Source organism: Triticum aestivum, chromosome 3A (assembly GCF_018294505.1).
Source record: "Triticum aestivum cultivar Chinese Spring chromosome 3A, IWGSC CS RefSeq v2.1, whole genome shotgun sequence".
Classification (NCBI taxonomy): Eukaryota; Viridiplantae; Streptophyta; class Magnoliopsida; order Poales; family Poaceae; genus Triticum; species Triticum aestivum.
In genome coordinates this window covers 744510284-744654462 of record NC_057800.1, presented here as the reverse complement: position 1 = coordinate 744654462, position 144179 = coordinate 744510284, and the positions used below count along the sequence as shown (strand labels likewise).

General features: G+C 46.4%; 4 protein-coding genes, 1 long non-coding RNA gene and 3 pseudogenes across 15 annotated transcripts; 6 read left to right on the top strand and 2 right to left on the bottom strand.

Moving 5' to 3' along the window:
* Positions 1-40586: 40586 nt before the first annotated feature.
* LOC123063691 (uncharacterized protein C24B11.05) lies at positions 40587-42954 on the top strand. The gene is made up of 9 exons (XM_044487588.1): positions 40587-40848; positions 41066-41147; positions 41295-41360; positions 41525-41622; positions 41729-41766; positions 41865-41952; positions 42040-42312; positions 42404-42469; positions 42557-42954. The coding sequence occupies exons 2-9, from the start codon at positions 41084-41086 to the stop codon at positions 42710-42712; spliced, it is 849 nt and encodes a 282-aa protein (XP_044343523.1). The 5' UTR covers positions 40587-40848; positions 41066-41083; the 3' UTR covers positions 42713-42954.
* A 1132-nt stretch (positions 42955-44086) lies between these two features.
* LOC123057360 (uncharacterized) lies at positions 44087-46821 on the top strand (annotated as a pseudogene).
* Positions 46822-55918: 9097 nt separating this feature from the next.
* Positions 55919-61880, bottom strand: LOC123063690 (respirasome Complex Assembly Factor 1). 5 transcript variants are annotated; one of them, XM_044487587.1, is made up of 5 exons: positions 61617-61871; positions 61428-61531; positions 59764-59893; positions 59471-59481; positions 59175-59435 (listed from the first exon to the last, which is right to left on the bottom strand). In XM_044487587.1, exons 1-5 carry the CDS (start codon positions 61734-61736, stop codon positions 59423-59425), a joined length of 378 nt encoding a protein of 125 aa, XP_044343522.1. In that variant the 5' UTR covers positions 61737-61871; the 3' UTR covers positions 59175-59422. The 5 variants fall into 5 exon arrangements, with proteins under 5 accessions (XP_044343519.1, XP_044343522.1, XP_044343518.1 ...); XM_044487584.1 differs by lacking the exons at positions 59175-59435; positions 59471-59481 and adding an exon at positions 55919-56348 and having other exon boundaries at positions 61617-61879; XM_044487583.1 differs by lacking the exon at positions 59471-59481 and having other exon boundaries at positions 59175-59468; positions 61617-61880.
* Positions 61881-67656: 5776 nt separating this feature from the next.
* On the top strand, positions 67657-72476 carry LOC123063689 (telomere-binding protein 1). 5 transcript variants are annotated; one of them, XM_044487581.1, is made up of 11 exons: positions 67705-67862; positions 68571-68641; positions 68960-69104; positions 69197-69998; positions 70146-70277; positions 70432-70494; positions 70573-70652; positions 71004-71248; positions 71410-71721; positions 71817-71880; positions 72012-72476. In XM_044487581.1, exons 3-11 carry the CDS (start codon positions 69024-69026, stop codon positions 72186-72188), a joined length of 1956 nt encoding a protein of 651 aa, XP_044343516.1. In that variant the 5' UTR covers positions 67705-67862; positions 68571-68641; positions 68960-69023; the 3' UTR covers positions 72189-72476. The 5 variants fall into 5 exon arrangements, with proteins under 5 accessions (XP_044343512.1, XP_044343515.1, XP_044343516.1 ...); XM_044487577.1 differs by having other exon boundaries at positions 67657-67862; positions 70432-70652; XM_044487582.1 differs by lacking the exon at positions 70432-70494.
* A 258-nt stretch (positions 72477-72734) lies between these two features.
* LOC123063687 (pentatricopeptide repeat-containing protein At4g39530-like) lies at positions 72735-75414 on the top strand (annotated as a pseudogene). The gene has a single exon (XR_006430523.1). The product of XR_006430523.1 is annotated as a pentatricopeptide repeat-containing protein At4g39530-like (transcript).
* A 392-nt stretch (positions 75415-75806) lies between these two features.
* LOC123063688 (uncharacterized) lies at positions 75807-79705 on the top strand. 2 transcript variants are annotated; one of them, XM_044487576.1, is made up of 3 exons: positions 75807-76161; positions 78348-78474; positions 79300-79705. In XM_044487576.1, the coding sequence occupies exons 1-3, from the start codon at positions 75890-75892 to the stop codon at positions 79309-79311; spliced, it is 411 nt and encodes a 136-aa protein (XP_044343511.1). In that variant the 5' UTR covers positions 75807-75889; the 3' UTR covers positions 79312-79705. The 2 variants fall into 2 exon arrangements, with proteins under 2 accessions (XP_044343511.1, XP_044343510.1); XM_044487575.1 differs by lacking the exon at positions 79300-79705 and having other exon boundaries at positions 78348-78676.
* Positions 79706-91261: 11556 nt separating this feature from the next.
* LOC123059671 (ankyrin repeat-containing protein NPR4-like) lies at positions 91262-115887 on the bottom strand (annotated as a pseudogene).
* Positions 115888-128488: 12601 nt separating this feature from the next.
* On the top strand, positions 128489-129025 carry LOC123059670 (uncharacterized). The gene is made up of 2 exons (XR_006427525.1): positions 128489-128620; positions 128725-129025. It is a non-coding gene; the product is annotated as an uncharacterized lncRNA (long non-coding RNA).
* The last annotated feature ends 15154 nt before the right edge of the window (positions 129026-144179 follow it).

Sequence of the window (144179 nt, the reverse complement as noted above, 5' to 3'; positions counted from 1 at the left end):
GGCACCCCTTAGAGCGCGCGATAGAAATTTGATCCCATGCTACGCGAGGTTGTAGCCTCCCCACTTAGAGTTTTGCTTAACAGGTGTCATGGGTGATTCCAGACACGAGTGAAAGCTGGTGTGTGCAAGTCAGGTGTGTTTCAATTAAAATACCGTAGACGGAATTAGTCCGATGGACTAAAGGAATCCGTTACACGTGGGTAAAGAGTACACTCTCTGCAGAGATATTAAACCTATTCGAATAGCCGTGTCCATGGTTAAGGATTACAGTCTGGGATGGGTCAGGTATCGGTCTTAGTGTCGGTCTTCGGAGGTGAAATGGTTAACCAGAAATGGAATTACTACTCGTGACTTGTGATATCTATGATTATTATTATTGTTGACTAACCCGTGATATTATTGTTATTACCGAGTATCTCTGGGATGGTTCTACCTCCGGGATATTCATTATGATTATTTCTTTTAAAGCCCTTTATGTGGTGTCGCTCAGACGCCCGACTGTGGCATTTCTTTTAAAGCCCTTTTATGTGGTGTCGCTCAGACGCCCGACTGTGGCATTTCTTTTAAAGCCCTTTATGTGGTGTCGCTCAGACGCCCGACTGTGGCATTGCTTGCTATTTGTTTCATAAATTTTTATACTACCATGTTATTGCATTTTCATAAATAACTTGCTTGCACGCATCTGAGTTTCATTGTGACTGACGTCATGAGCTTATAATATTTTTAGCACATCATGGTTATATTATACCTGTGTTCATAATGTTTGCGAGTACATTCAAAGTACTCACTGGCTTGTCCCTGGCTATTGTCTTGGCCAGATTTTCTTGCACGGAGAGGAGCGACGCGATGCCATCCCCGGAACCCACTCAATGGAGATAGCAGCCTCGCGAAGATAGGAATTAACCTGGTCAGCTGTTCCCGTGGGAAATGGAGTCCCATAGACACTGATGTTTCACAACCCGCTTCCGCCATCAACCACTAGAAACCATTTGTTGTACTCACTGGCCAGAATGGTCTTGTACTACATATTTTGTATTTTGCTTGGAATTTCTGTATCAAGTTGGAGCCTCATCAGCTAACAGTAATCCTGGGGCTGATGAGCACGACGGTCTTTTCTGGAAATTTATTACCCGGAAAACCGGTCGTGACAGACTTGGTATCAGAGCCAGGCTGACCATTGGCTAATCCTATCTTAGCCAGGCCAATAAACTTAGGCAAACAAACCCACTAGACCTTAGCCAAACCCCAGCCAAGCTTCTCGTGCAAGATAGCCACACAGTGACCCAACACCTTTTTGGCAGTCGGTGCCCAACCTATCAACCTAACCTGTCACTCATGCGCCAGTGACTGGCCCCTAAATAGTCCTTTCTCACAAGCGTGCGAAGGAAGACTCCGTCCCCTTTTTCTTATAAAAAGGGCACGCTAGCCTCAACCCAGCACAGCACAGCCGCTACCCCAAACCGAGCCACAATGCCTGGACCTATAGTGCACAACGAAACCACAGCAACCAACCTTGGAGGTTTTGTGACCATCCTCGCAAACCTCACCCGTCGTGCCTACGCGTTAGAGGAGCCACCAGAATATGTTGTGTATCAAGGACCCATGAGCGGTGAAGACCGTCAATTCTGGGCCACTGTGCACATCTACGGTAGGGGTCTAGCACCTGAGTGCCCCTACAGGTTCACTGGAAGGACAACTTCCTTTGAGCCACAAGCCATCCAGCTAGCCGCTCGAGAGGCTATAGTTCATCTCAGGCACTTGTCGCCCAGAGTTAACTGTCGCTCGTTCCACTACTACCCCAGACGTGAAGGGTATGGTAGACCACCCCAAGTTGCCAACGGAGATCACGAGACGGACCCCGCATTGTTGCACCTAGTGCGCTATGTAAGTGCACTAGAGGCACTGTTCGACCAGATCACTATTGATTTAATTGCAGCTCGTGGAGAGCTGGTTCGTCGAGCCCCGGCGAGAGGAGAAAATGAGCCCAACGCCGACAACCCAGTCGTGCTGTTTGGACAACCGATCGAGACCCCAAGATCTGCCCCAGCCATCGGCCAAGGTTCTGCGATAACCCCAGAGGTGCTTCGTCGCATTTTGGGAGCACACTCCAACGGAGTTGTGGCCAACAATCCCCGCGATGGTCATCATCACTACCCCGACCCTGCAGTTCCCCCGCCATCTCCGACTAATCCCGGCAGTGAGACACGTGGAGAAGCCTCGACATCCACCAGGCACGCCCATTTAGACATGAACGAGGTAGACTAAGCCGTATGAGTAGCACCAAGTTTCAATGTATCCTCGCTTTGTAATCATGCGGCCGCGTATTTTAACGCAGCATGTCTTTGTGCCTCTGCTTTAATAGTAGCCTTGCATTTTTGGTCAGCGCATAGCCGCATATTTTCCGGGCACGACTACCAAAACCAACCCGACGACAACCACAGTAACACGTCTCTTTATGAGATATGTGTATCTCCGACACTGACCTGACCTTTGGAGCTAAGCTGGCAAATTTATTACCTTTCACCACGGTAAAACGACCCGGCTTCATTGCTATATAAAGACCACCTTGTGACCTTACCCAACAACCCTCACTTTGTGCACAACACTCACGCTTTTCCTGTCATGCCGAGCCCCAGCATTCATCTGAGAACCCCAGATGCAACCCCAGGTAGCTTTGTCAAAATATTGTGGGATTTTACCCGCAGTACCATGGGTTCTACCCAGCCACCTCAGTACGAGCTATTCAAATCGAGGATCACCCCATCCACCTCGGAATATTGGGCAGCAGTACACATTCCTCCTGTAGACCCCAACCAAGATCCAATAGAAGTTTCCTTCGTGGGGAAATCTATGCCAACCCCACACCTGGCCATAGAAGCTGCTGCGAAAGAAGCGATTGCTCGTCTTCGATCCGCAGTACCCTATGCCCGCGAACGAGGATATTATTACTTTCCGAGTCGTGCAGCACCCGGAGAAGTAACATCTTTTCCCGGTGGACGTATTGAGAGAGACCTAGTTCTGGCCAACCTTATCCAGTACATCATTGCTCAAGAGCATTTGAACCAGCGAGTGATGGATTATCTCCAGAGCCTCGCAGATTTAAATCCTCAGATTGCCATCGGCAGACCACTGAGACCCGACCCGGAGAGACGCATACATCGACTGGTCAATCCACTTCCTCCAATAGAAGAGGAGTGTATCCCTTTACCAGAGACATTTTATCAGGACCCCACCCAGTTACCATTTTCATTTTAGACATCGCTATTGTATTTGTTCCTTGCAACATTTATTTAGGTGTGTGACTTATGCGTGATACCCTGAGTTTGTACGACGAGTCAATTATTTGGCTTCTACTAATGTGTGTAGTTTTTGTTGTGGATTATGCTCCTAAAAATTAACTGTTTTTCCCTCGCAAAATCCTGGAGTGAGACTTCTTTTTCCTGAATTCACGACGCGGATTAATTAATTTCACACAGCACCACGGCAGCAGTCTCACAACCGCTCGAATGCATATGGAGCTTTTGTTTTTCACAACGGCTCTTAGCAAATCTCGAGGACGAGATTTTTCTTAAGGGGGATAGTATTGTGACACCCAAAAATTTGGCCTTGTTTTATTAAATTAAAATTTTGCTAGGATTTAAAACTCTGGATTTCTGAGCTCCATTTTGATTTTTAAATCATTTCCTTCCCTGTTATGATGAGTTTTTCCCAAAGAGAAAACTTTTCAAATATGTTTTTGGACTTGTTTAACCTCTCAAGAAAAACTTTCCTTTTATCAGTATAACTAATTAACTAAGTTAATTGCTTGATCTTTACCTTCTCGAAAATAGTTTTTCAAGGTTATATGGCCATATTTGAACTACAACCATTTGATAGATTCACTTAAAATTTCCACAAAAATTTGGAGATGTCATGTGATGTTTTTAAATCACTTTTATGCAAAAATATATTTCATTCATGAAATATTTTGAGCCCTACACTCAGTTTTTCTTCTCTGGTCCAGAGTGCATTTTGCACTACAACCCTTTTATATATTTCTTTAAAACTTCTACCAAAATTAGGGGAGGTCAGTAGGAGCATATTATTCCATTTTGTGCAAAAATCCAGGGTTGTTCTTTGAAAATATTGAGTGAATCAACCTCATTTCCATTCTGGACCAACTTGATGATTTGTACAGCAACCACCATTTTAATTGCTCCTATATCCATGATTACTTTTTCTACTGGTAATCCCCCTTGCCAAACCCTTAAGTCCAGGAGCATGCACCCATTGGATTAATTTTGGTTCATGAAATAATGCCATTTATTTCCTGTCCAGAATTGAAATTCTGCTAGACTTGCACTAACAAGTTTGTGCATTTCACCAACTAACATCACCACCCTCTCTTTCATCCACAGAGACACTGATTTGGAGATTTTGGCCACTCCAAGAAATGCCTAAGTGCCCTTAGCATTTTGTCAAACACCATATGGGCATGATCTGTTTTGGCATGAATTTTTGGTTTGCACTGTGAACCTGATCTCCTGACCAAACCAGCTTGTCTACTGATCCCCTTGCAAGCCATAGCCTAGAACTGCTAATCCTCAGCTCCAACCAAGCCATCTAGCAGGCCAGGGCATTTCGCCGAACAGATGGCCGGCGTGCTCTGGGCACGCCCAGAGCGCGCATATTGCAGCCGCGCACACGAGCCGACACGTTGGCCCCCACGGTTTTGGCTCGCTCTGCAGCACCTCGCCACGCGCTACCCTTCTCACCGCAACGCGCCAAGAAGCCCCCGCCACGCCCGGCAGGCCAAGAGCTAGCCGCCGCCGCCGCCGACAGCCCCTGCTCCATTCAGCGCCGCCCAAGCCACCCCGGCTCGCCACCTGGCCCCGGCACAGCCCGAGCTCATCCACACGGATGTCCCCTAGCGTTCGTCGCTGCCACGTCGCCCTAGCTACAGAGAGACGGTTCGCCGGAGAGCTTATCCCCACCGCCGCAGAACCGACCTTGGCGCGCTATAAATGGACCCCCCCCGAGCTTCCCCGAGCACGCAGGCGACCTTATGCTACCCCCATGGTGCTCCCCTGCCTCGCATTCGACCCGGGGAGGCCTCCTTCCTCATCTCCGGCAACTCCGGCCGCCGCCACCGCCCCGGCCAATCCGGCACCTCCAGTACCTCCCCCTCTCCGTTCTCTTCGCCAGGAACTTCCTCATCCTCCCATGAACCTTTCCCACTACTTGATTTTGATCGGGAACCATCGCCGCCACAATGTCACTTCGCCACCGAAGCTTTCCTCCGCCGCGGAGCTCGCCGCCGGCAGCTCCCTCCACCTCCAGCTACCCTGCGACCACCGGGAGGACCGCACTGGAGTGGTGGATCCATCCCCGCCCTCAGGGCCCCGCGAGGAGCCGCCAGTCGCCGGCGACAATCGCCGGAGCTCCGCCTCCGCTCGGGACAGAGGAAGGAGAGGGAAAGAGACTAGTCAAACCTGACTAGTGGGCCCCCTGGACCCACTGTCAGCGACCCCGTGCCTGTCCACGTGGGATTAAGTGAAGACGTAATCCGCCTAGTACGTTTTCCCCGCTCCGAAAGCGTATTCCCCTCCGAAACGTTTTCTTTTCTGTTTTAATTTAAATAACAGATTTGACCAGAACTTTGACTGGCTATAACTTTTTAAATATAACTCCAAATGAATTAATTCTTTTTCCTACATCTCTCAAATATTGTCTAGTTTATTTTAAGATTTATTTGAATATTTTCCAAACAACTTTTTTGTACTGTTTTTGAAATAGGTGTTATTTGCATATTATTGAAAATAGGATTTTTGGGAGAGAAAGAAGCTTTCAAAATTTTTGGAGAGCACCCCCCACCTCTCCACACCATGAAGGCAAGCATTCTGAACCCTGGCATAATGTTTTTGGTGTGTTATTTGACACGTTTATAACACCACCTTACTTAGGAGGACTTGTTATTTCATGTGACATGATCATTTGCATGGAAGCATATCAGTGATTTCCTTGCTGTTGGAAATGGATATTATTGTGATGGTAATCCTCCTCATGTGCCTTGCATGCATGCCGGAAAGAAATCTGGGAAAGCCTCGGCCTTGGGTAGGCGTGAGCTTGTCGTCGGTCCCCGTCGGGACGGTTATGTCCGGTATGGCATGGTAAGGTACATTGAGTGGTGATTTCTTCGGTTGAAATATATTTGTTATACATGTCATGCAGGGAACTCATAAGCCTCCTGAGTCAGCCATAGATCGAGTCTTGTTCCGGTAACCCCCATACTTGTTTTCGTACTGCCACTGGTCCCTACCGTAGGTGGGGTATGGTTCAGTAAGTTGTTAACCCTTGTCTTGGCACACACCGTACAGAGAGGCCATGGTGGAAGATACCGGTTGTAGCCGGTAGGCATGCCACCTGGTCCGGGGGCATGGGTGTATCCGGTTGGGACCGAGAGGGGGGCACCCCTTAGAGCGCGCGATAGAAATTTGATCCCATGCTACGCGAGGTTGTAGCCTCCCCACTTAGAGTTTTGCTTAACAGGTGTCATGGGTGATTCCAGACACGAGTGAAAGCTGGTGTGTGCAAGTCAGGTGTGTTTCAATTAAAATACCGTAGACGGAATTAGTCCGATGGACTAAAGGAATCCGTTACACGTGGGTAAAGAGTACACTCTCTGCAGAGATATTAAACCTATTCGAATAGCCGTGTCCATGGTTAAGGATTACAGTCTGGGATGGGTCAGGTATCGGTCTTAGTGTCGGTCTTCGGAGGTGAAATGGTTAACCAGAAATGGAATTACTACTCGTGACTTGTGATATCTATGATTATTATTATTGTTGACTAACCCGTGATATTATTGTTATTACCGAGTATCTCTGGGATGGTTCTACCTCCGGGATATTCATTATGATTATTTCTTTTAAAGCCCTTTATGTGGTGTCGCTCAGACGCCCGACTGTGGCATTTCTTTTAAAGCCCTTTATGTGGTGTCGCTCAGACGCCCGACTGTGGCATTTCTTTTAAAGCCCTTTATGTGGTGTCGCTCAGACGCCCGACTGTGGCATTGCTTGCTATTTGTTTCATAAATTTTTATACTACCATGTTATTGCATTTTTATAAATAACTTGCTTGCACGCATCTGAGTTTCATTGTGACTGACGTCATGAGCTTATAATATTTTTAGCACATCATGGTTATATTATACCTGTGTTCATAATGTTTGCGAGTACATTCAAAGTACTCACTGGCTTGTCCCTGGCTATTGTCTTGGCCAGATTTTCTTGCACGGAGAGGAGCGACGCGATGCCATCCCCGGAACCCACTCAATGGAGATAGCAGCCTCGCGAAGATAGGAATTAACCTGGTCAGCTGTTCCCGTGGGAAATGGAGTCCCATAGACACTGATGTTTCACAACCCGCTTCCGCCATCAACCACTAGAAACCATTTGTTGTACTCACTGGCCAGAATGGTCTTGTACTACATATTTTGTATTTTGCTTGGAATTTCTGTATCAAGTTGGAGCCTCATCAGCTAACAGTAATCCTGGGGCTGATGAGCACGACGGTCTTTTCTGGAAATTTATTACCCGGAAAACCGGTCGTGACACGCATGTTCACGCATGTAGTTGAAACAAATTCAACATAGCCTTCACGATATTTATGTTCATGGTGGATTATATCCTACTCATGCTTGCATTCGGTGTTGATTAATTTTAATGCATGTTCATGACTGTTGTCGCTCTCTAGCTGGTCACTTCCTAGTCTTTTGCTAGCCTTCACCTGTACTAAGCGGGAATACTGCTTGTGCATCCAACTCCATAAACCCCAAAGTTATTCCATATGAGTCCACCATACCTACCTATATACGGTATCTACCTGCCGTTCCAAGTAAATTTGTATGTGCCAAACTCTAAACCTTCAAATAAATATCCTGTTTTGTATGCTCGAATAGCTCATGTATCAACTAGGGTTGTTCGTATCTTCCAGGTTAGGCGGGTTATTCTCAAGAGGAGTGGACTCCGCTCCTCACTCACGAGAAAATGGTTGGTCACCGGGATGCCCAGTCCCATGCTTTATGCAAATCAAATCAAAATAATTGCAAACAAAACTCCCCCTGGGGCTCTTGTTAGTTGGAGGCACTCGTTGTTTCGAGCAAGCCATGGATTGATGCTTGTTGGTGGAGGGGGGTATAAACTTTACCATTCTGTTTGGGAACCGCCTATAATGTGTGTAGCATGAAAGATATTGCCATCTCTTGGTTGTTATGTTGACAATGAAAGTATACCACTCAAAGTATTATTCATCTCTATTTCAAAACCGAGCTCCGGCACCTCTACAAATCCCTGCTTCCCTCTGCGAAGGGCCTATCTATTTACTTTCATGTTGAGTCATCATCTTCTTATTAAAAAGCACCAGTTGGAGAGCACCACTGTCATTTGCATTCATTATTGTTAGTTTACATTGAGTATGACTTGACTGGATCTCTTTTACCATGAATTACAATGTCTAGTCAGTCCTTGATCTTTAAAGGTGCTCTGCATTTATGTTTTGCGGTCTCAGAAAGGGCTAGCGAGATACCATCTTGTTATATCATATTATGATTGTTTTGAGAAAGTGTTGTCATTCAAGATTTATTATTATAGCTCGCTGGTTGATTATGCCATTGATATGAGTAAACTTCAAACCTAAGCATTATTGTGAATGTGGTTAGTCATAATCTTTGCTGAAAACTTGAATGATGGCTTTACATGTTTACAACAACAAGAGCAAACAGAGTTTTAAAAGTTTTTATTTATCACTTTCAGTTTATCAGCTGAATTGCTTGAGGACAAGCAAAGGTTTAAGCTTGGGGGAGTTGATACGTCTCCGTCATATCTACTTTTCCAAACACTTTTGCCCTTGTTTTGGACTCTAACTTGCATGATTTGAATGGAACTAACCCAGACTGACGTTGTTTTCAGCAGAATTGCTACGGTGTTATTTATGTGCAGAAACAAAAGTTCTCGGAATGACCTAAAACTTCACGGAACATCTATTAGGAAATAATAAAAAATCCTTGCAAAAGATGAAGACCAGGGGGCCCACCACCTGTCCACGAGGGCCCCCTGGAGCTCCCTGGAGCTCCTCCGACCTCAACGCCAACTCTATATATTTGCTTTTGGGGAGAAAAAACAATCAGAGAGAAGGATTCATCGCGTTTTATGATACGGAGCCGCTGCCAAGCCCTAAAACCTCTCGGGAGGGCTCATCTGGAGTCCATTTAGGGCTCCGGAGAGGGGAATTCGTCGCCATCGTCATCATCAACCTTCCTCCATCACCAAGTTCATGATGCTCACCGTCGTGCGTGTGTAATTCCATCGTAGGCTTGTGGACGGTGATGGGTTGGATGAGATCTATCATGTAATCGAGTTAGTTTTGTTAGGGTTTGATCCCTAGTATCCACTATGTTCTGAGGTTGATGTTGCTATGACTTTGCTATGCTTAATGCTTGTCACTAGGGCCTGAGTGCCATGATTTCAGATCTGAACCTATTATGTTTTCATCAATATATAAGAGTTCTTGATCCTATCTTGCAAGTCTATAGTCACCTACTATGTGTTATGATCCGACAACCCCGAAGTGACAATAATCGGGACCACTCCCGGTGATGACCGTAGTTTGAGGAGTTCATGTATTCACTATGTGTTAATGCTTTGGTCCGGTACTCTATTAAAAGGAGGCCTTAATATCCCTTAGTTTCCATTAGGACCCCGCTGCCACGGGAGGGTAGGACAAAAGATGTCATGCAAGTTCTTTTCCTTACGCACGTATGACTATATTTGGAATACATGCCTACATTACATTGATGAATTGGAGCTAGTTCTGTGTCACCCTATGTTATGACTGTTACATGATGAACCGCATCCGGCATAATTATCCATCACTGATCCGGTACCTACGAGTTTTCCATATAATGGTTCTCGCTTATTTACTTTCCCGCTGCTACTGTTACAATCACTACAAAATACCAAAAACATTACTTTTGCTACCGTTACCGCTACTATCATATTACTTTGCTACTAAATACTTTGCTGCAGATATTAAGTTTCCAGGTGTGGTTGAATTCACAACTCAGCTGCTAATACTTGAGAATATTCTTTGGCTCCCCTTGTGTCGAATCAATAAATTTGGGTTGAATACTCTACCCTCGAAAACTGTTGCGATCCCCTATACTTGTGGGTTATCCATCAACGAGCTAGGCAAGTAGAGGCTCACTAGGGACACGGTGTTTGTTTATGTATTCACACATGTATTTAGGTTTCCGATCAATACAATTCTAGCATGAATAATAAACCTTTATCATGAATAAGGAAATATAAAATAACAACTTTATTATTGCTTCTAGGGCATATTTCCTTCAGATATTAAGAACAATTAGTTAGTGTTGATTATGACTATGATGATGATGAGAAGTTGTTATTATGTGCTACAATGTGTTAGAGTTGACGAGGAGGAGGATGAGGAGGAGTTGTGATTATGAGTACTATGGTGATGATGATGAGGAGTTGTTATTATGACTAGTGCCCAAGTTGTTATATGTTCTCTCATGGACGCAAATGATGATGAGGAGGAGTTGTTATATGACAATGATGTATTATGATGATAAGTTATTAATGATATTATGATGATGATGATGATGATGATAAGTTAGCATGATTAACATGCTAATCCAACTTGGTCACTTTGGATCCATTCACTTGAATCTAATTTGTGCTTCTTTCACCCAATGATGTAATAACAATCTCTAAATTGCTAATGTATGAAAACTTGTATAATGGTGTATGTTGGGGGTATTACTACTGGGCGTAAACCGGCCTATCTGGGCCGGGTTAACTTCATCAGTAGTTAAGTATGTTAAAGCCCATGAAGGTAGATGAGGGCTCAAGACCCATAATCGGTTGAGAGCCTGTAGCCGTAAACCGGTGTCAATATGTAACTTGTATTGTAAGTTAGGAATAAGTAGGGACCAAACCGGATACATCTATGAGCCGGTGTTGGGACTCTGTAAACCGACGGGCGTCACCCATGTATATAAGGGGACGACCCGGCGGCGGTTCAAGGACAACAGACAACAACTTGAGACATAGGCGAAGCTTGTTTGCTCCCTAGTCATCGAAACACCCATCAATTCCATCACAACTAGACGTAGGCTTTTACCTTCATCGAAGGGGCCGAACTAGTATAAACTCTCTTGCGTCCTTGTGTCCGCTTTAACCCCTTCAAGCTAACCCGTCGCGATGGCTCCACGACTAAGTCCTTTCTCTAGGACATCTGCCGTGACAAAACCACGACAGTTGGCGCCCACCGTGGGGCTATCGCACGATGGTTTCCGGTTCTTGGAGGGCCGCTTTGAAGGACTCGAGGGCTACGCTGTAGGCCGGATGACTAAGAGTCGTCACGGCAAGCTCTACATCGACGACGCAGGCTGGGGCCCCGAGGCCGGCTCAATTGAGTACGGGTACCGGGTCCCCTTTGGTAGCATTCACGTTTTCATTGGCAAGATCGGTGAACCGGGCCCTGAGCCGGACATCTGCACCGACCTCGTCGAGACGGCTCAGCGTGCGCAATCCGCCCGGGTTAAACCGGCCATGAAGCGTGCCTTCGTGGGAGTGATCCATGGAGGAAGTTATGAGGACGGATCGGAGTTTCGCGGGGCGACTGTCGTTTGTTCCGGTGACGAATCTTCGACCGGAGAAACCGAATCTCTTTATCAGCTACAAGATGGCCGGATTGAGAGCTGTTCCGATGGCGACAGTATTCCGGACCCCTCTGATCTGCCTAACCGGGTTGGAATATTCATGACCGGAACACAAGCAGCGCTTCATTCTTCGACAGCCGCGGCAACGATCTCCGGTTCAGCAGCGGCGACGGCTGCCGGGGCAGGAGGCCCTGTGCGCCCGCCGGCTCAGGTTCTATCAGAACTATTTGATGCGTTGGCTGTGCTTATGGCGGAAGTTAATCCGCCAGATCAGGACGTTCACAACACGGAGATTGCAAAGGTAAAGGAACAAATCACCCAGGCCAAGACGGATCTGGCGGCTGAGGACACCAGGATGGCCGCAGAGCGGGCCGCTTTAGACGCACAGGCCTACAGGCTTATGTTGGACCAGAGCGCGTCGCATGAAGTCATGAGGAGGAAGCACCGATCCCGCTTACCTCCGGTTTTCGAGGCCAGAGACCTTTTCAACACTCCAGGACCAAGAGCCGGCAATCCGCTGGAGGGGAACCGGGCAGAAGCCCCTGGGACCGGTGCACCGGTTCAGCCTCGTCAGATGGACCCGCCTCGTCAAAACACCGTTATACCTCAGGATGCTTTAACACCTCCGGGTCACTACTCCAACCCAATGGACAATCTTGTTGCCGCTGCTGCACGGCTGGAGGCCATTCCAATTGAAGGTGACTCGCCGCAGGCAGTAGAGACGCGACGGGTCAAGGAACTTCTGAGGACAGCTTTGGCCCAACAGGAAGCGTACTCGTACAGCCGCGACCGGATCCACTCGACCCCCCGTCCAAGCCGGAGCTATAGCAGACATATGGATGAACCAGCAGTGTCGAGTAATGAACGACGTGGAGCACCCCGTGGCAACAACCCGACGGGTGGTGCTGATGACGCTCAGGAAGTGGTGAACCGGGCCCGAGCGCGCAGGGAGGCCGAGTTAGCCGCACAGCATCAGGCTCGGCAGCTCACGCCGGTTCGTCCAACCATCTCGATCGAACCTGGTGTTACTTCTAGTTCTTTGGGGGTGCCTTGCCTTATCCCCGCTTTACGCAACGTGCGCCTGCCCAAGGATTTCAAAGGCCCGCGCAAGGTACCAAATTACACGGCGGATCAACCTCCAGAGACATGGGTGGAGAGCTATGAGATGGCCATGGAGATGCTTGATGTGGATGACACGGCGTGTGCGAAATACTTCACCATGATGCTTGAAGGAACGGCCCGTACTTGGTTAAAAAGCTTGCCAGCTAATTCTATCAGTTCATGGGCCCAATTACGAGCCCGGTTTATCAGCAATTTCAAGGATACCTGTAAACAGCCTATGTCGATAGTGGACTTAGCTGCATGCGTCCAGGAGGAAGGAGAATCAACGACTCATTGGGTGCGCCGGGTTTCACAAGTGTTGCACTCCTCAGACCGCATCAACGCTGACACCGCAGTATTAACCCTAGAAGGCAACTGCCGGTTTGGGCCCCTGAAGTTGAAATTGGGACGGATGAAGCGTCATTGCACCGACATGGGGACCCTCATGGCCGCTTTGGTGAAATATGCTGATTCTGATAGTACCAAGGATCCCGAATCTGATGATGACAAGACAGGGAAAGGGAAGAAGAACAGCAGCTCCAAAGGTCAGCAGCATCACTGGGTAGGCAATGGCGGAGGAGGCAAGCGTAAAGCGGATGGTAACATGGATTTTGTGGCTAATACCAACGCACAGGACAATGGCCAGCGACGCAAGGGTAGGCCGAAAAATCGTAGTGGAGCACCCAACCCTAACCCAAACCGCCTAAACTATCTGCTAAGCCAGCCCTGTCCAAGACATGGGACGAAGGAGGAGCCAGCAAACCACCTTTGGAAGGATTGCTTTATTATGCAGGAGTTCAAGAATTCTAATAATTTCCGGTATGATCACGGATCTGGCGGTGGCTCAGGGTCCGGGCCGGGTTACGGTGGAGGAAGTTCCGGTTCAGGATTTAATGGTAATCCGGGCGGACATAATGGTCAAAATAGTCAGAACAACCAGGGTGGTTACAACCAACAGCAGCAACAGTCAGGTTACCAGAGCAACCCAAAGCAGTTGAGTAGTGGGCAGTACCATGTCTTTACCACTAGCTTGGACAAGCGAGACCGGAAGGTTCAGAGGCGGGCAGTCAACTCTGTTGAACCGGCCATACCCCGTTATCTACGTTGGTCTGAACAGCCAATCATATGGAGCAGAGAGGATCACCCACCCCAGGTCGATAATCCGGGTCAGTTGGCTCTGGTGGTGGCGCCTCAGGTGGGAGGTTATAAGTTCACCAAGGTGCTCATGGATGGAGGGAGCAGCATTAACATCCTGTACTATGAGACCTTCCGTCGTATGGGACTAACAGATAAGAATCTCAAACCGTCTAATACAGTATTCCACGGTGTAGTGCCTGGCAGATCAGCATATCCCGTTGGTAAGATAGCTCTCGAAGTGGCCTTTGGGGATGATCATGATTCCAGGTCGGAGACATTGACGTTTGAAGTGGTGAAAATCCAAAGTCCATATCATGCCCTGTTTGGGCGACCGGCATACGCCAAGTTTATGGCTCGGCCCTGTTATGTGTATTTGCAGCTCAAGATGCCGGGTCACAAGGGGACAATAACGGTTCACGGAAGCCGCAAAATCGCTTTGGAATGCGAGGAAGGAGATGCGGCTTATGCAGAGTCGGTTTGTGCCACCGAGGAGTTGAAGTACTATAAAGACAATGTTGATCCGGCGGACATGACTCCGTTGAAGAAGCCAACTACGGAGCATGATCCGGCCCTGAAGTTCAAATCGGCAGCAGAAACTAAGCTTGTTGACTTCGTACCTGGCGATTCGTCCAAGCAGTTCAGCATCAGTGCCAACTTGGATCCGAAATAGGAAAGCGCGCTCATCGAGTTCATCCGTGAGAATCGGGACATTTTTGCATGGAAGCCCTCCGACATGCCAGGTGTACCGAGGCAACTCGCTGAGCACACACTTAATGTGGATCCTAAATATAAACCGGTGAAACAGTTCCTCCGCCGGTTTAACGAAGAAAGACGCAAGGCGATTGGAGAAGAGGTAGCCAGGCTCTTAGCAGCTGGCTTTATTGTTGAAGTTTTTCACCCCGAGTGGCTTGCCAATCCGGTGCTGGTCCTCAAGAAAAACGGCACCTGGCGCATGTGTGTGGATTACACAGATCTTAATAAAGCTTGTCCAGCAGATCCTTTTGCCCTCCCCCGTATTGATCAAATTATTGATGCCACGGCGGGTTGTGAGCGTTTAAGTTTTTTGGATGCGTATTCTGGCTATCATCAGATCAAAATGGCAGTTAAGGACCAGGAGAAGACAACATTTATAACTCCCTTTGGAGCCTTCTGCTATGTGTCTATGCCCTTCGGGCTCAAGAGTGCCCAGGCAACTTACCAACGGTGTGTACAAAATTGTCTTCACAAGCAGATTGGCCGTAATGTACATGCTTACGTGGATGATATCGTGGTTAAATCCAGGGAGAAGGAGACTCTGATTGATGATTTGAAGGAAACCTTTGATAACCTGAGAACATACAAGATGATGCTTAATCCGGACAAGTGTGTCTTTGGTGTACCGGCGGGCAAGCTATTGGGTTTTCTAGTGTCCAACAGGGGAATTGAGGCTAATCCGGAGAAGATCACGGCTATCACCTCCCTGGCTAAACCGAAGTGTATCAACGATGTTCAACGCCTGGCAGGCCGGATTGCTGCGCTAAGCCGGTTTATCAGTCGCCTGGGTGAGAAGGCAATCCCTTTGTATCAGATGTTGAAAAAGACGGATCAGTTTATCTGGAGTTCTGCTGCTGATGAAGCATTTGAGGACTTAAAGCGGCAATTGGCCAATCCGCCTGTGCTCGCCGCTCCCGTTGACAAGGAGCCGTTACTGCTATATGTTGCTGCTAATGTTCGGGCGGTCAGCGTAGCTATTGTGGTGGAGCGAAAAGAGGCAGGTAAGGAGCATCCGGTTCAACGTCCGGTCTATTATATCAGCGAGGTGCTCATTGAGTCCAAGCAAAGGTATCCGCATTGGCAGAAGCTGGTGTATGGAGTTTTTATGGCAAGCCGGAAGCTTAAACAATATTTCCAAGGGCACTCAATTACGGTAGTCAGTTCTGCTCCTTTGGGAGATATCATCCAGAACCGGGAAGCAACTGGCCGGATTGCAAAGTGGGCCATAGAGCTGGGGCCGTACGGTTTGAAGTATGTGCCTCGGACAGCGGTTAAGTCTCAAGCACTTGTTGATTTCATCAATGATTGGACGGAAATGCAAGCACCTGAAGAAAAGCCGGATCATACGTATTGGACCATCCATTTTGACGGATCCAGGCAGTTGGAAGGCTCGGGGGCTGGAGTCGTATTAACTTCCCCACGAGGTGATAAGTTTTGTTATGTTCTCCGTTTAATGTTCCCTTGTACTAACAATGCAGCTGAGTATGAAGCCTTGCTCCATGGTCTCCGGATGGCTAAGGAGATGAATCTAAGTCGAGTTAAGTGCTTCGGTGACTCGGACCTTGTGGCTCAGCAAGTGTCTGGCACTTGGGACTCCAAGGACCCACTCATGGCAGCATATCGTCGTGAGGTGGATATTGTTGCAGGTTATTTCAGAGGCTATCAGGTGGACCACGTGGACCGGCGGAAAAATGAAGCGGCGGACGCTTTAAGCCGGCTGGGCTCTCAGCGCAAACCGGTCCCGCCCAATGTTTTTCTGGATGTGCTGCACAACCCGTCGGTGAAGATCCCTGGTGAAGAGGATTTGGCTATTCCTGATCCGGAGGCTCAATTGGTGGCAGTTCTTCATGTTATTCCGGATTGGACGCTTCCTTACCTGGCGTACAAGAACCGGGGCGAGTTGCCAGAGGATGAGATTCTGGCCCGGCAGATAATCCGGCGATCCAAGTCCATGGCTATCATCAACGGCGAGTTGCATCATTGCAGTGTATCAGGAGCTTTTCAACGTTGCGTGTCTCCTGAAGAAGGCCGTGAAATTTTGCGTGAGATCCACGAAGGAGATTGTGGTCACCACGCCGGTTCAAAGTCTCTGGTGGCTAAAGCGTTTCGCCATGGCTTCTATTGGTTAACTGCTCATGCTGATGCGGAGGATCTGGTCAGACGATGTGATGGTTGCCAAAGGTTTTCAAGACGTGCTCATGTACCGGCTCAAGAATTGAGAATGATTCCAATTACTTGGCCGTTTGCGACTTGGGGGCTGGATATGGTTGGGCCTTTCAAAAGGTCCAAAGATAAGAAGACCCACCTCCTGGTGGCGGTTGACAAGTTTACAAAGTGGGTGGAGGCAGAACCTGTTAGCAAGTGTGATGCGGCCACGGCGGTTCAGTTCATCAAAAAGGTGATTTTCCGGTTTGGCTTTCCGCACAGTATTATCACAGATAATGGTACCAATTTGTCCAAAGGTGCTATGAAGGAGTTCTGCGAACGGGAGCACATCCGGCTCGACGTTTCATCAGTGGCACATCCACAGTCCAATGGTCAAGCAGAAAGAGCTAATCAAGAGATCTTGAGAGGCATCAAGCCCCGGCTCATGGTTCCTTTGCAGAGAACGCCGGGTTGTTGGGTAGAAGAATTACCATCTGTGTTATGGAGCATCAATACAACACCCAACAGATCAACAGGATACACACCGTTCTTCATGGTTTATGGAGCGGAGGCGGTTCTCCCCAGTGATATCCGTCATGATTCACCTCGTGTCACGGCTTATATTGAAGCGGACAACGAGACAGCACGGCAAGATGCTTTGGACCGGTTGGATGAAGAGCGTGACATCGCAGCCGCCCGATCGGCGATTTACCAGCAGGATCTTCGTCGTTATCACAGTCGCCGGGTCAGAACCAGAACCTTTCAGGAAGGAGATTTGGTGCTTCGGCTCATCCAAGATCAGACTGATATGCATAAGCTATCCCCACCTTGGGAGGGGCCTTTCGTGGTCAGCAAGAATCTGCACAACGGGTCGTACTATCTGATCGATATTCGAGAGCATAAGGACTCACGTACATCAGAGGAGGAGACTAACAGGCCGTGGAATATAGCTCATCTTCGGCCTTACTATACCTGAGCCATTGGCTATACTTATGTACATATTACGACAATGTATATATTATGATTAAATATAATAAACCGGAACCTCAGCTAAAGCGGGGTATCTGTTCTTTTACATCATGTGAGGTTACACGGAGTTGCTCTAAAGCGGCCTCCGGTTTACCCCTTGAGTTCGCTTTGCTAAAAGCATCGTGTTATATCACTTGGAGGATTGGTCGTGTCCGAACCAATACCATGCCTCTTGATAGGCGAGAGCCACCAGATCACTTGGGGACTTGGTCATGTCTGAACCAGTCATGCCTCTTGATCGGTCTAAGGCCACAGAATCACTTGGGGGCTTGGTCGAACCCGAACCATGACCACACCATTTGGTCGGCATAAATGCCACAGAATCACTTGGGGACCTGGCTGACTAGAACCATAGTTACACCTAACGGGAGCTTGGTCGTGTTTGGCCATGGTAACGCCATTTGATCAGCTTAAATAAATCTTTTTGGTAAACATTTTTGTCGTTGCTTTTGCTTCACACTTTTCTTTGAAGGGGGGTTTTTGCTTTTCATTATGTTTTTTAAACCGACAAAGTTTTTTAACCAATCAATTGATGGAACACAGTTCACGTCAATCGGGAGACTATTTGTCCGGTTTGATCCTTGTTGTTAACATCCTCTTATGGAGTAACACGGTGTTTATTATAACCCGGCACGGTTTACATGGTAAGCCAGCGTCATATATATATACAGGAGCTGTTATTTCCTCCAACAGTGTGGGTTTGCAAAACTCCGCTTCAAGGTTGGCCAAGCCAACTTCACACTCAACAATGGCAGGTATTATGTATCTCAAAAATTTAATCATATACTTAAAATTTTGTTTTGGATGTTTTGATTTCATATATACAGACATCATATTCCGCCTGACGGTACAACCGCGGTGGCACTTGACGAATTTCTTATTTCAGAAAGTGTTTTGGAAAGTTCATTACCACAGGAAGAACAAGTTATGCACGAAGGCATATCAACATCAAAGGTATCAGCTAGCCTATTACAAGGCAACATGGTGCCCATAATAACATAATTGTTTTTCACAAAGGAGAGGCAGTTTTAAAACCGGCTTATGGTTTAAGCTTGGCCACCAGCCTGGCTTCAGCTTCCGTTTCTCTACCTAGTGGCTGGAAATCCACAGTTGTCCAGTCGATTCCCATTAATGCTTGAAAAATAGCTTCATCATGGATCAGCAATGACGGATCAATATCGGGAGCGTAAGTATGCTTACGGATTGGAGGGATCAGATTTTCCAATTCATGGATTGGTGCAGCTATTCGCTTGTTCTAACTGTCATATTGGGCTTGATAATGAGACAAGTCTGCTTCCTCAGCCAGTTGACAAGCTAGCGAACGTACCTCCCGGTTTATTGCTCGCAAATCCGCTTCACCAAATTCTGACCCGTCTTCCTTCAAGCTGGGATAGCCCTGAGCCGCTTCAATAGGATCAAAATCCGGCACCCAGGCTTTTGCCCGGATTAAGGCATTGATTGCACCGGTTCGAGCAGCAAATTTCTTCAGCTCTTCAACCCGGGCAGGAAGCACTGACAGTTTCATCAGAGTATCTTGAATCAAAGTGGGCGCCGGTTTGTTATGAGACGCGGTACAGATGATCCGCTGGGCACCAGTATACAATTGTTCAACCAATGTATAGGCGGCTTTCAATTTCTTCCGCACATCTGACCCCAAGTGACCAATGCGTGTCCCTGAAATACCATAAAGGGTTAATAAACCGGCGACTCTGTAAGAAGGCAGAGCCAATTCAGAAGGCAAGCTGGCTTACCAAAGATAGCAGTGGTCATGGCATGAACGTGCCGCTTTATGCTGGTCAGTTCATCCGTCACTGGTTTTAGTGCAGCCTCGGCATCCTCTGCTCGTTTGATCAAAGCGGACTTTTCAGTGGCCCAATCCGCCCGTTTCTTCTTGAAGTTCTCCTTAAGTTGTTCCATGGCGCTTAAAGCACTGGCCAATTCCTCTTTTGCTTTGGAGGTTTCAGCCTGTTGGGTTTTCAGGTTTTCTTGAAGATCGATGACTTGGTTTTCTTTCGTCTTCAGCTCCGCCTGCAGGCATACAGATATATGTTTCAACAAATCGGTAGAAGGATTCAAGTACCAACCACATAACAAGTTATGCGCTTAGCACTTGGGGGCTAATGCATATTCGATCTTCATCTTTCAATTGTTTACAAAGTCCCAAGATCAATACAAGCATTCAACTTGGCACTTGGGGGCTAATGGCTATTTGATCATATATATTCTGATGCGGCAGTTTCAATTACTTAAAGTACCGGTTTAACTACGCTAAGTTGAACCGGCCCTTGGGGGCTACATCAGCAAATTTCAAAGCATCAAGATTTATATTATTAAGTCCCGGTTTGAAAGAATATTTCAAACCGGCCCTTGGGGGCTAGGAGAGTCAGCAAGAATGGAAGCATACAAGCAGGAAGGAGCATATGGAAGTTACCTCATATTTATCTTTCATCATATTAACCAGACCGGCTTCGTAGTCACGGCTGGTATACAGCCGGTTCAGATAGCCGGAATGGATATCTTGGGCGTTCAGAGCAGCGTAAGTCGTCAGATCAGCGTTCCACTTGCCTTTGCCAAAAGCAGCAAATTCTTCCTTGGCAGAATGTTTGGATAAAGCGACAGGATTGCTTGGCTCAGTATGGCCAGTGCCAGTAATGACAACCTCATCATCCTTGGTACCGCCGGTTTGCACTGGAGCTGTTGGCTTGTCAGTAGGTTTTGCTGGACCGGTGGAGCTTTCAATCCGGATGGAACCTGTGGGCTGATGGATAGGACCTGAGGTATCAGTAGGTCTCTCTTCAGCAATAAGATCATCATCTGGCTGCGGTGGATCGTTGGGAATATCCTCAGGAATAGCCGCTTCAAGATTGGGTGTCTTGCCTGGTTCAAGAATGACATCTTCTTCGGCCGCTTTGTCCAGGCGGGCCTTCTTGCTTGGCCTAGGTTTGGCCCTGAGAAGAATAACAAAATTAAATACAGCATATGTTCTAAGGCAATGTACTGCAAACATCACAATAAGTATAGCTTACCCAAGCACCGTTTTGAGCGGTGGGAGCTGAGTAGCCGATGACTCGCCAGAAGATGAGTGGGAAGTAACCTGGTAATCGGAGTCAGACGGATTAAGAGGTTGACGAAAGCAGCCCGCTTTAGGACAAGCACTGACAAGCAAATTAGAGACCTCGGAATGGCGTTTCCGAACCGGACTGTTCGGTAAACCGGCGGAGGTAACTACCTGGCCGCTGTGCCGGGTGGTGCGGCGAGCTTCGTGTTGTTGGGTCTTCATAAGAAGTTTAGGATCCAAATAAGCAAGAGGATGAGAAAATTTAACTTTCCGGTTTGCCTGACGGATTTTTTGTGAAGGCAAAGTTTCTGAATCGGAAGAGAGAATAATTACCTCTGCAACATCCGCGTGGCTGGCTTCGGCATCATCCTGACAAATATCATCATCAATAAGACGCATGAAAAATAAACCAAGTGAGTCAAGCTCTACCTCAAAGTCCGGATTATCCACCTCATCATCAGGGGCCGGATTAGAAGATGCAGTGGTTCTTTTCCTGTGGGCAGTCTTCTTCACAGCTTTAGTCTTTTGCCGGGTTGCTCTTTCCGGTTTGTCTGGTTTTTCTGGTTTCTCCTGCGGCAGTTTTTTGCTCCAAAACGGATCATCGCCCTGATTATGCAGACACTGATATTAAAACAATGACCAGACATATCAATAACAGATTCAGCAAAGAGAAAAATCAAAGTCTTACAGCTGGCGGTTTGTTGGTGGCACAGAAGGGAAGCAGGCCGGTTCTAGCGCAGACGTGTTCCGGTTCATTCAGTATCTTATGCACAGCCTCTGTGATTTCTTCACCGGAGAGCTGGAGTTTTGAATGTCGCAGTGGGTCATCAACACTGTCAGTATACTCGCACATCAAACCGGAGCGCTGACTAAGGGGCAGTATGCTCCATGATATCCAACAGCGAGCGAGATCAACCCCTGTTAAACCGTTGGCCATAAAGGCTCTGAGCTTTGACAGCTGGGGAGCATATTTGCTTCTCTCCTGGGCAGTCAATCTTTGAGGAAAAGGGTGTGTATTGCTGAGCCGCTCCGGACGAAAGCCAGGCAAGGGATTCTCACCAGCAGGGGAGGTGTCTTTGCAGTAGAACCATGTCTGATTCCACTCCTTGGGGTGACTGTGCAGCTTGGCGTGAGGGTATGTGACCTCTTTCCTTTTCTGAATCGCCATGCCACCCAACTCCGTATTAGAGCCATCAGTAAACTCAGTACGGCGGTTTAGATGGAAAAGATCTCTGAACAATTCCATTGTGGGCTCCTCTTGAAAGAACACCTCACAGAGCACTTGGAAGTGGCACATATTTGTAACAGAGTTGGGGCCAGTGTCTTGCGGATGGAGTTGGAAATCGGCTAAAACATCCCGGTAAAATTTAGAACCGGGCGGCTTAAAGCCCTGGGCTAAGTGATCTACGAAAACAACAACCTCTCCTTCTCGAGGTGTGGGAGGGCATTCTTTGCCAGGAGCCCTCCAATGGATGGTATCTTTGCTGCCTAAGGCGCCAATCAGGACTAAATCGTCCAGTTGATCCTCTATGACGCGAGAAGGAACCCAATTGCACTCATATACTTGCTTGGCCATGATGGAATCTACAAGGTAGAAGATCCCGGTTCAAAAATGCATTTGATCAAGGTACGTTGGTATGGGCACTGTTAAACCGGAGACAGAACTATCTGAACCGGAGTTTCATGAAGCAACCAACATCTGGCGATTCAACAAGGGGACTAATGGTATATACCGGTTTGTCAATTTTTTCTACAAAGTTAAACCGCCTGGTCTAAAGCATTGAACAGTCAAGACTGCAGATGAGTAAGTACACAAAAACAGATTTCACAAGATTATACTACAGCTTTGGATCTGGAACATGTTTATAAAGGAGATAAATATTCAAGGCCCAAAAGGAGCAGTGCCGAATCAATAAGCAAAGGTACGGATAAGATCTATGGTCTTAATATGCGAAAGTAAAAACGGAGGATAAAAAGTACTGCTACACAGAGCGAAGATTCACAGACTCGTCTAAGGATCTATCATATGAACAAGAAGCAAGCGATGAACGCTAGAGAACATGGAAACCCTAGAACAGATCTATGATGAAAAGGATAGAAGACTTACCGGAGCTGAGGAAGAAGCGGAAGGTCGCCGCGGTGCTCTGGTACGCTCAGGATGATGCAGCGGCCAAAGTTGGTGCAGAGGTCGACGGCGGCGGCGGAGCTTCGGAGCTGGGCGACGCGAGGAAGATGAAGAAGAAGGGCACGAAGGGGAAAAAGAAATGACCCTTCGGTCCTATTTATAAAGCAAGGGACATGGGTCAGGCGCGAAAATCAAGGGGCCGCAAGTTTGGAAACAGAGCTGTCGCCTCGATTATCGCAGATCTATTAAACAAGAAGGTATCATGGATAGTTTCTTTATGACAGATGACGTCACGCCGATTTACAGCAATCAGAGAAGATGACATCACGGCGGTTCACCAAACTACAAGAAGATGTTGAATATGAAGTTTTTGCTAAGGATTGACATGAACCTGTTCAAATCAATCTGGGGCCTAATGTTGGGGATATTACTACTGGGCGTAAACCGGCCTATTTGGGCTGGGTTAACTTCATCAGTAGTTAAGTATGTTAAAGCCCATGAAGGTAGATGAGGGCTCAAGACCCATAATCGGTTGAGAGCCTGTAGCCGTAAACCGGTGTCAATATGTAACTTGTATTGTAAGTTAGGAATAAGTAGAGACCAAACCGGATACATCTATGAGCCGGTGTTGGGACTCTGTAAACCGACGGGCGTCACCCATGTATATAAGGGAATGACCCGGCGGCGGTTCAAGGACAACAGACAACAACTCGAGACATAGGTGAAGCTTGTTTGTTCCCTAGTCATCGAAACACCCATCAATTCCATCACAACTAGACGTAGGCTTTTACCTTCATCGAAGGGGCCGAACTAGTATAAACTCTCTTGCGTCCTTATGTCCGCTTTAACCCCTTCAAGCTAACCTGTCGCGATGGCTCCACGACTAAGTCCTTTCTATAGGACATCTGCCGTGACAAAACCACAACAGTGTATGAATACGACATAAAATAAAAGGCAATATAATATTGCATAATAGTAGTAGCGCGGGGAAGAGAGGCGCTGCTAGTAACTACCAGTAGCACGTTCTTCAAACAACGCTACTGCTAAGTAGGTATAGCAGTAGCGCTGGCAAACAAACTCTACTGCTACACATTAGCTGTAGTGCCTTATCAGTAGCGCGGTCCCCAGTGCTACTGCTAGCCAAAAACCAGTGCTACTGCTAGGCTTTTCCCTAGTAGTGAGGGGCGCCACCAGAGCTTGTGGGCCCCTTGTAGCTCCATTTGACCTAATTCCACCTCCATAAATTCCCTAAAATCCAGAAACCACCAGAGAGAGACCCGAAACAATTATTCCACCGCTGCAAGCCTATGTTCTCCCATGATCCCATCTGGAGGACTCCGTCGATACTCTGCGCGAGGGGGGGTGCCGATCACGGAGGGCCTCTACATAAGCCTTGCTGCATGATACGTCCCCAACGTATCTATAATTTATGAAGTATTCATGCCATGTTTACAACAATTTTATATGATTTCATTAGAACAAATCCAGACTGACGCTGTTTTCAGCAGTACTACCGTGGTGTCATTTTTTGTGAAGAAATAAAAGTTCTCGGAATGGGTTGAAAATTTACGGTGATTTTTATGGACCAAAAGAGACCCCCGAAGCATCGGAGTTGGGCCAGAAGAGTCCCGGGGCAACCACAAGGATGGGGGCACGACCTACCCCCCCCCCCCCCCCCGGAGGGTGCTCCTAGCTTGCCGCTACCTCATGGACCCCCTTGACGTGAGCCGACGCCAAAAATTCCTATAAATACCAAAACCCCTGAAAAGAAACCTAGATCAGAAGTTCCGCCACTGCAAGCCTCTGTAGCCATGAAAAATTAATCTAGGCCCTCTCCGGCACCCTGCCGGAGGGGTCCATCATCATCAGAGGCCATGGACGAGGAAGCCACAAGGGGCCATCATCACCATGGAGGCCAACGACCAGAGGGAGAACTTCTCCACATCTAGGGGGAGGCCATGCAGGAGGAAGCACAAGGGGGAGACTCTCCCTCTCTCTCTCTCTCTCTCTCTCTCTCTCTCTCTCTCTCGGTGGCACCGGAGTGCCACCGGGGGAACCATCGCCGTGGTGATCGTCTTCATCAACATCACCTTCTTCATCACCGTCCTCATCTCTTTTATGCGGTCCACTCTCCCACACCACGCTGTAATCCCCTACTTGAACATAGTGCTTTATGCCACATATTATGATCCAATGATGTGTTGCCATCCTATGATGTTTTGAGTATATTTCTTTTGTCTTTTGGGTTGATTGATGATCTAGATTGGTTTGAGTTGTATGTCTTATTTTGGTGTTGTCCTATGGTGCCTTTCGTGCCGCGCACACGTGAAGGATTCCCGCTGTAGGGTGTTGCAATACATTCATGGTTTGCTTATAGTGGGTTGCTAGAGTGACAGAAGTTTAAACCCAAGTAAGGGGGTTGTTGCGTATAGGATAAAAGGACTTGATACTTTAATGCTTATGAAATTGCAATAATGATTACCGATCTTGTTAACAATTGCCTAGGACAATTTCGCACATCGACCCATCGTTATTCCTCACTCACTATTTGTAATATATTGTGATATATTCTAACTTAATGATAACAGCACCTATTTTATATTTTAGTTCTCCGATATCATGCAAAGCTATCCTCTTCATACCCACAACGTAGTTTTATTTCTCGTTTCTAGATGGAAGAAAGCGTTCCGTGTACGTAGAGTCGTATCAGTGGCAGATAGGACTTGAGATAATATTGATCTTATCTTTAGCTCCTTGTGGGTTCGATACTCCATGCTTATCACTTCCACCTTTGAAAATTGCTACGATGATTCCTTGCATTTGGGGATTATCACTGCATCGTACCTCCAATGATGTGTGAGTAGTTCCCCACTGGACCTATGGGTCTGTGCCAGTAGCTAGATGGTTCTCTCTCTCTCTCTTTCTCTCTCTCTGTCTCTCTCTCTCTCTTCTTCAATACAATGTTCTCTTCGGAGTTCTATTCCATGTAACCCTTTTATGTGGTGTGTTTGTTTGGATCCGATGAATTGTGGGTTTATAATAAGATTATTCACTGAAAATAATTGAGTTATATTCTGAACATTATTATGTGTGATTGGTATAGCTATGTAATGCTTTCCGATATATGAGTTTTCTTTTAGCCAAGTTGATGATTAGATCTTCAGTGGAAGTGGTGCATATTAGTAGGTGCAATCTTACGGTGTCCTCACTCTGTGACAGGAGTAGCGAGGCACGTATATTTATTGTTGCTACTAATGGTAAAACGACAGGAGTAGCGGTGTCCTCACCCGGACGCTCCTAGGACCTCCTGGAACACTTCCGAGATCATCCGGAACACTGCCGGTACCCAGTCTATCATTCTCCTTCGTTTCTTAGTTCTCTTAAATACCACCAGTCATTAAGTGTGTGACCCTATAGGTTTGAAAACATGTGGACATGTCCGAAACACCTTCCGGTCGATAATATTTATCAATGGGATCTAGACACCCTTGATTACTCCTAAGATTTATGATGATCATGATCAAGTGAACCTTTAGTTATCGTATATAATTCCCTTCGCTTCGTGATACAATACAAAACTGATGCGAGATTTCTATCGGTATTCATGTGATCAATACTTTGATCACTATATTATTTACTCCCGTGACCGGTTTGTACTCTTTTCTCCTTTTTCGTATTTCTGGTATCCCCGTGTCTAACACATAGTCACTACATCTAGCCAGATGATGGTGGACACCATAATACCGAGTGTATCCAGAGTGTAATTCTCTATCGTCGGAGTCACAAATCCTAGTCTTGAACTATCAAGCAATACAACATATTTTTTCCAGCATACTCGTAAGTTATCTTTATGATCACTCAGTTATGGTATGACATTTGGGAACACACAGTAACCTTCCTATATCCGGGTCTATGATATTCTCATGGCCCAAGGATGCAAGTAACATTAACTCTTAATACAAAAATACCGACAACATATTGACGATGTTAACTGGCAGTATAACACACGTTGGGTCTATCCAACACAGATGTTACCCTAACAATGTGTTCTCATTATTGCATCAAGAATGCCCATGGTTAGAAAAATAGAACCATCAACAATACATGACCTAGTCCAGAGGCCTGACTAGAGATTAGTTGGTTGTTCATCTTTCCACAAATGCAAACATTCTAGAATACCAGAGTGGGAGTTTGTGTTTTTCATAATGACTATGTTTTTAATAGAATAAGAATACCATATTTTATAGCAAACATTAAGGCTACAGGATGGATACGTATGTGGCTATTAGTATGAATCGCATGAATATATGACTTTTAGTTATGTCCAACCAGTGAAAGATAATCTCATGGCATATTTTCAACCGGTTCGGACGGCAGTCCAGTAACATGCTATATATGCGTAGGCATGTATTCTGTTAACACCGGTTGTGGCTTTTATCTCATTCATACTTTGAATAAATAAACAAACTTGAATGTGTGCATTGCAATGATGCAGAGGCCTGTTCGTGGATCTGTTGGTATTGGTTGTTCGTGGATCTGTTTGAATCGATTCTTCATTCGTTTTCGGTCTATATACTCTTCATTGGCAACGTTTGTTGATCTGGTATGCTAGTACTTGTGTCTTTTTTCTATGCTAGATAATTGTCCGTGCCTTGAAACAAAATACAAATGTTCTAGTAGCTAGCCCATGAAACCATATTAATGTGATTATATAAATAAATGTTTATCAACTTTCGCCATGATTTTACCTACCTAAATAACCTTATGCTTTTATTTGGTAGAATTATTAGTTTTCCAAATAAAATATACATAATTTTATTTGGTAATTGAATAAAAGGTGGACAGTTAAGACGGTTTTCAAGAGAAACTGATGAAGAAAAAACTCGGAGATAAAAGGGAAGAAAAAACGTATGCAAGGTTTGACATAGTGTTTTGGCTGACACGGAAGGAAACCTTACGTATTTAAAAAAAATTGCTATATAGTGTATTAATTTGAAACTTTTGAATCACAAAAACCAGAAAGCAGTGTGAGCCCTTGATAGAGGCCATCAGATGGTCGAAATTGCTGGACTCACAGCTAATACAATCACTACTAGGAAAAAGCCTAGTAGTAGCGCGGGTGCCTGCGCTACTACTATTAATTTGAAAAACCAAAAAAAAATCTCGACCCCGTGCGTGCTGTCAATGGTGTCAATGGTTCGATCGACGGCGCCGACGGCCATGGCGACGGGGCGGCGGACGGCGGTGACGCGCACGTTAACGTTGGCCGGGAGCAGGGAGATCTCGGCCATGACGCGCGCCTCGTGGAGGTCGCGGAGGCCAGCCCGGCATGGGCCGGGAGCTGGAGGACCTAGATCTTGGCGTCGTGTGTGGGGAGCAGCACCTCGCGGCGGCCCTCATGCTATCGGAGGAGGAAGGGGATGGGTCGGCTAGGGTTTCGGATCGAATCGGAGAGGGGGAGGGCAGGAGGAGGAAGGCTGACCTGGAGCGAGAAGAAGACGGCGAAGGCGGCGAGGAGGAGGATGCTGAGGTCGTGCTTCCACATCTTTGCGGCGGCGAGGAGCTCCGGCGACCTCCCACCGGAGGGATCTCGGAGAGGGAGGGGGAAGAAAGCAGAGTGTACCAGCGGCGGCCACCGCTGGAGTACGAGAGAGAGAGAGGAGGAAAGTGGGAGAGGGGCAAAGTGAGGGAGAGAGGAGGGATTCGGTCGAGGATATGGGGATTTCACCTACCTCGTACTTAGTAATAGCGAGGGGTATAAAACCGCGCCACTACTATCAACTTAGTAGTAGCGCGGGTTTATACCCCTCGCTACTACTATGGCATGTGTCGGGAGGGCACGGTAGAGACCGCTTAGTAGTAGCGCGGGTTAAAAAACCCACGCTACTAGTATCAACTTAGTAGTAGCGAGGGGTAAAAATCCACACTACTAGTAAATAGCAGTAGCGAGGATTATAACCGGTGCTATTAGTAAGCATATGCCTATGTGCTTTTCCCTAGTAATGAATGCATGCTCCAGTAAAACGAAGGTACTGTCGTTTTCTAAAAACATCAACATACTAACCTGCTTTGCCGCTGCCATCCATCTATGCGTTGCAGCGCCAACCGCTCCTCTCACCATACGCGCGCACACACACCAAACACTGGCAGGCGGCTTGTGAAACTGGCAGCGCATACACCAATCGTTTTAATAAATTTAAAAAAAAAATAACCGCGGAGAAAGGATCCTCATCTGAATGCATTACTCAGAGCAACTCCAATGGAGCGATCAATTTCATCTGCGACCGTTCGTTTGGATCGGCGCGGACAGAAAAGGCGGCCCAACACGCCGACCCAAACGGACGGGTGTTCGTTTTTCGTCCGCGGGCAACCCGTTTCCCATCTTTTAGCCTGATTTGCATCGGCGCAGACACGCGACGGGCGCGCCCGCTCGCCTACTCCTGTCCCCGGGCCCGCTGGTCTGTGGCACATTGGCCTCCCCTCCCCCGGCCAACAAGCAACCCTTGCCCCCGCCTCCTCTGTCACCGACGCCGCCGCCCATTTTCGCCGGCGACTCTTCCAGCTGTCGCCGCCTCCACATCCGCCCAGAAACGCCGCCCCTGCCCTCAGTCGCCCGCCGCCGCCGTTTTGCCGCCGGGGAGCAAACTGGTTCCTGCCGCAGCTTCCCCCACCGCCCAGCCGCCCGCGACCAAGAAGACGCCTCGCCGCCCCCGCCACATACGACGGCACGCTCGTCCGACGCCGTCACACTTGTCGGACTCCGGGAGGGAAGCTAGCTGGTCTGTGGGCGCCGCGTCTCCCCTCGTCGGCCGTCTCCTTCTCCGACGCCCGCAAGTTGTTCGACAGTTTGCCAAGGTACGAAAATGGACTCCGCCGACGAGTTCTTATTCCACAATTTTATTTGCGACTCCGACGATTCGTCGTCCAACGACGAGGAGGAGATATTGGCTGTCGTGTTGGTCCATCACCACCTCAACAACCAGCGGCCATTGTTCTGTGGCTTCATTCCGGGCCACCTTCCGGCGTTGAATCATAACCGGGAGAGCGGGCATTTCCTTCTTTAGAAGGACTATTTTGATACAACAAACCCGTTGTTCAAACATCACAAATTCCGCCGCCGGTTTCGTGTGAGTAGACATGTTTTCAACCGTATTAGAGAGGGAGTGGTCGGCTATGATGACTACTTCGAGTGCAAAGAGGATGCCATCGGCAAGATTGGTTTCTCCTTTTATCAGAAATGCACTGCCGCCATCCGAATGCTTGCATACGGAGTGCCCGGTGATCTCATTGACGAGTACGTCCGTATGAGCGAGTCTACATGCCTAGAGTCCCTGTATAAGTTCTGCAAGGCTGTGATTGTTGTGTTTGGCCCTGAGTACTTGAGAGAGCCGACAGCTGAAGATACAACCCGTTTGTTGGAGATGAATGCTAGCAGGGGCTTCCCGGGGATGCTTGGCAGCATAGACTGCATGCACTGGGAGTGGAAGAACTGCCCTTCTGCTTGGCAAGGGCAGTATAAGGGACATGTCAGGGCTTGCACTGTCATACTAGAGGCTGTGGCGTCTCAAGATCTCTGGATCTGGCACTCTTTTTTTGGCATTGCTGGATCATACAATGATATCAACGTACTTCAACGCTCGTCGGTGTTTGCTAGGCTTGCCGAAGGCAACAGCCCACCGGTGAACTTTACTGTCAACGGCCACGACTACGACAAAGGGTATTATTTGGGTGACGGTGTCTATCCTCAGTGGACCACTATTGTAAAGACAATACCCAACCCTTGTCGGAGAGAAAAGAAAAAGATTTGCCCAAGAGCAAGAGAGTGCTAGAAAGGATGTCGAGCGTGCCTTTGGTGTTTTGCAATCTCGATGGGGCATCGTTCGGTATCCTGCTAATACTTGAGCACGCAGAAACTATGGGAGGTGATGACTGCTTGTGTGATCATGCACAATATGATCGTAGAAGACGAGCGCCTGAAACGTCTGTACGATCAAGGCTTTCAGTTTCAGGGTGAGAATGTTGTGTCTGAGCATGGAGTAGCGGCAACATTTGAGCAGTTCACTCAGTTTCATGAAGACATGCATGATTGGAAAACTCACGTGCAACTGCAAAATGATTTGGTTGAGCATATGTGGACTCATGTTGGCAACCAATAGATGTATCTTCTTTTATTCGTTTGCAAAATTATGTGAAACATTTTTATTTTTATTTGGCCTATAAAACTATACTATTTATTTGTACGGCTAAACTATTTTGCTTGTTAAATTTTCATTTCACAATATGTTGAATGCAATGTAAAATTGGGCGGTCAGCCGGACACGCCTGCACATATGGGTCGGCGGGTTGGGCGCGCTGCCGACCCATATGAAAAACAAGGCGGACACCGGATGGGCGACCGACCCAAATGGATAAAAAGCGGACGAAATCACCGTCCGTTTGGGTCGGCCTGTTAGAGTTGCTCTCAAAGTGTCCATAGAGCGTGAGGATAGGTATCGCTGCCTAGACATAGCAACCAGCTAGAGGTCCAGAAGGACAATCATCAACAAAGTTTGTAAAAATGTATGCCTAGCATCATTATTTTGTGCCCGGAACACCAAAGCAAGGTTGCGTTCCTGGTCTGCTAAATCCATCCTCCCAATATGGTCCACGGCGTGCAATTTTAAACTTTGGAGTGGTTTCAACTTATCAATGTACTCGATGGCAGACCTAAACATTGAGGTTTGCCCGGGCGACGAACGCTGAGGCCGTGAGGGCGCTCAATTGCGCTGCACCCAATTGCGCTGCACCGCCGTCGACGACCTGGGCGGCCGCCCTGCTCGCAACTCAGCCCCCTGGTCATTGATTGTAAAGATGAATCATGCTTCGATTGGGATGCTATATGTCTACATGTTCTTTGTTTTTTCAAGCAAAAGTGCCAACACACAGTTTTGGTGGGACGAGCAGACAGCGGACATCAGATGCTGCCACGTTGCTGCTTCTGGAGGAATAAGAAGACTAGGACGGTAGAATCTGAGTCCGGCCGACGAGGAGCGCCGTGGTGGCCTGTGGACGGTGGCAAAGCCATCGAAGCTGCTGTTTTATTGAATACTCCCTCCTTCCACCTATATAGGGCCTAATGCGTTTTTCAAGACCGCTTTTGATTATTGATAAAATTAATATTACATGACATGCATAATGTGAAAATTATATCATTGAAAGCTTCTTTCACATACGAATTTGATGATGTGCTTTGTGTAAGTTGCATGTCATATATTATTGCTCTAACATTTGGTCAAAATTAGTCTCGAAAAACGCATTAGGTCCTATATAAATGGAAGGAGGGAGTATATTGAATTGACGAAATCTTGCTCGATTTCCGGGATCTGGACGGTGCTCTATTCTTTCTTTTTAGCCACGGCTTTCGTGCCTGTTCTTTTCTTAATGAACACTAGTGGTACTACATAATAATAACTATTAATCTATTATTACATTTTACTAGGACAGATGTTCGTGTGTTGCAACGGGAGAAATTTTTGGTGTGGATTTAAATTTAGCAAGAATTGTTCGACCTTGTTTCACCAACTTGCTCGATGCGCACCTTCTTCTAGTCAATTTTGACAAAGCGCCCGTTCTTCTGCTCAAGTGTGACAAATTATATATCTATATCGATAGAGGAAGATAAAAGAAAATTGAAAAAAACTCTATATCTTAAAAAGTCACAAATATGGTTACTCACCACACCAAAAAAGATTACTTTCCTCTCTAATGATTATTCTTGTGGTAGTGTAAACATAATGTAAATGTCGTCGTGTCTTCCAAAGTTTCACCAAAGCGAAAAAAAGGAAAATTAGCTAAAATCAGGAACCGAGGAAGAAAATTATGAAACTTAGAAACTTTTGTTCAAAATTGTATAATTAAAAGCTTGATTTTATCTAAAATTCAGATTAATAACAGAAAGTTCAAATATAAATAAAATAATTTAATGTTGGATTTCCTACTAATTAATTTCGTGATATGCATATATATGCCCGCTTTTTAAATAGGAAGGCAATCAGCGACAATAATTATCCCCCGGTGCATCTTGCTTTTTTAGATCTGCATCTCCGCCTTTAAATAGGAAAGCAATCAAGCAACACTAATTAAATCATTGCCTTCCCGTGGAGTCAACTTCTTCATTTGCCTTTTTTCTTGGCGTTATTTCTTCCTTTCTTGTCTTTCTAATTGCAGATAATCATTTATTTCTTAGATTCTCAAGGCAGCTCTGCTTATTTGACAGGAAATTCATAAGCTGACACATGCACGGGCTTAGCCCAATTGGTTGTGCACGTTGAAATGAAACAGGAGGTCATGAGTTTGATCCCCATGAAAATCAACTAATTTTTGCTGCTGCTCCTCTACAATCTTGGCCCATATGCAAGGGCAAAGTGGGTGCTTAAAATCTCGGCCCATGTGGGGCAAAGCCCATGACGGATAAAAAATGTAATTTGTCGAATCTATTTCAATGGCAACATTAGTACCACCTCGCGTATATGTTTTAAATTCAAACTGAAAGCGTAAATTCACGGGAGGAAGCGTATTGTGACGATGAATCCACAGAGTCAATCCGTGTTTTATTATTAGGGATAGGGATAGATAATATTGGCCCTGTTTGGTTCATGGGGTTAGAGCTAGTTTGGCTTAGTTGGAGGCTCAAATAACCCAAAAATATCCAAACAGTGAGGGTTAGAGTGGGTTAGTTTCATCTAACCCAACTATCCCGATGGAGAGGTGCTTATTTGCATTCGGTAAGAAGCCAATTCAAACAGAAAAAAATAATACTCTAACAATGCTCGTTACCTTCCTCTGGCACCACCACAGCAGACACCAAAGAAAAAAAGTGACGAATGACCTTACACTCAAGCTCGACGCAGCTCCATCCATAATATGGTAATGGAGCTCCCTCCATCAGGAATTACTTGTCGAACAAATATATGTATCTAGATGAATGGTTGAGTGCATCCCAGTTATGCACAGGTCGTGTATAATGCTTAAACCTTTTAAGTAATAAAGTGCCCTTTATCAAAAAAAAAATCTAGATGTATTTTAGTAATAGATACATCCATTTTTATCTATTTTTGTGACAAGTATTTTCGGACGGTGGGAGAAGTAACATATTCTTTTTTATTTGTGATTTTCCATTTTTAATGTCGTTTTGTACTACCACGCTGGATGGGACGGTTCCACTTTTTCGCTCCAAACGTCACCTTCTTTCCACCTTCTTCCTTGTCCCCTCCCCACGCCGTTGAGACGCCTCCTCCGGTCCGGTCTACATATAGTTACGACCTCGCCATGCCCTACCTACCAGGGCTGAGAGCGGTGGGAAATGGAAGAAGAGCTGTGGGGGATTTTGGCGCTGAAACAGTTTGGGATGCTACAAAAAGCGCGGGCTCTGCCTTCCTTTTGGGTGGGCCAGGGGGTAGAGAGCAACGTTTGTCGTGTTCGTACTCCCGCAAAGCCCCAAGTTTGTCTCTGGTTTGCGGGAGAAATCGCATCCGGACCGGACCGATACTGGCCCGCGTTGGATGGCTTTCGCTGTCCAGAGAGCGTAGTTCGGACGCATGCGGGAGGTTTGCGGGTTGGGGTTGGAAATGCCCTTACTATATGTAATCTCTCTAAATTAATATAAGACATTCTAGATCACTACTTTAGTTATCTAAGGGCGTCTCTAACGGGGACCCGCAAATTTTCTTCCGCATTTGTCTGCGAATAGGGGGGACCAATCTGCGAAGATGTGAGAGTCAGCCATCCAACGCTGCCCTCATACATTTCAAACATTTTTTAACAAGCCAGATAAAATTCATGCAAAGACAACAAATTTCATACAAATTACACAAAAGTATTTATATTTTAGACATAATTTAACTAAAAAGGATAAAATTATGTGCATGCCCGGACGCGGGGAGCTCCATTTCCCTGACACGGATACACTACACTAGTCTAGGGCCTACCGTAGTCGATCTCTTTGTCTTCCCCATGTCCGGCAGCCCGCTCATCGGACTACCGGAACTCCTGGAGGTATATTCTTCCCCCGTATCTTCCCTGTGTCCAGCTGCACCGCTCATTGAAGTGGAAAAAGGGGGTGCTTCACTTGAAGAGGGAGGAGGGCACCTCCGCTTTAGTGGAGCCCAGGCGGGGGTCGACGCTGGTCTAAGATAAAGAACCGTCCAAGTCACCGACTATACAAGTTGGCGATGCGCGGGCGGTTTCCGTCTTGGGAGCCAAGCGGCGGCGGCCTCCCGTGTTCTACTTCTTCTCAATGAAGGCGACAGGCACGGACCCGCTGGACACCGACTTGTTCATCTTTGCGTAGCCGGCTTCTTTCTCCGCCGGCATGGCGCGGTTATGCGCGCGTTGACGTCGGCTGGTGTTGTACGACAAGGCATCTTCCATGGCAGCCACGATGCGCGTGCCGCCGTGCTCCCCCCCCCCCCCCCCCCCCCCGGTGACGGCCTAGAGCAACTCTCCACTTATCCGCGAACTGGCTTGGGAGGTGCTGAACCACGTGCTGACTTGGGGTGGCAACTTGCTATGTCTGGCTAGGCAAGGGAGGTGGGGCAACGAGCTGCCTCGCTCGTATTCGGCGGGCTCGACGGGCCACCCAGCCAGCTTTTATGCCGAAAACTGCTCTTCCTGCTCATCGGATGCCATCAAAAGGGTGGAGAAAATGGTGGGAGGAGGAAACAAGGAGTGGTGGAGTGGTGCGATTCTTGCCCGGGCCTCCTTTAAATAGCGGGCAGGCAGGACGAGCTTGTCTGGCATTGTGTTTAATGTCGACCCGCTCGTGACCGGACGTGTGGCCCGAGTAGATTTCCCGGTTTCCACGCAGGTTTAATGAAGGTGTTTAAATGCGGCATGGAGGCGTGTTCTGTCGAGCATGCAGCGGGCGGCGCCCTCGGCCGGCGCACCGCTTTAATGGCGGAGGTAGTGAGAGGTTGTGTCTGCCCTGAGCCGTCTTCAATATGGAGGAACCGTTCTACAGCGGCATGAATGTGGGCAGTTAGCACCAGGTACGAACACTTGCGGGAGAGGGAGGTGGGGGTTTGGGTCGGCCAGCATGGTCAGAAGTGGGCATGGGTGTTGTCCGGACGCCCGCAAAGTCCTCCACGTTTGTCTCCGGTTTGCATAGAGAATATCATTTATTATTTTATTGACCATGATTTTGTGCACGGATAGTAGCTTCAGTGAGTGGAGGGTGTGCCCTCCCCCCCCCCCCCTATATCGGCCCTGCTATCAGTCCGCCTCGTCTGATCTTAGGGCCAGGCGTGGTGGCCTTGACCCTTGCTGATGGGAGGGGTCCTACTTTGTTTTTACATATTTTTTAAAGGTGCGTTTGGTTTTGTGTCCTACTTAGAAAGGCAAGGCAAGGCGGCTCCTTGAAGATGAAATACAGGTTTTCTCGCCTACCCATGTTCGTGTGATGCGTCGTCTAGTGTCGTCACAGGGTGTTTGGAGACGTACCTCCGATGGATGCCACGATATGCAGCCAATACTGGTCTACAGTGGATCTACCTGAATCCAGTCTTCGTTCATCTGCGTCTGTGTGCTTACATGTTGGATCCTTTAAGGCTATAATTCTCTTCATCGGCAAAGATTGTTGGTCTGGTGCGTTGGTCCTTATGAGGTCTTTGCCATACTCTTTCTATAAATAAAGAAATATAAGAGTGCTTTGTAGTGATCTAAATGCTTTTAGTGCTTAGTACTGATCTAAGTGTTCTTATATTCCTTACAGAGGAAGTACTAGATAAGCTCGTCCCTTGCAGCGGGGTATAAATATTTTGCTTTTATTTGGTAGAACTATCAGTTTACCAAAGAAAAAATATATAATTTTATTTGGTAAATCAATAAAAGTTGAAACGGTTAAGACGGTTTTCGAGAGAAACTGATGAGAAGACACAAAGAAAAAGAAGGAACGTATGTGAGGATTGATGAAGCGTTCTGCCGGGCACGAAAGGAAACCTTACGTCTTCTTTAAGTAGTATATAGAGATATTGGTATATAGTGTGGTAATTTAAACCATTGAATCATAAAACAAGAAAGCGGAGCAAGGTTGTGTTCCAGGTCTGCTAAATCCATCCTCGCTGTGTGGTCCACGATGTGCAATTTCAACTTTATCATGGTTAGCAAGTATCAATGTACTCGGTGGCAGACCTAAACATTGAGATTTGCCAGGGCAATGGATGGTGATGGAGCTCAACTGCGCTGCACTCACTGGCGGCTACGTGTGAGAGACTGGATTAATAGAAATAATAAACTACTTATATTAGCAAGGAATTCTTTCTTTTCAGAAAGCTCATTTGAAAAGTTAAGATTGCTTAGCTTTAAGCAATTATAGGATGAGTGGCCGATTAAGAAATTGGTCCTGGATACGCACGACTGAAGACAAAGTGCGCAGAAAAGACTGATGTTGGTCCGTGGAGCAACTGAATGTCTACATGTTCTTTGTTTTTCATATAAAAATGCCAGCAAACAGTCTTGGTGGGACTAGCGGACAGCGGGCACCGGATGCTGCGTGATGAAAGCTGCTTCTGGAGGAATAAGAAGTATGAAGAGAGGACGGTAGAATCTGAGTCCGGCCGGGGAAGGGGGAGACCGGCCGACGAAGAGCAGCGTGCTGGGCTGTGGACGGCGGCAAAGCCATTCAAGCTGGCTCTGGTGGACTGCTCTTTTTTTTTCACCAAAACAGCCAACAAAGTCAATGAAGCTGTTGTTTTCCGTTCAATATTGAAAATATTGAACTTAAATACGGACGGAATCTTGCTGGCTTTCTGGGATCTGGACGGTGTTCTTTTATTTCTTCTCGCGCCACGACTTTGTTGCCTTTTCCTTTTCTTAATTAACATTAGTGGTACATAACACTGCTAGTATTTTTTTAATCTTACACGAGATTCCGTTTTGGCGCTGGAGAATGATACGTCGCACGTGACCTCGGTGCTCAATGGCGTGTTTGCAGCACGGATGGCGCCTGATTACGAGCGTGACGGCTAACTTTTCATTACTACCAGCCTCACCTCAAGTCAGGTTCAACATGTAAACGGGACAGCAAATTTACCGGCGCATCTCTGTGCAAAACGTGCATGCACTCTGAATGCGACCGATTGCTGGCTCGAAAAGACTCCTAGCTTTTTGGTGACCAGCCTCTTGGCTGATTGCCGAGAGAACACTTTTGCTGAATAAAAGCTCTCTGATTTGCCGGAAAAAAAAGCCTCACCTCAAGTCAGCTGTTGAGACCGTGCATCTGCTCTGTTGGACGCCACTGTTGAAGTATCGAATGGAACCTTCCTGGCCAAGGAAACAGGTCGGCCTTCATGTCAAAAAAAAAAAAAAAAAAAAAAGGTCGGCCTTGTCGAAACTGACGGCCTCCACCTTCTATGTGCATCACGCTTTTCTAATGGGGGCCAAATTCTGTTTCTGCGATGGAGAGAAGCGTGGCGGCTCCACGTGATTTGGCGGCGTCCAAGATGATGGGCTGCCTTGGATGGCTTCACAGCCAAGTTAGCATTATTATTACTGTAGTACTAGTAATCTTTCATATCTAAATAGCTAGCCCTCATCATTGTATTTTTCTCAACATACAAGCATGCCATCTCATCATTCAACATGCATAAAGAAAAACCCACCTAAACATGCAACTATGCAAATCCACTACAACATGCATGCATGTAAAATTCCATTTATTATGCTATTTACATTTAATTCTTATATACTCCCTCCGTTTTTTTACTTTGCGCATAACTCATAGCTCGCATATCAAGGAGAGCCCTGTTCGAAATTTTCTAGACAAGTTTGCCCCTTCTTTTGCGTGGATTAGAGTACTAGTCGCCTCGAATCCCTCCCTGCATGTCACAGGTAATCTCTCTCTCCTCCACTTAGACATCTTCCAATGCATTGGTGCTAAAGTGGGGTGCTAAGTGCATTAAAATGCTTAGCAACTAATGTCCCCAATGTATTGGTGCTTAGGTTTTATAGCTAAGCCTCCTCTATTTAATTGTTTAGCAATAAAACTCCTTCATGTATTGGTTGGTAGTCTTTTTGCCTAGGTCCACGTGCTTAGCATTGGTTTTTATTGGGGTCACCATAATGCTCTCTCTCCTTTTTAAATGCTTTGCCACATCATATTTCTGCCTATGTGGCATCCTTAGCACCTGTACACCGTGGAGTACTTTTAGAAACTATTGTTTCAAGAATTCATGTTTCATATAATCAAAATTTTATTGAAATATTGCAAACATTTCCGCAACAATGTGCAAGGCATCATCTAGTAGGTAAATTTGTGTGGCGATTAGAAGGTGGGATTCGTTGGTGTTGGTTGATAGTGACATGAGTCATGGCGCCTGGTTCTGGTTCTGGTTGCTTGATTAGGACAGCTAACCGCACGCACTCACCCACGCCGACCACAACATATTAGTGACACTTTTTTTTTCCTCGAGTGATACCAGTACATTCTGGAACATCACGAGACAAAAATAAAAGCAATTACCTTGAAATAACAACACTGATACTAATACAACCTATGATTAAAAGGTTAGGAGAGCAGTCCAACCATCAAAATTCAAGTATTAGACTTGACACTTGTTGATTAGGACAACGAACTGCACGCACTCACACCGACCACAGGATATTAGTGTCATTTTTTTCTCTCTAGAGTGCTGCGATCAGATTAAACATCACCAACAAAAATAATAAAATGATGGAGGAGTAATTTCCTGCAACATTTCCTTGAAAATAATTTTTGCCTGCAAGTAGTAATAATAACAATACTAATGGGGCCTTCCTCCTCTCGATCTTCGCCGGCGAGCCCATGAATTCGCCTTCCCTCCGCCTGCCACTCCGGCAACTGGTAGATATGTAGGGTTTTAGCCCTCGTAGTACCAGCGTTTGGACGGATGGCGGTGCTCCTTCTTCGAGTCAGTCTCCCGGGTTTCGATCCTTCTCAAATTGGTCGGTTGGGATGGATTAGGTTGAGCTCCGGCATAGATCCCTGACAGCTCCTTGGGGCGGCGAGCTTAGAGTTTCTTGCTGTCCGTATGCAACGGCGATATTTGGTGTCAGGTTCTTCAGATCTATTCAAGGATTCAACGGTGACGATTGCGGCTCCAGGGCATTGGTCCTTAGGGGCACGTGCACGGAGACTTTCCGGCTGTCGACAAGGTCAGGTCGGCTCATGTTGGGAGCGGCGCGTCGGCGGCTCGTTCTGGTGACGGCAATGGTTGTTCGGTGATCCATGGATCTCGATGCAATTTTAATTATGTTGAAGGCACTTTGTATCTTCGGTGAATGTTTATAAGTAGATCTGGTTATTTTTTGGAAAAAATACTAATGAGGTGTAATTTTAATTATGTTTAAGGCGCTTTGTATCTTCAGTGAATGTTTATAAGTAGATCTGGTTCTTTTTGGGAAAAAAATACTAATTGGGGAGGAGTAAATAATTTCGTTTTTCCTTGGAGATTTACCATTTTTTTTGGTCGGTTTTGTACTGCTACTCTGCTAGCACCACGCTTGACGGGACGGTTCCCACTTTTCCGGTACCAAACGTCACCTTCTTCCCAGCTTCCTCCTCCGTCCACCCACGCCGCCGACGCGCCTCCGCCGGTCCGGTCTACATATACCAGCGCCCTCGCCATCCCCCATTTCCTTCCTCCCCAACCCGCCATTTTCCGTCCTCACCGAGACGGTTCCCATCCCCGCGCATCTGCCTCTGCCGTCTCCGCCCGGTGCCATCTTCTTCGCTCACTCCGCGCAGGCCAACTAATCTTTCTGGTAAGTACGCGCTGAGTGATCTGCACTTCAATCTCTTCCCCTCCGCGCCCGGCCGTCCTGTTTCTCTTCTCGCCGGCGACGCCCCCGTTCTACCCGGCGCCGCCGCGCGCGCTGGGGCCTGTAATGCGACGCCGCAGATTGGATTCTGTTTAGAGATCTGGACCGCGTCCCCGGCCGTGGATTGATTCGCTGACTGATTGGGCGTTGGTTCTTGCAGATCGGCCGGCCGGTCGAAATGGGCCACGAGGGAGCCAAGTACGGCGATGACGGCCGCCCCACCTGCGACTGCCTCCTCTTCGGTACTACTTTGTCTCTCTTCCCTCTGCTGCTGCCAGATATCTCTCTCTGTCAAGCTAATTTCAGTTTCAGAACATCTTGGGTGGTACTGCACGTCTGATGCATGCTATGCCTTTGTGTGTGTGTGTTCTTTTTTCTCTTTTTTTCAGACCTTGATGACACGCTCTACCCGGTGGGATCAGGCATCGGCCTCGACGTCATGAAGAACATCCAAGGTACATAGATAAGCCAAACTCTGCTTGTTAGTTCTACTGAAAATCTGCACTGGCACATCAGTTTGCAGGTAGAGATGTCTGGATGCATTTCTGATCTGTCTATGTATATATGGTGTTCATGAGTTGTTGCTGCTCTCTGACTAATTGGCTTCCTGGTGCTCCAGAATACATGGTCGAGAAGCTCGGCATCGACAAGAGCATCAGCCACGAGCTCTGCATCCTGCTGTACAAGCAGTACGGAACCACCATGGCCGGTCTGCGGGTGCGTGCCGTGTCGTTTCAATCCACACTCCACAGAATAGATTTTAGACCCGTTCTTTTGTTTGTTTCTACTCTTCTTACCTTGTTCCTCTGAACCTTTGATGTAGGCTGTCGGGTACCAGTTCGACTACGATGATTTCCACGGGTACTGCCTGCCGGTTTCTCTACACACTTGTTGTTTCAGTGTAATTTGGGCAAAAATAATGGAATTCCAGAGTCTTGACTGTTTCATTTGTTCTGCAGCTTTGTTCATGGAAGGTTGGCCTACGAAAAGCTCAAGCCTGACCCTGTGCTCAGGAACATCCTTCTGAGCCTACCAATCCGCAAACTCGTACGCATCGCGAAATCCCGAAACTTTTCATCAGAACCCAAGTGTTAGGATGCAACCATAACCATGTAATTTTTTCTGTGCTGCTAGGTGTTCACGAATGGTGACAGGCTCCATGCTTCGAGGGCCATGAAGAGGCTTGGGATCGAGGACTGCTTTGAGGGAGTTCTGTGCTTTGAGACATTGAACCCGCCATCGCCCACTCCTGCGCCAGCCAGCAAAGTTGAGATCTTTGATATAATGAAGCACCTGGCTCATCCGGAGCCTGGGGTTGAGCTGCCAAGGTCACCAATCCTGTGCAAACCGAATATAGATGCAATGCTGCATGCCCTCAAGCTTGCCGACATCAATCCTCAGACTACTGTAAGTGCCAAATAACTCAACGGTCATATTCAGAGATTCATAGGTACCTCATGTTATATGGTGTGCTAACTGAATACGGGACATCCACCAGATATTTTTTGATGACAGCGTCAGGAACATCCAGGCCGGGAAGCAAATCGGAATGCACACTGTCCTGGTAAAATCCTGCCTCCGGTTATTGTCGCTCAAGTTTGGTTGATGATTGAGTTGCTAATGTGAATGTGTTGTTGAATCGATGTACCAGGTTGGAACTTCTGAAAAGATTAAAGGTGCTGACCATGCCTTGGAAAGCCTCCACAACATGAAGGAAGCGTTTCCAGAACTGTGGGAGGAGGCTGTGAAGGATGAGGACGTCAGGAAATCGAGCAAAGTTGGAATCGAGACATCGGTGATCGCTTAAAATCCCTCATGAACTGACTCATGGTTTTGGGCAAAGGGCACATGAGACGACCAGATCCAGTATCTGTTTGTCTGACAGTAGACATGCTGATTAGACCGAGAGAAAATTGTTGTAATCGTTAAGGGAACTGATGCCACTTCCGTTATGTTTGTCCCTTGTAATAAGAAATAAAATGTTCTGAACCTCGCTGTAACTCCGTTCACGGGGCAATAGACCTGCTATGCTAGTACTATTTGACATTATAAAATGAGCGAGCTTGATTTGGCTCGAGCTAAAAGTCCGAGTTGCAGGGTGGGCTCATACTCAACTTGTAATGATGTTCATGGAGCCCCAGCTGCAAGAGATTGATGAGCACGAAATGTAGAACGAGGGTGCCATCCACCCCACTCGAGACTCAATGCGAGGAGCGAGGAGCAAGAGTGGCTCCTGGCTCGGGAGAAGCTGTTTGAGGCTTCACAAAGCTCTGGCGCTGCCACTACTTCAGGCACTACAACAATGTAGTGCTTGATGAGGGCGACGAGCTCAGCCTCTACATCTCATTGGACGACGGTGCGGCATAGGGCGGCAGGGCACCGTGGCGGCTATGCTTAATTATGTCTAGTACTAATAGTCTTTGTTTAGAGCTATATTTACGTCAACTAACAAGATTAAAGATGCTTAATTATATATTGCACTGATGATGGATCCATATCACCCCTCATTCAGTTACAACCCATAGATCACACAGAGCAGAAGAGGCGGCGGGAAAGGGAATGATATGCATAAAGGAGTACTGATAAGTAAAACAGACTACTAACAAGAAACATGTTGCATATCAACAAAGGAAATAATTGGCAGCTAATGATTGCACACGTAAATGGTAGATCGTCCAGAATGGACAATTGAGCTATCTTCAAATGAACAATGTGAAAGCAAGAATGCTAACAAAATCCCTTGACCAGATCGACGAGTTGATTTCTCTAAGAATGCATCTTTACTATAAACTGGTAGACAAAAAAAATAAAGAAAATCTAGGGAATCTATATCCAATCTACATCGAATATGCAACCAAGAACCAAAAAAGAATCTGGAGTATGGTGCAGGGTGGGTGTTTCCTTTGTCTGACGAAGTCTACAAGTGTAGGTGAGTGGGCCTAGGGTATCCAGCATGAAACCGTGACATATTTGCCTCTGTGTCATGTCCCGATGGTCTCGTCGCCATTTATATTATTTCACTAATGTAGAAATTCTAGAAAGTCAAATTCATGTGGTTTGGACAGATCTCAAAGTAACCTTGCCCCAGTGGATGACTGAGATAAGATATGTACCTGCATGTGTTCGTACATATGCATTTCCATTCATATAAAGTATTAAGTAAAACATTTTTGTTATGATTGTATTTATACAACACTTGGGAGAAAATGGAGACATATTTAACTGAAAATAGATATTTTTTATTTAGAATATAACATCCTGGAATTTAGACATATTTAACTGAAAATAGACATATTTATACAACGTCTTGGAATTGTGTGATAGCTCAAAGTCCCTTGTTGGTTTGTAACAACTAACAAGTCATCGTGTGCCCAACGGCTAGCCGCGGCCCAGCCCAACTACTAGCCGCCGCCCCTCCCCTCAAAACCTAGCAACCACTCAAAAAAAACCTAGCAGCCTCGCCCTCGCTTCCTCCCTCGTCTCAAACCCTAGCCTCCGCCTCCGCCTCCGCCTCCGCCTCCCGCCGCCGCGTCCCCATCCTCCGTCGCTGTCCGCGTCCCCGTCCGCGAGCGCCGCCGTCCTTCTCTGCCGCCAGAAGCCAGAAGGCGCTCCTCCTCATACTCTTCCTCCTCGCACATCTTCCTCCTCTCTTAGCACCTAGGGTTAGTATGAAAGAAGTTGTTTCTTTTACAGGAGGATATCCCACCATGGCCCAAGTCAGAATAGTTTCCAGCCTTGCTGATGTTGATGCTGCGTTCAAGATCTGCACATCACTGAGATAAATCAAGCTGGTCTTGTTCGATTTCAATTGGATGAGCAAGCCCCCCTTCAAGAAGCAGCAAAGATCAATGTGAAGACCCATCCAAGAAGGCATGGATTCATATTGGTTACTCCAGAATTGTTGAAGTGCAAGTCTAGTGCCAAGACGGCACTAGAGACGTCCTTCAACACCATGCTTGACGCATCACTGGAGCGGATTGATCAAGAGCTGCAGGGAGTTGAAGCAAGCATCGCAGCACTTGAGGTCCGTGTACTCTACGATGACAATCAGATGGCACATAATGGACCTCCACTTCTGGAAAGAAATCGGGGAGTAGAACATGCCATCTATCCACACCCTTATTTACATTGTTCTCTTTATTTTGGGATAATAAAAATCACTTTAAACCAGTTTTGAGTACATCTTATATGAAATTTGCTTGCCTCTAACATGTTTAGAAAGAATTATGCAAGTGCTTGTTTTGTCTCTGGTTTGCTCGTTTCCATGTTATAAGCCATGGTTTTCACATCACATCGTCTGAATGCGTCTAATACTACTTATATTGGGTGCATTTCATTGAGATAACAACTTATAACTAGATTGTCTGTATTAAGAATAGCATTTATTATTATTTGTCAACTGTTGTCATATATTTGCTAGTATTATAATATTGTTTGTTTAGAAAACTACTGGTTGTGATATGTTTGCTTAGTATTGCATTTTTCTCATTATCAGTTCCTAAAATTTCCTAGTTTTGAGCATGACGCACACCAGCAGAGAGTCACATATCAAGCTGCTTATGGTACACAACAAGAGAGTGATGAGTCAGCTGCTCGTGACAGGCGTGCCAAGAGGGCTCTCTGGCATGCCAAACTCCGTATTTTGAAGGCGAGGCAGTCCATCTTGAAGGAGAGGAGGTCTGAGATGATGTCAAAGATGAGGGCGGAGTTCAAGAGGATTATGGAGGAACGATCGGGGCTGGTTATGTGGATGATGAATTTCCTCCACTGACGTAGGTAAGTCACATTTAGTACAAGGTTTATATGTTTATATATTAAATTCTACTCCAGTCCGGTAGAGACGACCATGACTACTTAGAATAAAGTGATGTCACTTGTTTATACTGAACTTTTTTAATCCTCTATAATTGTTTTCTCGTCACATAGTCTTATAAAAATATTTATGGTATTATGCATACTAAAATTAGCTAAAGAACCATATTAAAAAATATTAAGTACAAATTCTTGTTATGATTGTAATTTGGTTATTATAAGAAACTTGTGATGAGCTTGAAATGTATTTAGTTGTAAAAGCTATGTTTTAATTGAGATTTTTTGGAGATATTTCTAAATACATAATGTTACATAGACAAAAATTTATTTCTTTGTAAACTAATTTTACCATTTAGATATATTGGTGTTCTAGCACTATGGAACCACCATGGCCGGTCCGCGGGTCCGTATGATCTGAATCCACCGTAAAGCCTAGTTCTTTTGTTTGTCTCTAGTATTGACCATGGATGTCTCTTGTGATCTTTGATGCAGGCCGTTGCGTACCAGTTCGACTATGATGATTTCCATGGGTACTACCTGCTTGTCGGCTTCTCGCCAAACTTGTTGTTTCGGTGTTTGTTTTGGGCATAATTTGGGCAAAAAAGAATGGAATGCCAGATTCTTGACTGTTTCATTTGTTTTGCGGCTTTGTTCATGGACGGTTGGCCTTGGAAAAGAAGCCTGACTGGGTGCTCAGGAACATCCTCCTCAGCTTACCTATCTGCAAACTCGTATGCATCGCGCAAGCCCGGAACTTTTCATCAGAAACCAAGTGTTAGGATGCAAGCATGACCATGTAATTGTGCTGTGCTGCTAGGTGTTCACGAATGGTGATAACCTCCATGCTTCGAGGGCACAAAAGAGGCTTGGGATTGAGGACTGCTTTGAGGGGGTTTTGTGCTTTGAGACACTAAACCCGACATCGCCTACCCTGTGCCATCTGAAAAAGTTGAGATCTTCGATATAATGAAGCACCTGGCTCATCCAGAGCCTGGGGTTGAGCTGCCAAGGTCACCAATCCTGTGCAAACCGAATATAGATGCAATATTGCATGCCCTCAAGCTTGCCGACATCAATCCTCATACTACTGTAAGTACCAAATAACTCAATGGTAATATTCAGAGGTTCATAGGTACCTCATGTTGTATGGTGTGCTAACTGGCTAAGAAATATATACCAGATAGGTACCTCATGTTGCGGAATACTACTAACGTAGGAGGACTAATACAGTGGAACGACGTGACAGTGAAGCGACTCCAACCCAACGGGGGATTGCTAGGACACTTCCTAGTTGGCACCCTCGACGTCCACAACTACGACTTCTCCTGCATCTTGCATGATAAGCTAGGTGAGTACTTTGAACGTGCTCGCAAGCCCACAAACAATCCACAAGCAAGCAAACAAGCAAGGACAAGGCATTTAATACGAAACAAGTTAAAGACACTAAAGGTGATTAGTAGAACGCCAGTGCATTGCTACGGACCCCCTCCATTTCCTCTAGTTCGTCCTCCCGAGCGCCAAAGCATTGCGTCGACCACCTTGAGAGCGTGATCTCTCCGGCTCTCCTAGCTGCACCCAGCCCGTCCCTCTTGGCAGCGTCGCCGTGCTCACCGAGCAGCAGCGCATGCACCCCGGGAGAGCTTCATCTAGAGGACCGCTTCCTCCACCTCCCGCACCGAGCGCCGCTCCGCGCACAGTGAAGAGCGCATGTATGGCAGCCGCCTGCACACTCACGTGTAGAGCAATGCCCGCACGCCACGCCACGTCCACCCTTGCCACCTGTGAGACCCCTGCAGCAGAAACAAAGATCAGCGACATGAGCAGAGGGCTGGTGCTTGAAACTCTCGGGCCGCGATTTGCTGAAAATTTCATCTCCCTACCAGCTGTTGGCTCCAGAGGAGGGATCCTGATCGCCTGTTGTGATGACCATGAAATTATAGCAGAGCCGTTGGCTGTTGGGTTGCATTCTGTGTCAGGAACAGTAAGGAGTAGGACTGACGGAGTGAGTTGGTCGATAACTGGTGTATATGGGCCGCAATCTGAAGATGAAAAAGTCTTGTTCATTGAGGAGCTGAAGAGGATCAAGCTGCATATGCTACCAAGATGGATGGTTCTGGGCGATTTCAACATGATTTGCAGAGCGAGAGACAAGAGTAACAGTAATATCAATCTGCGGATGATGGGAAGATTCAGGGCTGCGATTGATGATCTTGAGCTGATCGACCTTCCATTGCTTGGGCGAAGATTCACTTGGTCAAATAAGCGAGAGGACGTTACGCTCACCAAGATTGACAGGATCATGGTCACCAGTGACTGGGAGGCTGCCTTCCCTCATCTACAACTGTCACCTGCATCGACTAATATCTCAGATCATTGTCCTTTGGTGCTAAGAAGAATGGAGAGGTCAAACAACAGAGCCTTTCGTTTCGAAAACCACTGGCTAAAGTGCCCGGACTTTGCTCAGATTGTGCAGCGAGCCTGGGAAAAGGAGGTCAGGTCGGGCGACCCCATTCGCGTGTTGCACACCAAGCTTTCTCGAACCGCAAAAGCTCTGAAGTTGTGGGACAATCAGAGGAGTCGTTGGGCTGTTTTTGTTTCGGCACTTGCAAGCGATGTGATTTTCAGTCTGGACTTAGCTCAAGAGGAAAGGGAGTTGTCGATGGCAGAGAGAAATCTGCGTGCGCGGCTCAAGACAAAGCTTTTGGGGTTTGCGGCGGTGGACCGAGCGAAATGGCGACAAAAATCAAGACTGACTGAAATTCGAGAAGGTGATGCAAGTACTCGGTTCTTTCACCAAAGAGCTTCAGGGAGGCGGTGGAAGAATTTCATCCCCGTGCTGAATGGGGCTGACGGCCCAGTTTATGACCATGAGGCCAAGTCCAAGATTCTATATGACAGATTCAAGGGGCTTCTGGGGGCGCCGTTCACCCGCTCCGCCAGCCTCAATTGGGAAATGTTGGGGTTGCCGAGAAGAGATCTAAGTCACCTTGAGGCTCCCTTTTCCGAGCAGGAGCTGCTTGCAGCGATACAAGACACTCATGGTGAGAAGGCGCCGGGGCCCGATGGTTTCCCGGGGCTTTTTTCAAGGCAGCTTGGGCGGCGATCAAGAGCGATCTGCTTGCGGCCGTCAACTGTGTGCATACTCTAAGAGGGCAAAACTGAAGCATTCTCAACACGGCCAATATTGTGCTTTTGCCTAAGAGAGAGGGTGTGCAAGATGCGTGTGATTTCCGGCCTATCAGCCTCATGCACAGTATCCCGAAGATGGTCAGCAAGATGTTAGCTGCGCGACTGGCACCTGAGATAGCTCATCTGGTCACTAATAATCAGAGTGCTTTCATTCGAGGGCGAGCAATTTAGGACAACTTTCTGTATGTAAAGAATGTGATCAAGGCCGCTCACAGCTCGAAGGCACCCCTTGTGTTCCTCAAGCTCGATATTGCCAAGGCTTTTGATTCGGTCTGTTGGGGTTTCCTGCTTGAGGTGATGGAGGCCATGGGGTTTGGTCAGAGGTGGCGTGACATGATTTCCCTGATTCTCTCGTCCTCCTCTTCGAGAGTGCTGCTTAATGGCTCGCCGGGATTGCCGATTTTGCATAAAAGGGGATTGCGACAGGGGGATCCCCTGTCCCCCTTGCTGTTCATCATCGCTATGGAGCCGCTCCAGCGCCTATTCTCCCTGGCCACCGAAAATGGCATCCTCTCGCCGCTGCATACCCGGCTGGCGCGTTCGGTCCAGCTTCTACGCCGACGATGTGGCCCTGTTCGTCAACCCCATGCGTTCTGACTTTGTTGCGGTTCAAGCAATTCTCAAGTTGTTTGCTGATGCTTCGGGTTTAGAAGCCAACATTCACAAGACAGTGGCATATCCGGTATCCTGCACGGGCATTGATCTTCTGCCTCTCATGACTGATTTCGGTGGGCAGATGGGTGTCTTCCCGTGCCAGTACTTGGGTTTGCCGCTAGGTGTGAGAAAGCCAAGGAGGGCTGAGATGCAGCCGCTGATTGACAAGATTGCCGGCAAACTGGCCCCGCGAAAGGGTAGGATGCTTAATAGAATGGGAAGGCTGATATATACCAACTCCGTGGTCACGGCTACGGCCACGTATTTCCTGACGGCCTTCCCTCCGGACAAATGGTTGATCAAGAGGATTGATAAGTTGAGGAAAAACTTCCTATGGGAGGCGGACGACGTGTCGATCGGTGGGAAAAGCTTGGTAAACTGGAAGCTAGTTTGCTCGCCCAAAAAAATATGGAGGGCTGGGCGTTAAAAACATTGAGTGCTTCAGTCGTGCGCTGCGATTGCGTTGGGAATGGTTTAAGTGGGATAATTGTGACAGGCCATGGAAGGGGTCGGCCACACCTTGTGACAATCTGGACAGGCAGTTGTTCTCCAGTTGTACAACGATCTCCCTGGGTGATGGTAGTGTGGCTAGCTTCTGGATGGACCGGTGGCTGGACGGCGTGGCGCCAATGGTGGTGGCTCCTGCCGTCTTCAAACTGGCACGGTTCAAAAAGATCTCGGTGCGAGAGGGCTTGCATAACGGAAGGTGGATGAAAGGGCTCCACAGGATGAATAATGAGGAGCAACTGGAACAATTTGTCAAGCTTTGGAATGGGGTCCGCATCGCCGGAAACGCGAGGTCTCACCCCGTCCCCGTGCATCCTCTTCCCGTCACCATATCCATCGGCGCAAGTTTGGCGGACATTGCCGTCGGGCTCCGGCGCCAAGCCGCACGAGCATCCCTGAGCTCCTCTACTCCATGGTCCACGCTCTACCTCGCATCCCCCTGCGGAACCTCCTGCGCTAGGCAACCGACGAGAAGCGCCACCGCCAACGGCAGGTATCAGTTCGATTCTTTCCATCCTAGGCGCCTATTGGTCCTTGAGCTCACGCGCCTTCATTCAGTTGCAGATAAGGCAGCAATGGGGGAGTTCCTCTGCAAGCCCCGCTCCCGCGGCCGCTCCGGTGCGTAGCCGCCGCCGCACTGATGATCCTCCTTGGAGAGCCCCGTTGACATCTGTCGTCTCCGTCCCCGTCCGTTGTCACCGTCGCTGCCCCGCCTCCTCTGTTTTCCCTGGACAAGAAGTCGGTTTGGTTTTATGACCAACCGGCACTGAAGAGTGGGCCTACGGTTTATTTACAACCAGTCATTACCTCTGACGCTAACTACGAATTTTTATTTAACCGGCACAAATCCTATAAGCGTATGACCGCCGGGCTCCACCATATCCACTTCGATTTAAAGTACGATTTACTTTGCTGAAAGCGCATTTGCTTCATTTACACTTGCTGTTTGGCTCGTCCTTGTACCGTTGATCCCTAAACAATAAGAGCATCTTTAGCAGATTCCACAAAAGAGGTCATCCGGTAAAATAACCGCCGATTTAATGGATGATGTCTTTTTTGGCCTCGAACAGATCCCGTAAAATCGGCCATTCACTAAAAAAAAAATTCTAGGATCCTGCGGGTCCCTCCCTCTTTTTAATGGTTCCACTATCATTGGCGCGAAGGAACTTCCACCCCCTTCCATTCCCACCTTACTCCTTGCCGCCGCCTCCGATATCGCCGTCTCCTCGCCGCGCTGCCAACCAACCCTATGGAGTACTCGTAGGCTCCAGGCGCAGCATTTCATGCGCCACTGCCACCAAGTATGCCGCCGCTCCGTCCTCCCGCGCCTCCCTTGATTGTGCATGACGGCCCATGCCAACACCTTACGGCGGTGGCGGCAAGAGAATCACCTCGTACAAGGAGGCGTGGCCGGCGCGGCACCACTCCCCCCCCCCCCCGGCTCCAGTTCCTCCTGCCGCGGCCGCCGACGTGAGGAAGAAGGCCGCCTACACCGGCACGCCCCCAAGGAAGAAGGTGCTCGCAGCAAGGGGTCGGGGTCCTCCTCCGCCTCCGGCCGGTCACGTTCTCCCCGATCATAGGCACTCAACCGATCACGCCTACCACGTGTTCGATGAAAACGTACGGGAGGTAAAAAAGTTCTTTTGCTTGAAACACTCCGGTGATCTTTGGTTCGACTTTGAAGCACTTGTTTATGCTTTGCCTGTTGAATTTTGTAGCCAAAACATGCACTCAACATATACCGAAATGTTGGAGGAGAATGTCGTACATTTGAGTGCTCCCCTTGACGATTTCGATACACCTCTTGCAGAGGTCAAGGCGGAGCTGGATCTAGCGAATGACGGTGGTGATAAAGTGGAAGTGATTGAGGTATGATGCTAGAGTGGGAAGGACTAGAAATTACACAGACAGGAGCGAAGCTGAAGCTAACACTACTAGGGAAAACCCTAGCAGTAGCGCTGGTTTTGTGCTCACTAGTAGCGCGGGTAGGCGCGCTACTAATAAGGCGCTACAGCTATTGCTTACTGCTAGGACAAATAGCTGCAGCGTTTGTTCACTCCCACGCTACTACTAATGTAACTACTGGCAGCGTGTTTTCTCTCCATCGCTATTAGTATTCTTTTTTATTTTTTTTTATTTTTAGTGTATTTATGCGCCATCATACAAATGTTGGTGCAATACCAGTTATGAGGTTTACATCATTATGTCCATAACAGTGTGTCAAATGAAGATGGATTAGGTTCAAGTGGAGGCAATATGTGGTGCATGTCAAAAGTATACTACTAATCCAAACTTGATCTAGTTTGGACTAGTAGTACTTTCGATGTGCACCACATGTTGCCTCCACTTGAATCTAATCCGCCAGCACAAGCTATTTAATTATCATCATAGTCATTACCACCAACAGTATTTATTTAATCACCACTAACACTAGCTAATAATAATCATCATAGTCATTACCACCAACACTAGCTATTTTATCATCATAGTAATAGTGTAGCACATCATCATCCTCAAACTCATTTCTAGCTAGCTAATCACTCCTGCTGCTCTCTCTTAGGTAAAATAACATAAAACATGTGTACCTCTCCTCCTTAATCAAGTTGGAGCATGCAGATGAACCTGTCTCCTAATCGTGGGTAACGCATCTGTTTGCTGCCCCCTAGTACTTCTCTGCGCTTCTCCATCACACATTTGGTCCAGTCTTGCACTATTAAGCATCCGTCGCTAATCTTGAATGCACTAAAGTAATCTGTAGGATATTTTGGTCGTAAGCTAATAATACTTATGGTACCTTTAGTCTCGATCCCATAAGGCACAATATTCATCGGGAGTCCCTGTTGAAGAACATCGTATGGTAATATACTTAGCAATAAAGTTTAGCTTTAAAAATAATGTACGGAAAAGATGCACTGAGAACAAATAGTAAAAATCTTACCATCCTTCCTAAATAGATGTGACCGTAGTTCATTACAAACACTATTGGTCGCACGTTTTCAGTACTAACATTTTTAAGTACATGAAGGAAATTTGTCTTGACAGTATCAAGATCCTCAAGCCATGAAACATAATGACTTATCTCCTCGCAGTTTAGTTCAGCCCCGGGATAGTAGTAGGTCCTGTCTACCAAGCGCTGGACATGTTTGCTTGCACCGAAATAAGCTGACAATACAAATTAGTTGTCAACTATTTTTGAATAAACAATATCAAAGACATAAATATGGTTGAGAAACTTACATAATGGTATAACTGGAGGCGTCTGCACATCGACCCAGATGTCGGTATTACCTTCAATATCATCTTCCGGACGAATATCAAAGGTGATAACCATATCAGGCTCAAATGCATAAGTCTTGCATAGTGTTCACCATGTTTTGCATCCAAAATAGGTGTAGTCGTCTGAATTGTATAGTTTTGCGTGGAAAATATAACTATGCTCGGTCTTCAAGTAAACTTTCTTTTCCTCCATAGTACGACTGAAACCTATCTTATTCAATACAAAAACTCTTGCATGGCAGGGGATACGCTAGTAGAATAGTAAAAAAAGACTTGTCATGCTTAATGTCATGCTTAAATTATAAGTTGAAGCAAATAAAGCAAATGTCATGCTTAATTACGAAAAAAGACTTGTCGTTGTGACTTACTGTATCCACTTCGAAATTCTCGTCCAGCTTGATGTTGAAGCGCCTATCATCATCTAGGAAGATTTCGTCGCACAGGTCGCGCTCGTCTTCGCAGTATTTGCAAATACCGAAATCCTTTTCGTCGTCAGACATTTCCTATGTTCATAGTTAAAACATTAATTGAAAATCGATCGAAGACAACTACCAGGATACTCAACACACAAATCCGGGGCACTCGATATTTCCTACATATTCTGGCACAGTCATGCCAAAATTCACGGAAAAATCTGGCATGACCTTTGCTAAAATAGGACATATCGAGCGCTTGAAATTTGCCGGAACGGAAATGAATCAACACTCCGGCAAAACATAGGCCACTCGGAGGTGTAACCTGCAAACATGACCGGCCACTTGGGCAAGCACATATCTTATTTGAGCAACACAAGATATACATTTCAAAATATCTTATAGGACTCAAATTAGCATGCATTCAATAAGCAAAAGTAAATCATCTCATGCGTCCGTACATCGTCGAATATTATCACTAATACATCCCGAATAGTGTCATACATATAACATCACTAATACAACTAAAACCCTAGCACACGACGGGTATCGACGCAGGCGGTGGACACCCACAAAGAAGGAACCATCACAGGATCATAGCTCCAGTGAGATCCCTGGAGAACCTGCCAGGTATTGGAGAACTTGTGCTCCAACGCAAACAAGTAGCGACGGACGTGCGCGTCCTCCTCACTGACACGGTGACGCACCACCTCCGCGGGGTCCTCGAGCCTCTGGACCGCCACCAAAGAAGGTTCGGGTCAACGACAGGCTGGCTCCTCACCAACCTGCGCCCCCCGGTAGGTAGCGTCTCCCAGTACCACCCCGACGGAGCCCAGTCTCGGACATGGCCCATCTGGTCAAGCAGGTGTCGTCCTCCGCCGACTCGACGACGTGGATGCGGGATAGGCATCATCCACGTCGATGCGGGAAAAAAATGCTTTAACTAAAAAAATATCAACAAGTTCTTACTAACTAGTTCTATTAATTCAACTAGTTCTTATTAAAAATAAACTTACTATAAATAAAAATAAACTAGTACCTAATTAGTACCTAGTTCTTACTAACTAATTAGTACCTAGGAACTACAGCCCTAATTACCATCTAATTTGATGAAGCTAGGGGTGAAAAGTGATAGCGGATATTCCAATTATCTAACTATAAAGTGAAATAAGTGGTCAAATTTTACTCGTTTTATGATTCATCTTAGAAATTTGATTCATTTCCACCCTTACATGAACCCTAACTCATTTGAGCCGCATCCACATCCGATTCGTTTCCACCCTTACATGAACCCTAACTAATTTGATGCAACTAAAATATAAAGAAACCCTAGGTAGAGGTAGGGGAGAGGTAGGAGCAGGCGTGCTCACCTCGGGTGCCTGCGACGAGGGAGGGGCAGGCGGCGTCGAGGTCGAGGTCGGGGCTCGGGCGCGCGGCGGATGGTGGCGTCGAGGTCGGGGTCGGGGGCGGCGTTGAGGTCGGGGGCGGGGGCGGCGTTGAATCTAGGATTGGGGGCGGCGTAGAGGGTGTGCGGAGAGCGCGCGGCGGCCGACGGGCGACAGCGGCGGCGAGAGCGGAGAGCTGGATTTGGGGGAAGTGGCCGTGGGGAAGGACGAACCCCGTGGTTAAGTCAGAAGTAGCAGTAGCGCGTTCCAGAAAGCGCGCTACTGCTACGTTAGCTACATCGCGTTCTGGGATACACGCTACTGCTACTCCTTTCTCTTTTCCCCCCTTTTTCATTTAGTTTTCTTCACATTTTATTTTTTTCCTTTCACCTTATTCTATTTCTTTCATTTTCAATTACCTTTCTATTTGCTTTCCATTTAATTTTATATCCTTTAGCAGTAGCGAGTTTAGATTAAAACGCGCTGCTACAGAGAAAGTAGCGGTAGCGCGGTTCGATATAGGTCGCTACTACTATGTGTAGCCTATCGGCTAAACCGTGGGAATTTTAGTAGTAACGTGTTTAGAACAAGATGCGCTACTGCTAAAACTTTATCTGCAGCGCGGTTTGCACAGGCGCGCTACTGCTACTTAGCATCAGCGTGCTTTTTTGACCCACACTACTGCTAAAGTTCTGTGTATAAGGTTTTCCCTAGTAGTGTAATGTTACCCTGATGCACTACTTCACTATGGCATAAAATTTTCAACCAACAATGTACTGAATAAAGGTGTGTTTAACAACTTCTAACATGAATTTCGGACATAACAATAGTTGATCTATGACAAAAATAACATGAATATTTTTGATTTCTACTCCTATAAAAATCTCAGTTGGTGGTGATGGCGTATCTGCCTCTGGACAACGTGAGCCCTTCGATCTACCTGGAACTAACGGCTGAGATGTGTGTGCATAGAGACATGGCTTTGCGGTAGCAGATATTTACCCACCTCTGCCACTGTATAAAATACGGAACTACTCATCCCAGCCTCATTTCCTTTCTAGTTCATCTCATTGCATTCTTGTCAGTGGCGGCGAAGGTTCTTGAAGATGGAGTCCAGACTCTAGAACCCACTGCAACATCCTCCCGTTCCCTCCATACGCCCTCCACGTCGGCTGCTCCTCCACCATGCCCTGTCGTCAATCTCCCTCTAGAAATATTTAACAAACTTTGAGCCATGGCAGAGCTAATTTTATTGTGGTTCCGTTGCAAATGCACGGTCTCCTTGCTAGTATAATACTAAAACAAAGAACAAAATTAACTGAAAACTTTGTCTTGCATTTCCAAGTTCTAAAACACATCATCAAAAATCAAGGTCCAATAACCTACAAGATAGACAAGATAAAAAAATAGAATTGACTTTTCAAAAAAAACATAATATACTGCCCAAATCAAAGAACTTAGAAGGGCTTAAGTTTTTGAAAAATTTACCTTTAATAAATTTTCTGCCCCTAGACATGTAACTGGTGACCTTTTTCATGTTTTTTCTCCATGTAACAAATAACATCATCACTCAAGCTCTCATTATTGAGGCTATTGCGCGAGTACGTTTTGACAAGTTTCATAGATGAAAAACACCTCTGAAGTAATATATTTATGTAAGATTTAATATGCTAGCTATAAGTTCATACATACACTTGATGGAACTTGTACAAATATTTAAGAAAAACAACACACAAAAGGATATACCAAAGCAGAATTCAAATTGAGGGAGCGATAATTGAAAAATACTCCCTTCATCCCATAATATAAGAGGTGTAAAAACACTTTTATATTATGGGATACAGGGAGTATGTTGCTATTCAGCAAAGAATCTGAGAGAAGTAACAAAAATTACAGTGTATTGAAGTGTCGATTGCTGGCTAAAAGCATACTGGACGGATCCTGCTACTGCGTGCAGTTGCGTAGCCATGTAGGCGTGTATGGTGCGGCCGTCGAGCTGGCAACTGCCCAAACTTTCCTAGGAACGGATCGGTCGTTGCCGCCGCCGCGCTTTAGCTGTTCGAGAATCGGACTCAGGAGACGACGGATCGATCGCTGGTTCCTTTCAGACAGCAAGAAGATGGATCAATTAGGGACTCGTGCGTGCGTGGTGACTAGATGTGAACAGCGGACATACTTGAACATGATGGCTCCATCTTGTTGATTATATAGGCCCTATAGCACCACTCTCAGCCCACTCTGATGCCTTGGGCCTTATAGCCTATAAGTAGTAATAGAAAAAAATTGATCAGCCTTATAGCCTATAATTAGTATTAAAAAAATTGATCTTTATAGCATGTGCCACAAAGTGGGTCTATTGGGCTCTGTCTCTATACACGGAGATGGAGAATGTGTGCTTGATTCAAGTATACGAGAATGTGTGACTTACACAGTGACGCGGTGTTCATGATGATGGTGGTGCTCATTCTCCAGTCTAAAATATTGAATATGTTGCTGCTCGTTCTTCGTTCAATGTGGATGATGTCGATGGAAGTGCTAGGGACGGTGGTTGTGGCGACGATCTTCACAATAATGAGGATGTTGCTTGTTTTGTATGACATGTGGTCATTTGATCATATTTTATTTTGTTTAATCGCGTATTTGTATGACTAAACTTGATATTTCGTATGTTGCACATAATTTTGTATGTGATAAACTAGTGTAACAATGTATATATAAATTTCGTGCATTTGTATGAATTTAATCAGTTGTCAATATTGGACTTATAAATTTTTTTTGGTACCGTGAGGCCTCCGACGCGGAACAAATTCTCTAAACCCGTCCCGAATTGTACTTTGGTCGTGAACAGAATTTGCGGAACACAGCTTTGGAGGATCTACTATAGATACTCTAAAAACAGTAATTTTTCTCGCATACTCTAAAAATATAACCAATGCCACTTGTTTATATCAATCTTTTTTACTTGACTATAAATTGTTTTCCCGGCCCATCATGATAAATAATATATTTATTATGTTATACATAGTAAAATTAAAAAAATGACATGCTAACAAAATATTAACTACAGAACACGATTTGTAATGCTTGTTATTAGAAGACACTTGCGATGAACTAGAAACATATTTAGCCGCAAAAGGTTATGCTTTTATCACTATTTTGTTTGAGATGTTTAAAAACACTATAATTTCAAATAGACAATAATTTAATTATTCTTAGACTAATTTCTACCTTTTAGAAGTTTTATATTATATTCATTTGTGCTTGCATTGTTCTTTAATATCTTTTTTTGCAGGGTGTCCTTTAATATCTTTGTAGAGAAATATACAAATGCACATTTCTATAAGAAAAATCTCTAATCTAAGGCAATTGGTTGTTATATAACTCTAGATGCCTCGACAAGTGACTTTGCATTTGGTACTTGGAACAATATGATGACCTCTATAACATACAAGTGCGTTCACGTATTTTTCTTCGCTTGATCGGCATCATCCCGCATAAAGTGTGCAACTCAGTCGTAAATAACATCAACTTCGAATCTCCCTACACCACCAGAAATTTATCCAGCATGTCAAGATGTCCACATGTGCGTGTGTGTGGGGGGTGGGGGGGAGGGGGTGACAGCATTGCCATGACTTAGTGATGATAATACATGTACGCCCGATGCAATGTTAGTGGTCGATGCTCCTGAAGTTGACATACAAGAAGGACATGTTCTTTTTACAGACAATTTAACGGATATGTTTCCTATAGGAGAAGTTCATTTGAAACATTTTGAAATGAAGGAATGACTATTCTGATTCTCTTGAAATGAAGTCCATCAAAATTTTGGAGGTCTTTCCTAACTTTTTCTCATGTTTTTTTTCTGTGTTCACCATGCTTTATTTTTTAAGTTTAACTTCTATTTTGGCACCTATTGGAAGTATGGTACATGTCACCTCAATTCCCAGTTTTAATGTTTATGTATTTTGAGTTCCAGGGCTTCATCAAGTTAACTTCAAATCTCAGAGTATTCGTATTCCAACAGAGCAACAAATGTGGGTGGAACTATAGATTCAAATTGGCGAGCCTTACCATTTACATGGAACAATGATGGAGACAGTACTACTTTGAGCTTGACCGAATGGACCCAACAAGTGGAAGGCATTCTATACGAATTACAGTTATAGCTCGATGACGCTGTTCTACAGTACTATGACATTACATCCATGATAGCTAATTGTACAAAAGAGTGAATGAAATGAACAACGAAAATCCAACATGGTATTTCTGCAGACGGGCTTCTCAGAAGTGAGCCAAGCTGTATACTAGAGTCCATGAAAGCTGCGAGCCGAGAGAAGAATCTGTTAGTAATTGAAGACACCCAATTTATTCAACGTGCGAACAGAAAGAGCAAGAACTTAAGGAGTTGGTTTAATGTTACAAGCTTGTGTCGTACTGAAAAAGTAGTACCACATGATAGTGCTAGTTTTATGTGCCAGTAGCGGTTGCTAGTTAGGAGGCCAACAGATAACATGTGAAAAGAAATCACTATGAAGACATGCGTATGAATGGTAGAAATGACTTCGATGTCGGTGCAACTAGAAGGCGGTGAGGAACAGATATAATTATGGATGATGGCTTACAAGGAAAAGGGTGAACGAAGCAAAGAGCCCCTCCTGAAGTAGGGCGGCATGGCCTCCAAAGTCTTCCTCATCAATCTTCAGCAAATGCGCATAGTACAAATGAACTATGACGGTGGAAATTGTAAAGAATCTGCAACAGAGAAAAACAAAATATGCCACATGGTCAATTTGGCTGAAAAGAGGTAAAGCATGCATTTATCGAAAGGGTGCTAAAGTTATCCTAAAACGGCATTCGGATTTTAGAAATCAGGGACCCTGTTACTGAATTCTCTGGCTAACTTGTAACAAACCATACTAGTTATGATAGTCCTGAACTGCTGATACTAAAATACAATCATAATCCAGTATGTCACGTGCTATATAAGCAAAGGGGCATATTACTGGCCATGCGAAATGTCAAGCCATGATTTTGAAGTGTCTGAACATAGAAAATGCTCAGGAGTTCAGCAAAAATCAGCAATCAGGCGATGTCACCGCTCACAACACAATTTTGCACAAGGTTTTATTCCCTGCTGAAGAGAGCAGATACATATACTCTTATGGACTGAGGAAAAAGGACAACTCCTATCTAGATGTCGAAGTTTGCATTTGGTTTGAGAGTGTTAATCTTTCCAAGGAACTCTAGCAAGGTGAACGGAACCGGCCAATCATACATCAGCAGCCCTTTACCAGTTTATTCACTAATGAACACCTAGAAACTCAGAGCAGTTCATATCCCGCTGTGCTGTAATTGTGTTTGTTTGCTAACGGTACAAATGAACTATCATGGTGGAAATACTAAAAATCTGCTATACAGCACAAAAAAAAATATGGCGCATGGTCAAATTGGCTGAAAAGAGGTATGTCGGTCTTCATTTATCAAAAGGGTGCAAAAGCTATCCTAAGGCGATATGCAGATCTTGAAAATAGGCACCAAGTTACAAAATTCTTCAGCCAACTAGCAATAGACCATCTATGTTATGATAATCCTGAATTTCTGATACCAAAAATACAATCACAATCCAGTATGCTGCATGATGTAAGCAAGCACGCATATTGTTGGACATGAGAAATGTTGAGCGATGGTTTCAAGTGTTTGCATACGGAAAATTCTCAGCTGTTCAGCAATGGTCAGCAATCAGGAAATTCATCACTCACAATGCAATTTTGCACCACAAGAAACTACATATACTCTCATTGACTGAATAAAGGGCACCTTTCAAGGAACTCTAGCAAGACGAGCAAAACTAGCCAATCATACATCAGCAGCCCTTTGCCAATTCATTCAACTAATGAACACACAGAAACTACAGGCAGTTCATAACCCACTATATATATGCGGCCATTGTGTTGGTTTGCTGACGGCCACGCCAAACAAAGAGCTGATTTTAACAGCCCATGCCGCATCTAATACCAGACAAAGCGAAGAACCTCCAATTCGCAGTGAATCTAACACTCACTTGAACAAAGCGGGCTTCTGAACTGAAATCACGCAGATAACAGATATCGCTAGCCTCATCTAGTACTATACCACGCGATGGGGGAGAGATCCTGAATTCGGAGTGAGATGAGCTCATAAATTCAGTTAACAATGAACCTGAATCTGTGCCTAATCTATGCCTATGTCTGAAGGGAAAGAGAGAGGAAGACTGGGGCTTTGAGGAGGGAGGGAGGGAGGGACTGACAGGGCGATCCAGAAGACGCCGACGAGGGGGACGGCGCCCCAGAGCAAGCCGCAGGCGAGCCCCACCGCCTGCCGGATCCAGTGCACCGCGTCCAGCAGCTGGTCCTGCAAACCAAGAACAAACACCGAACCAATCAGAACTCCACGGAGTCGCTCGGGGACACTTCGGCGGCGGCGGCGGCATACATACCTTGTCCAAGGACGCGTCGGGGTCGAGGTACCGGGCGAGCCTGGAGGGGAGGGCGTGGCCGTTCTGCGCCGCGTGGTGCGGCTGCTTCGCCGCCGCCGCAGCCGCCTTGGACTTCCTCATGCCTCCGGGTCCTCCGCGGCGGCAGATGGGATCGGCGGTGGGCGGGCGGCGAGATGGGATCGCTGGTGGGCGTGGGAGAGAGAAAAGACGGAGCTTTGCTCGGTCCGGTCGCCGACGGACTCCTTTTGGCTTCCGCCTTAGCAGGCCGTTGGCGTATTCCAGGACTCCGTTTTGTTATCCAACAAGATCCTTCTCTCACACGTTCTAATAACTTCTAACTGAAATCACCATTAAAGATTCCCCTTAACTGATTTGATTGAAACAGAAATACCATGCCCGTCTGTCGGATCATTTGCCTCTTGAAAAAGTCTGCTGTTGTACTGTTCTTAGCTCAAGTTGATTCAATGAGTGTGTTTCGTCTTTTTTGTGTTGTCGCCTCCTGCGACTCAAACATACTATCTAGCATCCCATCCCGATCCTTCCAGCTTCGTTGAACCCTCCGAGCTCGCCTCTAAACAGCTTTGGTAAAGTCTCCTTTCTCGCTCCGGCCACCACGTCGTTACTGGATGATTAGTTGGTAGGAATCTGCTCTATGATCTCTATATACATTGCTGACAGGCGTCGTTGGTGGTCTCGAATCGCTCTTCACCCTTTCGGAGGTTGATGGTCAACTACATTTAACAGAAAAATTGCAAGCGTCTTTTAACAAAAAAATTAACAAATTTCACTCCTATATAACCTACTGCTGGGTCCATAATATAATACCGTTTTGCAATCTATTGGAAATAGTTGTAAAGAACAAACCTTTTTCTATCAACAAAATGTGCAAACGAGGTTGCTAATAACAAATAAAAGTCTGAGCAGCAATTGTTGGTTTTCTTTTTGTGGTAATATGTGTCTTATTTATATCATTTAGATCATAGTACGAGCCACATACACACTGACCTAATAAAACTAAAAAAATAGCAGAAGCTGCAGAACGGTACCCTTTATACAAGGGAACACTAGCCAAAAAGTAAACTTATAAACAAGACTGAAGAAACCTCTGAACTTGACACCAGCACCTGTCACCTGCATCTGACACCACCACAGCAGCCATCAAAGGAAAAAAAATGATGGATCACCTTCACACCCGAGTTTCACGCGGCTCCATCGTTGATATGCAGTTTTGCGGAATTCCAAGGTGGCTTACCAAAGCTGAAACCATTACAGTTGAACAAATCAGACCAGACAACACACCGGACACGTCATCAAACTCCAGATCTGGCATCCCACATGACTAAGACGTTGGAGGAGGAAACCATACATGTCATCCACGTACCACGAACCCAGCACACGTTCCATCATTTTTCAGACGCTGCCGATGCAAACCACGCCTCAACTAGCTCCCAAACTCCACACCGGCGCTGGAGCAAACGCCGTCGCAACGGCGGAGACCGAGGACATAGGTCCACCACGAGAATACCGCCGCCGCTGCACCAATCTTGCTTGAAAACACTGGATTCCAAATCCACCCCCAACATTATTCAGTGCTGCCATTGCAGCCACCGAAGCCAAGACGACGAACAACCTAAAAACTAAACTACTTTGGCCTAAAATTACCTACACGTGTGGATCCGGTGACTCCCCTCACCACCAACGACCAAGGTCCTCAGGGGAGGGGAGCCATCGAAGGATGGCGGCGAAGGAACTCCCTAGCAACGGGCGCTGGCGAGATCGCCTTTTCCTTCCAGAGGAAGAATGAACGATACGCTGAGTAGCAATGGATTACCAGCAACAAAATACAATGATACAGCCGTATGTACTAGTAGTATACAAGGAAGAAAAAACAGCTAAGAAATTAAGACGCCAGCCAGTAGTGGCGAGATGGGATCGAAGGTGTCGCCACAAGCAAAAAATAAACTCAGTTGGATCATCACCATCACCGTCATCATTTTTCTTTAGAAAAGTTGTGTGGTTGTCCCCCCACCAAACGTCTATGCACCTTCTTATCTGCCCAAAATCTCCCTGCATCTACCACTGCCTAGCTAGCTACAAATTTCACTTCTCAGTCTAGTTATTAGTAGAACACAATAAAGTATTTTTCTTGAATTGATTGATGTGGGTTGACCTCACGGGTGTAGCTAGCTACTCCCTCCGTTCGAAATTACTTGTCGCAGAAATAGATGTATCTAGACGTATTTTAGTTCTAGATACATCCATATCCGAGACAAATAATTCCGAACGGAGGGAGTAGCTGTTTAGTTCGATCTCAAAACCGTGTCAATTCGTGTTCAGTTTCGAGGTTTAAGTTTAATCATTAATCTAACCAATAAAACCATGTTTATATGCAAAAGGAATTTATACCGTCGAATTTGTGCTCGAAAGAAGTTACCAGGAATGCTCATTTTATACTGGAGTCCCAAAATAAGTGTGGTTGATTTAGTACAAATTTATATTAACTTCATACTAAATCAATGACATTTATTTTGGGACGGAGAAAGTATGACATTACTTACATACTAGTAATGTAATAGATGACCAATTGAAAAAAAAACTATTCGTAAAAAACATCAGCGTCACCCTCTTCTGGAGACATCGAAAAACCCTAGCCACTCCTGCTGGCAGGGCCGCCCGACGTGCCGCTTCTACGACCACGGGCACTCTCTCCGTTGCGGGGTTCGAGTATCCAGGGGCCAGTGCTGTTTATTCCTTGTTTTGGCGGTTCTGGTCGGGTTTTCCCTTATGTCAGCCATGTTGGGTGGCCTGCGGGCCATGGGACGTGGAAGAGGTGGCCATCCCGCTCCCGCATGCGTGCAGATGCCTACCTTGCCCCAGAAGTGTTTGCCAGCCTTTTACAAGTAGTTTCCCCCAAAAAACATCCACCTGGGTCGACTTAGTTCTCCCCTTTCGGGATGGGTTGTCAAAGATGACCACCTTCTAGGCGTCACATCACCTCACCCCTGTCCATATGCCATGCCCACCGACGTCAGCCAACTCTGACCATTCTTACCGTACTTGGCCATATATTAAGCACAACCGGACCACCCCTCTTTCCTCCCATCAAGACCACATCATCCATGTCTGAACGAAACGAGCTTGAGCAGTCGTGACGTGATCGCCATCATTGTACGGGTCCGCCGAGAGTTGGCCAACCACGTCGTGTCCTATGAGGTACGCCTTCGGGGTCCTTGGTCCCTGGGGGTTCTCTCATCCATTGAGACTCTGGGTGGCGCCACCCAGTGCCTGTCGTCTGGATACGGTGATGACCCGTCTCAGCTGGGCCTCGGCCCCTATATTGCTGACAACTTCATAGTCATTATCCTCGGTCTTCACCATCAACTGGCAGGATCAATGCTCCATGGCCTAGAGCGAGATGGCAGGTGGCCCTCTCCGACGACTTCCCAAGGAGGTGATGTTCCATTCCTGGTCGGTGGTCTCGGATTCTTCTTGTTGGGTGTGGCTACTCTTGTACTCTTGCTCGAGTTTGAGTGGGTGGCGTTTTTCCTATTCTCTAGAATGTCGATTTTATTTTGACATGCTTCATTTTTTGAGTTTTTTTTTTGACATGCTTCATAAGAGGATTTCCTCATCACCTTGTATCTGTTCGGCCGTTTGGGCTTTATCTCTAAAAGTTGGGTGTAGTTTAAAACTCAAACTACAAGGACATCACATAAAATGGAACAATTAAAAGACTAGTGAATAATATAGCATAGATGCTCAAAATAATAATAGTATACCATAGTGTAATGGTTACACGTGATCCTCGTCCGCGCTTATTCTTGGAACCAACATTTTTCCAACCGCCATGAATTCAACTGAAAAAAGTGACACAAGCGGGACACGTATGGACGAGACTCAAGTCAGTCATAGACAATTACACATAGTACATTCTCCTATTACTAGAGTAGACTTCATGGACGTGAGATGTTGATTGGCATGGCACGAAGTCAATGATCCAGACTTGCAAAGTACTAGAAATTTAAGATACCGTTATATTATACGTTGGCTCAATGATTGCATTCTAGAAAAATTAATTCCAGCCGTATAGCTAGCTAGCTAGATCTGCACACTACGTCCCTAACTAACAAATCCTCTGTATACACACACATATAAATGGTACTCTCTCTGTTCCCAAATATAAGTCTTTTTAGAGATTCCAGCAAGTGACTACATATGGAGCAAAATGAATGAATCTAGTACATCCTAAAATATATCTACATACACCCCTATGTTGTGGTCCATCTAAAATGTCTAAAAAGACTAGGAACAGAGGGAGTACATATTTATAGTAGTAATAAAATAGATTCTTGGGGACCTTGGTGCATGCATGGGCCCACGCGGCAGCGTCACCGGCAGATTACATGGCACATAGAGATGGTCTAATCCACGAACAAATAAATCCTTATCTCAACAGGGATAGCCTCCCCTACCGTAGCTACTCCATCCATCCACCTCCGATCCTCTCACCGGCCATCATAATCCGTGGGAAAGCATCTCCATCCCTATCATCTTATCCCCATTTGCCAAATTTAATAGTGATGCTAAATGTAGTTCAGACCAAAATTTATTATCTGTCGGTAGACACAAAAGTTAATTCCCATACATGCTTGTTAAAACCAATTTCATTAAGAAAATTGGATTTTCAGCACACCTGTTCCCTGTCCAAAATATAAAAAAAACAAGAGTTTCTTTCAGAGGGTAAAAGAAAAGATTTGGCAAAGAATTAATACCTAACTACTACAAAAACGTCTTATATTAGTGTACATAGGGAGTAGCTCGCTCTAGTTTATTTGCCACTCTGCAGCAAAATCTTTGTTGATATTATGGCATAAATAGTCAAAGACACACACTGTACTTAATAGAGCACAAGTATGTGATTCTCAATAAGATGCCTAAAAATATCAAAGACGATACTTGACCACAGGAACACACATTCTATATAACTATTTATTCATGGAGAAACTATACATTATTAGGGAGATTCTTTGGTTGGAAAGCGATGTGCTACCCTTCCTCACCAACAAGACGCTGTGTGCACTTCCTCAAGTGGAGCACAAGAAAATGGACTTTAGAAAAAAAAGATGTAGCAGATCTGGTTTTTGTGATTGGCTACTGACCAATTTTTGTTGTTGTGAAAACCAAAGCCCGCATTGTGCTGGGCGATTTGTGATCCCTAAGTGCTGCTTTGACACCTAATGTCGTAGATTAATGGCGCTGGATCTTCTTATGCAAACACCGATTTGTCTGGCTTGTGCTAGTTAATGATATAGCTCTGGCAAATCTTGGATCTTAATAGGCTTATAATATAGTGGTATACATGATAATGTTTGATCAGCAAAGCGCTTTTGTCCCATGTACTAATGTGCAAGCCAGGCTTAAGCAGGGGAATCCTGCCCGCCTTTTTGTTCACAAGTAAAACAAAAGATGGACATAATTGATCCTAAATATTGCATAATCATACTGGGAAATACAAAAGTAAAAAAGAAGAGAAAGAAACAAATGATACAGTATGGAAAATTGTCATTCAGCAGTGTGCAGTGCAGGTGGTTAGCTACACAGAGACACACTGAAGAACCAACCCCTGGCCTAATTAGCACTGCAGTGCAGCAGTCCTCCTTTTTGCATTTTTGCTAATTTTAAACATGGAACCCCACATGACATCAGCCTACATGCACGCATCGCCGTCAGATCTGATCTGAGTGAGCTTAGACTAATCAAAAAATTTGCAAGTGATTAAAAGGGGAGCCAAATGTAGATCTGGATCATACATACACTTCACCCCTACAGACTAGAGTAATTAAGCAATTGGTGGCAGATCTGCTGCATCCACTGAACATACATACATGCAGTAATACTGTGAAGCAGGAGTTAACACACTGAACTGAACTTAAAAGTAACACTGAATCAGTTACCCTCAAAAGAAAAGTAGGAGGAGTAACAAGCAGTTACCACTTAAAAATGGCAACTTTGCTTACTGAAAGCAGGGGAGCGGTTCGGGCTGGGAGAACCGGCCGATGGAGGGGGAAGGGGGAATTGGGGAGTGGGTGTGGACGGTGGTATAAAGAGGAAGGAAGGAACCAGCGAGAGGATAGCCGAGGGTTTAAGCGACAGAGAGACGGAGAGAGAGAAGCAGAGGAGGAAGGGCAGAGGCGGGGAGGAAGCAGTTGGTTCCGCCGATCCAGGACCAGGACGGAAACCGCAAGGGTATGCATGCATCCATCCATCCATCCATGGCGCCGCCGGGGAAGCCCCGGGATTTCTGCCGTTTTCCCTCTCTCTTCTTCTCCCCGCGGGTTCTTCTTCCCGGATCCTCCTCTGGTGAGGTCGCCTGGTCTTTGGCGCCCGGCGCGGACCGGGGAGGCGCCGGATTTTGGCGGGCTCGGCAGGGGCCGCTCGAATTATGCTCCCTCCCGGATTTGTTTTGTGCCCGGATTCCGCGAATTATGCTCCGCGATTTGGTTTTCTGCGGCCCGATTCCCCTCCCTCCCGGGGCTTGCTTCTTGACCCCGGCGGATTTGCTCCGTCCTGTTGCGTGCCGATGCGGACACAGACAGCGCTTCTTGCCCATTTCAGACTTTTTCCCCCGGGTTGAATTTCGCGGCGTTCTTGGATGTTCCGTGGTCGCCTCTCCGATTCTTCGGAATCCTGGCAAAAGATTGCCGCCGCTCTCCTCAATCGGGACTCTGTTCAAGCGGATTTTTTTGGGGTTTTCCCGATTCAGAATTCGGCTCTTCCGATGCAGTTTTTTATTTCTGGATCTGTTTGGCTTGCTGATTCAGAATTTGGCTTCCTTGTTTGGTGCGCCAGCCAAAGAATTTTACTGCATAATAATATAACTACTACTTTTTTGTTTCAATTCATGGAGCTGACCGCCAGATTTGTTCGTGTGTCTTTGATTTCTATTTGTTGCAGAAACCGATGAAAAGGATTCCTGGGCAGGTGCTCATCAATCTTGGGTGACTCGTTTCAGATGCTCCTTGGAGGTGATCTCACTCCCCTATAATACCCAATCAATCTCCACCGTTTCTTCCCCTACTATGGCTATGGCAACTCCTCCTCCATCAAACCACCCGGCTTCAGGTTGCCCTGCCCTGTTGGCATACATACATACATACATACATACATACACAAAACATCTTACAAATTATTATTTCTTTGCTGGGATTCGATGGAAGACCATGTCTTCCACCCATTTTAGGCTTGCTAATATCTTGCTCTGTTTGGGGCCAAGCAGTTCCAGCTTTGCCGTTTGAGCAATCAGTAGCCGGGAATCCTCACTGAATTCGATATATTTGTTGCAGATAAAGCTTATATATGTGCTCGTTTACTGCCTGCGAAAGCCGTCCTTTGGAGTGAGATCAAGACATGGTGGTGCGGAAGAGGTTGGATTATGGATCTCGTGGCCACCAGGTTCCCGCCATGCCACGCGTTCCAAGCTCTGCTCGGGTACATACACATTCGATATCCTGTACTACCTGCCATGACCCTGCGCAATTTTCGTGCTGGATATTATGTATTAACGCCCGGTGATGATTCAGGGGAAACGCTCAGCCAGGAGAAAGAAAGATGAGATGTCCCCGTTTGATTTGCTCGCGACCGTCGCAGGAACGCTGTTAGTGGATCATGAGAATTCATCTAATAATGCTCCTAGCATCAATGCAGCAGCTTTGACCTATGCCAGGAAAAGGAAATCAGTTAAAGCTGAGCAGTGTGATGACGCTCCGCCGCTCAAAAGCATTGCCGTGGAGAGCTGTATAGCGGGTTCTGGTGGTGTGTGTGCCTCTCCTAGGCAATCTAACATCTGCTTGGCAGAAAACTCGTCGACACGAAATGGTACTGACACAGTGTTAGAGTCACTAACCGTGAAACCAGATATGTTGGTTAGGGACTCGGTGTTTAGTTGTACAAAATCATGTAACCGTGCCCATGGTGTTGGCGGAATTCCAGAGTGTGGATCTTCACGGTCGCTAGAGGCTACTAATCAAGTGCAGGTGCAGCAACCTATGGACGGTGACACCACAGCCTTGTACAGTTTGGTTAGCTCTGTGGATTTGGATGGCAGACCTCCTGCTTTGGTTAGCTCTGACAGTAGCTCAGGAGTGCCTTTGTGCATCCATGACAAGGACCGCAACACCTCCCCTTTGTGCCATGCTGAAGCGAGGCATGCTGCAGATAGAGATGATGACGAAAATTCTTCCGGGTGCACTCATCCATGCACCATGGGAAATAATAAGAGCTATATGCCACAGTATACGGGCGATAGCAGGATAAGGAAAATGTTTGCCTCCAAGATAAGGAAGGCAGCTCGTAATAAGATGTGTGGAGAGATGTCCAATAAAGGTATGGAAATCCTCATCACAAAGTTAACCTTTCGCTTCTCCACAGGCTTCATATTCGCCACATTTTTCCACCACCATTATTGTGGCACTAACTAAATATTGCAGGAATTGGACTAAATAAGGCTATTGTTTTTTTTTGTTCAACTAGGTAGCAAGCTAAATTTAGGTGGAAAAAAGATATCCACCACACGCCAAAGAGTACAAAGAGCAATGTTCAAGAGGCAAAAGCCAGTGCGCCGTCATTTTACACCATCTTCTGCTAAAGGGATTCTAACTGAAGGTATGCTGCGTCACCAATTCACGTTTACCTCGTACGGTGGTACGATTGGTACATTGCACAGAGTCATTGAAACTTGCCTTCTATATGCCATCTGATAGCCTCAATCCTTATTTTGGTAATACTTCCTAAAAGAAAATGCCGCTTGCCATTTCAGCTAGCGGGGCATCATTTTCTGTGGAAGGTCAAAATCCATTATGTGGATCTGAGGACTACAATGGTATATTTTGCATATATAGATTTGTTATATTCTTCGTTAGCATGAGAGCTTATTGTATTCCCCCCCTTCCTTTTTCAGTTAAGCTAAGAATCAAGTCATTCACCATCCCGGAACTGTTCATCGAGATCCCTGAAAATGCAACAGTTGGTTCATTGAAGGTAAATACTGGCTTCTAGAAGTTAAATGTTTGTTGATATTGCATTAGAAATTGTGTTTGATGAAATGTGCAACAGTTCTTTGAACTCTGTTTTGCACTCTGTTCTACATAGTTCTGTCATAATTAAGGAATGCATAAGTTACTTCCTGTACTTGCTGAGTCCAGAGGTTATGGTTCAATTTTTTAATTTATAAGCAACGGAACTAATTCATTACACAGTGAAACTTGTCCTCTCATGACAGTTTTAACGTTTTCTTTCTATCTAGAATTTCTTGTACGTGACTGATTCCCCTGCAGATAATATTACCTTCTTATGAGTGTTCCCAAGTAATATTCTCCACTTTCTGTACAGAGGACTGTAATGGACGTTGTTACTAGTATAATTGAAAGTGGCCTCCGGGTTGGTGTTCTTCTTCAAGGAAAGAGTATTCAAGATGACAACAAGACACTTCGTCAAGCTAGAATTTGCCACGGAGAAAATCTAGAAAACATAGACTTCACACTGGAATGTGAAGCTGGGCAAAGCTCTTCCCATGGGGTCAGAATACCAGAGGAAATGGATTTTCATGGTGCAGATGCCATGAAACCATTAGCTATGTAAGGCATAATAAAATTATTTCTCGTGCTTTTATATGGCAGTTTTGGTTTAGGAAGACAATTGTCAAGATGCATCTGATAGTTTCTATAGTATATGTGCGCTCTGGAGCATAAACCAAATCTGAAGACCATTGATGGTTTTGGTATCCCATGGTTTGCAGGGTAAAGTGTGAAGAGCCCTTTTCTGAGACCAAGGCCGGTTATAACAACCAGCAGCGTGTGCAGGCTTCTCCAAACCGTGTTCAGAGCGAACATGGTTCTGTTCATTCTCTTTTTGAAACAACTGCTCACGAAGCATCAGCTAGCTCACAAGCCATTGTTCCGGTTGCCTCTCCAAGCTCAGAGGCTCTAGCCATTGTGCCTGTTTGCAAGTCAAAGCGGCCCGCTATTGGGCAAAGACGAATAAGGAGGCCCTTCTCCTTGCCTGAAGTGGAGGCACTAGTGGAAGCTGTTGAACAGCTTGGAACAGGAAGGTTCGTGCCCAAATGATTTCTCTATTGAGTATTGACACAAGGTCATTGCTTCCAACATGTTCTCATATGTTGGCCTCTTGGTCTGTTTTGTTCAGGTGGAGGGACGTTAAAATGCTCGCGTTCGACAATACTGATCATAGGACCTATGTCGATCTTAAGGTAATTCAGTAACCGCAGCCTAAAAACGGCTGCCATTGCATTGCTTTTTATTTCTTTCTGTTTAACATAGATTGTGAACAGTGAGGATTTTCAAATGTGCTAAACTGTGAAACATTTTGTGGACGAACCAGGACAAGTGGAAGACCCTGGTGCACACAGCGAGCATATCCCCGCAGCAGAGGCGGGGCGAGCCGGTGCCGCAGGGGCTGCTCGACCGCGTGCTGGCGGCGCAGGCCTACTGGTCCCAGCAGCAGCAGCAGGTGCTATCAGGCAAGGCTTCAGGACAAGCCTGCTCCTCCAGCTGCTAAAGGAAATCCATCTCTGCCCTGCCTGCCTAGAGAGGAAAACTGATACTCTGTAAAAAGAAATGTTTAAAGGAGGTTGACTAATTTTCTGTATTTATTCCAAAACTCACAGATCATTTTATTTTCCTTTTCTTCTCTATTTGCTGCTCAGGCCAGGTGCTCTCTTTCCTCTGTCGGTTAATAAGAGATACTAAACGCCTGGTCTCGACGGCCCCTTTGTAAATGATTTTATAAACTATTTGGAATGTTTCACTATTTACCAGATGTTCATATAAAAACAGTTCAACATTCCAGTTCTTGCACATTTTCTCATTACTACATTAATTAGTAATTACACTGTCTTGCATTGGAGTTCTTTTTTCTCCAGAGAAACCGGATTATTGTTTTTTTTTCCTTCAGAAATATTGGATTATTTTTTTCCCTTGTGGTTGGATTTGGTAAATTCTACTAGTACTTTTTTACTTTTTTTAGGAAATGGTACAGTAGTTGCTAGTAAAAAAAATAAGATGAGTTTTTTTGTGAGAAAAAAAGGTGTTAAACTGTCCCAACAATTTTTTTTTGAGCGAGGGCTATATTTTTGCTGGTGAGGCCAGGCTGAATTAGCTAGCCCAGTAGATGAGGCCCATTAGCCCAACAAGGTCCAGCACTTACCAGTTACCACTCCTCTGCCCCCTCTCCCGAGCCGGCGGCGGCACATGGGCGGGAGCCTCGCCCAACTGCTCCTCTCATGCCTCGCCGGCGACCGCCTCCGCCGCGTCCTCCCGGCGGCGCACGCCCGCGCCGTCGTCTCGGGCCTCCTCCCGGACCTCTTCCTCGCCAACCTCCTCCTCCGCGGCTACTCCAAGCTCGGCCGCCTCGCGGACGCCCGCGCCCTGTTCGACCGAATGCCAGGCCGCAACCTCGTCTCCTGGGGCTCCGCCATCTCCATGTACGCGCAGCACGGCCGCGAGGACGACGCGCTCGCCCTCTTCGCCGCCTTCCGGGCTGCCGCCGACAACGATGGCGAGCTGCCCAACGAGTTCCTGCTCGCCAGCGCCCTCAGGGCCTGCGCGCAGTCGAGGGCGGCCCGCTTCGGCGAGCAGGTGCACGGCGTCGCCGCCAAGCTCGGCCTGGACGCCAACGTCTTTGCCGGGACCGCGCTGGTCAACCTGTACGCCAAGGCTGGCCGCATCGACGCGGCGATGCTTGTCTTCGACGCGCTGCCGGCGAGGAACCCGGTCACCTGGACCGCGGTGATTACTGGGTACTCTAAGGCTGGGCAGGCTGGGGTTGCCTTGGAGCTGTTTGGGAAGATGGGGCTGGACGGCGTCCGGCCCGACAGGTTTGTGCTGGCGAGCGCTGCCAGTGCTTGCTCTGTGCTTGGGTTTGTAGAGGGCGGCAGGCAGATACATGGCTATGCGTACCGAACCGCGGCGGAGTCAGATGCGTCGGTGGTCAATGCGCTCATCGATCTGTACTGTAAGTGCTCCAGGCTCTTGTTGGCTCGCAGGCTGTTTGATTCCATGGAGAACCGCAATCTTGTGTCTTGGACGACGATGATAGCTGGTTACATGCAGAATTCGCTCGATGCTGAAGCCATGTCCATGTTCTGGCAGCTGAGCCGGGCTGGGTGGCAGCCTGATGTTTTTGCCTGCACAAGCATCTTGAACTCGTGTGGCTCTTTGGCAGCGATATCGCAAGGAAGGCAGGTACATGCTCACGCCATAAAGGCTGATCTAGAGTCTGATGAGTATGTCAAGAATGCTCTGATTGACATGTATGCTAAGTGCGAGCATCTAACAGAAGCAAGAGCTGTATTTGAAGCCTTGGCAGAAGATGATACGATTTCTTACAATGCAATGATCGAAGGATATGCAAGGCTGGGGGACCTTACAGGAGCAGTTGAAATATTCAGTAAGATGAGATATTCCTCACTAAAGCCAAGCCTACTGACATTTGTTTCGCTGCTTGGGGTGTCCTCATCTCGGTCAGACCTTGAACTGAGCAAGCAGATTCATGGTCTCATCGTCAAATCAGGAACTTCATTGGACCTATATGCAGGGAGTTCTCTGATCGATGTCTATTCAAAGTTTTCCCTTGTGGACGATGCGAAAGTTGTATTCAGCCTGATGCACAACAGGGACATGGTAATTTGGAATGCTATGATTTTTGGCCTTGCACAGAATGAGCGAGGGGAAGAGGCTGTGAAGCTCTTCAACCAGCTTCGTCTCTCTGGGCTAACACCTAATGAGTTCACGTTTGTTGCACTAGTGACTGTGGCAAGTGCTCTGGCAAGCATTTTTCACGGTCAGCAGTTCCATGCTCAGATCATCAAAGCAGGTGCGGACAGTGACCCCCATGTTTCAAATGCTCTCATAGACATGTATGCAAAGTGTGGCTTCATCGAAGAAGGACGGCTGTTGTTTGAGTCAACACTGGGAAAGGACGTCATCTGTTGGAACTCGATGATTTCTACATATGCGCAGCACGGTCATGCTGAGGAAGCTCTTCGTGTTTTTGGGATGATGGGAGGGGCTGGAGTAGAGCCGAACTATGTGACATTTGTCGGTGTGCTGTCAGCATGTGCTCATGCAGGCCTTGTGAATGAAGGCTTACATCATTTTAATTCTATGAAAACAAAATATGCAGTTGAACCAGGCACCGAGCACTATGCTTCTGTGGTCAACCTTTTTGGTCGTTCAGGCAAACTGCATGCTGCCAAGGAGTTTATTGAAAAGATGCCGATTGAACCAGCTGCGGTTGTTTGGAGGAGCTTGCTGAGTGCCTGCCATCTGTTTGGTAATGTTGAAATCGGGGCGTATGCCGCTGAAATGGCACTCTTGGCGGATCCTATGGATAGTGGCCCCTCTGTTCTTATGTCAAATATTTATGCCTCTAAAGGACTGTGGGCTGATGCACAGAAGTTGAGACAGGGGATGGACTCTGCTGGCGTTGCGAAGGAAGCAGGATATAGCTGGTGAAGGAGGTTCATATACATTCTTCGCAAGAGGACGAGAACACACAGAGGCAGAAGTGATACATGCAGTACTGGATGAGCTGACAAGTCTACTTAAAAATTCTGGGTATCTCCCTGATACCTCTGAACTTTACTTTGCTTGATGAGAATGGTTGATGGTACTTACTGAATGGTAACTTACATAGTTTTCAGTGTGTAGACAGATGGTCTTGGATGAACTGTTCTGGCTATGTCCCCACACATAACTAATACTGGGAGGATGATGCTTTGATATAGTAGTTCTGGCTGTATTCTTTGATAACTTTTGTGTGTTTTACAACAGCTTGTCCAACGACTATCTGGCTATGTACTACTTACTGAAAGAGACCAGAGTTGGAATGACTTGATCAGATCAAATGCAAAGTATCTTACCGCGCATGTTCACTGTGGGCTTGACAAATGCATCACTGCGCATAGCCATGCTTAACTCTGATTTGAAGGTTCAGTGTTGTTAGCTACTCATGAGGTAACAAGAATACAATATTTCCCTTGCAGTAATTTGAATCTTCTTGTTTCTAAGAAAAAAAGGGAAACTTGAATCTTCTGTACAGGAAAATGATTTTTCATTGGATAATATTAAACTACTGCTTAACTAGCCAATAATACTGGAACATTAGCGTGCTTTGATTCAGCTGAACCTGTTCCTGAAAAAGTGAATTAGAAGTTGCTATTTATCTATCTAATAAGATGGCGTGCTGGAGGGTTCGACATGGTCTTTTTTCTACTAGACTGCAGCTCCAGCGAGGTCGAGTGCCACGTCGTCTGGGCCAGCATGCTCACAGAGTTCATCCTTGATGGCGATGGCTGGATGGACTTTGACGATGTCAGCCTCGTCGACGGCTACAACATGCCCATGCCATGTTGGTTCACAAGCGCTGCCCCCTGTGAGCTCTGCTCCAGTTACGAGGACACCATCTCCACATTCGCTTGCAACCACACCAACTACAGCATGACCTTCTGCCCACAGTCCAATCCAAACAGGTACTTTCTTAAATAATTTCGTGACAAGTAGAGTCCATTTTCATCATCGTGCTGTAAATCTCATTGAACTCAACGGGTATCTTTCCTGAGCTAGACACACAAAAAAGAGAGAATTTGATTTGGAATGTAAAATGGGGAAGGAGAGAGGAAGAGACAAAATTAGTTTTTCAGCAAAGAAAATGATTGAGTTGCTCCTTCTTGGATCCCCGCCTTGTATGTTGGTCTTGACTAGAAAGCCGCAGTTGTATGATTGGAGCCTGGAAAAGCAAGACCACATCATAGAAGTGCTCATGGTCATGCACTTGTTGGTCTAACTCAAAATTTGAGGGCAGTGACAATCGATAAAAAAAAACTCTTTGTGTTAGACTTCACCTAAATTGCCACAACCTAACACTGAAACTGTGGTGCATATGGAGATTTTGCTTGAGGTTCAGTATATTGCTGGCATGTATTCTTGGCTGTACTGACGATAGAAGCTGCTCCCAGATTATGTAATATGAGAAGCCCCTCAACAGCCTAGCAAGGTGAAATAAAAAAAACAAAACACCGCATGTTGTTTCTGGAGTTGTACAGTTTGCTGTATTTTTTTACCTGTTCATGATCTATTAGCAGACTTGTCCTGCAACTTTTGTGTGCTCATAATCTTTGATTGAGTTGCGCCTTCTTGGATCCCCCCCTTGTATGTTGGTCTTGACTAGAAAGCCCCTCATAATCTTTGCTGAAAATTAGTTTTCAGCAAAGAAAATAATCTTTGATTGAGTTGCGCCTTCTTGGACCCCCCCCCCCCCCCCCTTGTATGTTGATCTTGACTAGAAGCCCCTCATAATCTTTGCTGAAAATTAGTTTTCAGCAAAGAAAATAATCTTTGATTGAGTTGCGCCTTCTTGGATCCCCCCCTTGTATGTTGGTCTTGACTAGAAAGCCCCTCATAATCTTTGCTGAAAATTAGTTTTCAGCAAAGAAAATAATCTCTGATTGAGTTGCGCCTTCTTGGACCCCCCCCCGCCCCCCTTGTATGTTGGTCTTGACTAGAAGCCCCTCATAATCTTTGCTGAAAATTAGTTTTCAGCAAAGAAAATAATCTTTGATTGAGTTGCGCCTTCTTGAATCCCCCCCTTGTATGTTGGTCTTGACTAGAAAGCCCCTCATAATCTTTGCTGAAAATTAGTTTTCAGCAAAGAAAAAAATCTTTGATTGAGTTGCGCCTTCTTGGATCCCCCCCTTGTATGTTGGTCTTGACTAGAAAGCCGCAGTTGTATAATTGGAACCTGGAAAAGCAAGACCACATCATAGAAGTGCTCATGATCATGCGTTTGTTGGTCTAACTCATCATTTGAGGGCAGTGACAATCGATAAAATAACACTCTTTGTGTTAGACTTCATCTAAATTGCCACAACATAACACTGAAACCGTGGTGCATATGGAGATTTTGCTTGAGGTTCAGTATATTGCTGGCATGTATTCTTGGCTGTACTGACGATAGAAGCTGCTCCCAGATTATGTAATATGAGAAGCCCCTCAACAGCCTAGCAAGGTGAAATAATAAAAGAAAAACACAGCATGTTGTTTCTGGAGTTGTTGTACAGCTTGCTGCATTTTTTTAACCTGTTCATGATCTATTAGCAGACCTGTCCTGCAACTTTTGTGTGCTCATACCTGCTATCCATTTCGACAGTCAGTGTGGTTATAGTGTATATTTACGTACCACTGCAGGAAAAGTGAGGAGAAACTTGCAGAAAAAGTGAAGAATAGATTGAACATTTATGTTCAATGAGACAAAAAGGAATTTCTTTTAGTGGGTGAAACAAAAAGGAACCTATCCAGCTTGCTGCGGCTGAGTTGTGTAAATTTTCTAGTGCAGGTCTGCATCCATGACAATCCTTTCATCACACTTTTAGGTGTTTCTTTCCCTCAGCTGCAACTGCTGTGCCAATTTTTTCCTCAAAAAAAGAAATATAAATTGACTGCCTTCGGATGCCTAATCTGCTTTTATTCCAACCCAGTAGCTCTGTTTGACCCTTTTGTCACTGTGTATTCCCCATATGAATCAAAATTTGAGATTTCCCTCTTTTCTTTCTTTATGTTCATAACCCTCACTTTGATTGACTCTTTTTTTCTTCTGATTTTGTATACCTGAAGCATATGGGGATTGATATGCTGAGTACGAGTGGTTACATGTATTCAGAAAACTGGACAAGGAGCATGGGAAGAAAGCTATAATTTTTGGTGTTCCGGCTATAGCTGAATGGTTCAGAAGCAAAGTCCATTTTGTGCCATCTGTAGCTGCCCTGGGGTCTGCCCTTTTGGCTGCAGTGAGTTCTTCTTTCACTCTTCTTGGATTGGCATCTGTAGCTATTTCTTGGGTGGTCACTTGGTAATTACAAGTTAACCTCGCCTTGTACTGCATTATCTCTTAATTGTGTACATAGTATTTTGCTTTATTCGGGTTAATTACTCGTACAATAGATGCATTTCTAGCGAGTTAGTTCATGCAGCAGCTGTGACTTATGCTCCCAGCTCCCTATCATAATCTACTGTGATTTTCAATTCTATTTTTCTAGAGCAACTGCAGTTTTTTAGCTACCCATTAAATGGCACTGAAGTTAGACATTATGATAAGACATCAGTTTTCAAGAAAGAAATGAAAACGCATCAGCCATCTTTAGTAGCGTAACTTAAATGGGCCGTTTAGACAAGCCTTAACTCCAAACATTAATATTTTTGTATAACTTTCCGTGCAATGTCAACAAGCTTTTCCAATATATATGAACCATGGAGCAAGCGTTTGATGGTCATACACTCACCAGTCCCACTTACAAGAATACCACACATTACCTCCGATCCTCAGCAACGATGGCCAACTACACGAGGAACACTGTCCAAGGATTTGTGCTACTTTGTTTCATTCTAGTGGTGTGTTTTGCCCGTCTTGGACACACACACGGTAATTAACAAATCAAAGTTCATTTTATTGGAGAATATATTGTTGGCTTCGTGTTCTAATGTCGTTTTGTTATTGACTGTATCGGGTTTTCTTAACCAGAAAATAAATTCTAGGTGTACTTATATATGCGATAGACCCTTTTTTTGTATGTTGAGAAGACAAGTCTTTTAATTATTTCTTTTATGCATTCTAGGTAAAGGCATAAACAACAAGCAGATCAACAGGAAGATCGAAGCAAGCCACATAGTCCAACCCCCTTGTTACAAGGACGAGCACCAGGTCCTGGGCCAGCCATTCTGCTGTAAAAGGATAAGCTGTGCTGGCAAAATCTTGGAGAATGCTTCATAAACTGCCCGTGCAAGATTAATTGCCAACCATCAGCAGCAACGCAGAACCACATGATACCAACATCTAAACACACATAAACAAGTATTAATCCTATGTTCTTACTAATGATGAAACTGAAATCATAAGCCAATACAACAGTTTATGCTGATGTAATGCAAACTGAGAAAGAAACCTACACCATCATGTCATGAGTACTTCTATAAAAGATGCCTGTGAGATTGTACCTTTGCAGTTTGACAGTGCCGGAGCAATCTAGACAACAATGTGTCAGAATGAAGGCAGTAAAGTATGCCTTTGCAGTTTGACAGTGTCTGAGCAATCTAAACTAAATCGGGTCTCAACAGTGCCTTTTTTAAAAGTTTCTTTGATAGCTGAAATTTGTTTTTTTGCCGAGAGCTCCCTGAATGTTATTTCACCACGAATTTTTGCATGCACCTTGTGCACTCGAGCATCTTTGATGCCAATTTTTTTTCAGATTTTTTAATTTGTTTGCTATTTTATTATTATTTTACTGTTCACTGGCAGGAGGCTCCGAATCGCCGCCGCATTCTTGCCTCTTCTGCTATTCTGCTCAACTTTTGTAAACCATTTTTCTTTCAATGTTTTATGCTATTTTGGACTCTTGAAATGTGCAAGTTCCAATTAATCCTTCAGGAGTTGTTCATTGATATAAACTGTTCGATTTCACACATAACATTTTCCAATTGATGAGCCGAATGCTGTTCACATTTGTGTGTACACCCCCCCCCCTCCCCCCCAACCCAAACATGTACAGCAAGAGGAACTGTATCAAGTAGCACAAGATTATTTAAGTCTGTCCTCTATTCTCTCTCCATTTGAACACATACTGTTCCTTCTTAAGGTCTCCAATACTATGCACTTACGCGACTATTTCTGTCAATTACAATTGTTGATAATTTTATTCTTTTGTTGATCCTATTCACCAAGTGTTCTACATCCCCAACTGTTGATTAGCATTTCCCCGCATAATTGCATTAACATCATCCTTATAAGTTTTGGTTGGATGAGCATAACTTCTCACTGAAAAGTAGCATCTTAAACATTGTCTGACCTATTTATTATTGACCAATGTACTTTACATCGCAGATGGTGCTATGGCTTTAGGCCATTGGCTACACCTTGATGTGATTTTGAGTTAACCAGGGCCTTATTTCCTGTGTATGCTCAACAAGGCTTTGCTTCTTAACACAAACATGCTTATTCTGTCACAGGTTTAGATTGATATGTTCAGTGAAGTATTGAACTCGACTTATGAGTAACAACCTGCCGGGAAACACTATTTTTTCCTGCATATCCATGTGCATGTGTTTTTCAAGCTTAATCAGAAGGATACTTGAAATTACGGCTTAAACTTTGCTGTCGAGCAGTCAGTTACTGCCAAGTGCTCAATAAACTCGATTTAATTCTTTGCTGATAAAGATTATCAATGTGGTATTTGTATTTATTTACTGCCAGTCAAAGCTGTTTAAGTGAGATCAAGATAATATGGTATGGTGGATGTTGAATTATGGATCCCGTGGCCACCAAGCTCCGCTCAGTTACATGATTCTGTGCCTGTCACAGGACCTATGCCGACCTTATGGTAATTATTTATCAAGATTAGAAAACTGAATCTTGTGGGGCCTCTGAAAGTCTAGGAAACAATAAATCTCAAGAACCTGATGTTTAGCCCTATTGGGTTGCTTGTAGAAAATGAATAAAAGGGGTGGAAAAGTAAATCTGTGGAGCTAGCACTTCACATAAGGTTGTAGAGTATTTTACTTTGCCGCCTTTATCATGATATACAAACTTGGTATCTGTACCTTTCTTTTGGAGAGTTCTCTGAACTTTAGTGAACCATAAAGTTCAGGCAGAACTGACGTAACATGTAGCCTCTGTTTCCTCACAAATTCAGCTATTAGTTGAAAATCTGTGATTGTGCACATGCTTCAAATCCCAGCCATAGAATTAACAGCACAAATATCTTTTGTTGTGATGAATAAACACTATACAGTATTAGCCGTCGCCGCTGCCGAAGGTGACGAGGATGCGGCAGCGACGATTGATGCGTAGAAGGAGGGCGTGACGAAGGGAGAGCATGCGGTGATCCATGCTTGGGCGTCCGTTGATGCAGTACAGAAGGAGTAGGCCGAAGTTGATAGTTGTTTGACGTCAAAGGTTTTCGCCCTGCCCCCGAATCTTGTTTGGAGCAGGGCAGCGACGAGGTAGCAATCCAGGAGGAGGCGGGAATTGTGGAAGAAAATGAGGATGTCGTGCCGGAGGGCTGCGGCATGGCGGGGAGGCGAGACCATTGACCGTTACTTCTGTTACAGTATTAGTCTCGGTGTAGCAGGAAGAATCCAAAAAATCTCTTAGCCGGAAGATGGCTCCCCGTCTCCTTCCTCCTCCCGTTCCCCCACCCCCACCCCAGCGATCTCAACGCCGGCCACCCTTCCCTCCGTCCACCTCCATTGCTACTCGTCTGCTTGCCCCACCCCCTCCTCGCCAGCCTCGCTCCACGCCTGAAACAATCTGCCATGCTGCTCACACGATCGACATTGCCGATCGTATGCTCCACGCCTTTCGCTTCATTCAGGAATCTCTAAACCTAGATCCATCGACCGGTCTTGCCTTCCAGGCTGCCCTTTGGCAGCAAAAAAGGTCAATGGTCTCGCCTCCCCGCCATGCGGCAGCCCTCCGGCAGGACACCCTCATTTTCTTCCACAATTCCCGCCTCCCCCTGGATTGCTACCTCGTCGCTGCCCTGCTCCAAACAAGATTCGGGGGCAGGGCGAAAACCTTTGACGTCAAACAACTATCAACTTCGGCCTACTCCTTCTGTACTGCATCAACGGACGCCCAAGCATGGATCACCGCATGCTCTCCCTTCGTCACGCCCTCCTTCTACGCATCAATCGTCGCTGCCGCATCCTCGTCACCTTCGGCAGCGGCGACGGCTCGGCCTCCCTCGCCCCATCGTCTACGCGCCATCATCCGCCAACCATCGCTGCAAGCTGTGGCTTCCACTGCTCCGGCGCCCTGCGGTGACCTGGCTCCCCTGACGGACTCAACACCGACACCTCTCGTTGCCGCTTCTGAGGTTAGGCCGTTCCGCTATGGATTTAAATTCTTTAATCGTATTCTAAACATGTACCACACCGAGATCACACGCCCTATCTTCTCGCCGCGCCATGCACCACCGATTCCCTTTTGGATCGTCTGCAGCTCCACAAATGTTAACCCAAACACCATGCTAATTTGCAACGCCCTAGACTACCATTTCTCGGTTAAACAAGATTTTCAGGCAACTAAGCTCTCTGACCGCGTGTTCCGCTCCTCTGTACTGTCCATTGAAGTCAGATTTGAAATCCTGAAAAAATCGCCCCTAGTTTTCAAATGTCTATCTCTCCACCTTTTTGACCAACTTGCAACGGCCACTGACCATGAACAGCGTATCATCGCCAAACTTGGACCGGCCACGCCCAACATAACCAGACATGTTCACCATGCTACACACGAATCCATACTCGGGCCGCACCCGTCTACTCTCTCCACACAACGCACAGCGCCAAGCTCACTACACACTACACAGAACACGCCTGTGCCCTTGGGTACATGCAATGCACCCACCACCCCCATGAATCCGCCAGACCCAACCCTCTACCACCATCCCACAGCGAATATTGCACCTGTTCCCACTCCTCTGCTCTTGACCCTCCCTGAAAATGAGGAGACGAGCTGCAGCCATGCTCTCACCTCAGACAAAATCATCCCAACTAGTCAAATCTCTCACCTCCTGAGCTCGCCCCACGCCACCCACCCGCGGCTACACTCGTCCTCTGCTACGGACGCAGACTCGGTGCATGACTGCCTGCCCGCTGCACCTGGGTCCCACCAACGCATCCATCAACACCGACCGCCCTCCCCTGCGGCGCCCGCATGCATGCCCACGCTCCACGATCCCCACGCCCCTGCACAACACTCCGCTCCAACACTGCTCGCGTCACCCGCTCCACATCCATACCCTGACGACCAACCACTCCTACCCATGCCGACTGACCACTATTCTTCCAGCCGCCCTTTGACCGAATGCGTGATGCCACATTTGGATAAGCCACCATCGCCCAGATCATATCAGGATGCGCTTCTCTCCTCTCCAGCGCACCTGCATGCAGCCCACAACCCTCCTCCTATAAATAACGCATACACCCCACGCCTCTCTCCATCAGTCCACCACCCACCCCCGCCTCCACTTTCCAAACGACGTTGTTTTCGTTGCCTCGCTCTGGATCATAAGGTCCAGAGCTGCCGTGACCCAGTCAGGTGTGCCCGTTGCTGGTGCTCCGGCCAGAAAGCTCGGCGGTGCCGCTCCGTCCGCATCCTCCCTTTCTTCCCAACTCTCCCAGCAAACCCCACATCCAACCCAGCTTTCCACACTCCCCTCACCACGCCGACACCCATCGACATGGCCACTCCAACTGCATCCGGCCCGTCCAACCTCCCCGACCTCGCCGCCGGCTGGCCTCGTGAAGGAGACGGCCCCGACGCACCTTTCATCGGCATCCCAGTCTCACACCTTCACATGCCTTCCTCCATGCCACAAACCCAATCCACCATGAACCCCGCTCCCCCACCGCTCGCCTCTCAGCTAGACCTACACGCTCTGCGCGCTCGACTTAACAAGGCGCGCGCGGCAGCTGCCTTTGGCTCATCACCGCTTCACGCCAACGCCAACCAACCCCCCCGTCAGTCCTCCCTACCGATCGAACCTGCACCCCTCATTGTTGCTCCCCCCTGCCTCGTCAATGACGTAGGACACATAGCCTTTGCACACCTCCGCACACCTATTCACAAACCCAACACCGCTCATCCACGCTGCCATCAGCCCACGCCGGCAACCCCAGTTTCAGTGTCGCGGGTTCGTGGCGCGGGGCTGGGTGCGTCACTTTCGAGTCTGCTGGGCTGCGAGACTACCTCGTTAGCCTTGGCCCACTCGACTTCCACGGAAACCAGGTCACCCTTGAGCCTGTTGAGCTCGCAGACCGCGCAACACGAGTCTTCGACCAGCTCATCGAGCTCCAGATCACGGAGTTCCCGCATGAGCTGTGGCATGACGCGGGCATCCGGTGGGCCCTTAGTCGCATTGGTGACGTTTGCTCCGTCGACCATTACTGTCTTGAGGGGCGTGACTACACTGCTGTCCGCGCTCTCGTCATGGTCGACCGGCGCAAGCGCCTGCCGGATTCCCTGGGGATCCAGCTCCCCCCCTCCAACGACATCAAGGTCGTCAAAATCACCAAGCTTGCCACCATCCTTGACCCAATGGGGCCAACTGATCCGTCGCCATTCTCATCCGACTCGGACTCGGATTCGGAGGACCTCCACCTCCCCCGCGGCCACAATCCCACATCAAGCCTCGCCGATGAGCTACCGCGTGGCCCCCCGCCGTCCCCAGTGATCAGCTCACCGCGGCGGCCGCCCAACCACACCGGTGACTCTGCCGCCCTGCCGATCCAGGTCTCGTCTGGCGACGACGAGGCAACGGGGCTGGGGCGGCACGTCCACTGCATCTCCTCCGACAGCGACTCCGCCCCTGCGTCCCAACAGGCGTCGCCCCCATATCCGTTCCCTGCATCGACTGCCATCGACTCCTCCACGAATGCCTCCATCACGCGTCCCACGCCCCGCCTCGCCGCGCCCACCGGGGGAGCTCCACCACCTCCCTCTGCTGCGGGCGGCGACAACGCCGGCCCTCTTGACGGGCTTCCACCTCCCTCAACAATGATGCTGCCATCGGCGTTCTCCCACTACGACAGCTCCAACTCGTCAAACCTTGACGCCGCCTTCACCTTCTCGGCTGGGGCCTCCTCTTCTGGTATGCCCCCCACTCAGCCATGCTCACTCACTACACTTGGCCAACCTCTACTTACCTTACCCATGCCCACGCCCACCCTGGAAACTGCAGACTCTCCCACACACGAGTGCGTGCTTCGGAGGCTGCGCCATAGCGCCAAGCGCTCGGCTGACAAGACAAAAAGCCTACGTCGAAGCTCTCGGCTGGCTGCCAAGGAGCCCACTGTCTTCACCGACATGACTACCAAGGCGGTGCGTGCAAAAGCCGCGCCCCTCACTGCCACCGACGTCGCGCGTGCACTCAAGGACGCCATTCACCATGCCCAGCTCGACATCCCTGACGCCCCACCAGCCTCGGCCAAGGTCCTGGAGATTGCATCACTTTGCAGTGCAGACGATGACGCAGTTGCTTCCGTCGCCCATGCCAACGACAACAGCGACGTCGACGGTGCGGATCACCTGCCATGATGGCCTCTGCTATCCATGCACGCCCACATGCCGTCTCATCGGCAACACGCCGTCTATGCCGCGGCCTGTATCACTCTACATTTTACTATTCCCCTAGTATGTGTACTGAGCGCAAGCTTGTGGCTTGCCTCAACTACCTCTTAGTCATTCGCATGTTCTCTTTTCCTCTCTGTACTCTGCTTTCCTTAAGTACCCGGTGCACTCCTTACCTTTATGAGTAACACCGTCTTATCCATCTGTTCGTGGAATGTAAGAGGACTTGGTGATGTGTCCAAATGTGCTGACATTCTATCAGACTTAATCAGCATCACTCCCCATTGTGCACTTCTTCAGGAATCCAAACTAAGCGAAATTACAGACAGAAAATTCCACTCCTTCCTGCCAAAATCTCTAGACCAAAAACTATTTCTCCCGGCCCACGGCTCGGCAGGCGGAACCGTCTCAGCGTTCAACTCAAACTTTTTCACTGTCCTATCCCACACAAACTATAACTTTGCCACCTCTATTAAACTCACATCTCTCGCCCACCCACACCCCTTCATCCTTACTAACATATACGCACCCGCATGCCATAACCTCAAACAAGCCTTTCTTGACGAACTAAAATCAATTAAGGAAGATGACAACACACCTTGGCTAATAGTTGGAGACTTCAACCTTCTCCGGTTCTCTCACGAAAAAAACAATCCAAATTTCCACCAACGAGAGGCCGATGCTTTCAACAACACGATCAACGAGCTAGCGCTTATCGAATTACCCCTGCTAGATAGAAGGTTTACATGGTCCAACAAACGATCGACGCCAACCTTAGAACGACTGGACAGAGCCTTCTTTAACCTTTCCTAGAACACCTGTTTTCCCAACACAATCCTGGCCTCGTTACCGCGCATCGCATCCGATCACGTCCCACTAATCCTATGCATCCAGACCCATGTGCCTAAGCCACGCCATTTTCGTTTCGAGTCCTCCTGGACACAAGCCGCTGCCTGTCATCAAATTGTCCAAAAATGTTGGGCCCCCAAACCTCACACAGCACAACGATCAAACTCAGCTGCAACCCTGTCAAACGCCCTGAAAAAAACTCGATGCTCTCTCAAGCACTGGGCTTCAACACGATCCCCAGCCCACTCCCGCGAAGAGGCTTCAAAAAATATTATAAATTTACTTGATCTAAAAGAAGAAGCTAGGCCCCCTCTCAAAGGCCGAATTCAGACTGAGATGTGTCGTCACAGAGGCTCTTCATTTAGCTGTAGCTGAAAAAATGAACTTCTGGAAACAACGTGGCAAAGTTCGCGCCGCAATCCATGGCGAGGAAAACACACAATACTTCCATGCTGCCGCCTCCCAGCGCCTACGAAAAAACACCATAACTTCTCTCCTTTAACGGGACAGAGTTCCACTCACATGACCAAAAAGCAACTATTCTTCGGGATCATTTCACTTCCATCCTTGGCCCATGCCCATTACAACCCCCACCCGCTACCCCAACTCCTCAACCTAGACACTCCCTTTACGATCAAAGAAATCAAAGAGGCTTTTATGCAAATGAACTCCCTCGCTAGCCCTGGTCCGGACGGCTTCGGTCCCAAGTTCTATAAAAAATACTGGAATCTAGTTAAAACCCACATCTTCTCTTTTATGACCGATTTCCAGAACCTCTCTGCCCAAACCGAATGCTTGAATAGAGCCCACCTAATCTTGCTGCCAAAAAAAGAACTCTCAAATACACCTGACGCCTACCGACCGATCTCTCTTCAGAATTACCCCATCAAAGCAGTCGCAAAAGTACTCACCAACAGACTCAAACCGTTTGTCCCTCTACTTGTCCACGGAAACCAGACTGGCTTTATCCCGGGACGATGCATCGCTGACAATTTCGTCTTCGCCGCGGACCTCGTTGGTGCTTGCCATTCACGAAAAGCCCCAACCATGGTCATTAAACTTGACTTCTCCAAAGCTTTTGACTCACTATCTTGGGAATCAATTCTCACCATCCTACGCTGCCGTGGATTCCCACCAAAATTTATAGCCTGGATTCAGGATCTTCTTTCATCTGGAAAAACGGCCGTCATGCTAAATGGTATCCCGGGAAACTGGATAAACTGCAAGAACGGACTTAGACAAGGAGACCCTATATCACCCTATCTTTTCATCATCGTGGCTGACCTCCTCCAACAAATGATCAATCAGGACTGCGACCCTCTACACCTCACACATCCCCTGTTCACACATCTACCACCGACAGTCCTACAATATGCTGATGACACACTTATTATCGCAAAGGCATCCAATGACGCGGCCCTACAACTCAAAAGCATTCTCCACAACTTTGCCTTGGCTACTGGCCTCATGATAAACTTCACAAAAACCACATTCGTGCCGATGCATGTTTGCCCCACACTTGTGGACTCAATTGCCGCGACTCTACTATGCAGCACCTCAACCTTCCCCCAAATCTACCTAGGTCTACCACTGGCCCATACACGCCTCCCGCCTAACGCCTTTCTACCCATTATTGAACGATGCCGAAAATTTCTGACGGGCTGGCGAGCTAAACTTCTCTCCAAGGGAGACAGACTCATTTTGTTGTCTGCCGTCCTAGATTCCATCCTGGTATACTTCATGTCCGTCTTCCTCATTCCCAAAAGTGTTCTAAAAACCCTAGACTCTATTCGTCAGGCTTTCTTTTGGGCTGCGGAAGAAACGTGCACCGGTGCTCAATGCTTAGTTGCCTGGAAAAATGTTTGTAAACCAAAAAAGTTTGGTGGCTTGGGCCTAAAAAATCTGCATGTTCAAATAACTGTCTACTAATGAAATTTGCTGTCAAAGCACTACTCCCAGAACAAAACCCTTGGCTAGAATGGATCAACATGCAACACCCAAATGCCCTCGTCGCTCCACATAACAGCCACTCTTTCCTCTGCCACACAATAAACCAGCAACTCCCAGCTCTGCACGCAATAACCTTTGTTCTTACAAACTCGGGCACCAACACCTACTTTTGTCTAGACACCTGGCTTCACCAACAATCGCTCGCTACTCTATTTCCCTGCCTATATTCTCGCTCGTGTGGCCGCTGTTTTGAACAACGGTTTAGAATCAATCCTACGGAACCGCCTAACAACTAATGCTGCTTCCGAGATGTGCTCGTTGTTGTCTCTCTTGCAGGATTTCCAGGTATCGCCAGGGCCGGACCAGCGCTTCCTTAACGGTGGCACGCGCTTCTCCACGCGGGCCGCCTACCAGCTGATCATGGGCGAAAATGAGGATGATACGCATGCAATTGCCATTTGGTCTTCATGCGCCCCCAACCGTGTAAAGATCTTTGCATGGCTCCTGTTCCGTGGACGTCTTAACTCCAAAAGCAACCTCCTCCGAAAGCACACCGTCACAGACTCCCTTTGTCCATGATGTGGTTTCGACGGCGAGACCAGCTCACACATCTTCATCGACTGCCCGCTCACTCAGCGAATTTGGCAAAGGATTGGACTCTCACCCTCCACTTCCATTGATGATCTATGGGATTGCCGTCTACCCGCCCAAGTGGATGCAACGATATGGCACTCCGTCCTCCTCATTATCTTATGGAAGATCTGGGATGCAAGAAATGCTATGACATTCAAGCAACAAAACCACCACAGTATCTCCACCTTGAAGCGAATCCTGGATGACTTGATGCTTTGGACGCACGGGATGAGAAAACCGGATCATAAACAGGCCGCCCTCTCATGGCGTTCCTACTTCTTTTCACGATTACAGGTGCTTATGTAATTCACCTTTGTAATCAGACAAGTGTTGGGTTACAAAATGAGAAATATATTCAGGTGGGGAGCTCCCCCCCCGGTGATTTTTCAAAAAAAAAAATTACAAAGCTACCATAAGACACATGAATGAGGTTAGACCATTCAAGGAGATCAGACTTGTAGCTTGAGCGCACTGAAATATGAGCTTCAATTCAAGACAGGCTTCAGTAACCTGTCTTGAAGCTGAGATTTCCTGTGCAATCACCTAAGCTAGATAACATATACTTTACACTAGAATGTGAAGCCTGTCTTGAAGCTCGTCTTCAAGACAGGTTATCTGCGTTGCTTCAGCGTTGCCAAACAGTTAACTGGACCACCAGCGGAGAGGTTGGCGCAGTGGCTATCGACGGTGGATTTGATGGGGCAGCAAGGTCTGTCGACAGTCAAAGTGGCACTGTACTGGCCAAGTATTGTCTGGACTGAGTGATTTTTGAAGAATATGCAATAACTGTTGGATTAATCTTTACTGGATGGCTGAGTAAGTGACCACTGGAGAGATCAATAGGTGGCACCTTGTTATCGAATTCGACCCCTCTTAGACAGTGCTACCTGTCCACAATAGTCTGAAAGCATGTTAGCCTTACTGAATCAGACTTGCTTTGCTTGATGAGAATCATTGGAGGAGGATGCATTTTGGTTATACTTGCTCAATGATTTATTTTATGTGTCTCCTCACACACACAACTATATTTTGGGGGAGGATGCATTGATTTAGTTCAGGACTGTCCTTTATTAGACCGTTACTTTAACTGACTTGACTGGTTACTACTTATTGGCAGATGCCGAGTATTGGAACGTCCAATCAGATCAAATGCAGAATACCCGAGCATGCATTTTTACTGTGGGCTTGACAATGTACAAGTTCATAGCAGGTGCTTAACTCTGATATTAAAGGTAACAAGAACATAATAAATTTGAATCATCTGTATAGGGAAATGATATTTTTTTAGCACATGCTATTAAACTGCTACTTCCTCTAAATATAAGATGTTTCAACTTTTTCTGAATCGGATGTATATAGACACGTTTTAGTGTGTTTGTTCACTCAGCTCAGTCCGTATATAGTCCATATTGAAATATCAAAAACATGTTATATTTGTGAATGGAGGGAGTATTTATTAAGCCAACAATCCAGAAACATACATATGGTTTGATGGCCTTATAGGTGTCCTTATAGCTTGTTCCTGAAGATCTGCCTCAGCAGAAGTGCTTGCTACACATCACATGTTTATAGCCTTATAAGCGTCCTAAAGATTACTGTGCCATACTCATGCGGTTTTTAGTTGCATTATGACACAACACTCTAGGTTTGAACTTCTAAAAAACTTTTAAGAATGCGTGTGATTATCATGTCCTGCTGGTACTAGTCCCACTGCATCCGTTTCACAAAACTTCCACAAACCCCAGAAGAAATAGATCTGTTCAAGGCCAAGCTTTGCAAAGCTCTTATCAAGGTTTGATGCAATGTATGAAGCTTACTCTTGGCTTAGTCTCTTAAATGAAGGAAGCACTTCATCACAAGTTTGGTAGTTTGATACTCCCTCCGTAAAGAAATATAAGAGCGTGTAGATAACTACTTAGTGATCTATAAATGCTCTTATATTTGTTAACAGAGGGAGTAGTATTTATTACAGATTCAGAAGTACTATTGAGAAAGCATAACCATAATACAAATTGATGAGGTCAAACCATGGTAAAAAGATCATGATTGTATTTTTCATCCAGCCTAATTTTGAGCCTCCAAACAGGCCATTTTCCTAGCAGCTTAGTGACAATGGGTAACACAGCTACCATAACACAAATTGCAATGGCCAGCCAGTGGAGACGTGGAGCCAGCACTGTGTATAGACCAGTTGAAAAAGCCGTAGTTGTTGCCGCGTATGCAAACCACATGAGCTTCTTAGTGAAGTATATGTAATGGGTCAAGAACTCGTAATCTTCCCACCTTGCCATGATGCATATGAAGGCCACAGAAAACGAGAAGCACATTGCTAAGGTGTCAGAGATCAAGAATGCCATAAATGCAACCTTCGAGTCATGACAGGAAGCCCCTCGCTATCACGAGCACTGCTATATCCTCCAGGCAGAGTGAAAGCAGCGGCAAAGGTGATTGTCGTAATGAGGATCGCCACTAACGAGGTATTGGTTGTGTATGTTTTAGTTAGTGACTTCACATTCTTCCTTGATTCATAAATTGCCAGTTGCTTGTCTTCCACGTAGAGGTTATGAAGAGCGGTAGCATCATGTGGATCAGCTTCCGACATACGCATGATTACTTCGTTCTGCATAAATTCTAGAGATAAGGTACACACACAGAGCTCACGTTGTAACAATAAAGCGTAGCTCTTCTACCATGTGAATAATAGTGTTATTCATAGTAGTGCATTGAGCTCAAAAAGTGTAGTGTGAAAAACTATAGACATTTGTATTTGGTTAAGCAATTAAACAATCAAAGAGGAGTGTATATATATATCACCTAACTACCTGCAAATCATTCTGGTGTTGTCTACTGCTGACCAGAGCTAGCACCATTGTTGCCGAGTCCCGAGCTATCGCTCAGTCTCATGGATGGTTTTATCATTAGTTACTTGCATAACAGAGGAAAGGGGTACAACCTACTAAAGTATTTTTCTTATTTGTAACAGTTCTATATGTTCCAGTGTATTTAATTATAAAACACGTACGTACCCAGTTCACAGTCTTGACATGATGCATGTTGTTCGACAGTTCCCGGACTGCTGAACCAGAAAATTTGTCAATCACTGTCTTGTCTATATCCTTGCGGGACAGTAAAGCAGCAACCATCTTAGGATTGCACTTCTGGACCGCGTGATGTAGAGCGGTTTTTCCATCAATGTCTTGCATGTTGACGACTTTCCGGAGTTGTGTTGTCTCTGCTTCCAGGATAAATTCGACGAATTCCATATGATCTTGCTGTACAGCTTCATGAAGGCATGTAAACATATTTCCACGTGTATTGCGGTAAGGAGCATCTGGACAATGATGAAGAAGCTCTGTGGCAACATTAACATGGCCTCGAAATGCGGCAACGCAAAGGAGCGGATTACCCTTTTTTGCTTATTTCGTATCCTAAAGAAGAATCATGTTCCAGCAATACTCGCAGTACGCCAACCTTGGCATAAATCACAGCCAGCATTGTTGGAGTATTCTCCGCCTCATCAGCTTCTGTGGCTAGCCAAGGCCGTTTCCCCATAATTTTTTTAGCAATGTCTGGAAACAAATCAAAACATGAATGATGGTTCACAGAAAGTTAAGTGATACAGGGGAGAAATGAATCTGACCTGAATTCCCGTTCCTTGCCGCAGCATGCAGAGCATTGCGGCTATTCTTTCCCCCATGAGCAGAATCAGGAATTTCCAGCAGCCTCTTGAAAACTCGCGGAAAATCTCTCATCACGGCGATGAACATGGGCGACTCATTGAAATTGGTCAGTGCTTGCGACAGCGCAGGCTCTTTTTCTATCAACTCCAGCGCAAGATCCTCGTGACCGTTGCGAATAGCATGGTGCAGTGCATTAAATTCATACTTGTCTTGTTGCAAGGTGGCCTGGTTCAGTTGTAGCTGATGGCAGCGTCCCAGTAAAAAAGAAGCCAGTGAAACATGGCCAAGCGTAACGGCTGAGATAAATGGAGTCTCCCACAGTAGTCCCACTCAATGTTGATCTTTGCGAGGAGAGACTTCTCCCGTTCTATGACATCATTGCAGAATTCCAAGTGACCATGGATGGCGGCTATGTGGAGGCAACTGTTCCCCTGTGGAGTTGTTCCAAGTAGAATGTGTTAGGAATATGCAACTTGTATTCCCATGAGGCCATAGGCCGATATATATATATATATATATACAGGTGTGGAACATATGCAGGAAACCCCTTATACAACGGGATAAATACAAAGGGGTACATGACTTATATTATAACTCGAACACCCCCCTCAAACTCATGGTGGATGAACAACACTGAGTTTGGAGAGATAAAAGCCATGTTGTGCTCTAGTCTGGGCTTTCGTCAGGAAATCCACCAACTGTAACTCAGAAGGCACATACTGAAGAGCAATAACTTGACCCTGCACACCAGCGCGCACATAGAAAGCATCAACACCAATATGCTTATGAGCTCATGCTTCACAGGATCGCGCACAATGCTAATAGCACCTGTACTGTCAGATAAGAGCAGAGTCGGTGTAGTGACAGAAACACCAAAATCCTGAAGTAACCACCGTAACCAAGTCACGTCTGCCGTCAAAAGAGCCATTGCTCGCAACTCAGCCTCGGCACTTGAACGAGAAACTGCAATCTGTTTCTCCGTCTTCCAAGCAATGAGAGAACCACCAAGAAAAATACAGTAAGCAGAAAGTGAACGGCGATCTGAAGGATCACTAGCCCACGTAGCATTCGAAAGGCCTGAAGCTGTAAAGAACTGGAGTGAGGAAAGAATAGACGGTGAGAGATCGTGCCCCGAAGATATCGAAGAACACGAAGGAGATGACTATAGTGAACCGATGTGGGAGCAGAGACGAACTGACTCAGAATATGAACCGGATAAGAGATGTCCGGACGAGTGACAGCTAGATAGACAAGACTTCCAACAAGATGACGATAACGCGTCGGGTCAGGGAGAGGATCACCATCAGTAGCACGAAGGTGAAGATTGAGCTCCATAGGAGTCTCAACAATGCGCTCGTCAGTAAGAGCAGCACGAGCAAGAAGATCCTGGATATACTTTTCCTGGGATATAAAAAAGCCATCAGAGGTAGAAGAGACTTCAATCCCAAGAAAGTAGCGAAGAGGTCCAAGATCAGACATAAGAAACTGCTCACTAAGACAAGCCTTTACAAAGGCACTATACTCGGGGTCATCCCCAGTGATGATCATGTCATCAACATAGAGAAGAAGAAGAGTCCGACCACGAGGAGAAAGGTGAATAAACAATGCTGGATCATGAGCACTTGCTGAAAAACCAGCGGCAGTAACCACAGAGGCAAAACGCTCAAACCAGGCAAGGGGGGCTTGCTTAAGGCCATAGAGAGAGCAACAAAGACGGCATACCATGCCATCAGGAACAGAATACCCAGGTGGTGGCTGCATGTACACCTCCTCACGTAGCTCACCATTAAGAAAGGCATTCTTAACATCAAGCTGAGAGATAGACTAGTGGCGTGCAGAGGCAACGGCAAGAAGTGTACGAATAGTGGTCATATGGGCCACAGGAGCAAAAGTCTTGTCATAATCACGACCATGCTCCTGCTAAAAACCACGAGCCACAAGACGAGCTTTGTGACGCTCAAGAGAACCATCGGAGCGAGTCTTAACCTTGTAGACCCACTTATAAGTGATGGGACGGACTCCGGGAGGAAGAGAAACAAGATCCCAGGTACCAGTGTGTTCAAGAGCAGCAATCTCCTCTGCCATCGCAAACTGCCATTCAGGATGAACAACAGCCTGACGATAAGAAGTCGGCTCAAGAACAGCAGCACCAGCGGTGGGAAATCCAAAGCGACCAATAGGCGGACGAGGACGAGAACACAAGCCATAAGTAGGCTGAGAGGAAGATGACGACTCATCCACAGAGGCATCCACATGTCGTGAACGACGAGTGTAATGCTGAGGAAAAGATGGAACAATAGAAGGAGGAATCGCCAAGGTAGAATCGGGGGGGGGGGGGGGGGGTTGGCGACGAGGAAGTCACCGGAGATGAAGGTGTAGAATCCGGTGACATGCTAGGCGAGGAGACCGAGGAAGATGGTGGCTGCAAATTGATTGGAGGTGGAGAAGCAGAGGGAGTGGAACGAAGAGGCATAGGCTCGACGGGGGCGATAGGTGAGTCAGTAAAAGTGAGGAAAGAGATATCCTCCACTGAAAAAGTCGAGGAAGATGGGCGTGGGTAGAAGGGACGAGACTCATCAAAAGTCACGTCTCGAGAGATACGCATCCGACGACCGATAGGATCCCAACAACGATAGCCCTCATGCTCATCACTGTAGCCTAAGAAGACACACTCAACAGACTGAGCGGTCAGTATGGTGCGTTCGCGAGGGGCAAGAAGAACATAGCAAACACAACCAAACAAGCGAAGCATCGAATAATCGGGAGAACGATCAAAAAGACGCTCGAAAGGGACACCACCCTGTAGAGCAGCGTAAGCCTGTATATTGATAAGATAGGTGGAGGTGGAGACGGCCTCAGCCCAAAAATGAGGCGGGAGAGAGGCAACAATCATCAATGCACGAGCCGTCTCAAGAAGATGTCGATGCTTTCGCTCAGCCACACCATTCTGAGCATGAGCACCAGAGCAAGAGAATTGAGAGAGAGTTCCTTTCTCAACAAGAACACCACGCAACATCTTAGAGATATACTCGCCAGCGGAGTCAGCACGAAAAATATGAATGGGTGAAGAGAACTGAGTATGAATAGACAACACCTCACTACGAGAAGTCATGAAATAAAGCCATGTGTAACGAGAGAAATCACCTATGAAAATAATATAATATTTATGACCACCTTTCGAAGCAAAAGGAGCCGGACCCCATACATCAGAATGGACTAAATCGAAAGGATGCTTAGACACCGACTCACTATGTGAATATGGTAACTGAATCTGCTTGCCAAGAAGACAACCCTGACACTCTAAAGAGACATCTCCTGAAACAGACCCCAGAAGACCTCGACGAACTAAAGACGACAACAGAGAACCACACAGATGAGCAAGTCGATGATGCCACTGCTTGAAGGAATCAGTAACGGAGGCGACTGAAGCGGAGGAACTGGCGATGGTGGTGGCAGCGGAAGGAACATGAAGCCAGTCCAACTCCCAAAGACCCTGAGAATCACGGCGGCGAGGGCCAGCCCCAACCAGAGTGTGCGTGCGACGGTCCTGGACAGAACAAGAGTCAACGTCAAGGATGACACGACAACCAGAATCAGTAAGTTGACCAGCAGAAAACAGATTCATGGTAAGTCGAGGAACATGAGCAACATTAGGAACAGAATAAGAAGGAGTGGTAAGATTGCCTCTACTAGCAACAGAAAGTGGAGTACCATCAGCAGTGAAGACATGAACAGGAGAATCCAGTGATCAAAGAGAGGACAAAGTGAAAGAATGAGAAGACATATGAAAAGAAGCTCTAGAGTCCAGAACCCATGGGGATGTACCTGACTGTGTAGAGGGCGGTTGCTCAGTGTGGGAAGCATGAGTCACAGGACCAACAGTACCCGTCGAGGAAGAACCTGAAGCCGCGAGCAGACGCTTAAGTTTCAGAATATCCTGCTCAGTCAAAGCAATGGCTGAAGCTATCGAGGTAGATGACGAAGTCCCTGAAGATGATGATCGCGCCTTGCGCAGGTGTTTCCTCTTCGTGTAGCACCGGGACTCAATATGACCATCATTGTTGCAGTAATCGCAATGTGGACGGGGGCGACCTGAGCCTCCAGAAGGAGTGGGCAAGAGCGGTGGAGCACTCGAGCAAGAAGGGGTCGGTGCAGCAGGTGGCGTGGAAGAAGACCGAGTAGCGAGCACAGAGGGAACCTCCAGCAAACCAGCACCACGTAAGCGATTCTCCTCTACACGAATCTCAGAAAGCGCCTCCATGAGAGAAATACGGCCACGAGCAAACAACTGAGCATGCCGGGGCTCAAACTCCTTATGGAGCCGAGACAGGAACTCGTAGACGCGATGAAACTCCAAATTGGCCTGGACAACCTGGCAACAGGGGCAAGTATGACAACCAGCACTGTGGAGAGAATCAAGCTGGTGCCAGATAGCATAACTTGTTGGGGATCGTAGCAGAAATTTAAAATTTTCTACGCATCACCAAGATCAATCTATCAAGTAATCTAGCAACAAGGGGAAGGGGAGTGCATCTACATACCCTTGTAGATCGCCAAGCGGAAGCGTTACAAGAACACGGTTGGTGGAGTCGTACACGCAGTGATTCAGATCGCGGTCAATTCCGATCTAAGCGTCGAGCAACGGCGCCTCCGCGTTCAACACACGTACAACCCGGTGACGTCTCCTGCGCCTTGATCCAGCAAGGAGAGAGGGAGAGGTTGGGGAAGACTCCGTCCAGCAGCAGCACGACGGCATGATGGTGGTGGAGGAGCGCAGGACTCTAGCAGGGCTTCGCCAAGCACTACGAGAGACGAGGAGGGAGAGAGGTAGGGCTGCGCCAAGAGGGAGATCAAATCATGTGTTGGGCAGCCCCCAATACCTCAAGTATATATAGGGGGAGGGGAGGGGCTGCGCCTGAAGGAAATATGCCCTAGAGGCAATAATAATGTTATTATTTTATTTCCTTATATCATGATAAATGTTTATTATTCATGCTAGAATTGTATTATCCGGAAACATAATACTTGTGTGAATACATAGACAAACTAAAACATCACTAGTATGCCTCTACTTGACTAGGTTGTTAATCAAAGATGGTTATGTTTCCTAACCACAGACATGTGTTGTCATTTGATTAACGACATCACATTATTAGGAGAATGATGTGATTGACATGACCCATTCCATTAGCTTAGCACCCGATCGTTTGGTATGTTGCTATTGCTTTCTTCATGACTTATACATGTTCCTATGACTATGAGATTATGCAACCCCCGTTTGCCGGAGGAACACTTTGTGTGCTACCAAACGTCACAACGTAACTGGGTGATTATAAAGGAGCTCTACAGGTGTCTCCAAAGGTAAATGTTGGGTTGGCGTATTTCGAGATTAGGATTTGCCACTCCGATTGTCGGAGAGGTATCTCTGGGCCCTCTCGGTAATGCACATCACATAAGCCTTGCAAGCATTACAACTAATGAGTTAGTTGCGAGATGATGTATTACGAAACGAGTAAAGAGACTTGCCGGTAACGAGATTGAACTAGGTATTGAGATACCAACGATCGAATCTCGGGCAAGTAACATACCGATGACATAGGGAACAACGTATGTTGTTGTGCGGTCTGACCGATAAAGATCTTCATAGAATATGTGGGAGCCAATATGAGCATCCATGTTCCGCTATTTGTTATTGACCGGAGACATGTCTCAGTCATGTCTACATTATTCTCGAACCCGTAGGGTCCGCACGCTTAAGGTTTCAATGACAGTTTTATTATGAGTTTATGAGTTTTGATGTACCAAAGTTAGTTCGGAGTCCCGGATGTGATCACAGACATGACGAGGAGTCTCAAAATGGTCGAGACATAAAGATTGATATATTGAACGGCTATATTCGGACACGGAAGTGTTCCGGGTGATTTCGGAGAAAACCGGAGTGCCGGAGGGTTACCGGAACCCCCCCGGGAGAAGTAATGGGCCGTATGGGCCTTAGTGGAGAGAGAGAGAAGCAGCCAGGGTGGGCCGCGCGCCTCCTTCCCCCTGGTCCGAATTGGACTAGGAGAGGGGGGGGGGGGGCGACGCCCAGCTTTCCTTCTCCCTCCCCCTTACTTTCCCCCTCCTAGTAGGAGTAGGAAAGAGGGGAGTCCTAGTCCTACTAGGAGGAGGACTCCTCCTCCTTGGCGCGCCATAGGGCCGGCCGGCCTCCTCCCCTTGCTCCTTTATATATGGGGGCAGGGGGCACCCCTAGACACACAAGTTGATCCACGCGATCATTTTCTTAGCCGTGTGCGGTGCCCCCTTCCACCATAATCCTCGATAATATTGTAGCGGTGCTTAGGCGAAGCCCTGCGATGGTAGAACATCAAGATCGTCACCACGCCGTCGTGCTGACGGAACTCTTCCCCCACACTTTGCTGGATCGGAGTCCGGGGATCGTCATCGAGCTGAACGTGTGCTAAAACTCGGAGGTGCCATAGTTTCGGTGCTTGATCGGTCGGGCCGTGAAGACGTACGACTACATCAACCGCGTTGTCATAACGCTTCCGCTGTCGGTCTACAAGGGTACGTAGATCACACTCTCCCCTCTCGTTGCTATGCATCACCATGATCTTGCGTGTGCGTAGGAATTTTTTTGAAATTACTACGTTTCCCAACAGTGGTATCAGAGCCTAGGTTTTATGTGTTGATGTTATATGCACGAGTAGAACACAAGTGAGTTGTGGGCGATATAAGTCATACTGCTTACCAGCATGTCATACTTTGGTTCGGCGGTATTGTTGGACGAAGCGGCCCGGACCGACATTACGCGTACACTTACGCGAGACCGGTTCTCCCGACGTGCTTTGCACAAAGGTGGCTAGCGGATGTCAGTTTCTCCAACTTTAGTTAAACGGAGTGTGGCTACGCCCGGTCCTTGCGAAGGTTAAAACAGCACCAACTTGACAAACTATCATTGTGGTTTTGATGCGTAGGTAAGATTGGTTCTTACTTAAGCCCGTAGCAGCCACGTAAAACTTGCAACAACAAAGTAGAGAACGTCTAACTTGTTTTTGCAGGGCATGTTGTGATGTGATATGGTCAAGACATGATGCTAAATTTTATTGTATGAGATGATCATGTTTTGTAACCGAGTTATCGGCTACTGGCAGGAGCCATATGGTTGTCGCTTTATTGTATGTAATGCAACTGCGCTGTAATGCTTTACTTTATCACTAAGCGGTAGCGATAGTCGTGGAAGCATAAGATTGGCGAGACAACAACGATGCTACGATGGTGATCAAGGTGTCGTGCCGGTGATGATGGTGATCATGACGGTGCTTCGAAGATGGAGATCGCAAGCACAAGATGATGATGGCCATATCATATCACTTATATTGATTGCATGTGATGTTTATCTTTTATGCATCTTATTTTGCTTTGATTGACGGTAGCATTTTAAGATGATCTCTCACTAATTATCAAGAAGTGTTCTTCCTGAGTATGCACCGTTGCGAAAGTTCTTTGTGCTGAGACACCATGTGATGATCGGGTGTGATAGGCTCTACTTCAAATACAACGGGTGCAAAACAGTTGCACACGCGGAATACTCAGGTTATACTTGACGAGCCAAGCATATACAGATATGGCCTCGGAACACGGAGACCGAAAGGTTGAACGTGAATCATATAGTAGATATGATCAACATAGTGATGTTCACCAATGAAACTACTCCATCTCACGTGATGATCGGACATGGTTTAGTTGATCTGGATCACGTAATCACTTAGAGGATTAGAGGGATGTCTATCTAAGTGGGAGTTCTTTAGTAATATGATTAATTGAACCTAAATTTATCATGAAGTTAGTACCGGATAGTATCTTGCTTATTTATGTTTGGTTGTAGATAGATGGCCCGTGCTGTTGTTCTGTTGAATTTTAATGCGTTCCTTGAGAAAGCAAAGTTGAAAGATGATGGTAGCAATTACACGGACTGGGTCCGTAACTTGAGGATTATCCTCATTGCTGCACAGAAGAATTACGTCCTGGAAGCACCGCTGGGTGCCAGGCCTGCTGTTGGAGCAACACCAGATGTTATGAACGTCTGGCAGAGCAAAGCTGATGACTACTCGATAGTTCAGTGTGCCATGCTTTACGGCTTAGAATCGGGACTTCAACGACGTTTTGAATGTCATGGAGCATATGAGATGTTCCAGGAGTTGAAGTTAATATTTCAAGCAAATGCCCGGATTGAGAGATATGAAGTCTCCAATAAGTTCTATAGCTGCAAGATGGAGGAGAATAGTTCTGTCAGTGAGCATATACTCAAAATGTCTGGGTATAATAATCACTTGATTCAATTGGGAGTTAATCTTCCAGATGATTGCGTCATTGGCAGAATTCTCCAATCACTGCCACCTAGCTACAAGATCTTTGTGATGAACTATAATATGCAAGGGAGGAATAAGACTATTCCCGAGCTCTTCGCAATGCTGAAAGCTGCGGAGGTAGAAATCAAGAAGGAGCATCAAGTGTTGATGATCAACAAGACCACTAGTTTCAAGAAAAAGGGCAAAGGGAAGAAGAAGGGGAACTTCAAAAAGAACAGCAAGCAAGTTGCTGCTCAAGAGAAGAAACCCAAACCTGGACCTAAGCCTGAAACTGAGTGCTTCTACTGCAAGCAGACTGGTCACTGGAAGCGGAACTGCCCCAAGTATTTGGCGGATAAGAAGGATGGCAAGGTGAACAAAGGTATATGTGATATACATGTTATTGATGTGTACCTTACTAATGCTCGCAGTAGCACCTGGGTATTTGATACTGGTTCTGTTGCTAAGATTTGCAACTCGAAACAGGGACTACGGATTAAGCGAAGATTGGCTAAGGACGAGGTGACGATGCGCGTGGGAAACGGTTCCAAAGTCGATGTGATCGCAGTCGGCACGCTACCTCTACATCTACCTTCGGGATTAATATTAGACCTAAATAATTGTTATTTGGTGCTAGCGTTAAGCATGAACATTATATCTGGATCTTGTTTGATGCGAGACGGTTATTCATTTAAATCTGAGAATAATGGTTGTTCTATTTATATGAGTAATATCTTTTATGGTCATGCACCCTTAAAGAGTGGTCTATTTTATTGAATCTCGATAGTAGTGACACACATATTCATAGTGTTGAAGCCAAAAGATGCAGAGTTAATAATGATAGTGCAACTTATTCGTGGCACTGCCGTTTAGGTCATATCGGTGTAAAACGCATGAAGAAACTCCATACCGATGGACTTTTGGAACCACTTGATTATGAATCACTTGGTACTTGCGAACCGTGCCTCATGGGCAAGATGCCCAAAACACCGTTCTCCGGTACTATGGAGAGAGCAACAGATTTGTTGGAAATCATACATACAGATGTATGTGGTCCGATGAATATTGAGGCTCGTGGCGGATATCGTTATTTTCTCACCTTCACAGATGACTTAAGCAGATATGGGTATATCTACTTAATGAAACATAAGTCTGAAACATTTGAAAAGTTCAAAGAATTTCAGAGTGAAGTTGAAAATCATCGTAACAAGAAAATAAAATTCCTACGATCTGATCGTGGAGGAGAATATTTGAGTTACGAGTTTGGTGTACATTTGAAACAATGCGGAATAGTTTCGCAACTCACGCCACCCGGAACACCACATCATAATGGTGTGTCCGAACGTCATAATCGTACTTTACTAGATATGGTGCGATCTATGATGTCTCTTACTGATTTACCGCTATTGTTTTGGGGTTATGCTCTAGAGACGGCCGCATTCACGTTAAATAGGGCACCATCAAAATCCGTTGAGACGACGCCTTATGAACTGTGGTTTGGCAAGAAACCAAAGTTGTCGTTTCTGAAAGTTTGGGGCTGCGATGCTTATGTGAAAAAGCTTCAACCTGATAAGCTCGAACTGTCTACATAGGATATCCAAAGGAAACTATTGGATACACCTTCTATCACAGATCCGAAGGCAAGACTTTTGTTGCTAAATTCAGAAATTTTCTAGAGAAGGAGTTTCTCTCGAAAGAAGTGAGTGGAAGGAAAGTAGAACTTGACGAGGTAACTGTACCTGCTCCCTTATTGGAAAGTAGCACATCACAGAAACCAGTTTCTCTGACACCCACACCAATTAGTGAGGAAGCTAATGATGATGATCATGAAACTTCAGAACAAGATACTACTGAACCTCGTAGATCAACCAGAGTAAGATCCGCACCAGAGTGGTACGGTAATCCTGTTCTGGAAATCATGCTACTAGATCATGATGAACCTATGAACTATGGAGAAGCGATGGTGAGCCCAGATTCCGCAAAATGGCTTGAAGCCATGAAATCTGAGATGGGATCCATGTATGGGAACAAATTATGGACTTTGGTTGACTTGCCCAAAGATAGGCAAGCAATTGAGAATAAATGGATCTTCAAGAAGAAGACTGACGCTGACGGTAATGTTACTGTCTACAAAGCTCGACTTGTCGCAAAAGGTTTTCGACAAGTTCAAGGGATTGACTACGATGAGACCTTCTCACCCGTAGCGATGCTTAAGTCTGTCCGAATCATGTTAGCAATTGCCGCATTTTATAATTATGAAATTTGGCAGATGGATGTCAAAACTGCATTCCTGAATGGATTTCTGGAAGAAGAGTTGTATATGATGCAACCGGAAGGTTTTGTCGATCCAAAGGGAGCAAGCTCCAGCGATCCATTTATGGACTGGTGCAAGCTTCTCGGAGTTGGAATAAATGCTTTAATAGTGTGATCAAAGCATTTGGTTTTGTACAGACTTTTGGAGAAGCCTGTATTTACAAGAAAGTGAGTGGGAGCTCTATAGAATTTCTAATATTATATGTAGATGACATATTACTAATCGGAAATGATATAGAATTTCTGGATAGCATAAAGGGATACTTGAATAAGAGTTTTTCAATGAAAGACCTCGGTGAAGCTGCTTACATATTGGGCATTAAGATCTATAGAGATAGATCAAGACGCTTAATTGGAATTTCAGAAAGGACATACCTTGACAAAATTTTGAAGAAGTTCAAAATGGATCAAGCAAAGAAAGGATTCTTGCCTGTGTTACAAGGTGTGAAATTGAGTAAGACTCAATGCCCGACCAATGCAGAAGATAGAGAGAAAATGAAAGATGTTCCCTATGCTTCAGCCATAGGATCTATCATGTATGCAAAGCTATGTACCAGACCCAATGTGTATCTTGCTATAAGTCTAGCAGGGAGGTACCAAAGTAATCCAGGAGTGGATCATTGGACAGCGGTCAAGAACATCCTGAAATACCTGAAAAGGACTAAGGATATGTTTCTCATATATGGAGGTGACAAAGAGCTCATCGTAAATGGTTACGTTGATGCAAGCTTTGACACTGATTCGGACGATTCTAAATCGCAAACCGGATACGTGTTTACATTAAACGGTGGAGCTGTCAGTTGGTGCAGTTCTAAACAAAGCATTGTGGAGGGATCTACATGTGAAGCGGAGTACATAGCTGCTTCGGAAGCAGCAAACGAAGGAGTCTGGATGAAGGAGTTCATATCCGATCTAGGTATCATACCTAGTGCATCGGGTCCAATGAAAATCTTTTGTGACAATACTGGTGCAATTGCCTTGGCAAAGGAATCCAGATTTCACAAGAGAACCAAGCACATCAAGAGACGCTTCAATTCCATCCGGGATCTAGTCCAGGTGGGAGACATAGAGATTTGCAAGATACACAGGGATCTGAATGTTGCAGACCCGTTGACTAAGCCTCTTCCACGAGCAAAACATGATCATCACCAAAGCTTCATGGGTGTTAGAATCATTACTGTGTAATCTAGATTATTGACTCTAGTGCAAGTGGGAGACTGAAGGAAATATGCCCTAGAGGCAATAATAAAGTTATTATTTATTTCCTTATATCATGATAAATGTTTATTAGAATTGTATTATCCGGAAACATAATACTTGTGTGAATACATAGACAAACTAAAACGTCACTAGTATGCCTCTACTTGACTAGCTTGTTAATCAAAGATGGTTATGTTTCCTAACCATAGACATGTGTTGTCATTTGATTAACGGGATCACATTATTAGGAGAATGATGTGATTGACATGACCCATTCCATTAGCTTAGCACCCGATCGTTTAGTATGTTGCTATTGCTTTCTTCATGACTTATACATGTTCCTATGACTATGAGATTATGCAACTCCCGTTTGCCGGAGGAACACTTTGTGTGCTACCAAACGTCACAACGTAACTGGGTGATTATAAAGGAGCTCTACAGGTGTCTCCAAAGGTAAATGTTGGGTTGGCGTATTTCGAGATTAGGATTTGTCACTTCGATTGTCGGAGAGGTATCTATAGGCCCTCTCGGTAATGCACATCACATAAGCCTTGCAAGCATTACAACTAATGAGTTAGTTGCGAGATGATGTATTACGAAACGAGTAAAGAGACTTGCCGGTAACGAGATTGAACTAGGTATTGAGATACCAACGATCGAATCTCGGGCAAGTAACATACCGATGACAAAGGGAACAACGTATGTTGTTGTGCGGTCTGACCAATAAAGATCTTCGTAGAATATGTGGGAGCCAATATGAGCATCCACGTTCCGCTATTGGTTATCGACCGGAGACATGTCTCGGTCATGTCTACATTGTTCTCGAACCCGTAGGGTCCGCACGCTTAAGGTTTCGATGACAGTTTTATTATGAGTTTATGAGTTTTGATGTACCAAAGTTAGTTCGGAGTCCCGGATGTGAACACGGACATGACGAGGAGTCTCGAAATGGTCGAGACATAAAGATTGATATATTGGACGGCTATATTCGGACACCGGAAGTGTTCTGGGTGATTTCGGAGAAAACCGGAGTGCCGGAGGGTTACCGGAACCCCCCCAGGAGAAGTAATGGGCCGTATGGGCCTTAGTGGAGAGAGAGAGGAGCAGCCAGGGTGGGCCGCACGCCTCCTTCCCCCCTGGTCCGAATTGGACTAGGAGAGGGGGGGCGGCGCCCCCCTTTCCTTCTCCCTCCCCCTTCCTTTCCCTCTCCTAGTAGGAGTAGGAAAGAGGGGAGTCCTACTCCTACTAGGAGGAGGACTCCTCCTCCTTGGCGCGCCATAGGGCCGGCCGGCCTCCTCCCCTTGCTCCTTTATATACGGGGGCAGGGGGCACCCCTAGACACACAACTTGATCCACGTGATCGTTTTCTTAGCCGTGTGCGGTGCCCCCTTCCACCATAATCCTCGATAATATTGTAGCGGTGCTTAGGCGAAGCCCTGCGACGGTAGAACATCAAGATCGTCACCACGCCGTCGTGCTGACGGAACTCTTCCCCGGCAGTTTGCTTGATCGGAGTCCGGGGATCGTCATCGAGCTGAACGTGTGCTAAAACTCGGAGCTACCGTAGTTTCGGTGCTTGATCGGTCGGGCCTGAAGACGTACGACTACATCAACCGCGTTGTCATAACGCTTCTGCTGTCGGGCTACAAGGGTACGTAGATCACACTCTCCCCTCTCGTTGCTATGTATCACCATGATCTTGCATGTGCGTAGGAATTTTTTTGAAATTACTACGTTTCCCAACAGCGCCCCCATCTATGGTTCCATCCCTAGGGGTGGCGGCAGCCCCCAAAACCCATCTAGGGTGCGGCCAAGGGGGAAAGAGAGGGGGGCGCCCTAGGGTGGGCCTTAAGGCCCATCTGGACCTAGGGTTTGCCCCCTTCCCACTCTCCATGCGCCTTGGGCCTTGGTGGGGGGGGGGGGCGCACCAGCCCACCTGGGGCTGGTCCCCTCCCACACTTGGCCCACGCAACCTTCTGGGGCTGGTGGCCCCACCTGGTGGACCCCCGGGACCCTCCCGGTGGTCCCGGTACGTTACCGATAGCACCCAAAACTTTTCCGGTGACCAAAACGGGACTTCCCATATATAAATCTTTACCTCCGGAACTCCTCGTGACGTCCGGGATCTCATCCCGGACTCCGAACAACATTCGGTAACCGCGTACATACTTTCCCTATAACCCTAGCGTCATCGAACCTTAAGTGTGTAGACCCTACGGGCTCGGGAGTCATGCAGACATGGCCGAGACAACTCACCGGTCAATAACCAACAGTGGGATCTGGATGCCCATCTTGGCTCCCACATGCTCCACGATGATCTCATCGGATGAACCACGATGTCAAGGATTCAATTAATCCCGTATACAATTCCCTTTGTCTATCGGTACGATACTTGCCCGAGATTGGATCGTCGGTATCCCGATACCTCGTTCAATCTCGTTACCGGCAAGTCTCTTTACTCGTTCCGTAACACATCATCCCGTGATCAACTCCTTGGTCACATTGTGCACATTATGATGATGTCCTACCGAGTGGGCCCAGAGATACCTCTCCGTTACACGGAGTGACAAATTCCAGTCTCGATTTGTGCCAACCCAACAGACACTTTTGGAGATACCCGCAGTGCACCTTTATAGCCACCCAGTTACGTTGTGACGTTTGGTACACCCAAAGCATTCCTACGGTATCCGGGAGTTGCACAATCTCATGGTCTAAGGAAATGATACTTGACATTAGAAAAGCTTTAGCATACGAACTACACGATCTTGTGCTAGGCTTAGGATTGGGTCTTGTCCATCACATCATTCTCCTAATGATGTGATCCCGTCATCAACGACATCCAATGTCCATGGTCAGGAAACCGTAACCATCTATTGATCAACGAGCTAGTCAACTAGAGGCTTACTAGGGACATGCTGTTGTCTATGTATCCACACATGTATCTGAGTTTCCTATCAATACAATTCTAGCATGGATAATAAACGATTATCATGAACAAGGAAATATAATAATAACTAATTTCTTATTGCCTCTAGGGCATATTTCCAACAGTCTCCCACTTGCACTAGAGTCAATAATCTAGTTCACATCACTATGTGATTGCAATGAATCCAACACCCATGGGGTTTGTTCATATCTTGCTTGTGAGAGAGGTTTATTAGTCAATGAGTCTGAACCTTTTAGATCCATGTGTACTTTACAAATCTCTATGTCATCTTGTAGATGCAGTTACCACGCGCTACTTGGAGCTATTCCAAATAACTGTTCTACCATACGATTCCGGTTTACTACTCAGAGTCATCCGGATTAGTGTCAAAGTTTGCATCGACGTAACCCTTTACGACGAACTCTTTTACCACCTCCATAATCGAGAAAATTCCTTAGTCCACTAGTTACTAAGGATAACCTTGACCGTTGTCCTGTGATCCATTCCTAGATCACACTTGTACCCCTTGACTGACTCATGGCTTAGCACACTTCAGGTGCGGTACACAACATTGCATACTTTAGAGCCTACGTCTAAAGCATAGGGGACGACCTTCGTCCTTTCTCTCTATTCTGCCATGGTCAGGTCTTGAGTTTTACTCAATACTCATACCTTATAACACAGCCAAGAACTCCTTCTTTGCCGATCTATTTTTGAACTCCTTCAATTTTTTTTGTCATGGTATGTGTTCATTTGGAAGTATTATTAAGCGATTTTGATCTATCCTTATAGATCTTGATGCTCAATGTTCAAGTAGCTTAATTCAGGTTTTCCATTGAAAAACACTTTTCAAATAACCCTATATGCTTTCCAGAAACTCTACATCATTTCTGATCAACAATAGTCAACAACATATACTCATCAGAAATTCTAGAGTGCTCCCACTCACTTATTTGGAAATACAAGTTTCTCATAAACTTTGTATAAACCCAAAATCTTTGATCATCTCATCAAAGCGTACATTCCAACTCCGAGATGCTTACTCCAGTCCTTAGAAGGATTGCTGGAGCTTTGCATACTTGTTAGCATCTTTCAGGATTGACAAAACCTTCTGGTTGTATCACATACAACCTTTCCTCAAGAAAAATGTCGAGGAAACAATGTTTTTTACATCCTATCTGCAAGATTTCATAAATAATGCAGTAACTGCTAACATAATTCCAACAGACTCTTAGCATCGCTACGAGTGAGAAAGTCTCATCGTAGTCAACTCCTTGAACTTGTCGGGAAACATCTTAACGACAAGTTGAGCTTTCTTAATGGTGACACATACCATCATTGTCTGTCTTCCTTTTAAAATTCATCTGCACCTAACAGCCTTACGACCATCAAGTAGTTCTTTCAAAGTATATACTTTGTTTTATACATGGATCCTCTCTCGGATTTTATGGCCTCGAGCCATTCGTCGGAATCCGGGCCCACCATCGCTTCTCCATAGCTCTTAGGTTCATTGTTGTCTAGCAACATTACTTCCAAGACAGGATTACATACCACTCTGAAGTAGTACACATCTTTGTCGACCTATGAGGTTTGGTAGTGACTTGATCCGAAGTTTCATGATCACTATCATAAGCTTCCACTTCAATTGGTGTAGGTGCCACAGGAACAACTTCCTGTGCCCTGCTACACACTAGTTGAAGTGACGGTTCAATAACCTCATCAAGTCTCCACCATCCTCCCATTCAATTCTTTCGAGAGAAACTTTTCCTCGAGAAAGGACCCGTTTCTAGAAACAATCACTTTTGCTTCCGGATCTGAAATAGGAGGTATACCCAACTATTTTTGGGTATTCTATGAAGATGCATTTATCCGCTTTGGGTTCGAGCTTATCAGCCTGAAACTTTTTCACATAAGCATCGCAGCCCCAAACTTTTAAGAAACGACAGCTCAGGTCTCTCTAAACCATAGTTCATACGGTGTCGTCTCAACGGAATTGCGTGGTGCCCTATTTAAAGTGAGTGCGGTTGTCTTTAATGCCTAACCCATAAATGATAGTGGTAATTCGATAAGAGACATCATGGTATGCACCATATCCAATAGGGTGCAGTTGTGATGTTCGGACACACCATCACACTATGGTGGTCCAAGCGGTATTAGTTGTGAAACAATTTCCACAATGTCTTAATTGTGTGCCAAACTCGTAACTCAGATATTCATCTCTATGATCATATCATAGACATTTTATCCTCTTGTCACGACGATCTTCAACTTCACTCTGAAATTACTCAAACCCTTCAGTAATTTAGACTTGTGTTTCATCAAGTAAATATACTCAACATCTACTCAAATCATCTGTGAAGTAAGAACATAACGATATCCACTGCGTGCCTCAGCACTCATTGGACTGCACACATCAAAATGTATTACTTCCAACAAGTTGCTTTCTTGTTCCATCTTACTGAAAACGAGGTCTTTCAGTCATCTTGCCCATGTGGTATGATTTGCATGTATCATGTGATTCAAAACAAGTGAGTCCAAAGATCCATCTGTATGGAGTTTCCTCATGCATATCTACCAACAGACATGGTTCGCATGTCTCAATCTTTTCAAAAACGAGTGAGTCCAAAGATCCATCAACATGGAGCTTCTTCATGCGTTTTATACCAACATGACTCAAATGGCAGTGCCACAAGTACGGGGTACTATCATTACTATCTTATATCTTTTGGCATGAACATGTGTATCACTACGATCGAGATTCAATAAACCATTCATTTTAGGTGCAAGACCATTGAAGGTATTATTCAAATAAACAGAGTAACCATTATTCTCCTTAAATGAATAACCATGTGGCGATAATCATAATCCGATCATGTCTATGCTCAACACAAACACCAAATAACAATTATTTCGGTTTAACACCAATCTCGATGGTAAAGGGAGCATGCGATTCTTGATCACATCAACCTTGGAAACACTTCCAACACATATCGTCATCTCACCTTCAGCTAGTCTCCGTTTATTCCGTAGCCTTTTATTTTGAGTTACTAACACTTAGCAACTGAACCGGTATTTTAATACCCTGGTGCTACTAGGAGTACTAGTAAAGTACACAATAATATGACGTATATCCAAAATACTTCTGTCGACCTTGCCAGCCTTCTCATCTACCAAGTATCTAGGGTAGTTCTGCTTCATTGACCGTTCCCCTCATTATAGAAGCACTAAGTCTCGGGTTTGGTTCAACCTTGGGTTTCTTCACTAGAGCAGTAACTAATTTGCCGTCTCATGAAGTATCCCTTCTTTCCCTTGCCCTTCTTGAAACTAGTGGTTTAACCATCAACAATTGATGCTCCTACTTGATTTCTACTTTCGCGGTGTCAAACATCGCGAGTTGCTCAAGGATCATCATGTCTATCCCTGATATGTTATAGTTCATCACTAAGCTCTAATAGCTTGGTGGCAGTGACTATGGAGAAATATCACAATCTCATCTGGAAAATTAACTCCCACTCGATTCAAGCGATTGCAGTACTCAGACAATCTGAGCACATGCTCAATGATTGAGTTTTTCTCCCTTAGTTTGAAGGCTTAAGAAACTTGTCAGAGGTCTCATACCTCTTGACGTGGGCACTAGTCTGAAATTCCAATTTCAGTCTTTGGAACATCTCATATGTTCTGCGACGTTTCAAAACGTCGCTGGTGCCACAATTCTAAACCGTTAGTATTACGTACTGAACTATCACGTAGTCATCAAAACGTGTATGTCAGATGTTTCCCAACATCTACAGACGACGCTCGAGGTTCAACACACTGAGCGGTGCATTAAGGACATAGCCCTTCTGTGCAGCAATGAGGACAATCCTCAGTTCACGGACTCAGTCCGCATAATTGCTACTGTCAACTCTCAACTAAATTTTCTCTAGGAACATATCTAAAACAGTAGAACCAAAGCGTGAGCTACGACATAATTTTCAAATACCTTTTGACTATGTTCATGATAATTAAGTTCATCTAATCAAATTATCCAATGAACTCCCACTTAGATAGACATCCCTCTAGTCATCTAAGTGATACATGATTCGAGTCAACTAGGCCGTGTCCGATCATCACGTGATACGGACTAGTCATCATCGGTGAACATCTTCATGTTGATCGTATCCACTATACGACTCATGTTTGACCTTTCGGTCTTCCGTGTTCCGAGGCCATGTCTGTACATGCTAGGCTCGTCAAGTTAACCTAAGTGTATTGCGTGTGTAAATCTGGCTTACACCCGTTGTATGCGAACGTTAGAACCTATCACACCTGATCATCACTTGGTGCTTCGGAACAACGAACCTTAGCAACGGTGCACAGTTAGGGGGAACACTTTCCTGAAATTATTGCGAGGGATCATCTTATTTATGCTACCGTCGTTCTAAGCAAATAAGATGTAAAAACATGACAAACATCACATGCAAATCATAAAGTGACATGATATGGCCAATATCATCTTGTGCCTTCGATCTCCATCTTCGAGGCATGGCATGAACACCATCGTCACCGGCATGACACCATGATCTCCATTATCATGATCTTCATCATCGTGTCTTCATGAAGTTGCCTCGCCAACTATTACTTCTACTACTATGACTAATGGTTAGCAATAAAGTAAAGTAATTACATGGCGTTTTCATTGACACACATGTCATAAATAAATTAAGACAACTCCTATGGCTCCTGCCGGTTGTCATACTCATCGACATGCAAGTCGTGATTCCTATTACAAGAACATGATCAATATCATACATCACATATATCCTTCATCACATCCTTTTGGCCATATCACATCATATAGCAAACCCTGCAAAAACAAGTTAGACGTCCTCTAATTGTTGTTGCATGTTTTACGTGGCTGCTATGGGTTTCTTTCAAGAACATTTCTTACCTATGCAAAACCACAACGGTGATATGCCAATTGCTATTTACCCTTCATAAGGACCCTTTTCATCGAGTCCGATCCGACTAAAGTGGGAGAGACAGACACCCGCCAGCCACCTTATGCATCAAGTGCATGTCAGTCGGTGGAACCAGTCTCACGTAAGCGTGTCGGTCCGGGCCGCTTCATCCCACAATGCCGCCGAATCAAGATAAGACTAGTAACGGCAAGCAAATTGAACAAATCATCGCCCACAACTACTTTGTGTTCTACTCGTGTATAGAAACTACACATAAAACTAGCTCATGATGCCACTATTGGGGATCGTAGCAGAAATTTAAAATTTTCTATGCATCACCAAGATCAATCTATGGAGTAATCTAGCAACGAGGGGAAGGAGAGTGCATCTACATACCCTTGTAGATCGCCAAGAGGAAGCGTTACAAGAATGCGGTTGGTGGAGTCGTACACGCAGCGATTCAGATCGCGGTCGATTCCGATCTAAGCGCGGAACAACGGCGCCTCCGCGATCAACACACGTATAGCCCGGTGACGTCTCCCGCGCCTTGATCCAGCAAGGAGAGAGGGAGAGGTTGGGGAAGACTCCGTCCAGCAGCAGCACGACGGCGTGGTGGTGGTGGAGGAGCGCGGGACTCCAGCAGGGCTTCGCCAAGCACTACGAGAGACGAGGAGGGAGAGAGGTAGGGCTGCGCCAAGAGGGAGATCAAATCATGTGTTGGGCAGCCCCAATACCTCAAGTATATATAGGGGGAGGGGAGGGGCTGTGCCCCCATCTAGGGTTCCATCCCTAGGGGTGGCGGCAGCCCCCAAAACCCATCTAGGGTGTGGCCAAGGGGGAAAGAGAGGGGGGCGCCCTAGGGTGGGCCTTAAGGCCCATCTCGACCTAGGGTTTGCCCCCTTCCCACTCTCCACGCGCCTTGGGCCTTGGTGGGGGGGGGGGGAGGGGGCGCACCAGCCCACCTGAGGCTGGTCAACTCCCACACTTGGCCCACACAGCCTTCTGGGCTGGTGGCCCCACCTGGTGGACCCGCGGGACCCTCCTGGTGGTCCCGGTACGTTACCGATAGCACCTGGAACTTTTCCGGTGACCAAAACGGGACTTCCCATATATAAATATTTACTTATGGACCATTCCGGAACTCCTCGTGACGTCCGGGATCTCATCCGGAACTCCGAACAACATTCGGTAACCGCGTACATACTTTCCCTATAACCCTAGCGTCATCGAACCTTAAGTGTGTAGACCCTACGGGCTGGGGAGTCATGCAGACATGGCCGGGACAACTCTCCGGTCAATAACCAACAGCAAGGATCTGGATACCCATGTTGGCTCCCACATGCTCCACGATGATCTCATCGGATGAACCACGATGTCAAGGATTCAATTAATCCCGTATACAATTCCCTTTGTCTATCAGTACGATACTTGCCCGAGATTCGATCGTCGGTATCCTGATACCTCGTTCAATCTCGTTACCGGCAAGTCTCTTTACTCGTTCCGTAACACATCATCCCGTGATCAACTCCTTGGTCACATTGTGCACATTATGATGATGTCCTACCGAGTGGGCCCAGAGATACCTCTCCGTTACACGGAGTGACAAATCCCAGTCTCGATTCGTGCCAACCCAACAGACACTTTCAGAGATACCCGCGGTGCACCTTTATAGCCACCCAGTTACGTTGTGACGTTTGGTACACCCAAAGCATTCCTACGGTATTCGGGAGTTGCACAATCTCATGGTCTAAGGAAATGACACTTGACATTAGAAAAGCTTTAGCATACGAACTACACGATCTTGTGCTAGGCTTAGGATTGGGTCTTGGCCATCACATCATTCTCCTAATGATGTGATCCCGTCATCAACGACATCCAATGTCCATGGTCAGGAAACCGTAACCATCTATTGATCAACGAGCTAGTCAACTAGAGGCTTACTAGGGACATGGTGTTGTCTATGTATCCACACATGTATCTGAGTTTCCTATCGATACAATTCTAGCATGGATAATAAACGATTATCATGAACAAGGAAATATAATAATAACTAATTTATTATGCCTCTAGGGCATATTCCCAACAGAACTCTGTGCATAGAAGTCATCAACAGTAGAGTCACCCTGCTGAAGAGCATGCTCCTGACGGACCACAGAAAGGTATAAGGCATCACCAGAGGGCTCATAGCGCTGAGGAAGACCCAGAAACTCAGAAGCAAACTGAGGCAGAACACTAGCAGTGAGAACAGCTGCAGCACGAGCATCATCATCAAGCCATTGGGTGTAAACAGACAGAGCACCATGATATGTCTGAAGAGCCTCCTCATAAGCCAAAACCCTCTCATCATAAGCACGATCAGCAGCCTCATCATCAAGCTTAGCCGCATCCTTGACGGCCTGATTAGCATCTGTAGGAAGAACCAATGGAGTCGGCGGAGTAGGGGCAACCGGAGGAACCGGACGTGGTGGACAGCAGACCTTGTCAGAAAGAACACCCCAGAGATGGATGCCACGCATGTGAATGCGCATGAAGCCAGTAAACTCGGTGTAGTTAGTACCATCAAAGATCACCGGACAGCGAGGGACAGCATAGCCCGATGCAGTAGACATTTTTTTTGATCAAGGGGCAGCTGGCAGTCGGCGGCTGAAGAAACGCAGGGACCAGGGCTGGCGGGAGCAGGAGATCAGGCCGGCTGGCTGGGAGCTGCAAGCGGGACGAGCGGGCAGGCCGGCTGGGAGCTGCAACCGGGACGAGCGGGCTGGCTGCCAAGCGGGACGAGCGGGCCGGCTGGGGATCGATCCGATCGAAGACTCCAGGAGATCGAGGCTTCGATCGGGAGCGAGACGAGCCGGACTAGATCGATCCGATACGGGAGACTCCGGGAGATCGAGGGAGAGCTTCGATCGGGAGCCAGACGAGCGGAAACAGGGGATCGAGGCCGGCGGCTTTGATCGACGGATCAATAGCACGAGTTGCAGCGTGCAAAAAATTGACCTAGCTCTAATACCATGTTAGGAATATGCAACTTGTATTCTCATGAGGCCATAAGCCGATATATGTACATGTACATGTGTGGAACATATGCAGGAAACTCTTTATACAACGGAATAAATACAAAGGGGTACATGACTTATATTATAACTCTAACAGAATGCTTGGATTCTGTGCGGCCAACTGCTTCATTAATCTGGAATTACCAGAGGTGGCTGCGGAGAGCAGCCGCTTGTCCATATACTCCTGTCCTCCTCCCGGTGAGCTAGTCCATATACGTCTATCCATGGAGTTCACTGCAGAGAAAAAAAAGCCGGTGGTTACATTTTATAGTGATTTGTTTTTTGCCTTTTGTCGAAGATATGATGGTCATATTGGCAGAAACAGTCCAGCTGGATGCGATTCACAGATGGAACAACACCCTGCAGGTATATACTGGATAAACTGAAACACTGAAGTTTAGTGATATATTACGTTTTTACGTCTCTAAAACTTGAGTTGTAAGAGTTAATCTTTCATTGCATATTCTAGTATCATGTTCCAGAGCTATCACTAGACCAAACAAGTGCGTAGAAGCAACTGACACAAGATTGATGTAGAGGAAATGAGTACTACCGATCCTGAAGATAATAACACTGAACTAGACTAGGCCACCATTGTAGTATGAGGTGCAAGAAAATACCGTAAAAATCGGACTAACAATGGAATAAACAAGCCAACTGTAGAGCAAGTAAGAAAATATGGCCCGAATAGTACGTACCTCGCACAATAGCTGAGATCGAGTACGTAGTAGTCTCACAGATGAAGAGCACAGCTAGCACACTAGTGTCCAAGAAGATGTGATGGCAACAACTTAAAACGTTGGATGCCAGGGCACCAGTTGAGTCGTTCAGCTAATTTGGGTGTATAATCTTTTAGGATTAGGCATGTGATGGAGAACCTTTGATAAAAGTTTTTGAAACGGGGGACCAGCTTTTACAAAGCAGGATTATCCATACCCTTATAACAGTAAAAAATATATATCATCCATAACCTTTCAGGACTAGGCATGTGATGGAGCTAACCTTTAGGATTGATTAACTAGCACACAAGATGCATGCCTGCCTAAAATAGATTACTGTTTCATACTGTCAGACTTTAGTATGTACTATGTGCTTGCCAGGCATGTTCGCAATATCAGTTCTCTGATGAATTATTTTAGGTCAGTCCTCTTGCACAACTGATTCCCCGAAATTGCTCCATGCACGACATAAGTGCACGATCTATGCACGATATATCAATCTAGCGGCTGGCGCCCTGTTCAGTTATACGTATGTCCGGCCAGATTTTTGCATCGTCTGTGCATCGTCCATGGTTTATCGTGTGTATAGCACGACTCCTGATTCCCGGAGGATGGGGCTTTGATATATTAATTTACAACAGCTTGTCCATCGTATATCTGACTTGACATGTTACTACTTAGTAGTAGGAGTACTTCTTAGTTCTTACTGGAAGATACCGGAGTTGGAATGATGGATCGGATCAAACACAATATGATGAATGAATCTTCTGTACCGGAAGATGATATTTTTGGTCTGTAATATTAAACTTTAGCTTCCAGAAACTTCAGTTCAGATAAACTTGTTCTGAAAGATCTGCCCTAGTAGAAGTGCTTACTATCAGGTATATAGCTGTCCAACAGATCATGTTTTCGTTACTTTACCCCTTGTTTTTTTTGAACCTGGAAAACTTCATTCCATTCCTAGACCCGCGCAGCAAAATCGCTGGCGATCATATCAGACACAAATTCTGGGGCCTGATCAATTAATCCACGAGAGATCAGCAGCTCCCGCCCTGAAGCTATAATTAAGCTGCTAGTTCGTGGGCAACCTTATTACAAATACGAGTACAAAAACTGAACTTAAATGACTGAAAGTTTGCATGGCATAGACTACGCGTCTCCCGAAGAAGAACCCTAATCATTGCCCGCTCATACTCATCAGAGTTAAGCGCATTCGCTAGCACCTGGCAGTCAGACTCCAGCTGCACCCCATGGACGCCCAGCTCAGCACTTGCTTCTGCTGCCTTGACACACGTCAATGCCTCTGCATATGATCATTGAATCTATGAATATTTGTACTGAAGCTCATTGGTCCTTGTGCCGACATTTTCCTAGGAGATTATCATTTTATCTCTGAATATTTGTACTGAAGCTCATGTGTAGGATGAAGTTTAGATGGCCTTGTATCTCTGAATATCTGTACTTAAGCTCATTGGTACTTGTGCTGACATTTTGCTAGGAGATTATCATTTCATCTCTGAATATTTGTACTGAAGCTCATGGGCACTCGCGCCAATATTTTGCGAGGAGTTTATCGTTTTATCTCTGAATATTTGAATTGAAGCTCACTTATTGGATGCATTTTAATGGCCTTGTATTTCTGAATAGATGTGCAGGAATATCGTTTCTCATGGCAAACTGTTCCATTTTAGAATTAGATAGGGTAATAAGCCACAAGAGGTTAATTGGTTAATGCCGATTCCTGTTGATTGTAGCAGATGGCTTAGTCAACTCAGAATTTAGCACGACTGAAGATGTTAACCACCAGTACATACATGGCATGTCACTGAATTCTAGCTATCTGAATGTTATCTCATAAATTTCAGTTGTCTCTGAATACCACCTGCACATGCTTGGCATCACTGGATGTACAAATATACAGAGATAACATCAACACATGAATTTCGGTACACCAGTACTCTGAATCAGTGAAGAAATAAGGTCGATGTAAAAGAAGTAATATCCTTTTGTGTTATCCATGTCACTGAAATGGCAGAAAAGATTTCTTGTACATCCACATTCATTTAAGTATTTCTGTAGATCCACACTGATTCACATGCAGCAAAAGAACTAGGATTCATCTATACATCCACATTCATTCAGTACAGCAAAATATCAGCAATTTCTCGGTCAGATATCAGCAAAACACATCACGTGGAGCATTTTTGAAGGGCAAGCAAGCCGCTGGGTCGCCGTCGCATGGATGCAGCGCTGCGGTCGCTTGGTCTCCCTCGCGTGTGGGCCACCAAGCGTGGCCGTCGGGTCGCGTTGTGTGGAGCGAGCGCTGCGCCGCTAGCACATGTGGTCAGTACTGGGAGCGGCGCCGCAATCAGTCGTCGTTGAATCGCCATGGCCTCCAGGTCGCTCTCGCTGCTGGAGAAAAAGTAGGAAGGGGATAGTTCCCAAATGTTTTGCTTCAGCTAGTTATTGGGGGATTTTCGGGAAAACTGTGCTTAAGTGACTGGTGGGAATCCCACCTCTGGTCTGTACCATACATTCGCGATCCGAATGCCTACGAGGATAGTTTTCAAATTTTCATTGAATTGGCGTTTTCACCAAATACTTCGCCACCGTTGAGATGACCCTCCAAAAGAAGAGATTCAGGTGCCAATTTGTATAACGAATTAACGATAAAGGTGGTATGTACAATGTTATAAGACCTTATGTAAAGTGCCAACTCCACAGATTTCTTTTTCCATGCCTTTCGAAGCGATCCAGTACAAGATTCCTGAGTTCTATCGTTTTGGAAAAGATCTCAGAAGCCCCACAAATAACGTTCAGGTACATTATACTACCATGTTGGTAAGAGTACATAGATTTTGACCTGGTATTTGGATTCAGTTGTCTAAACTTCTTGCTTTCTACCAAAAATTTTCAGACCATCATGCTCACAAGAAAAGAGCTACTCATTGAATCTTTTATCCATCTATAAGACTACTGTCTGCCTACAAAAATGACATAAAACCTTGTTATATGCCTTACATTCTTCTTTTCTTCTACGTTCTAGATATAAAGTAGTATATGATATCTCTTATAGACAGTTTAATGCGCTAATATCACAGTCTAGAGTAGCTGCGAATCTGGAGGGAAAATCCACAAGCCACCATATGACTCACCTTGTGTGAAGTATCCTACCGAGATGATCCTCTTCACGTCATCATCATCATCGGTGATTGCGTTCTTCGAGTCGTCTTCCTTGTAGCATGTCATGCCACTGCTGTTGTTCGAGATTCTCAAGAATACCTTGTCACTAGGGATGACGGTGTTTCTACCTAACCAACAATGATGCGAGTAATAGATACGGTTTCTCTCCACGCGGCCGCACATTTTCTCTGGCACATGCACCGCCTTAGAAAACGACTTCCCCAAAAAACAATGCATGGTCATCCAAGCTTGTGATCTCGAGCCACTTGTCCTTGTAATGTGTCTTGCGTTTACCCATGTGGATGTGGATGTCTACAAGCTTGAACACCTTGAAGAAAGGCGGGACGTTTGGCAACCATTGGGCCTTCAGCGCCATCGCAAGCTTGCCCTCTAGATTAAAGATGTAACTAGTACTGTCCCAGTAGTCGTCTTCCGTGCCGATGGTGCGGTCGATCCCTTGCATGACGAGCCGGTGTTCCGCGGTGACCATTGGGGCACCATCCTTCTCATGGACACCAATGTCAAACTTTACCAGTTTCCTCTTTTTATATAGGCCATAGAACTCATCATTGCAAAATGTGATGTCGACAATCTCTCTGATGTTGCTATGGCATCCTTGTACCGTCCACCCACTGTTCGGACAACCAACGCTGCGGAGCGCGATGCCACAGTTTTGTGTTACGGCGGCAAGGATACATCCGGGCGAGGTGGGCGGTGCGGAGAAGACAACTCTCGAGATAACCACCTGCATGCCTGGGGCATGGTCCGGGCTCGGGCAGGCTAGCGTCGCCTTCTTCTCGTCGAGCACTACCTCGGCGCCGGAGAAAAGGTTCACGATCCTGACCAGACAACCTGATATGGGCAAGGCGACCCATCCGCCGTCGTGGCCGCCGATGATCTGGGGAGCCTTTAAGTCCATGAGGGCACCATCCTCGAGGCAGTAAAGATCCTGCATCGTGGTGCCGTCGCGAGGCGGGAGGAGCAACCACGGGAGCGCCGGCACAGGTGGTGCCATGCGCGCGGCGGCGCGCTAGGACCGGCAGACATCAAGAATAAAATCTGATTTTTTGGATTGGGTTTTTTTCGCCCCTGAATGAGATGGCCGAATTATGGTCATTTCAAAAATTTCGGCCAAATCTCGGACGAAATTGCAAAAATAAAATTTGATTTTTTGAATGAAATTTGATCAAATCTGACCGTAATTCGGCCGAAATTTGGGAGAAAATTTGAAATCAACAGATGAAAAGTATGGCAGATCGACCTCTATAGATTAAAAAAAAACTGAATCAGTGCAATATTACACATTGGAGAAGCAACGAAGAAGGAACTGCCCTGATGCTACCTGTGCATCCGTCCAACATATAAAAATTATTCTCACTGCCGCAGACATCAAGCAGCACGCCGTGGCCTCGGAGAAGCAATAGAGAAGAAACTAGATGGTGGTAGAGGGGGCGTGAGGCGGCCCATGACAGAGGCTGCGCGTCCATACGCTCGGACGCAAGCGAGCGGACGGGAGAAACCAGTCAACGAGGTGGCTTGATGCAGCGTCGGCGTGCGGATTCTTCGCTGGAGGAACTCGCGACGGGCGTGGGAAGGCAGCAGGCGGGCAGCGGCGGCGCCACACACGGAAAGACACAGAGGAGGCGAGAAGTTAGGGTTCGGGCTTTCAGTTTCGTGGTGTTTTCTCAGCAGAACCAGAGTGGAAGCCTTCTAGATGTTGGGCCGGGCCCAAACTTTCAAATCGGGCCGAAAAATTCAAGCGAAAGGCACATATTCTGGGCCCAGGCGAGATGGCCGAAATTGGATTTTCTCGACCGAAAATCAAAACTATGGTTTAGGGTGGGGGCGGTGCTAGGTGGTGGTGGTGGGGCTTCACCGGAGAAAAAACTTGGCATGTGTGTGTGTGTGTGTGGGGGGGGGGGGGGGGGGGGGGTTGGCGGCGGGGGTAGAGGGATGGCTGGGGGCGGCGGAAGGCCAACGGTGGGGGTGGTTCCAGGGAGGGCAGGGCGGCGATGCCTGGTGGCACATTTGGCGGGTGGAAGAAGATGTCTGGAGGTTGAAGAAGCAATCCGCAATGCTTGTTTTCCATCCAACGGCTAAAAAGCATCGACTAACCCAAATTGGTTTTTCAAACGACCGACGTCTTAGCCATTGCTTTTCTTTCTTTCCCAAGGAAAACAGAATAGGCGATCTCACGGCAGCCACGATGGCATCTCCTTCCGCCGCCCTCCTCCGGCGGCTTCCCTCCGTCAATGACCTCGGTCGTTGGTGATGAGGGGGTTGCTGGAACCACGCGTATGGATCTTTTTAGTCCTTCATAGTCTAAGTTTTTAGGCTGTTTATCGTCTTGCTTTGGCGGCGACGATGGCTGCGCTCAATAAATATTCTTAAGATTCTTCCTCTATGAGGCGAACGGTCCTATATAGTTGGGGAAGGATTTAGAAACCAGTCTGTTCAAGTAAGGATGGCGTGGCAGCAGCGGCATCCTCATGGTAGCACTTTCGCCTGTTGGATCAGCTCGCCTGCAACATGGAATGATGGTGCACCTCTGATCGGTACATTGTCTGCAACCCAGTCACCGGAGGTGGCTGACTACTAGAAGTAGCTTTGGCAACAGCAGAGCCTTTCTTCGGCGACATCTTCCTCTGCTTCTTCTTGGGTTCAGGTAGTGAGCCTATCAGACACTGCCTTACCACCGCCCCCAGTGTTGTCGGGCTTAGCACTGCACGACCCTCGACTAGTTCACCCTGGGTTGAGGCGTTTCCTGCAAGATCGCGTGAATAGAGATTTCTTGCACTCAACCTGAGGACGTTCCAGCTCCGGTACATCATGCATCTCATCTTCACACTCATAGCCCGAGTCATATGGCTGACTCATACGTCCTCCTTCATCATAGCCGGTATTGATGTACCGGAGAGGGTCATCCTCCTCCATGTCATTATCCATATCTTCTTCCATGGGGCGACGTGATGAGCCACTGGAACGGTTGGACTCCCTTCCCGGTGTACATAACACACTTTGTGTTAGACTTCACTTAAATTGCCATAACATAACGCTGAAACTGTGGTGCATATGGAGATTATGCTTGAGGTTCGGTATATTGCTGGCATGTATTCTTGGCTGCACTGACGATAGAAAATGCTCCCAGATTATGTAATACGAGAAGCCGCCCAACAGCCTAGCAAGGTGAAATAAAAAATATACCACTGTCCTGCAACTTTTGTGTGCTTATATCTACTATCCATTCGACAGTCAGTGTGGTTATAGTGTATATTTATCAAAAAAGGTTTTCACGCTGCTTTATATATAAAGTAAAGATCAACAGTATCCAGTACAAACGCACACCCCCACAACAGATGCACACACACTCAATGTAGGATACATAGGCGCTGAGCACAACAACAACATCCCTAGCAGTACGCGAAGAGAAGAAGCCACATATGACGAACCGTGGGTTTCAAGGCGGCGTCTTCAGGAAAGAGACGACACCGGAGTGCCGCCGCCGCCCGATCCGAGGATCAGAGTTTCCTTTGGAGCAACACGACGGACAATGAGAGCCACGACGACGCCTTCGGGAAGGGAACGTGTTTCGCCGCCGCCAGTCCGTCCGAAGATAGAGCAGGTTTTCACCTCGACCACCATTCACCATCACCGAGCGCCACACCCCGGCTACCACGCCGCCCGCACGGCCGTGGCAACCGGGCAGCACCAAGCCACGAGCTCTGCCCAAGAACCGCACGGACTCACCACCGGGGCCGCCGCCCCGGCATTCAAGTCCTTGACACCACCTCATCCGAGATCCGCCGCTACCCCAACCAAAGACACGAGTGGAAAGGACCTGCCTTTCGCACCCCTGGGCTGTCCCCAATGCCGAGACCCAACAGGTCGGCCAAAACTGGCCTTCATCGCACCATCCTCGGCACTGGGCGCGAGGCGAGCTCGGTCCTGCTGCCGGGAGCAAGACGAGCGTGGTCCTGCTGCTGGGTGCGAGACGAGCTCGGTCCTGCTGCCGGGCGCGAGAAAAGGTCAGTCCTGCTGCCGGGCGTGAGACGAGCTCGCTCCTGCTGCCATGTGCGAGACGGGTGATGGACTGTAGCTGGGGGAGGGCCAACCATCGACGAAGATAGCAGACGGACGACCAAGAAGAAGGATCGAAGGTCGACACAGGCCGTACATCGACGGGCCGACGCTGGAGATGTCCAGCCGCCGCCGTGGACGACCCTAACCACCGCTAGGAGCCACCACCACGCCGTGGCAGCCCACATCCACCCCGGGACCCCTCAGGGGAGCCCCGCGCCACCCCACCGACCCGCACCACGGACGAGGATAGCCCAGCCGCAGACGCCGCCGGCCACCCCACCATGGCACGCCTCCACTCCAGCCAGCCCCAGCACCCAGGGACCGCCAGAGACGACCAGACCATGCCGCTGTAGCCCGCACCGCCTGCCGGAAAGGCTACGCCAGATCCGGCTGGCATGCACCGCCACCACTCGCCGGAGCAACCCCCTGCTGCGCCGCCTCCCCACGCCGCAAGTCACCGTAGGGGAGCCGCCCGTAGCTCGCGCCGCACGCGGCCCTCTCCACCCGTCGCCGGCACTACCGGCACCGCCCAGGAGCGGAGATGGCCAGCCCGACCAGGGGTGAGAAACCACCACCGAGACGCCCGTCGCACTGCCACCAGGTGGATGTCGCCGCCCACTCCTCAGCACGCCGCGCCGCCGCACCCGTCACCAGTCCGGTGCCCCAGCTCGGCGTATATGGCCCACCCGGCTTCGCCCGGCCGCGCCCACCGGCGGCGGCGAAGGAGGAGCAGGGGGAGGAGGGGGACGCGCGGAGGAGATCGGGGAACCCTCCCGGGCCGCCTCGCGGGTGGCGGCGCGGGAGGGATCGCAGTCGCACACTTTCTGTAAAGAGGGATCGGGCGACGGAGGGTTAGGGCATCACACGCACGCATGAGCTCTATAGTGTATATCTACGTAGCACTGCAGGAAAAGTGAGGAGAAACTTGTAGAAAAAAGTGAAGAATAGATCAAACATTTACTCCCTCCGTCGGGAAATACTTGTCAACAAAATGAACAAAAGGAAATGTATCTAGACGTATTTTAATTCTACATACATCCCTTTTTATCCATTTTGATGACAAGTATTTTCGGACGAAGGGAGTATGTTCAATGAAACAAAAAGGAATTTCTTTTTGTGGGTGAAACAAAAAGGAATCTATCCAGCTTACTGTGGCTGAGTTGTGTAAATTTTCTAATGCAGGTCTGCATCCATGACAATCCTTTTAGGCGTTTCTTTCCCTCAGCTACAACTGTTGTGCCAATTTTTTCCTCAAAAAAGAAACAGAAATTGACTGCCTTCGGATGCCTTATCTGCTTTTACTCCAACCCAGTAGTTCTGTTTGACCCTTTTGTCACTTTGTATTCCCCATATGAATTAAACTTTGAGATTTCCCTCTTTCTTTCTTTACGTTCATAACCCTCACTTTGATGGACTCTTTTTTTTCTTCTGATTTTGTATACCTGAAGCATATGGGGATTGATATGCTGAGTACGAGTGCTTACCTGTATTCAGACAACTGGACAAGGAGCATGGGAAGAAAGCTATAATTTTCGGTGTTCCGGCTATAGCTGAATGGTTCAGAAGCAAAGTCCATTTTGTGCCATCTGTAGCTGCCCTGGGGTCTGCCCTTTTGGCTGCAGTGAGTTCTTCTTTCACTCTTCTTGGATTGGCATATTTAGCTATTTCTTGGGTGGTCACTTGGTAATTACAAGTTAAGCTCGCCATGTACTTGCATTATCTGCTAATTGTACATAGTATTTTGCTCTGTCCAGGTTAATTACTCATACAAGAGATGCATTTCTAGCGAGCTAGTTTATGCAGCAGCTGTGACCTATGCTCCCAACTCCCTACGGTAATCTATTGTGGTTCCTTGGCTGGTGTTCCAAATTTATGTGGTGTGCTTATATATACTGTCGCATTTCTATTTTTTTCTCTCCCAGCAACTGTAGTCTTGAGCTATCAATGAAATGCATACACATTATGATAATACATCAGTTTTCAAGAAAGAAATGAAAACGATGAAGCCGTAACTCCAAAAATTAATATTCTTTGTAACTGCCGTGTCAATGTTGACAAGTTTTTCCTATATATATGAACCATGAAGCATTTGATGGTCATACACTCATCAGTCCCACTTACAGGAGTACTCAACATTACTTCGGATCCTCAGCAATGATGGCCAAGTACATGAGAAACAGTGGCCAAGGATTTGTGCTACTTTGTTTCATTCTAGTGGCGTGTTTTGCCTGTCTTGGACACGCACACGGTAATTAAAAATCAAAGTTCTTTTTATTGGACAATAGATTTTTGGCTTCATTTTTTGTCATTTTGTTGTTGACTGTATCGGGTGTTCTTAACCAGAAAATAAAATTCTAGGTGTATATATACACCCTCTTTTTGTATGTTGAGAGGATAAGTCTTTTCTTTTATACATGTTAGGTGAAGGCACAAACAACAAGGAGGTCAACAGGAAGATCGAAGTAAGCCACGTGGTCCGCCCCCCTTGTTACAAGGACACGCACCAGGTCCTAGGCCAACCATTCTGCTGTAAAAAGGATAAGCTGTGCTGGCCGAATCTCGGAGAATGCTTCATAAACTGCCCGTGCAAGATTAGATGCCTACGACCAGCAACAACACACTAGTTTTGTCATCTCTTCCTTGTGTGGATAAATATCACCTTATGGGTCTCTAAATAAGGATGTGTTGATCAACGATGGACACATGAAAATATGGAATTTAATCCACATTGATTTATAAACCATACTCTAAATTATGGTTTATTTGTGCTTATGATGACACATTGCAATTTCCCAATGATGACACATTGCAGTGTCCCATTGATGTGCAACAATGCATTAGCATCACTGTTAGAAGTTTTGGTTAGATGAGCAATTGAGCATAATTTTTTACTCAAAAAGCAGCATGTTAAACATGGCCTGATCCGTTTATTATTGAACAATGTAGTTTACATTGCAGATGCTGCTATGGCTTTAGGCCATTAGCTACACAAGGCTTTGAGTTAACCAGGGCCTAGTTTCCTGTGTATGCTCAACAAGGCTTTGCTTCTTAACACAAACATGCTTATTCTGTCGCAGGTTTAGATTGATAGGTTCAGTGAAGTATTGAACTCGACTTATGAGTAACAACCTGCTGGGAGGCACTATTTACCTTCAGGTCCATGTACATCTATTTTTTTCAAGCTTAATTAGAAGGGAAATTATGGCTTCAACTTTGCTGTTGAGCAATCAGTAATTGCTGAGTGTTCAATATATCCGAGTTCATTCGTTGCAAAAAAAATTATGAATATGTTTTTTGTATTTATTTATTGCCAGTCAAAGCTATTTAAGTGCGATCAAGACAATATGGTATGGAAGATGTTGGATTATGGACCCCGTGGCTACCAACATCCTGCTATGCTGCATGTTCCAAGCTCAGATCGGGTACATGATTCTGTGCTGTCATGAACCATAATTCTCATATTGGCTCTGTAATAAGAGCTGATGATAATCCATGGGAGCAGCTCTACGCAAAGAAACAAATGCGTGTGCATTTTATTTTCTTTGTAACTGTTTCAGGAGATCAGGAAAATTCATCGTATGTTCCTGATGTCAGCAAAACAGCTGTAAACAATGCGGAAAACAGGAAATCAGTTAAAATCTCAAAGCCAAACAGTTTGATGAAGTCCTGCTGCCCAAATGTGTAGCTATGCAGGAGGGTGTTCTGGTCATGTTTGATGAGAAGGACCTAGACCTTACGGTAATTATTCATTAACCATGAACACCTTTCTGCCATATTTCATTTTCAGCAATTATTTGAAAATCTGTGGTGGTGCACATACTTCAAGTTCCACCTATAGAATAACAGTACTCAATATTTTTATTGTGATTAATAAACAATAAAATATCAGTAGCCAGACAATATCTGTTGCTGATCAGTCATGACATCCGGCCATTTGAAATGAGGGTGTGGTGCCTAGTTATTTTACTCCACCATTTGAAGTTATGAGACTGGTGAAGATGAATTGATCATGTCCCGCAGGAGCTAGGGAAGCATATGATTGAAGTGGGGACTGGGGAGGCTTCAACATAAGAAGGTTGAGACAAAATCCGGCCCAAAAAACCCATTTTGATCAATGTATTTACCATTTTTTTTTCAAAACACCACATATAGATGCATATAATATTGGAAATTCTTTCACACATACTTGTATATTTACATTTGCTTCTTCAGATAACAAAGTTTTTGAAAAGAGCTACCTAAAGTCCAAGCTCTGAATACTTTGGTGACGCTGAATCATTATTTCGATGGGAGTGCATTTCAGACATAATTTCCTCAATGACCACTTGAGTTTGTTTTCTTTGATTATTTTGGTGATTTTTTCCTTCAACTTTTTTTCCATGAGAGAGGGGTAGTGGGACGGACGATGAAAGTGTGGCTTTACAGTAGAGATAGAAGATAGATAGAGATATAAGTAGAAGATAGAAGGTAGATAGAGATATAGAACAGAGATAGAAGATAGATAAATATGTAAAATAGGGATAGAAGATAGAAAGAGATAGAAGTAGAAGAAGATAGAAGTTAGATAGAGATATAAAATAAAGATACAATATAGATACAGATATAAAGTTGGGATAGAAGATAGATAGGATAGAAAATATAGATAGAAGATAGATACAGATAGAAAGATAGAGATGACAATGAATCATTTTTCACAAAAGAAAGAAATAAGTGGACTAAAATTGAACGTCTGGACAACCCCTGCCAATGTCAACACACTCTCCTATAAATATGAACCATGGAGCATGCATTCGATCACTCGTCTCACTTAGAAGAACACCAGACATTACCTTAGATTCTCAGTTATGACGGCCAAATACATGAGGAACAATGTCCAAGGACTTGCACTGCTTTGTTTTGTTCTTGTGGTATGCTTTGCCTGTCTTGGATGCGCAAACGGTAATTAATAGTTAAAGTTCGTTTTATTTGGAAATAGATTGTTGGCTTACATTGTTTATATATCTACTAGAGGATAAGTCTGTTATTTCTTTTGTGTTAATCAGGTGAAAGCATAAACGACAAGGGGAGCAACGGGATGATCGAAGTAGTCCGCCCCCCTTGTTATAAAGACCATCACCAGCCCCCAGACCTGCAATATTGTTGTCAAACGGACAGGATATGTTGGGTAAACCTTGGGGAATGCTTCATAAACTGCCCGTGCAAGATTAATTGCCCACCGCCACCAGCAACACAGTAGTTGTGCCATCTCTCATTCTTTGGGTTAATAAAAATCCCAACCTTATGGGTCCCGAGATAATCATGTGTTGATCAGCTAGCAAATTCTATGTTTTCGCGATTGCACCATCTGTATGCTGGGCAATGGGAGGCGCACGACCTTCTGGCGCGACGCGTGTGGGGGGAGTGGGTGGGAGCGGAGGCTCCTTACACTCCAACCGCACCAACGCCTGTGTTGCAACTATTCTCCCGCACATTGAAAACCACCTCCAGCTCAGGCTTTCCGCGGTCGCGCACGCTGAGCTTGGCAATCTGTGTGCACATGCCCGCGCCATTTGGGCTCTGGCCGTGCCGGGTGCGCCTGCTACCGCATCACCATCCATCCTATGAAACGTCTGGAAGAGTCACAACAACAAGGTCTTCCGTACGTGATAAGCATTCCACCCCCGCCTATGTTGCACGCAATATCGCCGTCCTGCTGTGCTGGTGGCCATGTTCTCGTGCGGTCCGTAAATCGATCCTGGAACGATGGGCATAGAGTTTCACGGCGTTGCCCTAGAGTGCCGTCTGTGGCCGCTATTGGCCCGGTTCCTGCTATCATGGCGGGTGCCACAAACCTTTTAACTGGAAATTTGTTAGTATATCGGCTAAATAAAAATTCAGGTGGGCTTTTGCTCCCGGTGACGTTTCAAAAAGAAATTTAGTTTAGGGACTCAGGAAAAAACAATTAATGATGGGAATATATATTTAAAATGAGAATGGGGAAATTGTAATTCATATGTGTATTTTTTTTGCATGGTAACACGTGTTTCATTTATATCATATATAAGGATCATAGCACAAGCCGACCTGACAAAACTGAAAAGAACGTAGTATGCAAGCCTCTGTACGGAAGAACATCATCCAAGAAAGAAAGTTACAATTCAGACCGAAGAATCCTCTGAGCTTGACACCAACGCCCGTCACTCTGGCAGTCACTACAACAACCATGAAAGAAGAAAAAAATGACGGATCACCATCTCACCTGAGCTCGATGGGGCTCCATCGCTGATATGCAGCTTTGCGGACCTCCAAGGTGGCTCGCCAAAGTGAAACCATTATCGTTGAACGAATCAGACCGGAGCAACACCCCGGACACGCCATCGAACTCCAGATCTAGCACCCCTACACGACAAAGACGTTGGAGGAGGAAACCATACCTTCCATCGACGAACCACAAACTCAGCACACGATCCACCATCTTTCATAAGCCCGTCGATGTAGACCACAATTTGCATCCGCTCCTGCACTACCTCCAAGCTCCGCGCCGTGCTGAAGCAAATGCCATCGCAATGGCGGAGCCCAGTGGCGGAGCCAGGATTTCCGACATGGGTATGCGCGGTAAAGATTATTTTTTGCTTCACAACAATGTAAGAAATAAAAAATTTCATAATAATAACAATGAAACTATAAATTATTCTTTGTAGCAATAGTGTCTTGAATAATTCAGTTGCATTGCAACAACAAGGAAAATCAGAAGTTAACTCTACGATCACCCTTTTGGAACCAAGAAATAACGACATTGTGGGCAATCTTACAAATTCAAATGTTCATAATTCAGAAATTTAGATGCATGATATTCACCTTGTTTTTCTTGCACTTCTTCTCGGAGAAATCAATTGACTCGATGCCGCGCAGCGGCAGTTTCTTTTGTTGAGAAATAGCGCAGCGGTAGTCGAATCGAAGGATGAAGGCATTCCTAGTCGAGATGTCCGAAATCACTAATTAAGGAGGGGCGACGCTACGCGTCCACCGGCGGAAATTTAAAAGGATCCGCCGCCTCCCTAACCATAGGATGGACACATTAATGACCATCCGATCTATCAAAATGAGCAGCCATACTTTGCAACAAGAGTTGTGTTTCTGCAACAATCTGCTTGTTGCAATCACATGAGCCTGTATTTTTTTATTTTTATTTCGGAAATGTTAACGCCCACACGTGTGGGCGTTTGCATCTCGCCCACACGTGTGGATCCGCGTCCGTTCATGAGCGCACGAATCTTGGCATGTTTCTAGTGCCACGTAGGACTGGACTGGTGTGTGGGCGTTCAGCCGGTCGCCCACACGTCCGTTTCACCACACAGGAGGGGCTGGTGTGTGGGCATTCAGCAGTTCGCCCACACGTGACTTTGCACGCACACACAAGGGCTAGTGTGTGGGCATTTGACATCTTGCCCACACGCCATTCTCCTCTCCCATACCCAAGCTGCTAGTTGCCATCTGTTTTTGCACTGCACATGGCAACTGCCCCTAGTGTGCTTTTATAAGCAGGTGGCAACTCTCTTTTTTTACCCGAGTTTGCCATGTGTTTTGCAGGGTACACGGCAACTGCCTAGTGTGCATGTAAGCAGATGGCAACTCTCTTTTACCGAGTTGCCATATGTTTTTGCATGGTACATGGCAACTGCCCTAACGTGCATGTACATGGCAACTGCCCTAACGTGCACGTAAGCAGATGACAACTCTTCCTTTTTACATGGCAACTGCCCTAGCATGCTTGTGAGCACATGGCAATTCTCTCAACTGCCTAGTGTTAGTATGTGGCAACTCCTAAAGTTATGAAATCATGGCAACTACATTAGGTCAGACCATACATGGCAACTGCAGTTGAGCAACCATATGGCAACTGCAGTTGTCCCACATGGCAACCGTAGTTCAGCGACATGACAACTGCAATTAAACGAACATGGACGAGGGTCTGGACCATGGCAACTGCGGGCGCGCGGTGACTGTCACGCGTGGCGTGCGGGACCAGGAGGTACGAGGCCTGACATACGGGCGTGTGGGAGTTATCAACTTCGTCCACACGCACGCGTGTGAGAGGGATCGGGAGGGAAAAAAGAGGCGTGTGGGCACTAATTGTTTTGCCCACACATAGGTGTGTGGGCTGTTCCTCTTATACACCACACAAAATGTGTGTACGGACTCCCTAACGCCTACACGTGTGGCACTTATCGGCGTCCTTTTATTTTGCAACAGAGATCTTATTGCAGAATTTTTTCGCAACGGAGATCTTGTGCAGAAATTTTAGAGACCACCATTGTTTGTACTTTTTAATTTTCTGCAACAGAGCTCTTGCTTTGGAATTTCTTCGCAACAAAGCTCTTGTTGCAGAATTTTAAAAATCCCACGACACGAGCATGTGGTTTTTTGTTTTTACAACAGTGGCCCCGTTGCAAAAAATTTAAAGATCGATTGCAACAGGGGACATGTCCTTGAATTTTTTTGTAACAGAGTTTATGTTCCAAAAATTATTTTCGAAACGGAGCCCGTGAAATTAAGGAGATGATGCCGCTCGCAGCATCGATGTCCCTATATTTTTTTTGCAACAAAGATCTTATTGCAGAATTTTTTCGCAACGGAGACCTTGTTGCAGAAATTTTAAAGATCACCCTTGTCTATATTTTTTCATTTTCTGCAACAGAGATCTTGTTTCAGAATTTCATTGCAACAAAGGTCTTGCCGCAGATCTTGAGGGGGTTCAGATCTAGATCCCGTAACACACCAACTGTTTGTAGGATGTGATGTGTGATGCTATGTGGTCCAAACATCGCTATGTGCTATCCATGCCACACGATCATCACGGATTGAACGATGTACGAGGCGGCCGACGCGTGAGAGTTATCCGCCAGCTGAACCAAAGCTTTTTCCATGTATATAGTACTAATCGAATTCAAGAACGAAACTAATAACGACACTACGCGTCTGCCGGTGGATAACAGAAAAAGATCGATCACCTGCCTGGCCATTGGATGGAGCTGCAGATGGCCGTCTGATCTACCCACTAACCATCTTTGCAACAAATGTTTTGTTGTAGTCCGCCCTCTGAAGCAACCTGCTTGTTTCAATCACGCGAACAAGTTTTTTTTTTTGCAACAGAGGTCATGTTGCGATTTTTTCTGCAACAGAGATTTTGTTGCAAAAAAAAATTACAAAAATTATTTGTAACAAATGTCTTGTTGCAGAATTTTTCGCAACAGAGATCTTGTTGCAGAAATTTTACAAAGCTAAGATCTCTATATATTTTCGCAACAAGATCCTTGTTGCGAAAAAAGAATCTGCAACACGCCCTTTGTTGCAGAAAAAAGGCAATTGCAACACGATTGGAGGAGGTTTATGAGAGCGATCCGTACGATGCGATGCTCTGGTTTTAAGAGATAAGACCGCATACGCGTAAGTGCGAGGGTCCAGGTAAGCACGTGGCAAGCGGAGTAGGCGGTGGACGAGCTTGTTAAAATCAGCCCGTTGATGTGAAACTTTTCCCATTAAGGAGTACTTGTTGCAAAGAACATTCCACTTTCACAGGTCGTGACAAGTGGCGCACATGCAGCGCGCCACTTGTCGCGACCTGGGAGTTTTCCCTTTTTTTCGTAGATTTGTTTATTCAAAACGTGTTATCTCTTAAACCGTGCGTCTAAATCTCGAACCGTTTTCACCATTGGATTCCTCACGTCGAGATCTTCAAAACTAGATCCCATATTGATAGGTTTTGACGAATTTTTTTTCACGAAAAAAACCGGACAAAAAAACCGGGCGAAAAAACCGAACCGGGAGCACGGTTTTTTTCCCTTTCCGAAAGAGGCATGCCCGTGCCTCTCGCGAAATCACAACCGTACCTCTCGTGAAAGCAAAACCGTGACTCTCGTGGAAGGAAAAAACAGAAAACACGTTTTTTTTTTCGTTTCCAAGAGGCACGGCCGTGACTCTCGCGAAGGCACAACCGTGCCTCTTGTGAAAGCAAAACCGTGACTCTCGCGAAAGAAAAAAACAGAAAACACGTATTTTTTTCCCTTTCCTAGAGGCACGGCCGTGACTTTCACGAAAGTACAACCGTGCCTCTCGCGGAAGCAAAACCGTGACTCCCACGAAAGAAAAAAAAACAGAAAACGCGTTTTGTTTTTCCCTTTCCTAGAGGCACGGTCATGACTTTCGCGAAAGCACAACCGTGCGTCTCGCGGAAGCAAAACCGTGACTCTCACGAAAGAAAAAAACAGAATACGCGTTTTGTTTTTCCTTTTTCCGAGAGGCATGGCCGTGACTCTCGCAAAAGCACAACCGTGCCTCTCGCGGAAGCAAAACCGTGACTCTCGCGAAAGAAAAAAAGACAGAAAACGCGTTTATTTTCGTTTCCGAAAGGCACGGCCGTGACTCTTGCTAAAGCACAACCGTGCCTCTCGCGAAAGAAAAACCGTGACTTTCATGAAAGGAAAATAAAAGAAAACGCATTTTTTTCACGCTTTCTAAATTTTTTTTGAGCGAAAAGCTAAGAAAGACCGGGGAGAAAACCAAAACGTCGAAAAAACTCAGAAAAAAACCGTTTAAAAAGCCAAAAACGCGTGCAGAAAAATAAAAAAACAAAATTCGAAGAGAGCGTCCAGAGCGCGACACGTGACGAATGGCTGAGAGCGCCCCAAGTGACGCTGATCGTTGCGAGGCTTCCGAAGAAGCGCTAGTTAACTAGTTGCTCCCCGAGATGTCTCAATCGGCCAGCCGCCAGCGTTAAGCCTCAAAGGATAGGGCCCACTATTACTAACTAGCAACGTATCAGCCCAACATTGGCCCAAGTAGCGCTGGGATTGTTCTCTTCTTCGTTTTTCTGGTCTGTATGTACAATTAGACTGCCATGTGGTATACAAAGGCATATAGCATATTGATTTTTTTGGTAAAAATAATTGGGTATGCATTGCATACCCTTGCATTACCCTAGCTCCGCCCCTGCCGTGGACACAAGTCCATCATGAGGATGCTGCCGCCACCACACCATACTTTTTTTTGCGGGATATATAACTTGCATTACTCAATCACAATGTCCTTACAATCAAGAGAAGCAATCTCCATCAACTCAATCGGACCAGTCCCTAACCAGGTCATGGTCCTACCTTGGGTTCGAGCAAACCCTGCTAGGCAATCACTAGCCTTATTCTGAGAACTAACGATATGAGAAATACGCGTCTGTGTAAGGGAAAATAAATGCTTAATCTCCTTCACGATTGAAGCATAGACGGAGCAGTCGACGAAGTCACATGAGATCATAGCCACGGCCTCAAGAGAATCCATTTCCAGCAGTATAGGAAGATCGCTCCGTTGAATCGCCAACGATAACCCCTCCATGCATGCGGAAAGCTCCGCCTCCAAGGCATCTCTACAGGAGAACAAGGGTCCGCAAGCCGAAAAATTAATGGTGCCACGGTGATCTCGTAAGATCATTCCCGCCCCAGCATTACCAGCCGCCACACCATACTTGTTTGAACATATTGGTTTCCAAACTCATTCCCAATCGTAGGACCGATGGCCTCATCGAGGAAGGACCTAAAGAATATTTTATTAAGTGCCGTCATCGCCACCGCCGAAGAGACGATGAACAGCTAAAAAACCTAGAATATGAAGGCCTAAAAATATTCACACGCTATGAATCCAGCAACCCCCTCATCATCAACGACCGAGGTCGTCGACGGAGGGGAGCCGCCGGAGGACGGCGTGGAATAAGGAGACACCCTCGCGGCTGCCGCGAGATTGCCTGGTTTTTTCCTGGGAAAGAAAGAAAGGCGAGCTGAAGGAGGCGATAAGTTGCCTTCGTGTAGGAGTAGGACTCGGACACTCGGTTACCAAATAAACCCCACGCGCGCTTATTTACACCCTATACGCGTCAGCGGTAGAACCCAACAAATAGACTCTCGTAAACGAGCGTGATCGATGTCGGCGCAGATGGCAACCGCCGCCTGCGACGAACGGGAAAACAAGCGCGCGCATACGGCCAGCCAGTGCTGGTCGGCCACTTACCCTGAAGATCTCCTCGTCCTCATCTACAACATGATCACCTCCCCACGCGTCCGCACTTGCTTCGCCGCCGTCTGCCGGTCATGGCGCGCCGCCGCCCGCGCGGCACCACCTCTGCCGGCGGCCCCATGGTTGCTCCTCTCGCCTTGCGACGACACCAGGATGAAGGCTCTTTACTGCCTCGAGGATGGTGCCCTCATGGACTTACAGGTCCCCAAGATTATCGGCGGCCACCACGGTGGCTGGGTCGCCTTGTCAGTGTCAGGTCTCGTCAGGATCGTGAACCTTTTATCTGGCGCCGAGGTGGCGCTCGACGAGAAGAAGGCGACGATAGTCTGCCCGAGCCCACACCATGCCCGGGGCAAGCAGGTGGTCATCTTGAGAGTTGTCTTCTCCGTGCCGCCCACGTCGCCCAAATGTATCCTTGCCGCCGTGACACAAAATTGTGGCATCGCGCTCTGCAGACTTGGTCGTCCGAACAATGGCTGGACGACACAAGGATGTCACCAGTATTATAACAGAGAGCTTGTCGATATCACATTTTGCAACGGTGAGCTCTATGGCCTATATAAAAAGAGGAAACTCGTAAGGTTTATGATTGGTGTGGATAAGGATCGTGCCCCAATGGTAACCGCGAAACACGAGCTGGACATGCAATGGATCAACCGCACCATCCCTAAGGACGACTGCTGGGACAATACTAGTTACATCTTCAAGCTAGAGGGCAAGCTTGCGATGGCGTTGAAGACCCGGTGGTTGCCAAACATCCAGCCTTTCTTCAAGGTGTTCAAGCTTGTTGACATCTGCACGGGCAAGTGCAAGACACATTCCAGGTACAACTGGCTCGAGGTCACAAGCTTGGATGACCATGCATTATTTCTGGGGAAGTCATTCTCTAAGGCGGTGCATGTGTCATCGAAAAATTGCGGCGGCGTGGAGAGAAACCGTATCTATTACACGCATCATTGTTGGTTAGGTCTAAACACCGCCATCCCTAGTGACAAGGTATTCTTGAAAATCTCAAACGACAGCAGCAGCATGACGTGCTACAAGGAAGACGACTCAAAGAACACCATCACCTACAATGACAATGACGTGAAGAGGATCATGTCAGTAGGTTACTTCGTGCAAGGTGGTTTAGATGGTGGCATGTGGATTCTACCTCCATATATCTAGCTAGTCTAGACTGTGCTATTAGCACATTAAACTGTCTATAAGAGACATCATGTACTTATCTAGAGAAGTAGTAGAAAGGAAGAATATAAGACATATAACAAGGTTATTGGTCATTTTGTAGACAGACGGTAGTAGTCTTATAAATGGATAAAAGATTCAACGGGTAGCTCTTTTTTTGTGAGTATGATGAAGATCTGGAATATATATTTTGGATGAAAACAAAATCTGTGGAAAACTGAATCCAAATACTGGGTCGAAATTGTCAAACATTGTATTATGACGTGTGCGTGTGTATGGTTGTTGTAATATGGTTAGGCTTAGAGATATGATCCCATAGTTTGTTAGATTACTTGGAGATCAATCCTAGCCTAACTAACCCTTGTAATCTCTTGGCCTTGAGCCCTATATTAACACGCACACGTCCCTGCAGCTATGCATACGCTTAAGCCTAGTTTTCTACATGGTATACAGAGCCGCTCCCTTCCATCGCATCTAGATGTCTTCATCGTCCTCCTCCACCATGGCCACACCCTCCCTCGCATCCCTCGGCCATACCATCACGGAAAATCTGAACCGTGAGAACTTCCTTGTTTGGAGGGCGCAGGTACTACCGCATGTTCGCGCGGCGGGCATGATGGGGTTCCTGGACGGTTCCCAGAAGGAACCCGATGCCGAGATCCGCACGGAGAGGGACGTCGCCGGCAAGAAGGAGGTCACCGTCGCCGCCAACCCAGAGCACGCCATCTGGGTTACCCAGGACCAGCAGGTGCTCTCGTTTTTGATCGCTTCCCTTTCTCGCGAAGTGCTCCTGCAGGTCAGCAACTGCACGACGGCCGCCGCCACCTGGAGCGCTCTTCTCCAGAGCTTCTCCTCGCAATCCCGCGCCCGCATCATCCAGCTCCGCGATCAGATCGGCCACACCAAAAAGGGCGACATGACGGCGGCTGCCTACTTCACCAAGATGAAGGGGCTCGCTGACGAACTTGCAGCCGCCGGGAGGCCTCTGGATGAAGATGATGTTGTCTCTCACATCATCCAGGGGCTCATGCACGAGCCGGAGTACAGCGGGTTCGTCTCCGCCGTTTCCACGCGCACCATCACCGACCAGCCCATCGGCCTAGGCGAGTTATTCTCGCTACTGCTTGCTGCTGAGTCACGCATCGCCGCACAGACCTCCGCCTACTCCGCCAACCTTGCTGCAAAAGGCGGAGGCCGTGGCAACTCCAACCAGGGAGGCCCTCGTGGCGGCGGCAACAGCGGCTCCCGTGGCTACAACAACAACAACACGGGCGCCCGCTTCTTCGACAACTACTCTGGTGGTGGCGGCTCTGGCGGAGCGCCTCGCCAGGGTGGTGATCGCGGTGACCGTGGTGACCGGGAGAAGTGTCAAATCTGCAAGAACGAGGGGCATGGTGTGTGGCGCTGCAAGAAGCGCTACGACCGCAACTTCAACAACAATGTGCGTAACCCTGTTGGTGGTGGAGGTGGTGGTGGCGGCGGTGGGAACCGTTCTGCCAACGCCGTCCACTCCTATGGAGTTGATACCAACTGGTATCTCGACTCCGGCGCAACCAACCATGTGACCGATGAGCTGGAGAAGCTTGTTGTTCATGACCGTTACACCGGCTCGGAGCAAATCCACACCGCAAGTGGTCGTATGGACATTGCACATGTCGGTTATTCAGTTCTATCTACTCCTCATGGCTCCTTAGATCTCAAGAACATACTTCACTCTCCGCATGCCGACAAAAGTTTACTTTCTGCCTATCAACTCATCAGAGATAATCATGCTTTTCTTGAGATTTACCCTGAAACCTTTTTTGTTAAGGATCAGGCCACTTGGAGGACCATTCTTCAAAACGAGAGTAGTGGTGGCTTATTTCCTATCTCTGGCCGGCAAGATGCTCCTTCTCCACAAGTTCTAAGTGTGATCAAACCATCTACTTCACGGTGACACAAGCGCTTAGGACATCCTGCATTACCGGTGGTTCAGAAAATTCTTCGAGATTTTAGTCTTCCTGTGTCAAATAAACAAGATCATTTGCTGGTTTGTGATGCTTGCCAGATGGCCAAGAGCCATCAACTTCCCTATCCTAAGTCTTTTAGTGTGTCCAAAGCTCCTTTAGAGCTTATTTTTTCGGATGTATGGGGTCCTGGACCCGTCTCTGTAGGCAGACAAAAATATTATGTGAGCTTTATTGATGATTTTAGCAAGTTTAGTTGGATTTATTTGCTCAAAAATAAGTCTGACGTGTTTGAGAAATTTCATCTCTTTCAACAACATGTTGAACGTCTCTTTGATCGCAAAATTCTTGCTATGCAAACGGATTGGGGGGTGAGTATCAAAAAATCAATTCCTTTTTTGAACGCATTGGCATCACTCATTACGTCTCATGTCCACATGCTCACCAGCATAATGGATCTGAAGAACGGAAGCACCGGCATGTTGTGGAAGTTGGTCTGTCCCTTCTTGCCCATGCCTTTAAGCCCTTAAAATTTTGGGACGAGCCGTTTCTTACAGCTGTGTATCTTATCAACCGTGTCCCTAGTAGGGTTATCAAAAACCAAACTCCACTTGAACGTCTCTTTGGAAAAAAAAACTGACTATACCTTTCTCCGCATCTTTGGGTGTGCCGTTTGGCCTAATCTGCGTCCTTTCAATAAGCACAAACTTGAATTTAGGTCAAATAAATGTGTCTTCTTGGGGTATAGCAGCCTACACAAGGGATACAAGTGCCTCGATGTAGCCTCTGGTCGTGTCTATATTTCTAGGGACGTCGTCTTTGATGAAAATGTGTTTCCTTTCGCCACACTCCATCCCAATGCTGGTGCTCAACTACGCAAAGAGCTCACTCTTTACCAGTTCATCTTCTGCCATCACCTCGTTTTGATCAAGGGGGAGTAGTAGATGCTGCTGACCACATGTCTATGTCTAATAATACCTTTGATCAAAACCTTGATGCAAGTATGCAGGAAAACGGAGAAGATTTTGGACAAAATTCGCATGATTTTATGCATGCAGAAACGACAGAGGAGGCTGCAGAAGATCCAGACGTCAATCCCGAGGCGAATCGCTCGGGATCCGTGGCGCCAGATGCGTCAGTCGGCGCAGGCGCAGGAGAATCCCCGGCGGGATCCGCGCCATCTCCTGATTCGGCAGCAGACCAGTCTCGGTCATGCAGCGGGCCCGCGGTCCGTCGCGTCGACCGACAGCCAGCCTCGGCGGGGCCTGGTGGCCCACTCCCACGCACGGGTGGTCGGCCCTCGGATGTGGACGAGCGGAGGCCACGTCACGCGGGCGGGAACGTGCCCGACAGGATGCTGCAGGCCAGCCCAGGCGCGCCAAGTGGCAGTTCTGGAGAGGCGATCCCGTCTCCCGATCTGGATCCGCTACAGGAGCTCTCTCAAGGATCTTCTGCGGATGATTCCGGTGCAGCCGTGTCGTCTTCTTCAAATCGTCTTCTACAGCAACTTGATCGACCAGCTCCGCCACCTCCTGTGCGCTCCAACACCAGGTCTCAAAGTGGTATTGTTAAACCTAAAATATATAAAGATGGCTGTGTACGTTGGGGCTCGTTTTGTGCAACAGGTGAACCACAAAATTTTGGAGAAGCATTGGGTGAACCTCGTTGGAGGGAGGCAATGGATGAAGAGTATGGTGCTTTAATGAAGAACAAAACTTGGCATCTAGTTCCACCAGTCAGAGGTAGAAATGTAATTGACTGCAAGTGGGTCTATAAGGTAAAGAGGAAATCTGATGGCACCATTGATAGATACAGGGCACGTCTGGTTGCTAAAGGATTTAAGCAGAGGTATGGGATTGACTATGAGGATACATTTAGTCCAGTGGTAAAAGCTGCTACTATTAGATTGATTCTTTCAGTTGCAGTATCTAGAGGTTGGTGCATAAGACAACTAGATGTAAAGAACGCGTTCTTGCATGGTGTTCTGGAAGAGGAAGTATTCATGAGACAACCTCCCGGGTATGAGAATCCAAATGCACCACATCATATTTGCAAACTTGATAAGGCACTGTATGGACTAAAATAAGCACCTAGAGCTTGGTACTCTCGGCTCTCCTCTAAGTTACAATCACTTGGATTTACTCCCTCAAAGGGAGATACCTCATTGTTTTTCTATCACCGATGTGGGATAACCATTTTTATGCTTATTTATGTTGATGATATAGTTGTCACCAGTTCATCATCTAAAGCAGTTGAAGCTCTTCTTATGGACTTGAGCAAGGAGTTTGCACTTAAGGATCTTGGTAGTCTTCACTTCTTCCTTGGAATTGAGGTAAAGAATGCAAAAGATGGAATTGTGTTGTCACAAGGAAAATATGTGCAGGAAATACTTCAGAGAATGGGCATGAAAGGATGTAAGCCGTCATCTACACCTTTGTCTACCTCTGAGAAAATGTCTCTTCATGATGGAGAGATCCTTGGAGCAGAGGACTCCACCAGGTACAGAAGTATTGTAGGAGCATTACAGTATTTGACATTAACTAGATCAGATATCTCATATTCAGTAAATAAAGTATGTCAGTTCTTACATGCTCCTACTAGTGCACATTGGACTGCAGTAAAGAGGATACTTAGATATCTTCAAGGGACCCAGAGTCATGGACTGAAAATTGGAAAGTCAGACTCGATGCTTGTAAGTGCTTTTTCAGATGCAGATTGGGCAGGTTGTCCTGATGATAGAAGATCAACAGGAGGCTTTGCAGTGTTTCTTGGCAGTAATTTGGTTTCTTGGAGTGCTCGCAAGCAGCCAACTGTATCCAGGTCAAGTACAGAAGCTGAGTACAAGGCGTTAGCTAATGCCACTGCAGAGATTATCTGGGTTCAGAATTTGCTAACAGAGTTGGGTGTTTCTCATCCAAGAGCAGCATCACTTTGGTGTGACAATCTTGGTGCAACCTATTTGTCTGCTAATCATATCTTTCATGCCAGGACGAAGCATATTGAAATTGACTACCACTTTGTTCGAGAAAGAGTGGCTGATAAACTGCTGAATATCAGGTTCATACCTACGGGTGATCAGGTGGCGGATGGGTTTACTAAACCTCTCACCTTGCGGCAATTAGAATCTTTTAGGCACAATCTCAACTTAGAAAGTTGTGATTGAGGGGGAGTGTTAAACATTGTATTATGACGTGTGCGTGTGTATGGTTGTTGTAATATGGTTAGGCTTAGAGATATGATCCCATAGTTTGTTAGATTACTTGGAGATCAATCCTAGCCTAACTAACCGTTGTAATCTCTTGGCCTTGAGCCCTATATTAACACGCACGCGTCCCTGCAGCTATGCATACGCTTAAGCCTAGTTTTCTACAGAAATCTTTGTACTCTTACCAACATGGTATAAAGTACCTGAACTTTGTTTGTGGGGCTTTTGAGGTTTTCCAAAACAATAGAGCTCAAGAATCTTGTATTTGATCGCTTTGAAAGGCATGGAAAAAGACATTTGTTGAGTTGGCACTTTACATAAGGTCTTATAAAATTGTACTTACCACCTTTAGTTTATCATTGTACAAATTGGCACCTGAATCTCTTCTTTTGGAGGGTCATCTCAGCATTAGTTAAGCATAAAGTTTATGCAGAGCTGATGTACCATGTACTGCAGCATTTTTTCCTCACAAATCCAGTAGTGATCACGAGCATAAGATGCAACTAGCTAGGTGCAAACAAAGAACATTATATCTAGCATGCGTGTTTACTGTGGGCTTGGCGACAATATGCACATAGCAATTCTTTGATGTCGGAGGTCCAGTGTTAGCTACTCATGTGGTAACATGAATATGATATTTTTATTATGACATTTGAATCTTCTAGTCTATAAAAATATGAATTTGAATTCTCTGAAAACGATAATTTTAATGCACAATTTGAAATAGTACTGCATTTAGTTAGCCTTCAGAAATATCAGTTCGGGTAAAGTTGCTCATAAAGAACTGCCCTAGTAGAAGTGCTTATTGTCACCTTTACTCCAGAGGATTACCCGTTTGTTTTTGGTTGCATCATCATGAGATTGAACTTTGTTAAACACTGGGTACTATTTATGCATACTATAACCATGGATGTGGTCATGCTTCGTTGTATCAGGTTAGGTGGCATGGACTGCTGGGTAACAAATCCCTTTGCATCAGTTCCGCACAACTTTCCCAAACTCCCCCAGCAAGACATGTATCTCTAGAAATTCATGTTGTAATAAGACTAAACAGCATTGTGTCGTTCTAATAAGGCAGTTCATAGCTTGCCAATAACCCATGGGGATCATCTCCAGAGATATGGAACCACCGTATCACTCTCAGACTCTGAACGGGATGCCCAAACTGACAGTAGAATACTTTTGTTGTGGATTATATATCAATAAAATAAGAGTAGCCATAAAAATGAACTGATAATTACTATGACATGGTCTCCTTTGGACAAGATAACAGCACAGCAAGAATCCGTTCAGTTCAGTACTTGAACTGCTGGTCCCAAACCTACTCTTTTTGGTCTCCCTCCAAAAGAAGTAGCACAGCACATCATACCAGACGGCATCTGCTGGTGCTGTCAATAGAATGTGTCAAACGAGAACACAACCGCAGGGTTATGCCATTTCCTTTCCTACTACAGACAAATCTCTCTAAAAAAACAGTTCTTAACATGATGGTCCATTCATATATCCATATCAGTAGCAAAAGATACTTCTTGACACACCTCTCGACACACATATACATCCATAGCACTAGCAAAAGTCAGCAAGAGGGGCAGTGCCTGGACACAAGTACTGTACTACTAGTGACCTTTAATGCTGATTTCCCCACCTGGGATGACAATCAGCAGCAGCACCTTCACCATCACGCTGACTCTCGGATCATCTTTGCCACAGTAGATCACGGTCCTCTCGATGCTAGGATAGCCGCCAGACGACAATTCCTCCCTTGGTGATGGATTATGGCCAGCATCCTTGCATTCTCCACACTGCTCCTATGTTCGGCGTGTCAAAAAGCACCAACGTAGTACATTAGCTCAAGATTCCAGGAAAGAAACAAAACCCACACTACATAGGCATATTTATCCGAAATAACAGTGGTACCGTAAGGATTTTTTTGGAATGTTGGCAGGAGAGCTGCCAAATTCATTGATCAGAAAGATGTATTACAAGTAACACCCCCAGAGGAGGAATGCACTGCATAAGGCGAGTGCTAAAAAAGAAGAAATGAGAAAGGGTTGCTCAGTTTATCAAGGAAATCTGGGCGAAAACCTTAGCAGCGCCTAACAAGACTAGGCCTAAAGCACCA

Coding starts and splice junctions, on each gene's coding strand:
- LOC123063691 (XM_044487588.1), top strand. CDS start 41,084: ATGGGCCACGAGGGAGCCAAGTACGGCGATGACGGCCGCCCCACCTGC. Junction 41,361..41,524: donor CGTCATGAAGAACATCCAAG/GTACATAGATAA, acceptor CTGGTGCTCCAG/AATACATGGTCGAGAAGCTC. Junction 41,767..41,864: donor GACTACGATGATTTCCACGG/GTACTGCCTGCC, acceptor TTTGTTCTGCAG/CTTTGTTCATGGAAGGTTGG.
- LOC123063690 (XM_044487583.1), bottom strand. CDS start 61,736: ATGAGGAAGTCCAAGGCGGCTGCGGCGGCGGCGAAGCAGCCGCACCAC. Junction 61,532..61,616: donor CCGACGCGTCCTTGGACAAG/GTATGTATGCCG, acceptor CTTGGTTTGCAG/GACCAGCTGCTGGACGCGGT. Junction 59,894..61,427: donor GGCGTCTTCTGGATCGCCCT/GTCAGTCCCTCC, acceptor TCTCTGTTGCAG/ATTCTTTACAATTTCCACCG.
- LOC123063689 (XM_044487577.1), top strand. CDS start 69,024: ATGGTGGTGCGGAAGAGGTTGGATTATGGATCTCGTGGCCACCAGGTT. Junction 69,999..70,145: donor TGGAGAGATGTCCAATAAAG/GTATGGAAATCC, acceptor TTGTTCAACTAG/GTAGCAAGCTAAATTTAGGT. Junction 71,722..71,816: donor GAACAGCTTGGAACAGGAAG/GTTCGTGCCCAA, acceptor TGTTTTGTTCAG/GTGGAGGGACGTTAAAATGC.
- LOC123063688 (XM_044487575.1), top strand. CDS start 75,890: ATGGTCTTTTTTCTACTAGACTGCAGCTCCAGCGAGGTCGAGTGCCAC. Junction 76,162..78,347: donor CCACAGTCCAATCCAAACAG/GTACTTTCTTAA, acceptor ACATGTATTCAG/AAAACTGGACAAGGAGCATG.